The sequence below is a fragment of the Tetrao urogallus genome (assembly GCF_951394365.1).
Source record: "Tetrao urogallus genome assembly, chromosome: 24".
In the NCBI taxonomy this organism is placed as follows: domain Eukaryota; kingdom Metazoa; phylum Chordata; class Aves; order Galliformes; family Phasianidae; genus Tetrao; species Tetrao urogallus.
Window position 1 is genome coordinate 1,697,631 of NC_136837.1, and position 126,878 is coordinate 1,824,508.

Below are 126,878 nucleotides of genomic sequence, written 5' to 3' on the forward strand. Positions count from 1 at the left end.
GGAGGTACTTTTTTAAACATAATAAGAATATATGCCACAGTTTACATAGACGTGTTTCAGATTGAATGTATGCACTGTATCTTGAGATATGGCAACTTCTGATTTTCTCCCAGTGCTTGTACAGCAACTCTTCCATCTCATTCCTGTGTTTGCTTACGGGGTTTCAGCTTTTTATGCTTTTTAATGTGCTGGAATGGAATCAGTTTTTGAAAATCGCTGTTAATTTGGGTATCTTTGTTATAAGCAGATTGCTGAATGTCTGAAATGCAGTTTGGGCCTTTTGTAATGAGTGATCCAAGCAGCTCGAGGCTGCTTGCTTTAGAATTTCTTGAATTTGTATGAGGGAAGATGCTAAAATAATGTTCTAAGTTAAGTTTGACCTGTTGTAGAGCGAGTGCTGCATTAAAAAATAGATGCATGTGTGCTCATGGCCTGCAATGGGGGAGGTTCTCCATTCTGAACACCACAAAACATGTATATACGCCCAATTCCTCAGCTGAGAGCTGGTTTTTAGCTGTAAATCTACTCGTGGAAGGGTTCAGTCCATGACGTTCTCCAAGTATTTCTTGCTGCCAGTAATTAAACTGGTACTTTTTTTTGCACACGTTGCTCATTGTTTAATATGATTATTCAGAAAAGTGCTGGTTCTGTGGTATCGTATTACCTAAATAATCACATTTAACTTTTTTTTAAACAAGGTTATGGTTTCTAATTGCTCTGTTCCCGTGTTTTTTGCTGGTGTGTAATAAAAAGGTTTTCTTTAAATAGTTATTTAACGTGTTAGCTGCCTGTAAATACTTCTTGCTCCGTACTCTGGAATGTGCTGTAGAAGCTGTGTTAGTTCAGTTTAAAGCACTGTTTGAAAACCGGTTTGTTTTGGTTATTTCTATTAAATTAGCAAAATAAATCAGTTTTGAGCTTTTTTTTTTTTTTTTTTTTTTTTTTTTTTGCACATGGAGGTGATGTTATGTTACAATTTGCAGCTGGCAGATGAGTTTTCTGATGCCTGTGCAGCTCCAGCTACCGGTCCTCCCATCCCAGGGGCAGCAAGCTCAGCAAAACGCCAACTGGAAATCACTTTTCCTCATTCTTTTCCTCTGGTTTGGAGGAGATCTCTGCCTCCAAGCAAACCCAAGTGCAGTTTGCTCATCGGCTCTGCTAGGCATGGTGTGTGTGTGAAGGATGGAGATGGCACAGCAGTGCATTCTGTGCTCCTCCTGACAGCTCTGTTGGGATCCCGCTCAGCAGCGCGTTCTCATTGCACAATGAAGATGTTCTCTGCCAACCTGAGGTTTAGTTTGCTCACTGCAGCCAGGGAATGCACGCTGAGAACGGCAGCGGCTGTGTTAAAAAGCGGGGATGTGCCGGGAACCATCAGCTCCTCTGCTCAAATCCTGCTATTCCGGTCATCCTGCCTGGGACCAGAGGTGGGGACCTGGAGTGCACGTGGCCTTGTGCTGAGAGTGGGATGTGTGCGGCTCTCGTGCGAGCTGTGGGTCACCAGGGGGTGCTCCAGCACAGCCATCTGGGTGCTGCTGGCACTGAACTCAGGCTCTGATCCCTGCAGCAGTGGCAGAGGGTTGCTTGCATGGCACGGTGTGGTGTTACCCAGAGCCCAGAGTCAGCAAGCACACTTTAGCAGAGTGCAGTGACCTGGGGGCTTCAGCTCTGCTCATTTCTCTCCATCCTGGCCTTACTGGAGTGCCACGCTCGCTGCCTGGCAGTGGGTTCATGTGGGCAGTGCTCTGCTTTGTTCCTCTGTTGGAAGGTTTCTCTCCCTGCAGAGCTGCAGTGTGACTTTGTTCATCCTGCAGCCCCTGAGCTCCTGTCACAGCAGTGCTGGAATGCTGCCGGCTCCTGCTGGGGGACTGCAGATGTGTCCAACCAAGTTACATCTTCTGCCCAATTATAATCGATCTGGTCCTCCTCCAGGTACACCCAGAGCAGCATCCTTTTAATGTCTAAAAGTCTCAGGTCACTCAATTACTGCAGGCTGCTGAAAACTTACTTCTGTCAATAGTAATTCAGTACATTAATGGTAGTTTCTATCCTATCCTCCTCCCCAGGAGCCCTGGAACTGAACAACCACTCCCAAAAAGCCGATGTGAATGCATAGCCAGGGGAGATGTGGAGCTCAGAAGCACGAGGGCAGCATTACCTTTGCTTTGTGTATTGGTCTCTGTCAGGAAAGGCTCTTTAGGAGCTTCATTGCTCAGCAGCATGGGAGCAGGAGCCTGGGGACCTTTGCTTTGGGGAATATTTTGATTGGAAAGGAACAGAGAAGCAATACGTGCTTTATTTTGCATAGAAGTTTAACTCATTGCTCTCCAGGGAAAGCAGCTCAGCCTGACTGCCTCTCTGTCATGAGAGGTTCTGCTCATTTTTAATTCACTGTTAGCAGCAGAAGGGCCAAATTCTGGATGCTCCACAGGTTCCAGGGGCTGGGCAGAGTGCTGCTGTTTGGCACTTCTCTACAGATTTAATACTTCAAGGAGAGTTTCCTTCATATTTTTTTCCCCACACTCAGTTCAAGGTGACTGGTATTGGATTTCTACTTATTCTTAAAGCTCCATTTCTGTTGTGACTAACAGTACCTTCCTCCTCTCCATGCACACGTTGGGTGAAGCCGTTTGCTCAGCTTGCTGCTTTGTCCACCAGCACAGATCTGCACATCAAAGCAGCACACGAAGCAGCACACTTACACACAGACAGCACATCAGTGCTGCCAAAGGATCCAAATCGGAGTCATTCTTACTGGCAAGAAGATCAGAATCTTCTTCTATCCATTTCCAATTATTGTATTAGCTGGGAGTGTAATCAATGCCATCCTAATGATGGTGTAAATGAATGCTGCTGCTCCTTCTCTGGATTTCACTATCTTAAATACAAACAAACCTCCACTCTCTTAGAGATGTGACCAGATATGTTGAAGAAAAAATAAACTGTACCTACAGTTAGCAGTTTTCAGGCTCCAAGCACAAACAGCCCAGGATTAGGTGTGCATTGATTGTACTGTCATTCACAGAATTGCAGCGTGATTCAAAACTTTCTGCTTCCCTCAGTGCTAGAGGTAATGCTTCATTTGGAGCCTCTGCTTCACTGCTGAGATGGAGATTTGTATCTCAGTAACAATCTGTGTCTGTATGAGCAAAATGCTGGAGAGAACTCCTGCTTATGGACAGCAGCTGTTCACACCACTGGGTGGTGGTGGCTGTGTTCCATCCTCTGGTGTCGGATGGTAAAAGGGGCATGTGACGTAAATTCACCGTTATGAGGTGCAGGTAAAGTCTGTGTTGGTTCTTGAAGGAACTGTGGAGGGTCTGGGTCTGCTGTCACCATCACCCGAGCTCAGAATCCTGATCTGTAGGTGAAGGTGAATGGTTGACACAAGGTGACATTGGATTCAAAAGAAGAACATTCTTGGCGTTACCTCTGATCGAAATTAACGTGTTGGTTTCTTTTTTTTCCCCCAAATAATTGAATTGTGTTATTGATCTTCGTGTTACAAGCTCTCCATTGGACATTAACCTTTTTATCAGAGCGCTCTGTGTTCGCTTTGTTGTTGTCCTTATGCTGCATCACAGCTGTGGGCTGCGTGTCTGCTCAGTGCATGCCATAGAATTGCTCAGGTTGGAAAAGGCCTTGAAGATCATCAAGCCCAACTGCAACCTGACGTGTTACCCTAACTCTAATAACCCTCCACTAAATCATGTCCCTGAGCACCACATCCAAACAGTTGTTAAAGATGGGCCCTGACATTGACTGCCATGTTCCTCTGCCTGGTCACTGATAACAGCATGGATGTGCTGCAGCACCTTCTGCAGAAGCAAAAGGGCTGAAGGGGTGGGGTTGACTCCAACACAGCTTTGGGGCATCATTCGGGTGTTGAGTTTCCTAGAAACGCACTGAGGGGAATTTTAGGGCGTTTGTCATGTAAATATTATGCAAAGCTGTACCAGAGTTGAGCTCCTAGTCAGTTACTGGTTCAGTTTCCAACCTGGCAGAGTTTGGGATCTCTGCTCAGTGCAGCTGGACGGCTGGTGCTGGTGTTTGCTGTTTGCAGTTGTCTCAAACTGCAGCGCTGACCGGGAGGTGGTGGTGTCTAATTAGAAAGTGTCTCTTTGTGACCATTTGCAGGATATTGCTGTCTTAATAAAAGCTTTCCAACACGTTGCCACAGCAACAGAACTCTTTGGAAGGGTAGGTGCTTAGTAGGTGTGTAAGTGCTCTTGCCAGGCAGGGGCTGCTGGGTGCATATTCATGCATTACCCACGAGACAATTAACATACACATGCCTATCTCAGGCAGTGATTGAGGTTTCCAGTCTTCTATCCCATGGTTTCTTCTATCATCTAGCGTCCTTTTAGCATTGTGACAGCCCAACCAACAGCCTGTTCCTTCGTCCCATGGTCTTCCTCACTCGCCCTCTACATGAATTCTCTTCACTGATGCACACTCAGTAGGAGAGTGCCCATTAAAAGTATTTTATAGGTACCAAAATCATAACCTTTGTTCACTCAGCACTGCCATTATTTCTGAACATCTGCTCGTCTTCAGATAGAAATAAGTTTGGCAACCTGTCTTTTAATGATATGTACTGAGGTGTTGGAAGATGAGGAAGATAGAAGGGAGCACCTCAGCATCTGTGTGTTGCATCCCAACCTCCTCCAGGACTGAGACAACTCAGCCTCATGCTTCTTTTCCTGTTTAATGAACCTACTCCTTGTTTCGTTACTGTGTTTCTTTTGCTGAAAGAAACTACTCCTATTCAAACAGAACAGCCTTACAGCACGCTTTCTAGCCTGTGAAGCTACATCCATAAATATTCACTACACCTGAAAGCTATTACAGTTTTGCAAGCAAGAACTAATCACATAATACAACAGTTCAACACCTGTATTTCTAAAAATATGCTACTAAAATACACGGTGTGTTTACTTCTTCAGATCACCAGGCTGGAATTTCAGGCCTGAGCTTCTGGGAGCCTCAGATGAGTCTATGGGGCTGATGCTCCTGGGTGTTCAGGTGCCTGTGTATCTCCTGGGACTTGCGTGATGTGAGAGCTCACAGTACTTCAGCAGTAATTAGCAGACAAAATAAACACAGTGGCATTAATCTCGACATGCTGCTGTGATGTGGGGCTGAGAGACCCGTGCAGCTGCATCGTTTGCTCTCTGGTTTGCTGATTTATCTGCGTGCTGCTCCGGGCTGCAAGGAATCATTCTGCTGAACAGAGCCGTAAGTGACTGTTATAGGATTGTTTCTTTTTTCATGCGTGCCCAGTATGTTCTCGAATTCAAAAGTGTGGTTCTACTGAGTGGCATGGCGGTGCCTAGTAAATTGCAACAGAAATAATAAATGCTACAGGTTTCTGGTGTTTTTAAAAGTCTGATTACAAAATACAATAATGTTCTCAGTCTCGATGGCCACCTCCAGCTGGCTGCGATGGCACTGATGCTAACAAACAAACCTGACTTCTTGTTCCACGCTGCCTTTAACAGCTGCAGTAGTTCGTGCAGTGTTTCTTTGCTATCCTCAGTCAGATTTCAGCATTCACTTTCTTTGTAAGGTTGCTCTGGGAGCAGGGCTTGAAACTCTGTGCCCAGAAAATCAAGAGAAAGAGCCTTAGAAGGGTTAAAAGGAATTATCTGGGCTGCAGCTTTAAAAGCATAGTATGGAGGGCACGAAACTGAATTTAGTAGGAGGTTCTTTGTCTGGAACACTCTTTGGCAGTAAACAGATCTCTGATCTCAGAGGCAATCTGAGCGCCAGGAGCACGCAGACAGCACAGGGCTCTGCAGCCCGACCCGCAGCTCCAAGCATTGGGGTACGTGGGACCCCCACAGTGCAGCCATGCTGAAGGGTGGGACTGCAGCTGTTGGAAGGAGGCACAGCCTGTGCTCCTAGTTGGACTTCCTGAGACAGAAGGAGGGCAGCGGAGGATGTGGACTGGGAGATGAGTGGCACCGAGGATGACAGCCGCTGTCAGAAGGCAGTTCGCATCATCACCGAGCTGTGCAGGAAGAAAAGCCTTCCTGCCCTGCATCTGGACACGTGCAGGGAATTCCTTCTGCCTTCAGACCAGAGCCTGAGCATCTCCGAGCCAGGTACAGTACTCTGGTCTTGTGAGCTTAGGACTGCAAGCATCCAAAGCAGGGAAACACCTGCACAGGGGGGGACTTTTGGAATTTCGGTGTTGGAATTAGGGGAGAACTGTCTCAGCACAGATCTGCCTTTATTTTCCTTTATGCCTTCCACAGCTGGTGCAGGTGCTGATTAATCTGTTGGTGTGAGTCAGTGTCACCCAATTGGGAGAGCTGCAAGGTTGGAGAGGTTGTTGGTGATGTTAATTTAAGTTTCCGTGAAAGTTCCTCGTTCAGTTAAAAGCCTTAACTCCCATCCTATATGGAGAGAGAAGCAATAAAATGCCTATTTAAGAGACAGAGATTGTTAGCTCAAGAAAAGGAAGGGTTTGCATGAGTTTCTATTCACCAGGCAGGGTGATGTGTGGGCCAGGAGCAGTTGGTGTATGGCTCTGAAGACAAAGGAGCACTTCTGCATGGGAATGTGGTGAATTCCCTGTATGCTTCAGCTCACAGCTTCCAGAGAGCAGCCCTTGCCTGCAACTTCCAAAGACGTTTGCAGAGGGAACAAACATCACAGGTTCACATGGAAGAGCAAAACCCAAGTGTTTGGGAACTGCTGAATCACGGCCTGAACCTCTGATTGATCACCTGAGGCGAGCACTGAGTCAGCCCTGGGAGCACAGGTGAAGGCAATTCACCTGTGCTGCTGGAAGGGTGAAGCCTGGCTGCACCTCTCCTAGATCCCATTTAAGTGCTGACCACCAGTGGGAAAGGTTCTCTTCTGGAGATTCCTCCTCTGGAGTTTTGCAGTGAGCTTAGGACGTGGGTAAGCTTTCTATCTATCCTCTTTTTGTTATTTTAATCTGCTTTGCCAAACTCTCTTGTTTATTTTATAATTATAATTTCTTTATATTCACTGATTATACACCAAGCAAATGAAATAATGCTTGTTAATGTTATGGATAGCATGCCCTGAGCTGCTTGTGCACTGAACCACTGGTGTGCTTTCTTTTTAAAGCAGCTGATGCTTATTTTGAGGTTTCAATGCATGACGGTTTATCAGCCCAGCCTGACTCCAAGTACTCAGAAACCTTTTGTGTCCCCCTTGGAGATCTGTGCAGAGCTGAGCAGCGCAGTCATCCCTCAGCTCCTGCCCAGGCTCACTGTGCATCTCCCAGCTGTTCCTGCTGCTGGGATGAGGCTGCAGCAGCACACCTCAGCTCACCCTGGGGCTCTCTGTGTTTGCTGGCCACTGTGCCTGACTTGATGTCTCCATTTCATGTGTGACTTGTCATCTTCTGATGGGCTCTTATCTCTGCTGGCACCATCTTTAGATGCATCATCCACTGATGCTCTTTTCTCTAATACAAATAACTTTTGACATTGTTTCCTATATATTTTTTTTTTTACCTTGGTGACAAAGTTAATGTTTCCCTGAGCGTGCAGCAAAAATACCACTTCTGTTCTTGTTACACGCATGGAGATGGCAGATAGGGCCCTGCAGGCATTTATGTAGCCCATCAAGGGCCTCACTGGCATATTTTCAGGTCACACCAACATCCTCCTTTAACAGCTGCAAATGCTTCAGCCTCTGTCACGATTCAGGCTGTGCTGGGCTGACAGCTCTGGGCACTCTGATCTCTGCTCAAAGTGCCCAGGCCCATTTTAAGCTCAGGCAGAAATGAGGATGCTGTTTATGTCCTACAGGTACCATACTTTGCAAAGCTGTGAAACTGTACCAGCAGAGGAAGCGCATCTGTTTGCAGGAAGTGCTAAGTGGTGCATTGAGTGTGTTGGTGAGATAACCTTTCCCATCCACAGTCTGGATGTGTATCTCATTACCTGCATTTGTGCTTTCCCCATTTTCCAGCTGAGCTGAGGAGAAATGCTAAGTCATGGTCTGAAACAGTGATGGAGCACCTGGTGGGAAGGCAGGGCCAACCCAGGGAGCTCAGGTGTATGCAATGTACCTGAGAGACCAGATCCTGGCTCCACCCCTTCCCAGACCTCATTTAAGGGTTGGCAGTGGAGGCAAGGGTATCTTGCTGGAGGTCCTTGCCTTCTTGAGGCCTTCCCGTGGTAAGCAACTTCTTTCCTTTGTTTCTGTGCTCGTGGCTGTTGCATTTGAGCAGAAATCCTCACTTGCTGCAGCCTGGGACCTTGCTGCTCTGCTGCTGTTGCTGTGCTTTCCGTCATGTTACACCACGGCAGGTTTGTGTGAAGCAAACTTGCTACTGGTCACCAGGAATCCTAAATTCAGATCTGATGGGCTCCTAAACATAATAATGTGCAGATTAAAAACCAAAGCTGTGCGGAGGTGAGCAGTGATAAGGCTTTGAGGAACAGTGCCATCTCAGCACCAGCAGGAAGGTCAGAGGAGGAGCAGTGCAGCCCTGGATGCTGTGTTGGGCAGCACAGCTGTGCTAATCTGGATGCAATGTTTGCTGGGGTAAATTTGTCCCACTGTCATATGAATTCAAGGACTTCTCTGCAAGTTTTTTTACCTCCTGGATAGATCTATTGGCTGATGGATAAGGTTGAATTGTCAGGGCTCCCTGTGCAGCTCATGTAGCTGATGAATGGGAGCATCGCTAGGGAGTTAGCTAAGTACTACTAACCTTCTTGAACTGCATCTGGCCATGGAAAAGAACTGTGGATGTAAAAATACTGAAGCGGTTTATGTGAAAACAAACAGCACTGTGCAGCTCTGGTTTTGTGCGCAGATTCTCTTGTTGGAAAGCACTTTGAATTGGATGTGAGAAGAGCTTCTGTGTATCAAGTAGATGCTACCCTACTCTCTGTGCTTTGGGTTATGTAATAGCCTGTTCCTCTACTTAGTCAATAAGAGAAATGTAGCTGCAGCATTTCTCCAGTACGCCGTACAGCACTGTGTACCAATGAAGGAGCAGAGCGGGCTGCTGCTGGGTAATAACTCCATGTGTCTGAAAAATAAGGCTCTCGGGTGAGGAAGGCGTTGCAGTGATATGTCAGCAGCAGTGCCAGGAATAGCCCTGCTCTCCTGGCTGTGGGCCCCGAGGTTGGGCAAAGGCGGTGTCCTTTGTTGTGCCCATCTCACCCCCCTGCAGCTCAGTGCACCTGACAGCTCTTCCCTGCCCATCCTCAGCTGCTGTGCGGTGATGCTGTGTGCAGATAGCAGACAGCCACGAGCTACAGGCAGAGGAGATCTGTGATATAGAGCCAACACTTACCACTGCAGTGATGCACCTTAAGCAAATGGATATATCACTGCTGTGCCCTGGAGCTGCAGCAGTTGCTCTGAGTTTACTGAGCTCTTCAGGAACGCTTTGGAGGCAACGTGCAAAATGTGTTGCAGCCTTTACCCTGCAGGCCGTGTGAGCAGCAGACCCTGCTGACTTCAGCACAGTGTGAGCATCCTCCCCAGCCCCTTCCCTGGGCACGGATTGCCCTGGTGCTGTGCAGGTATGAGGTGTCAGACCCAAAGTGAAAGGAAGGAAAAGAACAAGTGGGGGGAAATGGGAAAACAGGAGACTTGAAGAGAGTGTCTGCTTTCCAGTGTGGTTTTCCAGCTCTAACCCTTCCATAACTCAGTGCACAGTCAGTGCTTTGCCCTTTGTGCGAACTGCTCTTCTTGCATTCTGTGACACAGGCCATTCTTGTGCATCACCGAGTGCTCCTGGCACTCTGCAAATACTATTAAATGCAAAACCCACATGCCTGTAAGCATTCCTGCTGCGGGAGGAAAGAGGCTGAATTTCTGTGCAGTATGGGGTGGTTTGTTGCAGAAATGCTGATGGGGATAAAATATTTTTATATGGAGAAATTGCATCTGAAGTATGTGAAGGGGAAAAAAATATCCCTTGATAGGGCAGCTTGACTAATGGAAAATTGATGGCATGCCCATTCACTGATGTGGGATGCCTCGAGCCACTAGCTGTGAAATAAGGGCAATTCCAGCTTTTACATATTGGCTGTAATAACATACTTCTCTGAATCACTGTTCAAGTATATTTTAAGTAATCATGGTATATAACAGTGAACATGTTTGAAGCCATCCAGGCAAAGCTAATACTAATCATCCAGGCTTACAACTCTGGAGGCCAAGCATGTGAGGAGCAGTGCTTGTGGGCAAAGATCTTTCTTAGCACGGAGCAATGCACTTACAAAATGGATTTTGCCTTCCTCTGTGCCTGTTCCACCAGCCGGTAGAGAGCCAGCAAGGGCTGCATGCAGCAGATTTGCTCTTTAGCTCAAGCAGAACAGGTTTGTGCTCTGATCCTGAAGGTGTCGTGTTCAAACCTTGCAGCTAGAGGAAGGCTTAAAAAAAAAAAAAACTCTATTAGAATAAGGTCAAAACCAGCAGCATAAATCAAGGGGAAATTGATTGTATAGTTTGTCTATGAATATGTTAATGTGTTTGGTGTGTAGCTTGGTGACTTCACAGCTGGCTCTGTGCTCACTGTAATGGTCCTGGTAAACAAACAGCACTACAGAGCTGTGCAGTGCGTGCCTGGGAGCTTTCTAAGTAACTCTGCATAGCGGCAAGGCTTGAATCTGCTTAATTGCTGCTGGTTGGTTCGTTCCTGAAGCAGTCAGAGAGTCTGAGTGTGTTTGTAGTTTTTTTGCGGACCTCAGAGCTGTTCCTGCGCTGCTGCAGTCGCCTCATGCATAGTCAGGGATGGGGATCTGAAACTCCATAGAAACAGGCAGCCAGATTGCTGCTGGTGTTAATTGGGAGGGTGAGCAGGCTGAGGGCAGTGGCGGCGGATTGAGCTGGAGACCAGCTGCCTCCTTGGTAAGTCCACATTTCTGAAGTTACTTTCTTATATATATATATATATATATATATATATATATATATATATATATATATATATATATTTTTTTTTTTCTTTTCCATGCTATAGAGCCTCTTTTCCTTAACAGACTTTTGCTTTAAAGATTTCTGTCTTTCCCTTTGAAATGTTTGCTGATAGCAAAAGAATTCTCCCTACGCTTTAGGGAAACCAAGCATGTGCTTTCAGCTGGTTCAAATCAGGGCATATCCTTACCCTGTTTGTCTCCACTGCTTTGCAGCAGGATCCTGAGAAGCTGATGGTTTTGTTTGCAGGTATTTGTTGCTGGACAGCTGTGCTGGGATCATACCAGCACTGTGGGTACGGCCTGCTGCACAAACCATATTCACATAGTCTTGTGTGCACATTTATTTTTTTGGAGACGAAAACCAGCACCATCCCCTACCTCAGCTCTGATACAAATTTCATTTAGCTGTAGTTTCAGCTATCCTTGTTTTCTTCCCCTCTTTCCTCCTCTCATTGTTCACATCTTTTGCTACACTCTTTTTCCTTAGAAAGGACAAGTGTTCATTTGATGTTGGTTAAGCAGCTTTATCTGGCTTTGCTATTTATTTCTTCTTCAGGTGCAATAATGCACTCTTTTCTTCCTGTCTGTGTATCACAGAATGCCTCTCTGCAGCCCTTATAGCTTCATCCAGTGGACTCGCGCGCAGAGCAGTCATTTATGATAGCAGTGGTTTGGGAGAGATGTATGTGTTTCTGCCATGCATTGCCATTAATTACACTTGCACAGTGCAAAATGGCATCCTGGAGAGACAGCGAGGGGGTATCTGGAGTGGCTGTATGCTGAATTGTCTGTGGAGAAAAGGAACTTACCTAAAGGATGCTCAGTGAGACTGCAGCCACTAATTAAGGCCACCCTCATGTTTAGTTCAGTTTGTAATGTAGCAGGTTCCTGTTTGGCAACACAGAAAAATGTGTAGCAAAGACTGAAGGAGGGATGCCAGAAGCCCTGCACATACAAACCTTTCAGAAACATCATTAGGAGGACATCCATTGCCAGAGTATCTGCTTTCATTTGATAACAATTGCCAGACATCCCAGCGCACTGGGCGCTGTCTCTGACGTATCACTCATTCTCTGTGCACGTTTGCAAATGCTGCAAAGAAATGCATGCATTCCTGTGACAGCTCAGTGCTCAGGGAGCACACATGTGTTCTGTGCTACCGAGTCATTCACAGATGTTGCTACAGCACACAGTGATGAACTGTCATGGGAGTAGCACACAGCTATGGACTGTAATTGCATGCAGCGTGGCTTATAAATAGTTCATTAGATCGTCATCAGTTAAGCATAAAGCAATGACAACTGTTACTATCTCATTTATAATACTCCGGAGAACAGCTGATTAAGACATGAAGCAACTGAAGTCACTGGGATATGTTTCCTTAGTTTGGAGAAATTTTTCCTTTTATTTCTTTGGGTCACTTTTATTACAGAAGTGCAATGTTGTTGGCAGCTCAAGTTCCCCTTCTTGTTGCACATACCAACAAAAGTTTCAGCAAAAAGCTTTCTTTTGGTGCAGTCTGAAGGGAAAATCCAGATCTCATGCAGGTGATGCATGAGGTCCTCAGACCTTTCTGACAGCCTCATCCAGTTGTCCATGTCTCACAGCCATCGCTGTTCTCACAGATACAGAACTGTATCTCCTGAAGGATTGCAGTAGGTGCTGAACAAAACCCCAGCAATGCTCAACAAAAGAAAGTTTTGTCTGGGCTGGAACTGGTCAGTGCTTGGACCATGGATCAATTGCTTGGACGCGGGCTCCCCCCAAGGTCCCCTTTTGAAGCAGGTTGTCCTCACACTGAGTGTGCGAGAATAAAATATTTTGAATTTTGCAATCTTATATAATTACTCTCAAAATAGCTTCTGATTCATCCTTGCCTTTGAAGCTGATAGTTTGCATTCCAATAAGCTCTGGTGTAGCAGGAACCCTGTGGTAGCAGTGAATTAATTTTTAAGAAGTTTTCTCTATCTCACTGGAACTTCAGCACAGGCAGCGAGAGCCTTCCGTCTCTGTTCCCTTCTCTTTAGGCAGCTGTGATGTGCAGGTAAGGTGGGCAGACTCTGGCTGAGCTCCTGCAGAGCCTCTGGGTGCAGGAAGAAGCTGCTGGAAGCTGATAGATGTACCCACTGTCCCAGAATGGAGGAAGAGCACGAATAGAATGAACCTCTTCTTGCTGCTTGCAGGAGGAAGGTGGGGCTGCAGAGTTTTGAAGGGGGCATTGTGAGGAGTTGGTATTCCAGAGCCACTGATATTTCATAGGATTGTGGTGCAGTAGGCAGTCAAGAAGGATAATCAGTTAATTATTTTATTATCAGGAAATTAGAACATGCTGATTTGTTTCTTTCCAGACTGGTCACAGTAGTGAATATTTCTGTGTCCCTTCATGTTCCTCTCTCGCATGCTGTAAGGATGCCCTCAGGCTGGGCAGTGCTGCCTGCCTCTCTAAAGAAACCTGACAAGCAGCCAAGCTCCTCATAGTCAAAGCAGAGTGCCAGAAGGTGCAGATAGCGCAGTAGGTGACAGCTTACATGTGTTCCTATTGCTCAGGCTGCTCCTTGGATAGAAACAGTTTGGAGGATCTGCAAAGCAAGCTGATAAACCGTGCAGGCACAGGGGATGCTTCTGGTGGCCTGGTGCTCATGGGGGTGCTGCTGCCTGATGGTTCTATGTGGGGCTGATAGTGTCTGAAGGATGATAAAAGCTCTGCTCATCCATAACTGTTCTCTGAGCTGATCCCTGAAAATCTGCTGAAAATTCAGTGGGATCTTTTCCCATCCCCAGCTACTGCACTGTTGCTCTCTGATGTTTAAGCAGGAGCTCCTGCTGCAGTGCTTCACAACGCATTTCTGCTGTTGGCTACCTGTGAAAAGAGAATTGGCAGCAGTTAGACTTTGAAGTGACAGCTGTTAATGCCTTCTCTGGCCCAAGAATATTTCAGGACATTATCCCAGAGCTCATAGCTGCCTAGGGAATATAGCCAATAAATCAAGAGGTGTTGCTGAGTTTCAGATGACACCCAAATGGCAGCGAGTGGACCTGCAGATGTGCCAATGAACACATCAAGCAGAGCAATGGCACGCTGGGCATGCTCCCAACCAGCAGAGGCAGCTGGTGACAGGCTTGCAATGATTACCTCTCGCTGATGCTTTTTGCAGACCCCAGTGCACACTCAGCTGCAGGCTCTGTCAAAGAGCTGCTGGCTGCTGCTGGGTGCCAGGGATGGTGTGTTCTCTGTTTGTTCTGTCAAGGTTCCCATGCCTGTGGCATGCTTGAGAAGGGAAGAAGGAGCTGGCTGAGAGCAGCACTGCACTGCGGATCGCCTCTCTCATCAAACTCAGCATTTTACAATTCATAAGGCAGCCTGTTTCCATCTCAAAATTCCTGTTGCAAAGTGCTCTGCTTGCTGCTTTGCTCCTTGGTGCCTTCTGTGTTTTGTTGTGAGCGCTGGTCCCAAAGGGGCTGTTCCTTTGCTCTGTTGCAGTTCCTATTTTGTCTCTAGCTGTGCTGCTGCTGGATGCTGTGTATCTGCACTGCCCCAGCATTTCGTTTCTGTTCCGTTCCCTGCTCCTTTGGAGCTCTGTAATGCTTCAAAGCTGAACAGCGTTGCTGAATAAACGTGTCCATAGTCAGGATTGAATGGAAACTTCTTCCTTTTCCCCTGCTGTTGTCATGTGCTTCCCCTCCAGCTCCCCAGGCCAGGTAGCTGAGGCTCATCACAGTTTCTCATGTCCAATTTCCAAGCCTCAGCCCATCAGATTTACATTGCTTGTGCTTCTCAATGACCCATAAATTAGATTAGCAATTGGTGAGTGCCTCGTGCTCTGTTGTAGCCCCAGAGCTCCTTGCCTTCTCTTCCAGCAATAACTCTCACACTAATCCAGCATTTGGATGTGCGATTTCTACAAAGCATAGAAATAGAAAGATATATTCTCATTCTCACAAGCCCTTTGCAATAGAAAATTGTAGCAAAAATGGGTGGAGAAGCCTGGAAACACCTGCTGACATGGTGTGAGCAATGGCCAAAACATGGTTCTGGAAAACCAGTGTGCAGCTAGCAGAAACAAAGTGAAGGTACAACACCATCATCCTCATCTTCCCTGTGCTCCCATGACTGCTTTTCCAGGCAGCATCTGCTGTGGCAAGAAGGGAGATCCTGAGTGATGTTTGGTTTTTTGGTGGGAAATAAACCAGGGAGAGCTTTCCCCGATTCTAAGGTTTTTCCATTGGCCTCTGGGAAGCTTACCAGTCAGAAATGTGCACAGGAAAGGTGGCTGTTGGACCCTTAAGCTTTCACCTGTGGTGCTCAAACTTTCTTCAATCCCAACAGTTGCTGAAATGGCTAATGATTGCTGGATGTGAGAGCTGTCCCACATGTTCTGTTTTCTCGATGGGGAGTGGATGGAAGAAAAGCTAAATTGCATCTTCTAAGATATTAAATCCAACTCTTCTCATGAAATGCAGTTACCTGTGCATCTCTTTAATATCAGTGCAGCTTCTTCTGAGTATTAACAGTCAGCGTTGCCATAAGAAGCCACGCATTGTCTTGCAGTTAATAGGCTGTTTTTATCACAGCTTTGTCACGTTATTAATCACTTTCTGTTTGGACATTGCTAATTATCCCCTTTGGTAACTCAGCCAGGGTACTGTGAAGTCATCTGAGCTATAAAGTGGAGTTGAGGTTCCATGATGTTCTCTTAATTAGTTCCATCCAAGATGAAACAAAAGGGTTGCTTTTGCTAATGAGATGCCTTTGGAGTGCAAGGAAAGGAGCTTGGATAACCAAGAAAGGATTTCCCTTTCTTAAATTTGCTTTTAGCTTCAAAGTTTTAAATTACTGTGCTGTCCTTTCATTCTGCCCTGGGCTGTCTCATCCTTTGTTTGAAAGGCAGGAGGAGTGCAGAAGAAAGCTGTGACCTTCCCTGAAGCTTTGTAGTTTGGAGTCATCCTATGGACTTTGCTCTGAGACTCGGTATCAAGATGCACAGAAGCAGAAGAGCAGCGTTGTTTTTGCAGCATTTTGGCCTAAGCTGCTCTGTGCCATCTCTGAAGACTTCAGTTCATTATTTTCTTATGCTAGGCTGCAGGTGTGGGAGGCTGGAGCCTCAGTTGACTCAGATTTCATGTTTAATGGTACCTCCCATTGCGTAAGTGGTGATCAATGATGGCTTAGCATTGGCCACCCAGGTACTGCTGGCATTCTCCTGTAACAGAAATCATTCCCCCTGGTCACTAAAGGAAAGCAGAGCAAAGATAATGAGTAGTGTGGGCATTCCTGTGGATATGCCTGTGTAAGTCCTGCCAGCAAATGGCTTTCTGTTTCAGAAAACTCTATTTCTCCGTATACTTAATGCCATTTAACACAAATGAGGTATGCTCTTTGGTAACAGCCTCTTCTAATCACGTTATTAAACTCAGCATTGAACTACTCTGGGGAATCTGTGGCACAATTAAAGGAAAACTCATTCCCATCTGAAAGCAGCCTTTTCCAGTTATCCTGATGTGGAAAAGATTTTGGTGAAGCTTGCTGTAAGTTAGAGGCCATTTAAGGCATAATATTTTGAATGCCAGGTATTTATTAAAGTAATTGATATTTTCAGATCCACTGGAGAAAGCTCATTAAATCAATTAAGGTCAACTCCATCCAACTGATACGAAAGTCTAATAGGTCAGGGATAAGTCTTGGGGGATTTAATGCCATCTTCAGATAAACCAATATCCCTCCCAGGCAATTGCTTAAAGAATGTCTGTAAAATCTCGATCCCTTCCACTTGTGTTTTATGTGAGCTGTCAGAGGCAAGAGTGGGAGGTCATGCATAAAAATATCCATGGATCCTGTCAAATGCATTATGAACAGCAGATCAGCAGGAGGTGATGGGGACTACGATCTTTCTCAAACTGGCAACAGGTTTTTTTGGGTTAACAGCTTTGGGATGTTTTTGTGTCAAGAGGTGGGGGGTGTTGGCAGATTGATGGGTGCTGCGTAACTCCTTGGAATGGGGAGAAGTATCTTAAGGTGAACTTTTCTGTCACTTCCAGCAGTGATAGACTCTGCATTGCGACTGTTTCCTTTGTAACAGCTCACACAGTACATTTAAATAACTGGAAAGGATGAATATCCGAGCGAGGGCTCATGATATCAGTTGCTGCTTGCTGACAAAGCAGTTGCTGAAGTTAAATCTGCAAAGCAGCTTGATCCTAAAAACGTTCCTGCTGGGCTGCTGGATTTTTGTATGAATACTTTTATGAGGCTCTTGGAGTATTCACCGAGTAAATCTCAGGCACTGAGCCCTGGGAATCCTTCCCACTTGGGATGCTCTGAGATTCGGTCCAGGCTCAGCCCGTGGGCAGCTTACAGGGATTTGAAGGAGTGGCACTGGAAAAGACAACTGAATTTCAAAAACGTGCACGCAGAGGAAGAAGTCAGAACAGGAAAGGCAGAAGCCTTTGCTATAAGTCTGGATTCTTCAGGTTTTCTTCTTGGCTGTTTGAGCAACCTGGGCACAACTCCAGGACTTATCCCTAAATAAAGGAAAGTGGTACCTTTGTGCTCATTGCTGTGCTGAGAACTCACTTAGCCAAATCTCTGTGGAAGCTCCACTGCTGACTGGTACAATCCTAAGTTTTGTTGAATAAGACAGGACCTATTTATTCTGGTAGGTATTTCTATCCTGGAACCCCATCAGAATATAAATGGTGCAATCTGAGCTGCACATGAGGCTGTTAAGGAAGGAGAGGAAGCTCTTGCAGAACTTCTGGACAGCATTCATCCTTTCCATCTGTACCTGCTGGCAGCTTCCATCCCTTCCTTTCGAGGCACAGAACCTGGGGGCATTCAGAAGCTTTGCCTTAAGCTCTTTGTGAATTTGCACTTGATATGAGTCCTCTCACGGCTTCTGGTGAAGATAAAGCAGATGTCAGGAAGGACTGTTACTGTGTGCAGTGATGCACAGATGTGGTCTCCCAGGTTCTGTGCTGAGAGCTATAAACTGCCCAATAAGGATGAATTTTGAGAGAGATGGCTTTAAAGGCATTTTTTTTCAAGCATTTCTTAGAGCTCATGGAAGGGAGAGCTTGGATGTTTGCATTAAATCCTTTCTTTTCCTTTCCTACCTGTCCTGACTCACCTAAATCAGGAGTACAGCATTGCTGGGCACTGCAGGCAAGCAAGGAATTTTCCTTGATCTCAAAGCAGTCTGTAACTGAATCTTCTCCAATCCTGACACTGTGGGCATGATTTCAGTACAGATCTTGTCTTCATCTCCAGGGGCTGATATGTTTGTGCCTTTCAAACACTTGGAATTATGGTTTGAGTGGAAACCTGGGGATGAAAACACTCTAAGAGAGGAATTTAAAGTAGCCAATATTTTCTCTTTGTGAATTGGTGTGAATCATTTCTCAGCACACACACATATGTATGTACACGCTCTTCTTCTCCCTCATTCTTCACTCATAGGTAGGGAAAATCTTTCACTCCAGGAAAGACCGAGGGGCTGAAATGCATAAAGTGTGAGTTGGAAGTGATTCAGAAAAGCAGAGAACATACGCAGCTTCTGTGCTGTTCAGAACAAGGAAACACGTGTAGTGTTTTCTATGCTGTCTCCTTCTATATTTGATTTCACTGCATCAGCAACTTCTGATTTTTTTAAATTATTTTCTTTATTTCCTTATTTTCCTTCTGGGTGCAGCTGGGCAAGAAGCGAGTGTTAATGGTACAACAATCTGCTTCCAGGACCGTGGCAGGTAGACTGAGGATGTTGCTTAATGCAGCAACAGAACAGCTGCATTAAGAAGCAAAATGGATTATGCCAATGGAACTTGCTTTTTTCTCATTCAGTTCAAAAATTCTGCTTGATTTGAGGATCAGTTGTACGTCAGTGCCACAAAAGAAAGCCAAGGGGGTGCTTTGTAGCCAAGCTCACTGCCATAGTATAAAACTTAATAATTTTACCTATCTGGAGGTGTCCTTTTCTCCACAGATGTGCTTGCAGAAGGCAGTGATCTTGGGATTCACTTGGGTTTGGCTCTCCTGTGCAGAACCTGCTGAGAGCTCTCCAATAGGCACGATATAAGTCAGGTTGGATCACTTCTTCCCTTTGCTGATGGCTTTCTCACCATCTCTCTTTTCTTTTCTCCTTTCCCACTCCTCCCGCTCCCTGTCACTGTTGCCTTCTCTCCCCCTGTAGAGCTCTCCGTCAGCCTCCTTGCAGTGATAGTTATTGTGTGTGGACTGGCCCTGGTGGCAGTTTTTCTGTTTCTCTTTTGGAAGCTGTGCTGGGTTCCCTGGAGGAACAAGGCCCTTTCTTCTAACCTGGCCGTCTTGCAGAGTGAGGCAGACTGCAATAAGGAGAACATGGCAGACAAGCTCCAGGACACGGGCACCATCAGCTTCCTGGAGGCAGCTGTGAAAATCAGCCACACGTCACCAGACATCCCTGCAGAGGTGCAGATGTCCATGAAGGACCACATCCTGCGGCGCACGCGGATCCAGAGGCAAACAACAGAGCCTGCATCATCCACCAGGTGAGCTGGAGGTACTAAGCCCCAGTGAAACCCATTGGGTGGGGGAAGCGTGTAATGGAGCCCAAGGTTCTGATGGTTCGGGGAAAGCACACCCACTGACGTGCTGGATTAAGCGCTAAGGACTGGCCATTAACCAATTAGGACTGGCTGATGCTGGGCTCTTAAAAAAAAAAAATAATAATTAAAGGCTTCAATCCTTATTACCGTGACTTGCCCTCATTGTGTCTAGCTGTCAGTATGGTTTGACCACTTTAATTTTGTTACAACACATGCAGCAGGCTGGAGTATCAATGATGGGATACGGTCAGACAGAATTAGACCTTTTTGCTCTCTCTTGTTTATGCGGCTCATTGCAGCAACAATTAGATCAGCAGAATCGACGTATTGCTCCCCGGCTGCTTTCAGTGCTGGTGATCAATGAGCATCTATCAGCCAGGGGTGGAGGTTCCAGCACCACGCTCCTTAAATTTGGAATAAGATTGTATGAACCTTGGGATACCTCTGCAAGAACACTGAGAAATACGGTACTTCTTGCTTGACACAGACGGCCGTGAAAGTAGGGCAGGAAGCAGTGAGAGCAGGGCCTGGCTGCATCCCAGCACTTCTGCTTGCCTTGGCCATGGCTGTGATGTGTAAGACAGAACAATTGTGAAAGCAGCCTTTGCTCAGAAAATTGGCTGCAGTGCTGCAGGGCGAGCAGGGCACAGAGCTCAGCCTTCTGCTCCAAGAAGCTGGCGTCAAAACCAAGGCTGTGCCACCTGCAATTCATGTGCATGCTCTTCGATTTTGCACAGCTGATGGTCACGCACACGCATTCTGCTTTTGTCATGCCTTATAAGAGAGAAGGCAAAAAGTCAGTCTGTCTGAGTTGAGGCAAATGGAGCAGGACTAGGCTGTGGGTGAGACGGTGTCAAAGCCACTTTCTCATGCAATAAGAGCTACAGGCAGACTCAGGGACATGGGGACACCCTCGTGCTTCTGGGTTCTGCGGCTCTCAGCTCTAGCCAGGATGCGCATGAGGAAGCTGCCAAGGAAAGTGAGTTCCTGGAGCTGATGCTCCAACTGTACGAGTTCCTGGGATGGTTAAATAACTCCATGCATGTTCTGTACACACCAGTTAGTCTGCAGTAATGCCACGAGTACGCAGAAAGAATTTATGCTTTGCTTAGATAAAGCTTTGCTTATGTAACATTTTACTTGTGCTGAAGGGGAGCTCAAGGCAAGGGACAACTTCCAGATGAGGCTGTGCTTTTCTATCTGTCAAGAATTATCTATCACTTCTCAATGAGAAAATTTCTCTGTTGGAGAAGTTTGGAAGCAACAATACCCAGAATAAAACCAACTTTCTGAGCTGGCAATGTCTCTTACTTTAAAAGCTCTGCTATTTTTTCCACCCCTGGGGAATCCTACTGCCAGTGTCTGGGAATTGTAAGAACCAAGGGTAAAGGAGAGGAAGAAGAACTCCCACACTGGGTTTGTGTGTCCTGATTAAGGAGTTGTTGGGTTTCTTATATCTGACTGTGGGCTGTCACTTGTGTAATAGATGGAAAGAATGTAGCATGCTGGAGATGCAATGAAAGTTAGCGTTCTGCCAGACAGATTCCTTTGACCTTTGAGGTTGCTGTTCAGTGCTCCTTCTTTGTCATGTAGGTGGTTTCTGTGCAGAGGTCAAAAGCACACATTGCCTTCATTGCTGTGCTCTCCCTGCTTTCCCACTTCCAGTGGGAGAAAAAGGAGAGGAATGTTCCTGGACAAGAATGCAGCTCTCCTCTCTTCCATTTGCAGGCACATCTCCTTCAAAAGACACCTTCCTCGACAAATGCACGTATCCAGCATGGATTATGGCATGGACCCACCCCCCGTCGCTGAGCAGCCGACCAGCATCGGCCGCATTAAGCCTGAGCTCTACAAGCAAAAATCTGTTGACTCCGAGGACCCCAAAAAGGAAGCAGCAAAAACCTGTGGGAAAATTAACTTCACTCTCAAGTACGACTACGAGAACGAGACGCTGACTGTCCGAATTCTCAGGGCTTTTGATTTGCCAGCCAAAGATTTCTGTGGCAGCTCAGATCCCTATGTGAAGATCTACCTCCTGCCCGACAGAAAGCGCAAGTTCCAGACACGGGTGCATAGGAAGACCCTGAACCCCACCTTCGATGAGTCCTTCCATTTCCCTGTGCCCCACGAGGAGCTGGTGAGCAGGAAGCTCCACCTGAGCGTCTTTGACTTTGACAGGTTCTCCAGACACGACATGATAGGAGAAGTTATCTTGGAGAACCTGTTTGAGGACTCGGATCTCTCCAGGGAGACTTCCATCTGGAAGGACATTCAGTATGCGACAACGGTGAGTGTCTGCCCGGCCGTGCTGGGGTGGGTTGGCCTTCCTCTCTGGCTTACCTGAGCCCTGTGCAGCTGGGAGCAGGAGGGTGTATTGCTGGGAGCACTGGGAAGCCTCCAGCAGTCATATACAGGGATGGAAAAGGCTGCTCTATGCAGAAGCCTGACAGCTGTGCCTGAGTCCTGGTTTGCTGGGATTTCATCCCCTCATTGGTGGCTTGCTCTTATCTCACCTGCAGTGAGTCTCACTGACACCGGGTTTGCTAAAAACCAGATGGAGGAGTTAGGTAAATTCCCTGTTTGTCATCTGTTCGTCAGGGGAAGGTCTTAGGTTCTGGATGTTTGCCATGTGCACGTGATGAACAGCCAAAAATAGCTTTGGAGAAGCTGTACTGGGCTTTACTATATGGAGAGCTTTATTCCAGTGTGTTACTGGAAACTACTTCTGTGGTTGTTGTGACTCTTTCAGCAGTTCTGTTGAATTCTCTCTGAAAGGGAAACCAAATATCGGGGATGGAAATGTTCCAGCTGCTTTCAGTGCTGCAGGCTCTGGCTGAAGCTGGCAGGAGAAACCTCCTTCTCACACTGATCTCAGTGCAGAAGCAAAGACATTAACCTCTACACAGTAACTATCTGCTTGTCCACCGTCCTCCCCGGAAGACTTGATTCTTCCTGAGGGTGAACAAATGATTGCTCTGCTTTGCAGTTGGACACCAAATCAGTTGTCTTGTCACGTTATTTGTGAAACTGGAAGATGGGAAGTCCTCAGCCCTGTGTCTGAAATCATGGCTTTATTGCCATGTCTGCCCAAGCACACCAAGGTATGGGCACCATCTTCCAGGCACCACAGGGCTTGCTGGAACTCTGCTGTGAGCTGTCTTTGGAGCATCTTGCTTTGTCTAGCAAGTGAGGTGGAGGCACGGGCATCAATTGCCTGCATGCATACAGTGCATGCATGCATACCCTTCCTCTCCTCACCTTCAGTCCACAAATAGCCATCAGAAGATGGTAATGAATGCAGAAATGCTGGGTAAGAGGTTAGCAGACACCAGGCACATTCATTCTCTTGCCAAAGGGATTGTTAGGAGAGGAGCAAGGTGCACCACACTTGTGGATGCCACATGGAGGCATCTGCTCCTCCTGGGATGGCTCAGGTCACCACCAGCTCTGTCAGTTCTGCCTGTTACTTTGTGGTGTGAGTTCTGGGGGCAAATGCTTTCTCTGTAGTGATAAGGAGCTTCCCTTCCTTTGCTGTGTGATCCATGTGCAAGGAGTAAGCCTGGAGGGTGCTGAGGGAGCAGATCCATGGGCATGGGTGAAACAGGGAAGGGGAAACACGTGGTTTCACTGGAGAAGAAGCATGTGAACTATAGAATAAGCAGCTCCAGTAGAAGGTTATGGAGTTTTTGACCTGTGTGTGTTCTGTATTTTGCTGGGTTGGCTCTGTAAGAAATAGCAGATGCTTTCCTAGCTGACCAAGAGAATCAGTATGCTGGGGAAAGCTCTACCAAAACAAATGGAGAGACACCACCAGGAGGGCTGCTAGGGGAAAAGTCTCCAAGTGTGACAGAAGCAGAGCCAACATCACACCCACGAAGTGTGGTGCAGCCTTGCTGGGCTCCCACGGAGACGTCGAGTGCTGTTCTTGGCTCCATCCCCGCGTTCTCTTGGCTCCAATCTTTGGGAACGTGCCAACATCGGTACGTCTCAGGCAGCTGTAATGTGCCCAAGGACATTTCAGTTTAATCAAAAATGAGAAAGGTAAATAGGGCTTTTATAATACCCAAGGAAAGCTTTGGGTGACTAATAATGCATTAGCTCAATCTTGTGGGTAAGAAGATAGGAGCACTTTTAAGCAGTGATATAAACTATTCAAATAGCTACCACGCAGCTATTTAATTAATGATTGTGCAGTTTGTGAATCAGTAAAACGTTTTTGTTTCAATTCTGCAAAGGTTATTGATTCAGAGCTTCCATTACTTCCTCAGACCTGTTGATGGGAGTTTTGGAAATGTTCCAGTGTCTATAATCTTCTAGAATGATGTGGGTACATCAGCTTGACTCTGTCATATTTATGGCTGCAAAGAAAAATCTTTTGACTTAATATAATGAGCTCAGAGAATAATTTGTATTAGCTCCTATGCTCTGAACAGATTCCTCTCAGTACCGGGAATGGAGGAGAAGGTTACATGATGCCCAAATGGTGCTCTCACAATATAACATGGACCTCATCTGACACGTGTCATGCCTTAGTTGCTGCCAAACCAATGCAAAGCAAATAACATAGAGAAGAATGGATGCATTGCATCACCTCACCCCTGCCTGGTCTGGCCCCAAACCCTTTAGTGATCATGGTGGGATTGGGTCAGTGGTTGGACTTGATGATCCTTGAAGGTCTTTTCCGAGCTTAATGATTCCATGGTTTTGTTCTATGCCTCAGTCAGTGCCGGCCTCAGCCTGTGGGCAGGGAGAACCTCCTTAGTGTGAGCTGAAAATCATCCTGGTACCTTAATAAGGTTCCTTTATTCATATTTTGTGAAGCAAGAAATTCAGTTCCCAGTAGACGCATCAAGAAGCATTAAAGGTAGAGGAATAATAACTTAGTAACTGTTTTCTCATATTTCAATACTGATCACAGACGCCGGGGCTGTGACTCAGATCATTTTGCCTCATGGAAAAGAAAGCTATTTAGGATGCTGGTTTTTTTTTTAAAGGTGAGCAAGGGATCAGAGTGGGAACTCTGAGTGCATAAGTATTAAAGTCATTTAGCAGTGAGCTGTGGCCATCAGACAACTTCTGTTTTGCTATTTACAGGTACATACATTGCTCTGTACAGAAAACATTTGGCTGATTGTACACTATAAACTTGAGAAAGCATTCCATTGACTCGAAAGCCAAGTGAAGCCTCTGACAAGAACCAAAACTTGTATGCACCACTCACTACTCTCCTGCATGTCTAAGGGGAGTATTTAATCTCTGCCTTGCCAGAGAGTGAGAAGGAAATAATTTGGCAAAAATCATGTACCATCTACAAGAGCTCCCACCTCTTAGTGAAGCTCAGCGAGCCTGATGTGCTGACTTGTCCTTCCAGTTCCACCTCCCTTCTATGAACAGTTCCTTTTCAGTGGATCATTATATAACACTGAAATGAATCAAATTCTTCATTTCCAAAAATAAACAAGTGGTTTGCTCTGCAGATGTGAGACCCCTGTGTAAAAGGCAAGACTTTCTTTAAAATCCATTTCCAGAAGGTGTCTGAAAATCTTTCTGCTGACTTCAGGTGAAGTTCTGGCTGTTTAAATAATACCACTCCCATTTATAATCTTATTTTTGGTCTATTTGTGCTTATTCCTGAATTCCCATGAGCAAGGCCGTGACAGAATGGGCTTTGAGAGGTGTAAAGGAGAATGCTACATGTGCAAGAGGTGTGAGGAGCTGTGTTTGAAAGTTGCTTTACAGGGCACTGAAACAGCAAATTGTATTGATCTGTGTAATTCTGAAGTGCTAAATGTTTCTGAGTGCCATCTGCTGGTTAATGCACTATTTATGTGCAGACATACACAACTGATGCTGTGTTTCTTAGCTCTGGGAAGGCACATCTGAACGGGTGATGGTCCAAGCTACAGTAAGCATGTCGACACCCAAAAAGTTGCAGCTGAATGAGGTCTTTGGTGATTCTCTTCCAAACTGAAGCAGTGTCTCTCTGGTACGCAGCCACCCAGAAATTCATGCTCGTCTTCAGAGGAAAGCTACTAGGAAGTCATAGAATCACAGAATGGCCTGGGTTGCAAAGGAGCACAACGCTCATCCAATTCCAATCCCCTGCTGTGTGCAGGGTCACCAACCAGCAGCCCAGGCTGCCCAGAGCCACATCCAGCCTGGCCTTGAATGCCTGCAGGGCTGGGGCATCCACAGCCTCCTTGGGCAAATTCCATTGCTGCAGTTGTAACACTGCACACCACGAGAGGAATGCAGCGCTGCTGAATGGCCAGGTCTCACGTTTCCATGCACTTGCTCTGCTTTGTCCCTCTTTGTGTTGCAGCCCTCCGTGTAATGTAAACACGGCACAACAAGATATATTCTGTAAATTCAAGACAAACTTGATACTGATATAATTTCATTAATAGCCTTCATGTGGTGTTGGATATCATTCTTGTGTGAGCAGTGGAGAAGAAAGAGTGCACTCACTGCAGTGTAGTGATGGGAAGCACCCTCTCCACTGAGACGTGGATGGTAATCCACAGCTGTGATATGAAGTTGCAACATTTGGACACGCACATTTTCCTACTCCTCTGACAATTTTTAGCCAAACAACATTGGAATGCACTGAAAATTAAATTCTGTGGCCTTATCATATTGTAAAAACTCATTCACTGCAAAATGACAGCATAGGGAAAAGCCTGTTCTGGTGAGTGCTGCGTGAATCCTGCACAAAGCACTGCATTGGAGGGGGGAGGCAGCCAGGCTGAATCTTGCACGTTTCCAATACAATGTGTTCTCTGTTTTATTGAAGGAAAGCGTGGACCTGGGAGAGATCATGTTTTCCCTTTGTTATTTGCCAACTGCAGGTCGCCTCACCTTAACAGTCATTAAATGCAGGAATCTCAAAGCGATGGACATCACCGGTTACTCAGGTGGGTGCTGAAGGCTGAGGGCACCGTGCTGCAGCCACGCTTCCTCCTCCTCCCGTGAGATATCGCAGTGGGGATCTGTCTCCTGATGCTGTCTGTCATTACTGGAAAGCTTTCTATGTGCTTTAATATATAATTAATTATACGAAATACATTCCCAAGGACATGAGTCCAGCAAAGATGACTCTATGTCCAAATACAGTGTTCAAGGGGACTGCCTGTGGACTGGAGTTCAACACAAAAAGCAGTTTCTATTCCAAAGATCAATATCATAGCATTTGAATTTCATCAATGACTTGTGTAAAATACAGGAGCGGTGCGGTAAAAGATCTCTGCTGAAAACATTCCTGCTTAGTTGGGGCTTGGATGATTGGAAACATCTCGGAATTGAGAAGCCAGCTCAATGTTTCTGTAAATGCTGCAGGTTTATTGCTACTTCAGAGTGCACTGAAATTGTCCAAGCAGCCAAAAGCAGAAACAGGAGCCATTTGTAACTGAAGTGCATTCTGCCACAATCAGCCAACAGAAGGCAAGTGAGATAGAGCTGTTCTAATCTTTTCTTCCTCTGCTGCTCTCTAGTATTGGGAGAAATGGGCGCTCAGATTCCTCTGCTCACCGTAACTGCGAAACATAATGGAAGCAGTTGGGTAGATTTGGCAGCAGTGCAGGAAAAGGTGTCTGAGAAATCACCCCCCCTCCCCCCACTAGTTTTGGTCTTCAGAATTCTGCATCACATTTTGCTCTTAGGCAGCTTTTATTCAAGTTTCAGATTTGCTTCAGAGAAAGCAAAATGAATTCATTCTCCATGGCCACGCAATTAATGCCCGAGTGCTCAGAGCCCAGCGTTGTCAGCTGATGAATATTGGCTCTGGGGTTGAGGCAAGGGCCTTCCTACCCTTGTGGGCCCTAATCACAGATAGGAAAAGCAGATTTTTCCTCCTCCAGTGCCTGAACCTCACAGAATCATAGAATGGTTTGGGTTGGACGGGGCTTTCAAAGAGCACCTGGTCCAGCACGCCCTGTGTGGGGGTTCAGCATTCACAGCAATATGAGGAATTGTGGATCCTACTGGTACAAAGACATCCTTTTTACTAAAAATATATTTGAGGAGTGTCTTCAGCTCGTGGTAACTTACATTCATGCTCTGGAAATGCTGTTTCTCTATTGTGAAGGTAGGAAAATAAAGCTCTGTAGTCAGAAGGCCTTTTCCTCTCTTCACCTCTTAGATCCATATGTCAAAGTCTCTTTGCTATGTGATGGTCGAAGACTGAAAAAGAAGAAAACTACCATAAAGAAAAATACACTTAATCCTACTTATAATGAAGCAATAATCTTCGACATTCCCCCAGAGAACATGGATCAAGTCAGCTTGCTCATCTCTGTCATGGATTATGATCGGTAGGCGGAGGGCTCTGGAAAGAGGAGAAAATCCCATTGGGCACAGTTGTTCTGCTTAGTAGTCATTGCCTTACCATCACAGCACCGCTGCATGGCATCAATGTGTCTCTAGAGATGTATTATGAAGTGCCATTTATATTTATGGTTATAGAACCTTAGAATCATAGGATGCCCTGGGTTGAGAAGGACCACAATGATCATCCGGTTCCAACCCCCTGCTGTGTGCAGGTCCCCAGCCAGCAGCCCAGGCTGCCCAGAGCCACATCCAGCCTGGCCTTGAATGCCTGCAGGGATGGGGCATCCACAGCCTCCTTGGGCAACCTGTGCCAGTGCCTCACCACCCTGTGTGTGGAAAAACTTCCTCCTAATATCCAACCTAAACCTCCCCTGTCTCAGTTTACAACCATTATGGATAACAGTTATGGATAATTACCTGCTAGTACACCAAGTATGCTAAAACTGAGTTTGACTGTGTGCAGGCATTTGGGGCAAGAAATAACCATGTTGCTTTTGTGTTGTTCTTCAGAGTGGGACACAATGAGATAATTGGGGTTTGCCGTGTGGGGGTCAACGCGGAAGGACTGGGGAGAGACCACTGGAACGAGATGCTGGCGTACCCACGCAAGCCCATTGCACACTGGCATCCATTAGTGGAAGTAAAGAAGTCCTTCAAAGAGGTGTGTGGAGTTATTCTTTCCTTTGAATCCACGTAATGTGCGTGACTGAGTGGGTCAGGGCTTTCAGAGAGGAGCAGCTCTCGGGGATTTCTGGTAAGGGAATGTTCTCAGCAGAAATGAACTCTAGAAGCTGAACATCTTGGTGTAGTCTTGATATAACTCCTTGAGCTTGCCAGCAGAAAGGAAAGGGGCTGTATTTACAGATGTGACTGGTGCTGTATTACTGTTTTCTTATGGTTTTGTTTTTTTTTTTTAATTGGAGCCAGAGCAGTAAGGAAAGAGAATGCCGTTCTGATTGCAGAACAAATTGTCCAGGGGTATCGCATAATTCAAGTTTCAGTTTTTTCATCCTAGAAGATTTTTCTGTTGACTCATCTCCAAGCCTTTGAGGGAGAATAAATAGAACAAATGTAATTGCTGCAAGCATCTGCAGAGAAAGAGATTCGCTGGATATAGACCCAGATGGTGAAATAAGGCTGAAATGCCTGAGTGCCATTTTGACCATCTCTGGCATTTTCTTCCTCCTCGGGCTCCATTTTGTCACACTCCTATGGAATTGTTTGCTTTTTATCTGATTTAGGTAATAAATTCTGGAGGAGAGAGATTTGGAGAATGGCACTCTGTGAAAATAAAGCCAGCGTTTGTAGCCAGCAGAAGTAAAATAAATGCAATTAATTCTGTATCTGGGGTTAAGGAGGCTTTTCCCCTCAAGGCCGCGGGCTGTTCATAACAAAGAGAGCTTTATTTTCTCTTTGAAGTTCAGATTCTGAGCTCTGCTGGAAGTCAGATATGAGACCTGGTGGTCCTCCACAGCTGTCTCAGTTAGGATCCAGCAAACCCTACTTTTGTTAGAAACCTGCTCTTTTCCCTAACACGAATGCAGTCTGTGCTCTGTGTGCTCCGTTTCAGTTCATTCTCATCAGTCTGGTTTCTGGCATTGGTTTGTGCCCATCCCATAGGCAGGCCTGTTTCATCTGCAGATTTCTTTCCCCTCTCCAAGTGCTCGTGAGAGGTGTCCATGCATGGTGAGGCTGGAGAACGTCAGATTACGGAGCTCTGACAGTACCTATATAACCCCACCACAGTAAATAAGGAGCCACGACTGAGGGTCACTTGTGTAGATCCGTGTAAATCAAAACAGGGTTGAAGCAATGTGAAGTTGATGTGCAGCGGTAGCATTTCCTTTGGGTGCTGAGCAGTGCCAGGCTCTCATTAGGCTTTTCATGCTGAACATAAGCACGGTTCACATGAGTCAGAGCTGTTTGGGCAGCAGCATATGCTATCTCACACTGCTGGGGATCGGCGACCGCTGTGTTTGAGCAGAAGTGCTTAGTGAGCTCTCGTTGGATCAGTGAGCTGCACGTTGTCAGTGGTACCTCTTGATGTGACACCAGCTGCCAAGTCCAACCCAGGGGCAGGAGATCCTTCTGCAGTTTGTCATTAATGCGGCTCCACAAGGCTGTTTTTCAGCTCCAGGTTGGAGCAGGAAAGAAAAACTCCTGTAAATGTTTTGAGAATTAATGGGAAGGAAAGGATGTAATTTTTATGACGAAATTTGAAGAAACGGAGGAAGGCATATAGGGTGACTCACCATTTAAAATATACTTCGAAGGTCACTGCTGAGCCCCAAGATTTCAGAAACAGGAAGAAAAAAAAAAAAGTTGAGTCATTTCACCCCTCATGGTCAGGTCAGGAGCACTCTAAAAAAATAATAATAATTTTTTAAAAAATCACAAAAAACTGCTCTGATCATCTGTTCTGGTATTTCTGCCACAAGCCAGTGCACAGAGCCAGCAAGCAAATGATATTTATTTGCCCTTTTCAGCTCTAGTTCTGCTGTTGGCAGTTCTGCTGCAGCTAAAAACCAACCAAAACAGAAATAAGCAAATAAACAAGAAACAAACAATAAAAGATCCTGGACAGAAATTATTAGTGAAACGCCATTTCTTACAGTTAATCACATTTTCCCTATCTGTGCATCATTGAGACGTAAATTCAGTGCTGTGTCAAGCACCTCCAGGTTCCCCAGCACACAGGGGGCTCCCAGGATGCTCCCCATGGCTGCAGTGGGGTCAGTGCTGTGGGCACACAGGGGTCTGTCTGCTCTGGAGCATAGATGCTGGGGAGGAGCTGCTGCCCCTCGTTCCCTTCTTCACCCTGTGTCTGTGCTGTGCTGGAATCCAGAGCAGTCCTCATCTTCATCTCTGAGCGTTTGCTGCCAGGATCCAGCAAATCACAGAATCACAGAATTGCAAGGTTGAAAACGACCTGCAAGATCATCTAGTCCAACCACCCTCCCATTCCTATTAGTACCACAAGCTACTAAACCACGTCTCGTAGCTCCGAGAGCAGCCTCTGCTCTTCGGTTGATCCTTGTGGTCTGCTCTGTTTGCTCCATCCTCTTCCTTGGCCTCTGTGCTGTACTAACATATCCCAAAACCTCTCTTCTGGGCGCAGGCATCACCTGGATCTTCAGTATGAGCAGTTTTGCTTCTTCTCCATAGCTGAGGTCTTTAGGGAAGCTTTCTTTTGTCACATTTCCTGTCTTTGGTGGTTCCATATTTATCAGCAGTGAGTAACAAACTTTAACGACTGTGCTTCTTTAATGGCCATCATCATTAAGAAGAGAACATGAGCAAACGAATCATTAATTACCTTCTAAATTGTATCCTCCTGACACAGCTGCTAGAGGCCATTTGGGAGCAGAGGACCCTCGCTCTGTCAGCACACAAACCTGCACCCATCATCAGTGGGCACTGCTCTCCTTGCAGTACCTCAGTCTCCCGGGTTAAGTGATGTGTTTACAGAAAGGAGCAGAGAATTACAGTTTATCTTTCCAGACTTTGAAGGGGGACATCTGAAAACTGCAAATCTCTTTGTTGTTTATGAAAGACAAACGCAGTCTGATATCATAGAGCGGCAGCACCAGGGCAGTGCAGAGCAGGGCTTTGATGTTGCCAAACACCTCTGACATTCAGCGTGGGAGCATTTATGTGTTTAAAGTGCTTCTCCAGATAAAAAACGGACAAGTGTGCTGAGAGCCAAGTCCTGCCCGTAATGAAGAACAACCATTTATCTTTAAAGATATGCTAAACTGGCCCAGTCCGGGCTCCTGGGCATGTTTGACTTTCAGTGAACTGCTCCTAGCTTCTTACTGACAATTACAGAATGAATGGCTCACTTTTCCTAATTAAATGAAGGAAAAGTATCTTCAGGTTCCCCACTGCTCACTTTCTGATGTTTCCATCACCTATTTGGGGCTGCATTGTCACTGTGAATGCAGGCAGAGCAGTGTAAGGAGCATGCTGAGGGCTCTACTACAAGCCTACTTCTATTGTATTTCTGCTTCTCCCCTGCTTTACTGGCAGTTCTCAGGGTGAGAAATGTGCCTGGAATGGCAGTGTGGTTCCTCTTGAGAAGTGCTGATGGGAGGGCAGAGCTGCCCATTTTTCTGGGGCTGGGCTGGAATGCATCTGTGTGTGTGTGTGTGTGTGTGTGTTGGGCTCCCTGAGCTGTGCTGGCTGCAGTCTTGCTCTTGATTGTCCCCCCCTTGGGACAATGAACCCCTGGATGTTGGGGCCAAGCAGAGCCGTGCCTCACAAGCAGCAGAACCCCGTCTGCACCCATGCTCACAGTCTGTAACATGAAACGTTGCCCTTTACAAAAAGCACATGTCGCCAGAGGAGCAACTTCCCCAGATTTATCATAATTATGAAATCCTCTGCTTTGCACGCTGCTGAGGAGGGTTCAGCATTCCTTGGAGCAGTGTGGATGCTCTTTCCACGGCACGGTGATGCACATGCTCAGGGCTTGGCAGGAGATTGCGTTGCTGTGGTTTCTTAGCTCCACTTGAACTGGTTTGCTGCAATGTGCCTAATGAGCTTTCACCCACAGAAATGAAATTCATACATGCTGGAACATTAATATTGTTTAGCAAAGAGTTTTTGCTTAAGTAGGAGAGGAGGGAATTGATCTGGGGGAGAAGGGAGCAGTGGAACTATTACGCCTCCTGTTGTCTTTGGAAGACGTCTATCATTTGTCATTTGAATTTAATAAAGCAAGATAGCGAGATGGGTGAGTACTCAAAAGCTTGAGTAGTAATGGCTTTGGATTATAATAATGGCCCCCAAGGCAGATGAGTAATAATTTATGATCCCATAATTATGGCAAAAAAAGAAAATGTTTACTGCATCCACTGGCTGTGATCCGATTTTCACTCTGAGAAACATTTCTGGCAAACACAGCAAACACAGCTTCTGCCAGACCAGAGAGATTGAAGGGTTTTTGCAATTATTTGGTATTTCTTAAAATAAAACACCAAAACAACAGCACCAAAACAGGAAACAATGCCAGGCAAACAGAGAACAAACTTTGTCTATGGAGCAGATGCTATTTATTTTTATTTTGGATGAGTGGGTAGCAGAGCTCGTAACTGCAAACTCATCTCGGAAGGAATAAAGCAGAGTGTTCTCCCATCTCCTTAGGCTTCCCTTCTCTTTCCTCCCACAGTGGCAAGGCCGAGCAGCGAGCTTTGACAGCCAGAGCTCCTGTCCTTCTCCCAAACCACCTCCCACGCCGTGATGTGCAGAGATGGGACTCCGCAATGTTACCGTGCGCCTGCAGCCTCAGCACTGCATTGCTAGTGGTGGGGGCAGCAGCCAGACTTCCCAGCCTCGTTGTTCCTGTGTAAGTAAAGGCAGAAACCCGTTCTGTAGTCAACACGTCTTTGTCTAATAGGTCTCCCAAAGTGATGTGTTCCTTTTGTGGCTTTACCGTCCGGACCCGTATTAAGAGGAAGAAAGCAGACTGAGATGTAAGCTGGAAGTTTGGTCTCTTAAATAGTTTGTAATCTGTATGAAGGCTGGAAATGTGCAAAGATGTTTTGAGTTCCTACAGACAGCACACGTGGCCGGGAAGCAGCCGCCTGGCCCTGCTGTGCTGCAGGCTGGGTCTGCTTGGGTCAGAGCTGGGAGACGTGGGAAGGCTTCTCCTGGTCTGTGAGCAGCTCGGTGCTGTGATGGCTCAGCCTGAGCTCTGTGTGTACAGGTCTCCTGTTGGTGTAGAGGTGTTCATGAGCCGTTAGAAGTGTGTGCAGTGTGTGTCTCCAATTCCTTTTGTCCTATATTCAAACAAAACAAAAAGCTGTTGATTCCTCAGGGGGAAAACCTGCTTTTCTGTATCTGAAGCCTCCCTAGAGCTATTTGCATGAACACTTTCTTAAGATGCCCTTTGTAGCTGCTGCTCATTGCTCTGAACATCACCACGTTACCTGGAGTGGAGAGAACTGTGTTGTTGTTGTGAGCAGAGCTCGGATGTGAAGGGGAAACGGTGCTTTGCTGTTATATATAAAATAGGTGAGATCCTCACATGAACACTAGATCCTTCTTTCCTACATCGTCCCACTCATAGGAGGTGAACAAAAGGGTAATGCAGAAACACAGCTGCTGCTAAAAACTGCCACATGCTTTTCCTGAACAATCAGCACTTCCCAGTGAATTGAGTTTTGATGCCCAGACCCTGGAGGAAGGTCAAGTTTGGAAAGATGAAACTTTCCTGATCCCAGGGCTGGAGAGGCCAGCAGTGAGCACAGCTCTGCAGGAGCAGCTCGTTGAGCTCATCTTCATCAGGCAGCTGCAGCTGGATGCTCTCACACCTTGGATTTCTCTCTCAGTTGCTAAATGCATTAGTGCTGTTTGTTCTGCCGTAATTCAATCAAGCCAGTTAAAATATTTTGCTTTCGAGTTGAAGCAAAATTTGCTAGAAAGGCAGCGTTTCCCCTCATGCCAGGTTAGCGGTAGCTGCATCCATCAAGTCAGCTTCAGTTTGCATTTTCCTAAATGTCACAGCATCAGCCTTGGCTGAGCATCACTGCTGTGAGCACAGAGGATGCTTATTTGCACCGTTTTTCTGGGTAACACAAATCCTTTGTTCAAGTGATGGACAAATGTGTACTTTCTCATCACACCTCGTGTCTTAATTCTCTTCTTCATCTGCGACATGCTATAGAAGCCGAAACTCAATAAAATTGTTTCATTTGTAACTCCTGACTGGTCTCATGAAGGCAGCAAAAAGGTTTCATCTGGCTGCAATGATCACAGCTGATGGTAATGAAGGGGTGATAACAGACCCCAGGTTGGTCCCTCTCTAAGTGCCGCAGTTCTCCATTGAACTGAGATGATCTGTGCACACGCTTTGATGAGCAATAATGATGGGAGAAAAACCAACCCTCACAATTTCGACTGCTTTGAGCCCATTTAAACGAAAAGTGGTAAAACTGCAGTCGTTTTCTAGCAGTGAATACTGAGGACTTCTACCAAGGGACAGCATGGAGATGCACAGGTCTTAACCATCCAAAACTACTGGCCGCAGAGGCGGTCTGAAGGCTGACTGCTGGCCCTGAGCTTTGGTCTGCATTGGATGAAGCCTCCAGGTGCTCAGCATCACTGAGGAGAGGTGGCCTCATGCAGTTCTGCAGACCAAAGCCACCGTACCGCGAATGCAGAGTGGCAGCTGAGCCCTGAGTGCTGCGATCCCAGCTGGGCACCAGGATGGCACTCAGCACTCATTAACTGCATTAACCCACACACACATTTTTTCTTCTTTAATCCCAGCCTCTTAGTTTTCGGTGCTCTCTGTATAATCTCCGTCTTTCATCCATTCCTCTCGTTATCTTGGATTTAGTCAAAACATGCGTGGGGTTTGACACACGGCTTCTATTTTTAATCACTGCTTCGCACAGATAATCAATTTCTGCTCAGTGCTGACTGTCACTGGAAAGCGGGATGTCACGCCAGCGAAAACGCCCGCGCTTCGGTGGCTCAAAGCCCTGCATTTTGCTTTTCAGTGCTGAGATTTGGCCTTGTCCCCGGGGAGGGGATAATCAAAGCATTGTGTGCGCGTCACTGCCTCAAGAAGATTGGTCACACCAATGGAAAGTAGACACGCTGTGCAAGTGCAGATATTTCCCTTTCATCTACAGGATTAGAACTCCGAGGACAGCTGAAGCTGGCACAAGCGACACCCCAGAATTAAAGCTGCCTTTATTGCTCCTTCTCTTTTTCAGAGCTTCTCTTAATTATATGATAATAACCCACTGCAGAGTTGATGGGTGTGGAGGACCACCTCCATGGCGGGAGGGGTGACCACACACAGGTGATGGAGGGTGGGCTGGGGATGGCAGCACATGCATGGCAGCATTGGTCGCTGTGCAACGTCTGCAAGCAGCCGCAAGGGAAAGCTGTATTTTGAGTAACACAAAGAAAGTAAACACAAAATAGCACTCCCACATGTTCCTTAAATGCTCTCTTTTTATTTGGTTTCTGTCTCGTGGTCTCCAGCTTTGCAGAACAATGACAGGCTTGCGGGAAAACTAAGAGGCACTGCAGCAAGGCCTGGCATGTAATTATTGCTGCTTTAATGGTGGGGGCACGGGGTGACACAGTGCTGGACTGCTCATGGCAAGGGTACAGACATGGGGCGGAGGAGCTCTGCACAGCCCATCAGTGACTACAGCTTGTTTGAGAGAAGCAGGGCTCACCTCGCTTCTCTTTCCTTTCTTCCTTTTTTCTACTTTTTGTTGTTTGCCATCTTACTCATCTCTCTCATCTCAGCCCTGGGCTTCTCATTTTGCCAGGGGTTTTCTTGACGAGGCATTGATCATTTCTTCTGGCATTAGGGCTGCACACATCAGTACAGAATGACCTCTGGGGGCCAGCAGCTCTGTTGTTACTATGAAGTCATCATTCCCAGATGCAAACACAGCGCCTTCAGCCTCTGATCTCTGCTTGCACAGCTGGGGCACACGGGGGGAATGTCCTGTAGGGCTGGCAGGGACCCAGGACCCAGGGCACAGGGTCACAGCTTTTCCTTTTGTGATGGTGTTTACCTTCTTCGTGTCTCCACAGGGGGGGAAGAAAAAAAAAAAAAGAGATAAATCCTTCATTTTTCAGAAGAAGATAATGCAGAGACCAGTGCTGCAGGTGAGCCTGGGAGAACAGGCTTTGGTTCTCTGTGGATGCACAGGTCCTTGGGCCAGGGATGTCCCCAATGGCCTTGCTTGATCACCAGCACTGCTGCAGCCAGTGGCAATGCCATTGCATGTTCAAGAAATGCTTTGCTTTTAGCTTCTTTCTCCTATTTTATATGTTTTTAATACAGCCACGCAAACACAATTGTGCACACGATGCTCTCACACAGCTGCAATTAAAAGTAGGGAATTTAGAGCACATCCGTTTCAAAGACCCCGTGTCGGCTGCCGTGAGGATGGCAGTTCATTAAAGCCAATAAAGCACGGTGGCATGAATGGCTCAATGCAAATCCTACAGCATATTCCGTTGCCATGGAAACAGTCTGCCCCAAAGCCAAGATGAGGGCAACCACAGCATCAGCAATAACTGCAGAGATCTCAGTGGGAGCCCAGCTGGGGAGTGGGGGTCTCGGAGCCCACCTGGCACTGCAGGGCTCGTTTTCACTATTTTCTGCCATAAACCCACAGAAATTAAAGCTCAAAGCTGCTTTCTGAGATGTGGAATTGGGTGCGAGATGAGCACAAACCAAGGTGGTCCCCAGAGCAAACCGTTTGGCAGCAGCAGGCCATGAGCTGCCATGTCCCCGTAGGGTGTGTGTGCAAAAATGGCTCCATGGGCACAGCACAGAACAGGGGCTGAGTCTGGTTAGGGGCTCATTTGGCAATAGGGTGTCTCTGGGAGCTAAAACCTGACAGGCCCTTCCCCTCTGTGCCCAAGCAGTGCCCTGCATAGGATAAGAGCTGGGACGGCCGCACTGCGCTGCATTCAGACTGGGCCAGACCTGAGCACTGTGACCCATTTGGTTTCCTTGGCTGGAGGTGAGAGGTCCCAGCAGCAGAACAGAGCTGACAATGCCATTAAACACAGCTGAGGATGCACAAAGCCCTCGGGACAGGCCACTGCCTATGGACTTTCCTGGTGTAGCCCCAAATCTGACAGCATGGCCAAGAGCGACATATGTGGGCTGATCAAAGTACCGAAACGACAGCAAGCTCTGTAAGAGCCTGAAACTGTCTAGGAAAGACTGAAAAGATGCACTGCAAACGCAGCTCCTCGGGCTGCGACCTCTGAATCCAAAGATTTGATTTTCAACCCGGTTTTGCTTATTGCACATCACAACAAGCAGCTGCTGCCACTTCATTTCCCTCCCACATCCTCACGGACCCCCCCGGCTGCAGCATCCCTCCCATGTGTGGATCAGCCTCTGGCAGATGTTGCATGAGCAGAAACACCTCTGGGATCTGAGAGCTGTGGTTACAGATGCCAGGCAGCCATTAGGAGGGCGTCAGATGGAGAGATTGTTCCCCTTCCTGCTGCAGTACAATGGCATCTTTGTAACTCGCTCCTCTGAGTTGCCCACTTTTAATTTCAGTTTCCTATTGCAGAATCATTTCACTCCAAGAGCTCTCATGAGCTGGAAAAGAGCAAGAAAAAAAGGCTGAGGATGAGACAGAAAAGGCTCAAGAATGAGACAGAGAAAGGAATTAGCCACGGGAGATCTTGCTTTCTCCGTCCTCACTTTAACTTCTCAATTTACTTTATCAGATCGCCTTCCAAAGGGAAATAGTTTTTGAGAGAAGAAAGATGAGAGGGATTATTACTTACACAGAGGCTCCTTTAAAGAGATAAAATATTTGGCAATTAAGGCACGAGGAGCTGCAGAGTCGAGGAGAGCAGGGATGTGAGGGCACAGCAATGAATCTCCCATCCCCCCCCACCACAGCAGGGTAATGCCACTGCCCTCGCAGAGCTGGGGGCTCTGGGTGCCAGGAGCAGAGGGACCCTCATAGGGATTGGGTGTGATTTCTGTCTGAGCAATGCTGGATTCATTTGTTGATGCTCCTTGCAGCACTCTGGAGACGTGGAGCGCCAGGTAAGTGCTGTGTTTTGTAATTCAGGCACCGCAGTCCTTTTTTCATTTCGTCTCTCATTCCCAAAGCTTTTGGACCAACCATCTCAGCACACATGCACTGGGTGAGCCCAGCTGGGCGCTGCAGTGTGGAGTTTGTGGCTGCAGCACAACCCGGCAGCCATGGCCACCAAAGCATCCTCCCAGATGGGCATTGCAGGACCACTGTTCCAGGTTATAAGGTGATTTCTGGCATTCCATCAGCTGTAATTCATGCTAAAAAAATCATTAGGATGGAACCACAGAATCAATAAGGTTGGCGAAGACCTCCAGGATCACCCAGTCAGCCCATCAGCACCACCCCACCATGCCCCGTCATTATTTACAACTGTACAACTTCTGAAAATTGCATTTGTTGCTGCAGTTACTGATTGTGAAAAGGGCTATAAATTAACTTGACAGTGCACGTAGCTCTTCACCCTTGGATAATTTCTCCGCTTGACTTGCACTGTGTTGAACTTTCTGCACCATCCAATTACACTCATTCAAAGTGTGTATTTAAGCATTTTTCTGAAGGAAGCAGAAGATATTTAATTAGCATACAGAAGAGCTCTGGGTAGCTATCGGGTCAGCTCTGAGTGGCAGCTCAGCATCCCAGAGGCTGCAGGGGAACCTCAGGGCCAGACCCACCCCCAGCTGCAGCCCCACAGCAGGGGCGACCCTCAATGGCCAGAGCAGCTCAGGCTTCACACAAGCATTTGTCTCCAGAGCTGATTTCTGTTGTGGACAAAGCACGCTCTGTGACACACAGATATCCTAAATTCAACTTCTGCATCCTCAGGCATCTGGAGGAACTGTGACAAGAATGAACTGTGGTGTGGTTGTGGAGCATCGGTGCCATCTCCAGCCCAACCCTCCATCCCCCAAGGGAGAGGTGCATGTGGCAGTGCGTGAGAATCTGCTATTTTTCTGCTTCCAGCTGGGGCTGCTGAGGCCACATCCTCATGCTCAGGGCCCTTCTGGGACAGTTCCCCCCAGTGCATGTTGGCTGTGGCCCCCAGCTGCCCCCACACCCTGGGTCTCAGGCACTGCCATGTGGAATGGGAACTCAGGGAACGGAGCCTTGCAGAAAGGGTCTGCCACCACTGTGGCTGCAAAGGGAAGACAACCGTGCTTTGTTAGACGTGAACTGAGAAAATGAGGAACATCTGGTGCCTGCTGGCTGGAGGCCTCGCCAGCATGTGAGCAAAACCTCCAGTTGTCCTTTTGGATTAAGGGATTGTGCAGCTTTGTTCATGCCATGCCCCAGCCAGGCCCAGAGGTGCTCTCACTGCAGCAGAAGCTGCTGAACTCCAGCCCAACCTCTGCCCAGAGCCCTGCCCAGCCCGCAGCCCAGACTGTGCACTCACAGCTTCAGGAAACCTCTAGGAAAGACATTTTGAGGCAGCTCATGGCAGCATAGAGCTCACTGCTGCAGCCCCCAGCGCCCCACACTCCCCCCAAGCAGGCTGCTGCAGCGTGCTGCATAGCATTTATTCATTGCATCACAGAGTAGAAAACTTCATTTCATCAGTCCAGGCTTTTGCAGGGGCACTTCAGACCTCCAGTTTCTTCTTCATCTCCATGCGGTAGATGATCTGGTAGCCGTCGTCCCAGGCGTAGATCTGCCTCTCGCGGGGGCTGTACTTCATGCTGGAATGGGAGCCGTAGCGTTTGGGGAAGTACACGAGGGAAGCCTCCTCGGGGGGCAGCGTCCCACTGACGTCGAAGACGCACTGCACGCGGGAGCGGCTGGGCAGCCGGGTGTTGTAGGCCACGTGCAGAGCCCCGCACACCACGAAGGCGCCCTCGGCGTTCTCCCGCGGGCACGGCGTGTCCCACATCTGCTCGATGTCCAGCGAGTCGGGGTCCAGCTTGGCCAGGCAGATGTTCTTCTCGTTCTCCTTGGTGGCGTAGATGGCCCAGAGCCCCTCTTCGTCCGCCGCCAGCTCGATGTAGGTGAAGGGGGAGAGCCCGAAGACGGGGATCTGCTCCTCGGCTGGGAACACCGAGCTGTCCACCACCGTCTTGTTGGCCAGGTCGAACTTGATCACCTGGAAGGGGCCCTGCTGGCGGATGTAGTAGAGGTACCCGCCGTAGACCAGGTGCCCGGTGCCCACCCAGGGGTAGGGCAGCTTGATGCGGGCTGCACGGCGCGTGGCCGAGAAGAGCGTGAACTCCCGCATGCGGGGGAAGACGTACACCGTGTCGTTGGCGGTGCCATCGAAGACATAAATCTTCTCGGAGTTCCCTGCAGCATCCTTGGTCCAGAGCCCCACGGCGCTGCCGAAGCGCTTCAGGATCTTCATGGCTCTGACGCTTGCAATGGTGTCACTGCAATCTGCGAGGGGGGTGGAGGGGGGGCAGCGGTTAGAGCCCGAGGACCGATCCCACCCCCCGTGTCACCACAGTGCTGCGGCACCCCCACCCCAGGGGTGCTCCAGGCAGCTCCCTGGAGAAGCACCGCATTGCCCTCGGTCAGCATCGCTGCCGTCCCAGCGGCACACAGAAGCCCCTATGGAGGGACCCCCCTCCCCGCCCCCCAGCCGCGGCTCTGCCCGGGATGCAGCTGTGGAGCCGAAGCTCCGGGCAGCCCGCTAAACCCACGCCACCACACGGGGCAGCCCGGCGGCCCTCACCCGTCACTTTGCTGTACTTCTCGTTCTTCCTCTGCTTGGCCGTGGCCGCCTGCTTCTCCGTCAGCACTTCGTCCACCTCCACGCAGGGCGGCGCGGGGTTCTGCGTTTCCAGGTAATCCACCTCTCGCTCCAGGCGGTCCACCCGCGCCGCCGCGCTCTCCGCTTCGGTCCGCAGAGCCTCGCGCTCCTTCTCCGCCGTCTCCAGCATGCCCAGCACCTGGTTCTTGAAGTCCCGCAGCTCCGTGGAGTAACGGCTGCTCTGATCGTGCCACTGCGCGATCCTCTCCTGTTGCGGCCGAGGGGTGACGGTGGGTTCCGTGCCGCGCGCCCCGCGCCCGCATCCCCGGCCCGCACCGCCCCGCTCCCCCCGCCCGTACCTCCAGCATCACCAGCCGCCGCTCCACGTACTCCATGAACTGCTGCTGCTGTGCGCGCGGTGCCGCGGCGAGGAGCGGCAGGAGGAGCAGGCAGCGCCAGGGCCCCATGGCCGCCGCAGAGTGCGGCAGCGCGGAAGCGGCTCAGCGCTCAGGAATGCTGGCGGCCCTGATTGAATCCAGATGGGGCGAGAGGCGGCCCCGGGCGCCTCAGCTCCGCTTTAACTCCGGCGGCTCCGCAGCCCCGACCCTCCGAGAGACCGAGAGACCCCAGGGATCGAGTACAGAAAATTAACCCTTTTTATTGATGCATTGCAATTGTTCTACATCTTTACCATATTATGTAGAAAATACTTAAAATACAAGCTACTTTGTAAAACCAAAGACAAACATTGAATCCAAAGATAAACTATGTTTTCACAATGGACCCTTCTCCCATATAGTTAGTATTAAATTTTTAAATAGCTATTTCTTTTGTTAAAATGATTTTTACATACCCCCTAAGTACATCAGCAATACAAACATAGATCAGTAATGTCAGGAACTACCTGCACCTACCGGCTTGTAAAAAGGAAGAGCACAACCAGAAAAGAAAGGTAAATTGTACACAGTAACTAGCATATCAAATACATTTAGTAAAGTAGGAATTCCATTGCAATATCAAGGATCCAAGCAGAAATACTAACGTTACATATAATGTACTGCTACATGTAGTGAGATAGATATATTCCAAGCTGAATCTGAAATCACACATTTATATAAAGTTTAGCAACAAACAACCATGTGGACATGCGGCATCATTCAGAACTTTAAATAAAAGAAAGCAGGGCTGTGCCAATCCTGTCATTTAGAAGCAATTTAGTTTAATGTACTAAAAGAAATCGCTGAGTCAGAGGTTAATTACTGCATCCCATCAATTAGGTGCTAAGCAGGGAGGCTCAGGAGTTGCCTCTGCTGTGGCTGTCACAGCTGTGAGTGCAGATCGCCCACAGGAACAACCCTGACTTCAGCTCAGGATCACAGAGGTGGGTTATTTGATATTCAAACGGCGAATCCCAAAACGGGTTTAAAAGAAATTCAGGACTCCAATTTCGACCCGGAGAGCATTGGTTTGTGAAATCTGTGTAGCAGCTCTGAAATGAGGACAGCTGGTTATTGAAACTGATGGGAAGGCTGGCAATGCATGGGCAGGGGGGACGCAGCTCCTTCTGGGCTCAGAGCAGCACACCGGGCCGGAAAGCTGCTCCTGCATGGGCAGCTCTGTCTGCCTCACGCTGTGTCTGCCACAAGAGCAGCCTCAGGGAAACAGAGCTGTTGTAACAGAGCAGGTTCCATCCTTGCAACGTCATTCCCATCTCATCCTCTTTGTTCCAATGCTTTTGGAAACAGTGCAAGAGATGTTACCGTGCTCTGTGAATAGATTCCTTTTAATGGTCATTTTCATCTACTTCTTGGGGGGACTGGGAGGGTCTCACCCAAACTCCCAGCACATTTGCTGCTGGTGTTTTTTTTTCCTCCAATTTGGACCTCATACATAACATTTCCTATTTATGTACAAGACATACAGTTTTCTGAAATGCAGGAACTGGAACTTGCTTTGCCTTTGATGGAAAGGCACAACTCTGTACCCAGGAGGTATCTGAAGGGAAGTACTGCAAACAAGCAACGTAACACGGAAACAAGAAAGTGCTTACAGCAAAGAGCATTGTTTACACCCATGATGTAAAACAGCACAATCCGTTGGGCATCCTCACAGCTACAGAAGTGCTCTGACCACAAACACACCAAACAACAACGTCGCTAATGCTACCGTCCAGCTCCGAAGTCCTTCAGCCCTCTGCTGAAAGAGGCCCCAAACCTCGGCGTCAGCTCAGCCCAGCCTTCCTTCCATCAAACGTATGGAATTCCAGAAGCTCATTTTGCACTCCTCACGTCAGAGAACCGGACCATCTGCCACTGGGACGGGCCAGAACTGGGATTCAAGGTTACCAAAACCTCTTATTGCTGCGTAACTCTGCTGCCCGAGCCAGCCTGGCTGCCAGCCGGCCAGTCCTGGTCTGTGTACTGGAGATGAGCAGTAATTCCTGGCACGAGGGACCCAAGGAAACAAAGCATGGTTGCATTTCCTCTGCACACTGACTAGCATACAGCTGACACCTTCCCAACAACTCCACATTAGCAGCAGCATTAGAAAACTTCTTAATGGTATTATGTGCTTTACAGCAGGCTCTCTTTGGTATAAATATCCTATCACCAAGCTAGCAATATTTTACAGGAAATGTCTACTATTAACGTGGGGGAAGGTAACGCCATACTACTCTAATAAAAAGTGATTGCACGTATTTAATCACTTCTGCAATATGAGACTAAACATTCCAATGCATTCCCAGCACGACCCTATTCGAAATGCACCGACAGACAGCTAACAGGACATGTGCCACTTCCAGGAACAGCTGTAAGGGGACATCGCTTCACTCCAACAAAAACGTTGCTTTTTATGACAGCATTAAAACTGAGAACAATGCACCTATGCGACAGACTGCTGTTCTTGCTGTGGGAAGCGTAGTGAATTGCTTCAATTCGACGGGGGCTTGCTGGTCCCTCATAAGGCAAGCTCACTGTAAACTCTATTCACACTACATCATCATTTAAGGCACTACAATAAGGGGACACACCAAACAACTCTTCATCACACATACCTGTGCAAAACAAATCAGAAAGTATCCTTGTCTCTCGTGAAGCTCTACTCCTCTCTCAGTGCTACAGTGATGAGCTCTAACCATTGCATTATATCACATACATTCCGACACGAATCCATTCATTTTGGTTTAAATACAAAGGATACATCAAACTCCATCCCCAGGGACGTTTTAAGAATCAGACAAACACTAAGTACAGAGTTCAAGTATCATCACTACACATCTTGATTACAAAGACAGAACGTTTGGGGTTAGCAGGAAGTTTTGCTTGTTATATTTTTCTAATCAATATGTACATATTTCATTTTTCTGTAAAATATTAAAACACCACCAATACAAAACTTCTAAAATAGTTTTAAATTCAGTAATAAACTTTAAAATCTGGATTTTTTTTTTTCTTCTTTTCTTTTTTTTCCTCTTTTTTTTTTTTTCTCTTCTTGTTTTTGCAATTCCTCCATGCACGTACTGCATACAAGTCTTCATAAGAGCGCTTTAAGGAAGCTGTTGGCATATCCAGGAGGATATGGTCACAGGAGTATAAAAAGCTGTACACACCAATACAGTGATGTTTCGTTGTATTTCAAATTGTTCGACTCCCTCATAAACGAATCACGGAAAGAAAAATATGAAGGAAAAAACAAAAACCAAAAAAAAACCAGAACCAAAAAGCCCTGCGCTTCTGTGGAGGCATCCAGCCCTGTTTTGGGGCCAGCACCGAACGCTGCAGAATGCAGATGTGAGAGCAGTGTGGCACAATTCATTCCCAACTGAACGTTACGGCATCCTCGTCCAGGTGCTGAGCTGTGTTACACAGCACGACATCAAAATCTGTTTGAAAAGCCTCAAGGGATTCCCCAATGAATGCAATAATAATTCAGCTGTGTTACGGAAACAAAGAATTTTCAGGAAAACAAAAGAGATTCCAGGGCTCTTGTTGAGTTCTTGTTGGTTCCTGAATACACGACGTGGGACAAGGCAGCTGCCCCTCCCAGCATCTCAAACAAAGCAGAGATGTAAACAAAACCTTGGACAGAAACGCAGAGAGATGCAATGGCTCCTCAAAACCAGCAAGTTGTTAAAGTGAAATGGGGAACAAAAGTTAAAACACTCAGCTGGATGTTAGAACTGCCCTGGCAAGACCAAGAGATAAATGTGCATTACATTTTTAGTGGCAATATGGATCTGTGCAAGCTGCTGAAAACTTATCTGCTGATCTTCTTGCTTAAATTATACAAGTTAAAAAAATCATCAGGATCTGCTTCCAAGATGCTGATCTTCCCTCCTCTTTCCATTAGCACAACAGAACGATTTTAAATAAAAGTGACCATGAATTTTTAAAAGCATCTATAAAAAGTAAGGAAAATTTTAAAAACTTAATTAGTGACCCTTGCACTGGTAACAAAGCATGCTGCTCGGTTAGTGACTGAGCTCACCAGAGACATTTCTGAACAACATACAACCAGAGAAGGGAGAAACAAAAACCAGGCAGTCATTACCAGGTAAAGATTCACCTGAAATCTTTCTCCAATCGCTCCAGCCTGTTGCAGGACAGGAATTGCTCTACCAAGAACTATAAGTATGAGTACTGGTTGATCTTTGTAGGGCTCAGCGGATATCCAGTGTAAATAGCAGATCCTCTGGAAGCACCAATATAGGACTGGGGAGCAAACTGGTGTTGGTACTGGGCAGGTGGAACATTTGCAGAAGTCAGCAGACTCGGACCAACACTCACAGGGACCTGGTGGACGAGTGTGCTGGGGTGGGCAGCGTACTGGGTGTGCCGTGAGGAGCCCTGAGGGGAGAAGAGATGGGCGATGGAGGTGGTGGAGCCCAGCGTTGCAGCAGTAGTTGGAGCATAAGTGTACATATGTGGCTGGCTGGACAGGTGTGCGTTCGCAGTCGCCGCCGCCAGGTGGGGATGCACTGGGCTGCTGTGTTGAAACGTGTAGGGAGCCTGAGAAATAGTTGATGTGAGGGGTGCCACATAAGCTTGCTGCCTACGTGGGACTGCGTTTCCGCTTCTCTCCTGTGAGGCCAGCACTGTCGTTTGCTGGTTCTGCAGGGAGAAGAAGGAAAAAAAGTCAACAAGTAACCTCGGGGAGCAACGAGAGGCTCAGCCAGAGCCTCTCCACTAACACCCAGGTCCCAGCAGGACAGATGATGGCCAGGAAAGGTCACACAGTGCTTACCTGGCTGAGATTGAGAGGCTGCACACCGTTTGTTACCACGCGGTGCGGTCGGTACCCAGTTGGTGTTATACAGCATCCTGATGACTGCCCGCTCACAGAGGCCACAGGCTTGGTCTTACTGGTGCTGCTCAGGATGCCTGAAAGATTTCGTCAGTTTAATCCCTTCTTCCTTCTCACGCTGCATGCATGCACTATGCCAACTATGCAGAACACAGCTCTTACTTTTGCAACAGAGCTATTTCTTCAATTACAACTTAAAATTCGACTGTAGAAAAGACCTTTCTAAATGAATGCAGCCAAATATACATGAAAGGTAAATGTATCAGTGACACTAAAAACAGACCGAGGCTTGCATTCTCACAACATCACACCTAAAGCAGACAGTTAAAAACTGTGAGGACGAAGCTGTCAGGAATGAGACAGCATCCAAGCCCAACATCTAAGCCCTGGCAAAAACCACTGAGCACAGCAAGCTATGAGAGCATATCTACCTGAAGCTTGAGTGGCTACAATGCAGTCATTGAGCTGTGTTTTCAGTGGTGGCACAATGATAGTCCGAGAGTTGGAGCTGTCAGCTGCTCCTCTGCTTGGCAGCTCCAGGGCACCACCTGTACTCCTGAGAGAAGAAAGTGGGTCTGTGGCATAGGGGCTGTTCAGGGAGGAGTCGGAATCAGGGGAGTCATTAACAGTAACGTAGCTGATGACATTGGATCTCTGCTTCATACCCAAACTGCAGGGAAAAAAGACAAACAGGAAACATTCTAGCTTTTCCCACAAGACATCTCCCCTTCAGATCTCACGCCCTCCTCCTAGTCACATGTGATCTGGTTAATTAGAGAGACAAACAGCACAGTGAACATGATGCAGCATTTTCTGTCTTACGCAGTGGTTCTTAGCTGAGCTGGGGTTTTGTACGTAGCTCTCTGCACTTCCTGATGCTTGGGCTCAGCTCAGGACCCATCAGTACTAATTGCCTAAATGAACTTCCTACCTGGCAGGTTTGTATTTGCTGTCCTCTTCCTCATCAGTGTCACTGCGAATGGTGATGACGCTGACGGGAGGGCTTGGAGTGTCTGGGATCACAATGGGCTGGTGCTGCTCCTGCACTGGGACGAGCACATTGGAGGAGGAGGAGGTGGAACGCAGAGGACTGCTCCCAATGAGAGAGTAAACTTGAGTGGGCACAGTTTCTAGAGTGGAGCTGGATCTGAAGGAAAAGCAAAGCAGTATTCAGCTGCGTGTCAGCAGGCCAGAACAAACCAGCACCAGCGTTAACAACAGTCAGCCTCCAGCAGGATGCAGCGCAGTGCAAAAAGAAAAACCCAAGGAGAATCTCAGTGCAGACACTCATACAGGAAAGCACCATGCAATGGGTCCCAGAAGGGACCAATGCACTCAGGAATGCTCTGATCAGGACTGATTCTTCTGTGCCATCCCTTGTCAGTCAGCTGCCAGTTCTGCCAGTTCTATGCTATGGCACCAACACACTCTGAATGCACGAAGTCTCACTGACCCATACAGTAAAGCCACACAGTCCTTGCACTCTCACTGAAACTTAGATCACTTTATCCAAGACATATTTAAAAGCAACTGTAGCACATTAAAAAGTTACACAGACAGTAATTCTGTGATGGCAAGAACAGTTTTTCACACCACAAAAGCAACCTGCACAACACACCCACAGTCCCTACACTGCTGGAAGCCTTACTTGGCTGTGCTTGGTGCTGGCTGCTTGTTCTTCTTTGCTGGAACATTGCTGCTTTGCTGCTGCCTAACAACATGAGCAACTCCAACATTCAGAGGCTGCGCTGCAGCCAACGTCACGTGGTTGGTCAGTAACGATGGCTGTTGCATGAGGGTGCTGTACTGATTTCCATGGGAATGTGCATTCCTGGGGCAAGAAAAAAACACAAAAAGACCCAAACCCCGTGACAACACTGCAGGAACTGCAGCGCAGGCACAGCTGCACTGAGCCCCTCCATGATTTTCAAGGGGAGGGAGAAATCCTGTGCAGGGCAGCACATGGGACTGAACCCCGCGTAGTCCCTACCTCCAGTCGGCCAATTGCTGGCTGCTGCCAATGGTCTCTGGAATCACAGCTGCTGGCTGAACAGAATTGTGCAAGGCAACCCCTGGGAGCTGCTGCCAGGTGGAAGGAAGCAGTATCTGCTGGGTTCCCCCAGGCCAGGCCTGCTGCAAAACAACAAACAGATACACAGCTTCACTAGATTTCAGTTCCTACAGAGACAGAGAGAGCTGTTCCAAGCAATAAATGCACTTAGGCAGATTGTTAACTTGCAGAGATAAGGGCACATCATTGCACTTTCTCAAAAGATCTCAGTACAAAAAAAAAGAGAAGCAAGCTTCTGACACTGTGCTAACCTTTCGTAGCCCAAGTGCCACTGAGGAGAAGTGAGATGTCGTACTGCAGAATGCAGCCAGGTACAGTATTGCTGGATGCATTGTGAGTGTTTTGGACTACTTTGCGTGAAGGTTTCTGCACACTGCTCTGCTGAAAGATTCCAAACTACAAAGGCAGTTTGGTTCTTTCTGTTTGTCTGGATTACAGGGCTCATGCTATGATAGCTATCTCACAGCTGAGATAGAGCTATCGTGGAAATTTATCCCTCCTCAACTAAAGTAGTAAAGAAAAGCCACAGTGAGAAAAACATTCAGTGATTTGGCAGGTACAGGAAGCTGCTTTTCATTCATTGGTACTATCAATGTTCCTGTCCAAATTGACAAAATGCAGAATTTTCTGGAAAAAAAAAGCCAACAATGACCTAAATTCTGCAGTACAACACTCTAAGGTTTTGAAACTGCTTCTTCATTGCACATTGAACTGTAAAAATGCTGCACAAAGTATTTCTGCAAGTAACAGATCCACGTGTTACAAATACTGGTTCCAAACAAGAAGCCTTTAAAGCAGAGAACTGCGAAAACCTCTGCCAAAACAAGCGGAATAACAATAATATTAAAAAAAACAAATAAAGAGAAATATGTTAAAAGTCACACCATGCGTCTTTCCAAAAGCCAACACCTGCACAAGACAAAGCAGAGAGTTTAATACAGCAAGATATATAATTCCCAATGAGAGGCAGAAACCGGGCCTTCCAAGCGACGAACTGTTTTGACAGAGGAAGGACAAAAATACGCAAAGCTTAGCAAATGGCTAATGCAAACTGAGGGGAAGCAGCAGGGAGAAGTGTTGGAAGCACTAAAGGTGAGCAAAATCACGCCAAAGGCTCCCAGAATCCCAACAGGAATGGTAAGTTCTCCGGGGAAGCTCAGAATCCAGGCTGGCAGCTCGGAGCCGGCTCTGACTCCCGCTGCTGTGTGGGGGAGCTGAGCTGCAACCCCGCCGTACACGCACAGGAGAGCAGATCTAATTTGCCTGCTGTTGAATCAAACGTCCGCTTTTGAAAACGTCACTAATATCTCACTTGTGTCCCAAGCTCTGCTACAGTCACCCCTTGCTGTTTTCAGAGCCTAGAGCGCAGCCTTTCGGCAATCAAAACGCAAGAGGAGGAAAGGAGATGCATCCCTGGAGCTGTCAGCTCAGAGCTGGGACCCAGGAGAACCCCTCCTCCTGCCTTCCCCCTCCTCCGAGACAGGGAGCACTTCGCTCGCTTCAGAACTCAAACGAGCAGGATTTCATTTCCACACACGTATGGCCTGAGCAAGTTCCACTTTGGGAGAGGCCTTGGAAGAAAATGACACTCAAACTACCACTCTAAAGCCACAAGAAACGACATGGTTCACAGAAGAAATGGAATGTGCTTTGAAGGACATGTGAGGATACCAGCACTTCAGTGCACCGCAATGTTTTCGTAAGCTTCACTGATCTGATTCTGGAGTTTGACAATGACTTCTCTGTGGCACTTGCAAAGTTGTTGTGGTGCAGGTGCCAAATCGGTACAAAGAGGACAATTTTGAAAACAAGCATTTCCTAAAGGTGTGTTTTCTTCCCCCGCCATTTTTTTGCAGTTGTTCCAAACAGCCTAAGCGCTATCTAGTGGCATTTTTGATACAGCTCACCTTTAATTTCAACCAAGAAATACGTATGAACTGAAAGTATCTGTGAAGAACAGCATCTTGATTTGGATGAAGCAAGCTACCTGTGGTTGGCTATGAATAACAAAAGGCCAGAACATTGTTGTTGTCAAGGGCAAACCGAGATTAAGAGAAATGGACTCCTAAAGCAGTATGCTACAGAATTGGCTGTCATTAGAGGTTTTAGCCTGTGCTTAATGACCTGACACATTTCTACACACAAAGCAGCTTTACAGGTGTCCAGACAAAGCAGGCAGCTAACTTGCCAGGTAGTTCAAGTTCTGGCCATCCAGGTACCTGTAGCAGAATCGAGCTAAAGACTGATTCCTTTGTATTCAGCAATCAAAAGGCAAAGATAGGATAGTAAGCAAAGAACAGGAACAATCGTAGCTCTTCTACAGGCTAGCTTAGAAGAGCTTTGTAATTCTAGGCCAGTAAAGAGTAATAGTCAATGGATCTGGATTCTTTACAGAGCCACACTAAACATCAGAGTCAGACAGTGCTTCAGCAATGTTGGGGAGGAAAACAACAAGACATTAAGATGTAGCGAGAACACAGCCACAAGATGGCACATGCTTCCATGCCCTCTGCAAGTCTAAGTTAAAACAAAAACTCAGTTAGTGAACACAATCAAGGGAGGCAATTACCAGTACTGCAGCCGTCTGTTCTACTAGCGCTGGCCGGCCGGCTGCGCAGTTCAGAGTAAAGGGGACCGCATACTGCGGAGTGATGGTGGCTACTTGAGGATGAAGAGTTGCTACCATTAGTGGTGTACAGCTTCCCTGAAATGTAGATCAGGCAGTGAGTGAAACAAACGTACCGAGGCAGGTAAGGGGGTTCAGCAATAGGGCTAGACAGGCTTTCACCTCACTGTATTTTATGGTGCTCGAGTTCCAGCATTGCAGTGGGTGCAGTGAAACCAGCACTGTGACCCCCTGGGCAGGTTCCTTTAAGCAATTACACATCCCTGAGGGGAACACGAGGAGCAGGGAACTGGGGAACAGCATCTCTCCCATGACACGGTTGAGAAGTAAATATAAGATAGCGTTCAGCTACTATTATATATTACCAGGTCCCAGAGAGCACACCGCACTGCTTTTACATCCTAAGCCATAACAAACTGCACCCCAACAGGATACAGCTTCCACATTCACATACAGCACTCTTGGAAAAAAAAACAAGGCATTTATTAAAAGGCACCAAAGGTCTTTTGTATTATTAAGGAGCAAAGTTATTTGTGATGAAACTGTCAAGAAACTACTGATATCAGTCCCTAAAATATCTAACAAAATCAGATTCTCAGTTTACAATTTGCCTTCTCAAGAAAACTGAGGTTTGAATTCAGGATGGGCTTCCTTCAAATACATTCTGCTTTTTGGATACTGTCACCTGCACAATTCTGCCAAACAAATCAGAGATCACAGAATGCCACCAAAATTACTTGGACTGAATGCTCTAAAATTGCTTCTCTGCAAGCAGGTCAGCAGTACGACACACTTCCTGGACAGCAGAATGAATACAGCATGTGTTAACATCAGCAGAAGCTTAAACTATACAAATAAAAAGGACTGTGCTCAATTTTAAAGGCAGTGACAATTTTTCAGTGAATAATACTCAGGAATCACTGTATATCCTCATTGTATATGAATATGAAATATATATATTCGTATATATGAAATAATTTTTTTTGAAATAAAAATCATTTTCATTTATGACACATTACTGACATTTATAACATCAATTTCTAGAATGCTCTGTGAGTTCTGACACTGCATGCTGTTTAAATTGCAAACAGAAATAAGGATGTCACTGCTACAGATCAATTCACTAACAATGAAACTAATGGATAATTCATACGATTTCATTTAAAGCTGAAATTTAACATGAAAAATCTTCACTGCTACTTCTGCTTTCTGGGATCTCAACTCTGGCAGAACAGATTTCTTCTAAAATGTGCTGCCTTATTTTTGAAGTGTAGACAAAAATGTGCACTACAGACAGCTGTAAGGTTGTAAAAAGGCAGCGTTTTTTTTTAACAGCTAGAAAGTACTCACTTATTCCTGCTGTTAAACCAAACTCCTCAGACCAGGGAGGCCTGTGACATAACACAGTCTTTAAACATTCCAGAAAAAACAAAACAAGAAACCACTGTCTTAGAAGTGATCTGCATTTAAACCTCTTGGAGTGTGCTGAGCACCTCCCAGCATTCACCCCAAGCACCAGAAGGTACGTCAGGCTCTCCTGGACAGTGATAGGAAATACAGTTAACTCAGGAATTCCTGTTGTTATTTTATCTTTTTTTACCTGTGTGAGAACTCCAGATTGGATCTGCAGTGGCTGTGCTGCAGGTGCTTGTGGTACAATTGGGACAGCATTCTCCATCCTGACTGGGAATCCGGAATGCTTGGTAGTTGCCTGAAGTCCAGCTGTGGAGGACAAGAATAAATCACAGCTAAGATGGTTTACTTACATCTGTTTATTCTTCTCAAGTTCCTACCAGGTAAAAGAATACAGGGTCAGATGAAGAAAAACTGTTTCCTTTGACAAAATCCTACTACTAAAACACCAGCTGGAGTAAATATTCCTGCAGCCCCCATTGCTCAAGGACAACGATGGACAACCAGCTCTCAAAAGCTCTGTCCAATTCTTCAGCCTTGTGCTCAGAAACCAGCAATCCACACACAGATCTACTTTTGCTACACCACCAGTTCCCATCCCATAAATACTCCAGACTAGCACAACCCAGGTATAAAAAGAAATTAAGAACTTTCAGTTTCAACAGAGCTTGTGCTAACTTCACTTATTGCAGTTTGTGATGGTTCATCTGTTAGCAAACTGCACAGCTGCACCAGTGAACTGGCTTAAGCAGATATTCACTCCTGGTATAAAAAAACACAGGGAGGCATTTTCTTATTTTCAGAGAAGTCTGACTGTGTCCAATGCTTTCTGAGGAATGTTGTTGTGTTCAGTTGGGAGGGAAAAACTGGTTGAGCAACCAGATGAAGGCTGCAACTGTGAAGGCAAGGCAGTGCCACCTGCACAAGCTCACCTGGAAGAGAACCAAACTGTCTACCCATGTCTGACCTGATTCTGCTCTTCGCTCTGATGTGACACGCACACAGCACTCTTCTGCACCTTCTCAACGTGACGCCAATCACAATTTCTCATTTTAACCTAAGTGAAACCACAGCACCATACACAAAGGGGTTGTTTTTTCTGCTTACTTTGGAAAGCAGGGGGACAAACAATGAAAGTCTGCTGGAATGGGTCAGTCTGCGTGCAGATCTGGGTGGTTCCAGGTTGCAAGGAGACACTCTGTTGTGCCACACCTGCAACTGGTGCTGCAGATGATGGATAGAGAGCAGACTGATAGTTCAGCAAGGAGACGTCCGAGTTTGCCAGGGAAAGAGTAGCAGCAGCAGTAGAATTAGAAGCTAATACACTGGCCTAGAAAACAAAAATATTACAGATTTATCAACTGTACTTGTTATAAAACAGGAACTGTCAAGATTAGACTGTGCATCAAGCACCAGGAAAAGGTTTTAGGTAAAAAGCCCAAGATAACACAAGAAAAAACACGAGCTGCACCAACTTTACTTATGTTGGTGAACTGACAGGCCAATATGATTAGGTGAAATAGAGACTGCCCTGGCCTAAGTTATGGAAAATAAGACTTCAAGACAAGACTACAAATTCCAGAATGTGATTTAAACACACTGCTTTGCAACAAAGGAGAGAGGGCTTAAAGTGAGACTGCTCAAGCTCTTCAATTAGCACAAAACAGCTAGCAGATGCTATACCTGGTTGTGTACTGTATTGAGCTGGTTGTTAAAGCTCATTGTCAGATTTGTGCTTGTATTAGGAGCAACGTGAGTCGTGAATGGACTCTTAATCTGATTCACTGTATCATACATATTAACTCTTCGCTTGCAAATCTCCATGTTCTGAAAGCAGGATTTCACACTGAAAGAGAAGACAGAAGGAAGATATGAGAATAGGTACAATGCAACTCAACAGAGACACTGCATTTCTGAGGTTATGCATAAGCTTTTAGGCTTAGGTACTTTTTTTTCCTGTTTTTTTGTTGCTGCTTTGGGGACTGGGGGGCTGTGGGGAGGTATTTAAAAAAACCAAGAAGGTAATAAAACATGAAAAGGAAGCTTAGGAACACGTCTTTCCTTCCAGCCTTTGCTGTTTTCAGATCAGCCAAAAAATGCAGAAAACAGTACTGACATGAAGTAGAAATATGCTATTCTGTGTTGCTACTCTGTCCTCCTGAAACAAAACAAGAAATCCAAGGAAGCTTACTGATTGCTGTGTGGGAAATCCAGAAGATGGGTCATTGTAACGAATGGATGGTTCAAAGTCTTCAGCGGAGTAATTCTCTTATCTGCATCAATAGTCAACATTTTCTTCAACAAATCAATGTACTCCCTTCGGTCAGCCTTCTCTGCCAACATGTCGGTCCCTTCTAAGTCTGTGGACATATTCACCTTGAAAACAAAATTAGAGTGGTATGCAAACATTACATTCATTACTGCTTAACGATTCACTAACCTCATATCAAGCACAAACCGTTTCTGTCTCTTAGCCAGCTTAGCTTTAGGTGCTGTGGCACTAGCATTTAACTTTTCCGTTGCTCTAAAGAAGGAAGTCAAACTTACACAAGCATTCTCATCTCAACATGAAGTTGGTCTGCTCAATGGACAGCAAGCAGGGCTGTAAGAGGCTAGCAAAACTGAACAGTGAGATTCTACATTCTCTGCACAGATGCACAGTGATGATAATAGCTACAAAATCAATAGAAAATGGAGACCAACGTGTTCAAGATGCAAGGCCTCGTATTATTAAAAACACTCAGATATTCCCTCTTATGAATTCTGAAAACAGAATGGGAAAATGGAACAAGCTGTGGTTCCAGTCAACACGCTCTCTCAGATTTACAAGGCTCACCAAGAGCCCTAATCCTACAGACACCTGCAGGTGCTTAACTTTCCTGCTACTTGACTGCAGCTCAGCTGTTCCTAGCAATGCAGGCTGAGCACACTTGTTGCATCCACCAGATCAAAGCCTAAGCAAGAACAGGAAATCTCTAACTGCTTCATAATTAACATTTTCACAGCCTTTAATACAGTGATTTCTGATGCAAATTGGCACCATGGCAAACCTATATCAGTGTCCTCAATAATATGTGGAAGAAGACTGTCCTGGTTCAGGAGCCTCATTTTAAAGACACCAGTGATGTGATGTGATGTACTTGAAGTGAGTTGTCTGTGTGTTTCAGTATTTCTGTGTACCTGCGCCATATCATCCAAACAGTTGAATATATATTTCCTTGCTTCTTTTGATTTTATTCCTGTCTCCAACTCGTGTTCTTCTGGGGTCTACAAAACAAAGCATTTGTTAATATAAATGGAGTTTTGAGAAACTGAGATATTAAAAAAAGAAAAAGCAACATGATAAGCGTTGAGCCAGGTCATCTTCTGACTGCTTCAGTATAAATCATATGCTAGCATGCCAAACACAAGCAGTCACGGGTTCTCATCCCTCTGAAACTGAAAATACCACTCATTACTCACTGCCAAAGCTGAATTAACAACTGGATCAGTTCCCTTCAAGGCTTTCTTAGGTAGTACCAATGTGAAAAGAACAGAAGAGCTCTGATTTAGGAAAAGACTGTTTTTCAACCTCCCTTTTACAAAGAAAGACAAAATTCCCTCCTTTTGCAGCTCAGCTTAGAGGTAAATCAAACGTACATCTGACTCCTTCCTGTCCTCTGCCAGAACACAAACCAACCTCTGTTCAGCTGAGAATCACCATCATGAAAAGCTCCCCACTTCACTCTGTACTGTCAGGAGATGACAACAAGATGACATGCTTCCAAGACTGAGCAGACCATAATAAGCAACCATTACCTCAGTTACTTCAACACCCACTCTTTGCTGGTGCTATCATTCATAGCTGCTATTGTTAGATGAGTACTAGGAGGTCTGCACAATTTCTGGAGTGCAATACACAAATCAGTGATATTTGAATGGCACTTCAATCCAATCTTAGCAAACCAGGTGTCCATTTATAGCCAGTCCTCAGTGAACAAAACAGAATCGAGCATCAAGAAGACAGACAAACCTTTAGCCTCCACAGTGGGTATCCCAAATTTGGATCTCTGTTAAAAAACCTGCTTGTTTTCGTTCCTGCACTGAGAAGATACTCCGCTGGAAGGCCTTGAGTTTGTGAAATATAACGAATCTAGGAAAGAAAATAGTAAGAATCAGGACTCTCAATGTAGTTAGCTGATGCTTAACGTAGCACTTATCAACCAGCTCTGTTCACAGTTATTAGGAAGCAATCTGCAAATAAAAATGCCCAGATAACTGACATTAAAGAGACTCAAGTATTTCTAAGGATATTTAACTTGCTCAGTCATATTATCTGCCAAAATTTTTTGTATAAACACTGGCTCATGAAAATCTTCTTTGCCTTCTACATGTGAGCAGACTGTGAGCTTTTAGAGATAAAGTAACACCGACAGTCACTGCTGTTAGCAATGTCCAAGCAACACGGCTTTAATTGGCCGCCTGCACTCAGAGCACACAACGTCACGACAAAGCTCTCATTAAAGAAGAAAGCAAGCCCAAACCTCTAATCCAATCAGCTGCAGCCTCAAAAGCATTTAATGCATTTAACATGTAGCAAAAACATAAGAAATCTGGAAGATGCACCTGACCAGCTGCGATAGCATCAGTAAGACACAAGGCAGAGAGAGACCAGGCACAAAGGCGTGCTCCAAAGGAAAGAAAACAGCACACTGTTGGAAAGCACAGCACGTTTCTTCAAGTATTCTAAGTGCCACATGACTGCTAATGATATTTGCTCTTCAGGAGTACAGTGAGAAATGTGACATCACCTCTGTCACGACTGTTCCCCAGAAGGAGCCTATTTGAAAGTTTCAAGAAAAGAAGTAATATTCTGATTTATAAAAACAAGGGCTGGGAGCACAGTGTTAAGGTAAGCAGGCTTTGTTCAGATTTTCATACGTGGCTTTTTTAGCACACCTCTTGTCTTCTTTGCAAAACTCCTCTTCCTCCACTGTGTCAGAGCAGCTGAATACTGTGCAGTGATAACTGATGGTTACAGCCTGTGTGCCAGATATTCACTTTCCATGTATGCCAGTGTGAATCTGAGGTATCTGCAGGCAGCTATCTTTGGTATCCACACAGTAGCTCAGCTAAGTGATCTGCTGGCCTATGAGACTTATCTCTTCCTTATAAGCAAAGAATGTTTAAACAATGATTGTAAAACCCATCCCAAGCTGTGAACTCATTCCTAAGAGGTCCCTGCAGAAGTTCTGCCTGAGTTTTCATTTGCTGCTGTGGAACCTCAGAAAAAATACAAGCAAACCACCTCTATTTTTCAAGGGCAATTCAGATATCAAAAACAACCACATGAAGTCACACCTCGCAAAGGACTGCAAAATCCTGCTATTAAGCAATGGAAAAAGCACCTCCTCCCACCCCCCTACATGGCTAGATAAGGTTCTCAGAATTACACAAAACTCACAGTGCAAGGAAACCACCACGATGTGTCTCAGTTATTTTCTAACTCATTCTGCTCATTAAGGTACCACTGGGTTTCCTTTGGAAATTCACAGTGCTAGCTTCCTAGCCCATACCAAAAACTTACTAAGTTTGAAAGCTTACTTTTAAGTGCTCTGTCACATAAGGAAAACTAAACCAAGTGCTGTCACAAGACATCACCAACAAAAACCACAGTGGAAAAGTCAGTCTCAAAAAAACCCCTGTACAGACTTTTTGCCCTTTTATAGGCAACTGAGGAGCCCAGGTAATGCTAAGAATCCACAGAAAGAAATAATTTCAGTCCCTTGCCCTTGTACTGCAGAGACAACGTGGGCCCACATTTTGCATTAGAAATAAGGGCTGCTGTAGGTGCTGACAGGACAGGAGTGGCACTCTTGCTTTGTCTCCACGTGGAAAAACTGCTTTCACGGTGAAATTACAGAGCACACACCTCCCTTTTGTTTTGACAGGAATGTACTTCAACAGCTTTTGGGTTTGGAAGAACAGACAGGAGGTGAACTGTCAACTGACTCTATACTGGATGAGTACATTTGGTAAAATGCACAGAGCTGTGCTCTCCTGCCCAAGGACAGCAGACCAACAGCAAGAAAATTCTGACGACAGTGATTCATTTTGGATAAAATTTGAATGCAGGATCAGTTGGGTTCAGAGGGTCTGGACACAGATCACTGTGGCTTCATCTGAACATCCCCACACTCCCCATGCACTCACCTGATCATATTCAGAGGCTCCTGGATACAGAGGCCAGCCCAGAAACAGCTCAGCTATCACACAGCCCAGCGACCACATGTCAATAGCTTCGCAGAACGGTAAACCCAGGATGATCTCAGGAGCCCTGTTGAAAACAAAAGGAAGAGGGGGGAAAAGAGGGTTAAAATTTTCAGAAAACACAGCCCTTTAATAATTTCTCTGGAGAATGCTCCTTCATCTGAGTAAATCCATGTGAAATTAAGAGATTCATGTTAAAGCAGATGTTTCCTCGGGCGTCCTTTTTATCACTTAGCATGGCTGGTTTTGTTTTATTGCCAGGTGCCCTCCAACTTTATGTAACTGTGAGACAAAGTGACTCCTTTAGTAACTGGTTTTATAACACACAACAGAGGCATCCCAGAGACTGCATACAGCCTTCCATAACAGAGCTTGGAAGTGAAGTTCTGGCAGAGGATGCTCAGACCTTTCTTTGCAGGTCTCCCTTCCCAGGCACCCAGCTGCCTGCATGTGGAAAAGAATCACATCTGCAAACCCAGAAAAAGAAGCCCTACAGGGAGGCACCTGGCTTTCGTGTAGGGTTTGGAGAGTTTCAAGTTTAAAAGGGATCAGAAGAACACAGCTGGATATTCTGACTTCTCTGCAAGGTTGAGCTACAGGTTTCTGTGCACTGAACCACACCTAAAGCAAAATGCATCAGCCTGGATTGCCCTGAAGAGGTGCAGCAATTTGGAATTTTAGGGAGATTTCCTTCTGGGACCGACTCAGAACACAAAACGATGCTTTGGTACAACTCCTCACCTACACACAGTTCTGAAACAAACCCATGCTTTTCTGTTAGGTGAAATTCTGGTCACATATTTGCATACAGCACAGAACCCAAGTGCTGCAAGAACCACGTGAGTCGGTATGGGAATTTACTCTGGAAAGTACAAACATTAAAACCTTGCTCTTCTTCATGCATAACTAACAATTGCAAAGATAGGAAGGTCTTCAACTACAGCTAGTGGTTTTCTGGATGTGACTTTGGTAGCACGTCCTAAGGCCAGCATGCCATTCCTTATATTGCTCCATATTTTAGAGTCTGCGGTAAAAAAAATCCTTCTGACACCAATTCTGATCTTTCTACAGAATTCTGAAATGGTCTGCATAACAGACAGGTGTCAACAGATCAAACACCTTCCTCAAGTGTACAACCCAAGCACACCTCCCAGCAGTTTGCACACAACAGAAGAGACTCTCCAATTAACCACCCTCTGAGCTGCAGTGACACAGACACAGCTTTGGGTTGAGGTGACTGTACACAATTATCATGAGCCAGTCTCCAAAATACAGCACTCATCCCAGCTGCCCAGGCACAGAGCCTCTGAAAAAGGCAGATGACTGGACTGGCTATTGACTGCAGTGAGGTCATACCTAAACCCTGCTGTTCAGCTTTAAGCAAGGCAGTTCTTTTATTATGTGAAAATATGATTGTGTCAACGTGACAAATATCTGACATTTCAATTCTGAATCTCCTGCTAAAGCTTTCACTGTAAAAGAATGAGGTGAGGCTAGATGCAGCTCTCTATAGACAAACAGGTGCTAAGGGGGACTCCATTTCTGTAGTGCTTTCACCTCCACAAGCACAGTGAGTGCAGTGCAGAACACAGTGTGTCATCAGTCTACTAGAAAACGTGTTTTGACCCTCCAGATTCTCCTACTTAATGCAGGAATCCAATTCAGATTGGACTTGAAGCTTCACGTAATAAAAACTTCATGTATAAGTTTCCTTGGTTTGGAATGCCCAAAGTAAAATATTGGCTGGTGGAACGTGCAGAATATGCTGAGCCTTCTCAAACACATGGAAAAAAATCATGCTGATGCCAACAGAAATGGTGGCAATGAGGCCTGGATGTTTTTTGTTTGTCTTCAACAACACACTGGGGTAGACTGAAACTTCAGTATCAAAACGACAGTAAGTTAAATTCTATGCTTTTTATTCCCTGGGACTTAAATGAACTCCTCACAAGCCACTCAACTTCATTCCGATTCAAGGACAGAGCTGGCAAATGAGTCTCTATCATCTTCTTGCACACTGCTATAATTAGTGGCCTTATGAGATGTGAGTTGAAACAGGACAACAGACACAGGTCACTTTCATAGCTGGCCTGTCAAAGATTAAAGTGAGCTTTACTGTCTCAAGCTCTTTGAAATAAGAAATCAAACATTCTTTCTTTACATATGTGCTTGTCAAGTCTGTTCTGACTGCCAAAGTTAGCAAATCTGCTTGGGGACTCTTGAAAGGAGATTCAAAGCAGCAGCAGAAAAATCCAAGGCTTGGTTTGAGCATTTCAGAAGGTGCCATGTTTACAGGTGGGCCTTCAGCCCTGCCCCTCGTGAAGAACAGCAGTAACACGAAGGTGATACAACTGCAGCCAGCAACGGGGTGAATGACAACACATCACTGCTGGGAGCTGCACCGGCAAGCAGAGAAAGTTCAAACCGGCAGCACACACTGCTGCTTCCTGAGCCAACACAGCTGGGACAGGAACAGGAACAGGAACGAGCCCCAAGAAGAAGGAAGGAGCACGCAGTCATCAGCTCTGGCAGCTCCCTCGATGCAAAGTGCCACCTCCTCATGGCCTAAAAGAAGACACCGAGCTCAAGGACTGCACAGAAGTCACTGCATAGAAGTTTGAGTGCCAGAGCTGGTGTGCTGCGAGTCCGTGCCACGTGTGGGAGCCAAAGAATTCCTCCCAGCACTCCAAGTCTACCACGCCATGGCAGGAAAACTGCCCCTCCTGACTGGGAAACACCATGGAAGCAGCAGGAATGCCTGTAGAAAGAACCCCAACTTGACAGCGTTGCCCTGACAAACCCAGTACTGCACCCCAACTGCAAGTTAAGAATTCAATGAAAACAGGCATTAGGGCTTCAAAACAAGACAGCAGCATGAGCAAGTACTGCTAGGTATGAGCTAAAGCACCAAACAGTTCAGACAAATCTCTCTGCGAAGGCAATACAGCAGAGCATCCCCATCTCACTGCTGAACAGCAGAAGCCCAAGCTGAGGAGCACACGTTTAACAATCAGCTGAAAGTTAAAGCAGTGGCTCCTAAATGCACAGAGGTGTTTTTCCCTCCTGACCTATTCAGAACTCAAAGTCTCATTCGAATGAAGATGGATTACTGCTCAGTAGCAGTGAGCATAATTCATAAAAGAATGTTTTTCCCCTCAGGGCATATATATGCATCAGAAAATTTATCTTATGGCATCTGAGTTGGCTGCTTCGGAGTTCTCTACAGGAAACTCAGTCCAGTAACGGGAGATAAAATCAAAGCACGCAGAACATTTCAAGTTTATTCTTAATGGCTGACAGAGAACCAAATGAAGAACTGGCCTGTATTGTTTTATTAAAGACAGCACTGAAAAAAATCAAACTTAGAGCTCACTGAACACGAATTTAATGTGAATTGTTTGAAGCAATCCAGTTCTCTGACAATAAAGTGGCTTCTGCACCATCTGCCTAAGTTCCTGGAACATGGATTTTAGTAAGCAACACCATCAAGCTAATTACATATCAATCTAAATATTAGATTTCCACATCACAGCGTTCTTAACTTCAGTTGAGCAGACAGTCTCAAGGTTCTCACCCTCCTGGCAGCGTCAGTCACTGCTCTCAGGGGGCGGAAGCAGCTCTGAGCTCAGCTCTGCACACAAAGACGAGCAGACAGCTTCCCTCCCAGCAGCCCCTTCAAGATACTTATCGGCCCTTGCTACTTTTGTCTCAGCCAATCTAGCTTTTGCGTGCGTGATATCACAGAGTGGAAAGCACTGTGAGCCTCCCCAGGCTGCTCTGCCCGCATCTGTTGCAAGTGAGCGCAGACCCGATCAGTGGTCAATGCAACAACAACAAAATTAATAATGCATTTTAGAAAGTGAGCACTTTAACAGAGTCATAGTGCATAAAAGACAATTGCAGTTACAAAAAATAAGTACTCTGGAATTGAAAAAATCGGTGCCAACAAGCTAAATGAAGATCATTAGGAAAGCATTAAGAGAAGGAAACAGCACAGAAAGATGGTACTGGGTGCAAGAAGCAGAACACAAAGCAGAGGGAGCAAGAGGAACAAAAAGAACAAGCCCACAACAAGAGAGGGCCTGAAAGGGAAGCTTGGGAAAGACATCAAACGGGGGCAAGGCAGGGTGGGGTGTCCCAGCCCTGTCTGTCCCAGCTGGAAGGACCAGATACTGGCTGTGTTTTGTGTCAAGCGAGCTCACACACAGCAACCCCTCACACACAGCACAGACCTGCTCACGTCCCTCTGATGGCAGAGGTGCATCTGCTAATTGAAGTCTATTGCTCTTATTGACAGAACCGAGCTTGAGGAATAATCAAAGTTTGCTTTACCTACCCAATTTCTGAGTTAACAAACTCATAAAATGCCCATAAAATAGGATTTCTTTCTTTTTAATTCTTAGCAGTAAAGCAGAAGACATTTACACAACTCACCAAGGGAAGCACAGATCCATCTCACCCCCATTTAAAAAGAACTACAGGTCTCACAGCATCACAAACTGGTGACAGAATTAGTCAACTCACTGCATTAATCTGGGCTAAAAGGAAGGCACTGCATGCTATGCCACGTTCACAAAGCAGAAGTTCCATTTTTCTACACACAAGTTTCACAAATCTCCAGGAAACAGGCAGAAAGGTGAACATGATGATTTCCTTCCCCTGGCCCCTAACCATAACAGCAGAAGATCAAGCATTTGCAGAAGCCAGTCCCTGACACCCTATCAGATCAGCTTTCCCGTGCCAGGGCAGCATTCTGAAAGCAAGCACTGTGTCACTACTCACCTGTAATAGCGCGACTGTAGGTAAGTGGAGCACACAGCTTTGGATACGTGGCTGGCTGAACCAAAGTCTATCACCTTCACTCTGTAGGGCTGGCGCGCAGGATCCACCAACATAATGTTTTCCGGCTTCAAATCAGCATGTATCAGACCCAAGCTCTTTAACTTCATCAAGGCAGTAGCCACTTGCTGTAGAATTGGCCGGATGTATTTCAGGGGCAACGGGCTGAATTTGTTTTGTTTTAAGAAATCATATAAGTTCTGTTCTAGCATCTCAAATACAAGGCATGTATGATTCTTATGTTGAAAGCATTCGTAGGAGCGAACGAAGTTATATTCATCTGCATTCTCACTGCTCAGGCGAGAGAGGATGCTCACCTCTATCTGGCCCTGCCTGGCGTAGGAAGGATGGTTCTTCAGGATTTTGATGGCCACAATCTCCTTCGTGCTACGCTTCCAGCACTTTGCCACCTGCCCAAACGTCCCACGGCCCAGGAATTCCAAGACCTCATAGCTGTTTGTCATAGAGCACAGGATCTCATGCTGGACCAGCTGATAATCCCCTTCTCCACTGGAACTGCTGCTCTTTGTGGTTACCGTGGTGGTCGTGGCCGCAGCACCCACCGCAGGTCTGTTTTGCAGCATGAGAGGTGGATGTTCCTCAATTATCTGCACACTACCGTTGCTGTCTACCTCTTCACTTTTCCTTTTTAATCCACATTTTTGGTATGGTTCCAGTAAAGAAAGGTTGGTCCTATGCGTTAGGGTTTGGCTGTTCTGAAAGGATGCTGTCGCACTGCTGCCCGTGCTGTCAGCTGCTGTAACCACAATGTGCTCAACCGAAGGAGCGGGGAGAAGGAGGTTCTGGTCGTACGCAGGGACACTGAAGTTGGCTACCTGATGAGAAGAGCTTGTTTGCCCTTGAGCTGCTGGGAGGTTTTTGCTGTGGGTATAATACTTGTCACTACTGCTCTGTCCTGAAACATCCCAGACAGAGGGCTCCACTTTCAGTTTCTTGGCACTGCAGAAGGCACTCGAGGATACTGACGGAGGGGAAAACACCTGCAGCTGTGAGGCCATACCTGAGAAAAGACAGGAAAACCCATTAGGACCGTCCGGCAGCAGCCATCAGAACCAGAAACGCAACACTAAGGATCTCCCCGAGCACCCCCCGGGCCATCTGTGCAACCGCCGACGGTGCAGGCGCCCTCAGCATTACCTCCTCGCCCGCAGCAAAACACGCAGCAAGCTCCGCGCTCAACATCCCGACGGCTGAGGAAAACCGAGCGCATGACGGGAGAGCAGAGCAGAGGAAAGCGGAGCAGAGCAGGAGGAGAGAAACCGGCGGAGGAGAAGAGAGGCGCCGGGCACGGCCCGCTCGGCTCGTTCGTTGCTTTCCGTTTCCCTCCCCAACGAATGCAGCAGAGGCAGCGTCCGTTCGGAACGGCGCCGTTGCGGAGCCCCGCCGGAGCGCCGGGCCGCGCAGCTCAGCACGCCGCGCCCGTCGCCGGGAGCGCCGCTGTCCCGCCCGCCCGGGCGCCGCCGCCCACAACAGGCCGGGCCGAGCAGCAGGCCCCGCGCGGCCGCAGGCCCGGCCCTCCCCGCCCGACGGCGGCCCGCTCCCGCTCCAGCCGGGCCTCCGCGCCGCCCCCGGCCCGCTCACCGCCGGTGTGTGGTTCTCAGCCGCGGGCCGAAGCTGCCTGGGGGACACGCGGGGGTGCGGAGCCCCGCAGCGGGCGCATCGTAGCCCCGCCGCGGCCGCCGGCCCGGCCCGCTCGGCCCGCGCACGCCGGGGGGAGCCCCCAGGCCGCTCCGCCGCCGCCGCCGGGCTCCGCCGCGCCCTCACGGCACGGCCGGGCTCCCCCAGCTCCGCGCCGCCGCCGCCGCCGCCGCCCGGGCCCGAGCGCCGCCGCCGCGCTCCCGCCGCTCCGGGCCCTTCGGCCTCTGGCGCCAGACTGAGGCAGCCGAGCCCCGAGCCGGCCAGGCGGGCCGAGCGCCGAGCCCGACCACGTGACCGCGGGCACCAGGCGGAAGGGGGCGGGCGGCGCCGAGCGGAGCGGGCGGGCGGGGCGCGGTGCGCTGCGGGACAAGGCGGCGCGGGGCTGCGGGGCCGCTCCGGGCCGACTTATTTCAGCCCCCCCGGGTCCATGCAATACCACAGCAAAGACTTTTCGGTTTCTCTCTGGAGTTTATTTTAAAATAAAGCTTACAAACGCAGCAGCGGAGCCTCAAAAACCTTCGTGTAATGTTGCAGCGCAACAAGCACGAAGAACAGAGGCTGGTATGTGACAGCCTGAAAGAAACAACACTTCAAAATGCAACGCGGTGCTCCATAGCAGGCGGGCAGAAAGGCAGAGGGGCCGTGAGCAGCCCGAAGGTCACCATCTGCCTCCATCCCAGGAGGCCAAGGAGAGCCCAGTCCTGTAAGCTGAGCCCAATAAGCACACGTCCCCTGGATAGGATGTAGAGATCCGTGCCCGAAGTAGTTAATGCTGCAATGGCAACAAAACACACACACAGCCCTGAAGATCACAGCACACCTCGTGAGGCTGTGACAGCCCTCAGTTGTTGGACCAAATGCCCCGAGTTGTGGCACTGAGCTCACAGGGCCTTTCCCGACCAATGTTCATCTTTTAAAAGTACCAAATAGCACATAAGAAGTAAGGACTGTAACTTTGCTGACACTTCTGAGAGCCTGAGAGCTCTGGAAGGACCATAAAGCCAGCGGTCTTCCAGCAAGGAAAGCACTCCTGGGGTCCTTCGAGATGAGAGCTGCACACCTGTATGACAGCCCCATCAGTTACAGCCTCTGCTCACTGCCAGTTCTATGCCCAACAAAGGTGGGACGAGTCGTGCTGCTACACACTTTGATCTACAAAAGCACAGAGCCTTCATCTTTGCTCTCACTATTACACAAATTTTCTAAACGATCCCCAGAACCACCGCAGAGAAGGAAAGTTGGGGGTCTGTAAGTGTCTTCGCCTTGCAGAAACCAAAGTGTAAACTTTTTCCATGAGACAGCCCTGGGCAACTCTACTTGCAGCCACGATTTGGGTCAATATGCAACATCACAGCAGGCAAGCCGAGACCACAAGCAGCAAGAAAGCCTGAAGGAGACAGCCTTGCTCTTGTTTGTTTGTTTGTTTTTTAATAAAACTACCAGCTGTGTGGGGGGGCACCTGGAAAACAAGCACAGGGCCAGCTGTGCACAGTGCTGCATGCCTGTCAAGAGCACGCATGCAAAATGAGAATATGCTCCTTATCTTCCCAGGCACCTGCTCGCAGTGCTGGGCTCTCCCAAGTGAAGTTCCTCCCAAACAAGTTACTGCACACTCTTGGCTGCTTGTGCTGAGGCAGCGCTTGGCCAAGTGCAAACTGGCAGTGGGGAAAACGTAGGCACTGCAGCAACCTCAGCAAAAGAGCAAAAATGGTGCAGAAGGAACTGTAAATGCAAGTTACAAAATGTTACAAAAATGAAGTTACAAAATTCTTCAAATTACTTTGTAAAGATTTCCCTGATGTCATTCTTATCTAGAAAAACAACCACAAGGACTTTTCTACAAAAACCTAAAGAAGCTCCAAAGCAGAGAAGTTGTAAGTGCTTCAGCCTTGTAGCATGGGAAGCAGAGTTAGGAACACTACTTTGGGGTGCCTCCTACAGCCCCACTTCATACACCTGTTTGCTGTGGAACACAGGAGATAGGTACATTTTACCTCTGTATCTTGCAGTAACTTACAGAATCCATTTCCTTCTCTCCATAACACAGAGTCCCCCTTCAAGGATTTCTGCTGAGTTAGAGCTCAATAAACTGTTTCATAGTATTGCACACGCAACTGTGTGGAGGAGCTCAGCAGGGCAGAGCTGCTCCCAGAACCATAAGCCTGCCCTGCCCTTGTGACACACCAGTGTTTGATCACAGCTTGTTAAAACGCTGCTGAAACCTTGCCAAAAGGAACTCAGCTCTGCTTCTAGCTCCTCTATAGTCTGTTTCATCCCACTGGGGCTTGGTTCTCAACTGTGGAACAAGAGATAAACAGCTCAAACATGCTCTGTGAGTATAGATTTGGGAGGGCTTTGGTCTGAACACCACTTTCCTGCAGGGATGACTGTGAGACACAGCCCTGGATACTCCATAGCCAAGCTAACACTTGGCTACAGCTTCTCACTGTCATGTTGCAAGCAGAACACCTGTGGTAGCAGTGTTAACACAGCTCTGTGCAGCTGAGCTAGCAGCAGCATGTCCAGAACTGGTGTGCATGAGACACTCCAGCTCTTAGATGCACTAAGGCTCCAGTAACAGAAGCCAATTTAAACTACTGGAATGCTCAGACATGGTGAGCAGAACCCCAGCCTCTGAAGCCTTTTCTGTTTTCTCTCCTTTCTGAAGAACAGTTGCTCCTCCAAAGAATTAACATGACAACTCCATTTCGCTCAGCTTCACCTGGAGATTTTCTACTCCACTTAGGATTGGTAACAGAGAAAAAAAACTTACATATCCCATGAGCAGCAAAATGTGTGAGACAGACTCTGAGATACTAAGTGGAGCAGAATGGACTCAGAAAGCAAGCATCAGTTCAGAGCAGTGGAGATGCTGCAAGCTGAAAGCAGAGCAGTGGAATTTGCGAGTGCAGGCAGTGTTTCACTCACCTGCCTGTCAAGTGAGTCACTTACATTTCAACAGCACCGAAGTACAGCCTGCATCTCCAAGGCACCCAGTAACAAACTACTGCAAACACAGGGCCATTACTTCCCTGGCAGCCTCAGATGTTATAAAAGAAGCAGGTGCTTCCATTCACGCTGACCTGACAAAGCTCTGTAGTTTAATTTTCACAAGGAAAACAGGGCTTACAGACCACAGCCAGATGCTTGAGCTGCCCTCGCTACTGCTTTAAAAGTACATTTCTAAAGTAAAATGCAGAAAGTTACTCCATTATTTCCAGTGTCCCATCAGCAGCTGGCAGGCAGAGTCTATAGGCAGCCCCACAAGAGGTGCTGCTTATGTGGCCACGTTCCAAGCCTGCGCTTCCCCAGGTCCTGCTGTGAGTGAGGACTTGTGTTTGCAAAGCAGCATCCCAAGCACACCCACTGCAGCTGTCATTATGACTACTGCTCAAGACAGCCTTGTTTTTAAACAGCTACAGCTGCTGCATCTACGGGTAGCTTTGCTTTTCATAAGCTCAAACTTCACTTGAAGAGTAAACATGTCTTTGACCTGATTTGGGGAATTCAATCTATCCAGCTGACTGGTCTTGGAGCAACTTTACACGTCTCTACATTCAGAAGACTCCGATCCTGATTAAATCATTTGAAACATTTTGTGTTTAAAATAATAAGGTTAGAAAAAGCTGAACAATAAGTTGGCCTGTTGCTCCCAGAAAAGTACTTAGAGGCCATTTCTACTTCGCTGTCACCATCACCACACAGGGAAATAGTCTGTAAAATGTTGCTAACGCAGTTTTGCAAGGATAACCAGAATTTTCAGACTTCACAGAAAATACTCACAGCACTGCCATGTTACTGACACCTCCTGACTCTGTACAGTTCACCTGGAGCAGGAAACACCTGACCTCTAAGCTAATGGAGCACGCTTTTTGCCATTTAGCCACAGCATTCTTTACAAATAATGCAGCCACGACTTGGCACTTTACACCAGCAAGCAGATGTTTCATTGTCCTCCATCCAATTTACCACTGGCTGATAAGAACAAGCAATGAATCCAGCAGAACACTGATAGCTACCTGAAGCACTTGGCCATCAAGAGCTGTAAGCATGCAGACTGAAGAGGATACTGCAATCCATTCCAGGGAGTCAAGACCTCACACAAATCCTATCTTTTCCAGACACTGACCTGAAAAAGGCATTTACAATTAATATGAAAGTAGTGCTTTTGGGTGAGAAGAACCTTATCCAGCTGCACTTGGCAGGATTCAAAAGCAGCGCTGCCTGGAGGTATTTCAGCAATAAGAAAGGCACTTCATCTTCTACATTTCTTTAAGCACCAGTTTGTAACATAGCCTAATAAATATTTGTAACACGTCTTACAGTGAAGTTCTTATAAACACTTGTTAATGAGGCAGCACAGATGTGTGGAATAAGACCTGCAGGACTCCGATTCCCCTGCGTTGCTTCTTTCATCACGTGCAGGCCCATTAGTTAGGCTGCAGGCAGCTCATGCCCTCTGCTGCTCAACCTGAACCAACCCAGCGGTTGCTTTGGCCACAACAGACACATAAATCTCTGCAATAGAGATTAAAGGTTCAGATGCAGAGGGACTACATTGCTCGAATACAGAATGGGGACCCAACAGATGCAGACAAAGATATAAAAATAAATAAACGAAAAAATCTGATATCTACTAACTAGTTTTAGATTCTCTTTTTCCTCTAATAAGAGGAAACAAAAGCAATTTCTCATAGCTGAGCTTCTCTCTTGTGATGAGAAACTTGAACACAAAGAACAGGATGCAGTTTTAAGACTTTCAGAATCATTATCATCAACTGTATTTGCCCTGACAGACAAGCAATTTTCAGGACACTTCCCACCTACTAAATAAATCTTCTACTGCCTTGTAAAAGGAAATCTGCTTTAAGGCATTTAAAGGAGTGAGTAAATATTCCTTTGGAAGTTCACTTGGAAAGTCCTCATCAGAAAGAAGCAACTGCCCAGCAGTGCCAGCTGCCATTGCACCCCCTGGCTGTTCTCTACTCGGCTCTTCCTCCTCACGGTCATAAAAACAAATATGTTCAAGGGAGCAGAAAGCTGACTCATGGGAGTTCTGCTGAGGAGCCGTAAGAGCCCTGAGCCCGTCAGATTGCTCAGTATGTTCCTCTAGGGACTCATAAACAACTCCTTTGGGCACAGAGTGCTGGGCAGCTCTTTTCACAAGACACACAGGTTTCTGCTTCTTTGTTTTGCTCTGCCGCTGTACAGACACCTGCAGAGGCTTCGGAATTCCAAGGCCAGGAGGTGCCTGGTGGTCAGGACTCAGGTATTTCTGAAAGGAAGCGTGGCACGTGCTGTCTTTCACAATCGGGATGACCGAGCAGGGTTTCAACCACCTCACAAACTCACACAACTCCGAAAAGGATGAATGATCCGAGTACGGGATGAGGTGGATCTTGGGGTGGGTGACCTTCACGGGCCTGCCCGTGGGGAGGATGGCAATGGTCGGATGCCGCACATTCCAGCTCACAAGGGTGTCCCAGCGGATCTCAGCGACGTCCACCGCATGGATCCTGCCAGCCCCCTCCTCCGTCGTGAACACCTCAGGCAGCTCCAGCAGCTGCATCTGCTCCAGGCGTGAAGGGCTCACCACGACCCACGTGCTGAACTCGAGCGCCAGGTCCACCAGCAGCTCCTCCTTCCCCAGGCTGTACACACCTGCAGGAGAGCCGTCAAAGAATCATAGAATCGCTCAGGTTGGGAAAGACCTTAAAGATCATTGAATCCAACCATGACCTAACCATACTACCCTAACTAACAAACCTCTGCTAAATCACATCCCTGAGCACCACATACAAATGTTTTTTAAACACATCCGGGATGGTGACTCAGCCACCTCCCTAGGCAGCCTATTACAGTGCTTAACAACCCTTTCTGCAAAGAAGTTTTTCCTGATATCCAACCTAAACCTCCCCTGGTGCAACTTGAGGCCATTTCCCTTCGTCCTGTCACCAGTGAGACCAACCCCTCTTGCTATAAGCACTTTTCAGATATTGGAAGAGAGCAATAATGTCTCCCCCCTCAGCCTCCTCTTCCCCAGACCAAACAGCCCCAGCTCCTTCAGTCTCTCCTCACAGGCCATATTTTCCAAGCCCTTCCCCAGCCTCGCTGCCCTTCTTAGGCCCTGCTCCAGCACCTCCATGTCCTTTCTGTACTGAGGTGCCCAAAACTGAACACAGCACTCAAGGTGAGGCCTCACCAGTGCTGAGTACGGGGCAGGATGACTTCCCTGGTTCTGCTCACCACAACATTCCTGATCCAAGCCAGGATGCCATTGCCCCTCTTGGCCACCTGGGCACACTGCTAGCTCGCATTCAGCCAACAGTCCATCAACACACCAGGGTCCCTTTCCATCAGGCAGCCTTCCAGACAAAAACTCCTCCCCAAGCCCGTAGGCTTGCCTTGGGGTTGCTGTGACCAAAATGCAGGATCCAACACTTTGCCCTACTGAACCTCAGCACCACGGCATACCGGGGGGAGATGCAGGAACGGCTCTGGGCTGCACTCACCGATGACGACGCGGTGCTGCGGGTGCTGGCGGATGAGCTGCGCGGCCTGGTGCGCAGCCCGGCTCCTGGAGGGCAACGCGCGCTGCGGCCGGCAGTTGGTGTTGTCCAGGTAGAGGCGGTCGATGCGGCGGCCGCTCAGCGCTGGCTCGCGCTGCATGGCGCGGCTGTAGCGGAAATCCCCTGCAGAACAGGGCTGTCAGGGCGGGCGGGGCGGCGGGGCGACCGCGTTTCCCACCCCGTACCTGTGTAAAGGATGGTGCCGAAGGAGCCCTCGAAGAGAAACATGACGGAGCCGGGGCAGTGGTTGGCATCGAGCAGCGTCACGGTCACCTCCTCGCCTACCACGTGGCTCTGCCCCACCTCCAGCGGGCGGATCCAGTGTGTGGGCACCTGCGGGCGGGCGGGCGTGAGGACCGGGGGGAACGGGACGGAACGGGACAGAACGGGACAGGACGGAACGGGACGGGACGGGACGTACCTTTAGGCGGTGGTGCAGCAGGCGGGCGGTGAGCGGCGAGCAGTACAGCGGGCGGCTCCAGGTGCTGGACAGCCCTACCGTGTGGTCCGAGTGCATGTGCGACAGGAAGAACAGCCGCGCGCCGCCCGCCCGCCGCACGCTCCAGAAATCCACGGCGATGGGCGTGCCGGGAATCACCGTCCCGTTCATGGCGCCGGGGCGCGGGGAGCGCGCGGACGAAAGCGGCGCCGCCGCGGCTTCCCGCCGAATTCGGCGCGCGACGCCGCGCACGCGCGGGAGCGGAGGGGAGAGAAGGGGAGGGGAGGGGCGGCGCGTGCGCGGTGGGGCGCGGAGCCGAGCGGAGCGGAGCGGAGCGGGGCCGTGCGGCCATGCCGTACCTGGGAGGCGAGGAGGTGCTGCGCGATTTGCGGCGCGCGCTGAGCAACCCGCACGTGCAGGCGGAGCCGCTGCGGTACCGCGCCGCCGTGCTGCGAGTCATCCGGTGCGGGGCGGAGCGGCGCGGGGCGGCGGGAGGGAGGGGGTCAGCCGAGGGCCGGGGTCAGCTGACGGCCGCGCCGTGTCTGCCGCAGGCTCATGACGCAGGGCGCGGACGTGTCGGGGTTGTTTGCGGAGATGGTGAAGGCGGGCGCGGCGGCCGACGTGGTGCAGAAGAAGTTGGTGCAGCTGTACGTGTGCGCGCACGCCCCGCGCATGCCCCGCTTGGCGTTGCTGGCTGTCAACACGCTGCGACGGGACTGCGCCGATCCCAGCCCTGCCGTGCGCGGCCTGGCGCTGCGAGGACTCTGCGACCTCAGGTGGGTGCGGGGATCCGGGCTCTCCTCTGTCATCTCTACGCTTGTTCCGTATTTCCTGCCCCGGCAGCACTCAGCCCTTGCTCTGAGGAAGGGCCCTCAGTGAGCAGCGTCCCCCAGGGCTCTGTCTCGGGACCGGAGCTCTTTAGCATCTTTATCAATGAGATGGATGATGGAGAGTGCGCCCTCGGCAACACCAGGCTGAGTGGTGCCGTTGACACGGTGGAAGGAAGGGATGCCATTCAGAGGGACCTCAGCAGGCTCAAAAGGTGGGCCTGGGTGAATCTAATGATGTTGAATGCAACAGTGTGCAAAGTTTGGCACTTGGGCCATAGGAATCCCAGGCATTTATACAGACTGGAAGGAGCAGTCCTTGAGAGCAGCCCTGCAGAGAAGGACCTGGGGGTCGTGATGGATGAAATGCTTAACATGAGCCAGCAGTGTGTGATTACAGCTTGGAAAGCAAATGGGATCCTGGGCTCCATCAGCAGAGGGGTGGCCAGCAGGGACAGGGAGGTGATCGTCCCCCTCTGCTCTGCTCTTGTGAGGCCCCACCTGCAGTGCTGTGTCCAGGTCTGGAGCCCCCAGTACAAGAAGGACAGGGAGCTGTTGGAGAGGGTCCAGAGGAGCCACAGAGATGATCAGGGGGCTGCAGCACCTCCCCAAAAAGACAGGCTGAGGGAGCTGGGCTTGTTCAGCCTGGAGAAAAGAAGGCTGCGGGGTGACCTCAGTGCAGCCTGCAGTACCTAAAGGGAGCCTGCAAACAGGAGGGGAATCAACTCTTGGAAAGGGGAGATAACAGCAGGACAAGGGGAAATGGTTTGAAATTGAGGGAAGGAAGATTTCAGTTGGATGTCAGGGGGAAGTTCTTTGCTATGAGAGCGGTGAGGTGCTGGAACAGCTGCCCAGAGAGGCTGTGATGCCCCGTCCATCCCTGGAGGTGTTCAAGGCCAGGTTGGATGGGGCCCAGGGCAGCCTGGGCTGCTATGAAATGGGGAGATTGGTGGCCCTGCGTGTGGCAGGGGGTTGGAGCTTCATGATCCTTGAGATCCCTTCCAACCTGGGCCATTCTGTGATTCTGTGTGACCCGTCCCTGTTGCCCACAGGTTGCCCGGCATGCAGGAATATGTGCAGCAGCCCCTCCTGAATGGCCTGCGGGACAGAGCCTCCTACGTGCGCAGGATTGCTGTGCTGGGCTGTGCCAAGGTGCACAGGCTGCAAGGAGACACCGAAGTGGGTGAGCTGGCAGGCACTGCACTGTCGCTGAGCATGGAGGGACGTGGCAGGTTGGTCTGGGCTGTCCTGGGCTCCCTGGGCTGCCGCAAGGTCGTGGGCAGGAGGAGGGAAACAGCCCAGGGCTGAGCATGGTGGGGAGCCGAGGGCTGGCATCACGCCGTCCCATCACACGTTCTTCCACGTGGCTGTGCCAAAGGCTGTTGTAGAGTGAGAATATTGGTGCAGCACCTTTGCTTCTTTGCAGACGGTGCATTGGTGAATGAGTTGTACAGCCTGCTTCGTGACCAGGACCCTATCGTGGTGGTGAACTGTCTGAGGGCTTTGGAAGAGATCTTGAAGAAAGAGGGAGGAGTTGTCATCAACAAACCTATTGCCCATCATCTCCTCAACAGGTTTGTCTTCCATATCAGAGGTGGCACTGGAAGCCTGGTTCTGTCTGTTGCATTTCGTACAGATAGCAGTGAGTGCTTCTGGGCTCCCATCAGAACTGGAAATGTCAGACACCCTAAAGGTGAAGGTGCCCATCCTAAAAGCAAATCAGTCGTTTTTGTGCTAAGGTCTTAAGAGAAAATCTTAGCGCCCAGCTTTTCCAGAGAGTCTGCTTCAGCCGCTGCTTTGCTTGGAGTTGTAAGTTAATGTGATTATCCTTTAAAATCATGGCACTGCATATGATGTATCTGTGGTACAAGGATGTTCTGGTTTGTTTCCCCCAATCAATTGTAAGATACGTGACATATATATCATCTGCAGATACCAACTTTTTTCCCTATGTGTAGCAAAATGATCTGGAAAAACAAGGTGCTGCTGTGGCCAGGGATCTTGTCAGTGTTTCTCTGTCTCTCTAAGCTGTACGTCAGCAAAAGTGCATGTGATTGATACTGAGTTAAGCCTATAACATGTACATTGGTTGGTCCTTTCTGGATGGAATTGTGGTCTCACAAAAAAAAAAACCACACAGTGTTTGATGGGAGTGGAGACTGTAGCAACCTAAGGGCTGCGGCCTGCACTCTGCACAGCACAGATCCTTACACACTTATCCTGACTCCTGCAAACGGTGTTTATTTCCTTGGCAGGATGGCTGACCTGGATCAGTGGGGGCAAAGCGAGGTGCTTGCCTTCCTTCTGCGTTACAGACCCCGCACTGAGGAGGAGCTGTTCAACATTCTCAATTTGCTGGATGGGTATCTGAAAAGCAGCAGCCCCAGCGTTGTGATGGCAGCCACCAAGCTCTTCCTCGTGCTGGCCAAGGAGTACCCACACGTGCAGGCAGATGTTTTGGTGAGGGTGAAGGGGCCACTGCTGGCTGCCTGCACCTCGGAGAGCAGGGAGCTGTGCTTCACTGCGCTGTGCCACGTGCGTCAGATCCTCGGGAGTCTTCCTGGCCATTTTAGCAGCCACTACAAGAAGTTCTTCTGCTCGTATTCAGAACCCCATTACATCAAATGCCAGAAGATGGAAGTGTTGTGCGAGCTGGTGAATGATGAGAATGTGCAACAAGTGCTGGAAGAGCTGAAGGGCTATTGCACTGATATATCAGTGGAGCTGGCCCAGGGGGCGATCTCTGCCATAGGTGAGACTCTGCCTTGCTTCAGAAGCAGCTGCAGCCCTCAGTCTTAAGGTCGGCCTTTCTCTGCTGAAGTATTTCTGCATGCATTCCAAATAACTGATCTGTGCTGAAGCCCCAGGTCAATCCTGCTCCCCAGGGATGTTTTGTGTGTGTTTATAAACCACGAGGATGCTGGTTCATCCAGCCATCCCGGTGCTGAGCTGTTTCAGGCTGCATATAATGCCTTGAATCTTTTTCAGATGTCAACACTCTGAGGAGATGCTCCAAATAAACAAATGAATGGGAAGGTTGAATTAAATAATTTCATCTTAAATGAGCCTGATAGTGTTGAGTCTTAGTGGAACTGTAACGGGTGGATGAGCTGCTTTAATACTTGCTTATTGTTTGAGTTGTGGTGGAGGCAGAGTTCAGGTGATTTGGGGCAGTTTGGTTTCATTTTTTCTACCTCGAAAATATGTAAGTTTTTATAGCATTCTTTAGGAGAAAGCCAGGGATGCTAAAATGTTTTTCTCATTGCTCTGTTAAGAAAAGTGCAGACTTTCTCAGAGGTATGGCTTCAGAAAAAGGAACGTGTGCCTTATGTGAGAATATGTGCTCACCTGACTGTCAGAAGATAGTCAAAAAAGAGAGAAGACGACTGTTTCTTTAAAATGAGTTTGTGATGAATAGTTGGGCTCGTGGTTGACTCGTATCCTTGTTGTCTCTGCAGGCAGTATTGCTAGGACATACACAGAGCAGTGCGTGGGGATTCTGACAGAGCTCTTGGGGCTTCAACAGGAGCACATCACGTCAGGTAATCATCTTTGTGTTATTTGCATGGCTTAAGCTCCCAGGAAGTGGCTTTGCTGAGGCTTGTGGTCCCAAAACTTGAGGCTCTAGGAGGCACCTGGCGTTTAATTTACTTGGTGTCTCCTGGTTGTGTGGGGATGTGGAATGTGACCGGACATTGTAGGTTTTCTTCCTTGGAGATGGTGATGGCTGCGCTCCTGGTCTGATACGATATGGAGGCTCTTTTCTGGCTGCCTTCTGTTGACTCCAAGGGATGAAGGCAGAGGCATTTTATTAACTCTTTGTGAAGGCCCTGATGGTTAATAGGTCTAATTTTGAGTTCTTTCTGACTGGTTCTCCTAGTTTCTGTCTTTTAAATCTTCCTGATTTCTTTTCCTCATGTAACAGTCGGATTCAACTCAACCCAGACTTCTGCCTTTTTCTTCTGCTGTCCTCAGATCTAACTTCCCTTAGCTATTTCTGCCCTCTTTGTAATGCTCTTGCTTTCAGCTTTCAAAGTCACATGCTTACAGTCAGCTCTTGAATTGGGCCTTAATAGCTGCTGGAGTTTCTGTAAGGGTGCAACAGAGCCTTTAACATTTTGGGCTAAAGTTCATGTGATGCATTTTGAATTGGTGTTAGCTTCAGCTTGTTTTTCTAACCTTGTGTGCCTGAGACATCGTGAGTCAGTCTCTAAAGGCTGGGGAATGTCCAAAAGGGAGATTACTTTCCAGAAGCAAGAGGAACAATGTGAAGTTTCAGTACTTTATTTTAGGCGTGGTGTAACTGTGCTCTGACAGGGGCAGCATATTGGGATTTTGAAGGAGAGTGTCTCAAATCATAGTCATGACCTCCCTAGCTAAAACTTTGCAAAGTCTTTTGACTTTTTTTTTTCATTTATGTTTTATTTTTACTTATTTTGCCTAAGAGTTTTATAATTCTTGGGGAGTGCTGAGAATTTTGTTTCATTGCAGCTGTAGTACAGGCTTTTCGGGACCTGGTTTGGCTGTGTCCCCCGTGCACAGATGCAGTGTGTCAGGCACTGCCTGGCTGTGAGGACATCATCCAGGACAGTGAGGTAAGGTGGCTTTAGATTTGTTCTCGTGTCTCTTGATTTCATGTCAACACTGTTAATATAGCTGCCCTGTGAAACAGAATATGCTCTTTTTTGGTGCCTTCAGGGGAAGCAAGCACTGATCTGGCTCCTTGGTGCACATGGTGAGAAAGTACCAAATGCCCCCTATGTGTTAGAGGACTTGGTGGAGAATGTGAAAACAGAAGTGTTCCCAGCAGTGAAGATGGAGCTCCTGACAGCGTTGGTGCGACTTTTCCTGTCTCGTCCTGCTGAGTGTCAGGACATGCTGGGGAGGCTGCTCTATCACTGCATAGGTGGGTTTCCTCTTGCAGCATTCTGCTTCATTGCAGCAGTAGTACAGGCTTTTGGGCGCCTGTTTGTGACACGTCCCTGGTGCACTGATGCAGTGTCAGCATCCTTGCAATGACCATCGAGGGTGGCAAAGTAATGTAGTTTTATGCATTAGGCTGCGTCTTGTCCCTGATTGGTGAGTGTGACAGGCTTACACTGTATCCCTGGGAATGGATTTTTAATATTTAGGGGTCATGAAATCCGGGGAAAAATCTGAATGCTCAAATTCTCTACAATCTGTTACTCAAATTTGCAGAGGAGGAGAAAGATATGTCAGTACGAGACCGTGGGCTGTTCTACTATCGCCTCTTACAGTCCGGTGTGGATGAAGTGAAACGGGTTCTGTGCAGCCCCAAGTCAGACCCTTCCCTGGGGCTCCTGGAGGACCAAACAGAACAACCTGTGAATACGTGGGCATCTGAGTTCAACACCCTCGCACCTATTTATGGCAAAGCACGTTGGGCACTTGTCACTGCTCACCAGCCAGGGGAGCCCTGTTACGCTTTTTCTCCTTGTACAGACTCTGGGAACGGGGGCACAGGTAACCAGCATCACCCTCACAGTTTCCTCTTGCCAGTAGACATTCTCACGTGAGTTCCTTTGGAAAAAGACCACAGTGCTTTGAGAACACTTCAGTGTTCTTAATATCTTGTGCAATGCCTGGTTGATCACCGCCCCATTAGCCCAGGCAGGATGCTGCTGAGGGTGCTGTAATTCCAGCCTTCATCTGATGGCCCCCTGGGATGTTCTGTGTGAAACTGGTAATAGGGAAATAAAAACTGCATCTCATTTGTTTATGCTTTGATTTCAGAGTCACTGATTTCTGAAGGGAGTAAGGAAGTCCTCAAGGTTCATCCTGATACAGGCAGCCTTACCTTAATTCCTGATGTCGCCCTGACTGCAGAACAGTTTGAGAAGACCTGGCTGAGCCTGGATGTTGGCTGCCAGCAGTCTCTGCCCTGGATTGGAACAGTTCATCCAGATACTATCCAGACTGCTCTTCATGTCGTCCACATCCGGACCATTGCTATGAGCAAAGCTGGTGTCCAGCCATGGAAAGCTTATTTCATTGCTCAGGATGACAGTGGTTGCCTCTTCCTGACAGAGCTATTGCTCGAGGCAGAAGATTCAGGGATGCAGGTTGCAGTGAAGCAGAGTGAGGCAAAGCCTGAGGCACTGCAGGCCTTCATGTCTGTGTTCAGGACTGCTGTGGAGGCAGTTGCTGGGCTCAGATCCTGAAGGGTCTCTGTTCCTTGTAGGGTGATTGCTCAGGTCATAGGAAGAGTTTTCTCCTCTGGCTTCAGTTTGCCATTCTTGATGCAAGTTTTGTATTTCTGAACTGCAGAAGTGTTGTCAGCATTGGGCAAAGGAGAGCTACAGCTGCAGCTCAGTGCTGCTGGTGCAGAGCTACTGAGGCTGGTGAGCAGGATAGGGTAAAGGGCATCTTCCCCTGGGTTGGGGAAAGGACAGGAACACCAGTGTGACTGATGGAACCAGAAGTGAGCAAAATTCAGGGCAGTGTTTTGGACAGGTTTGGTGGATTTTTTTTTTTTTTCTGTTATTCTTTTTTTTGTGAGAATTGTAATTAATTCAAAAACCATTGCATCGTTCTCATGAAGAAGGACAGAAAGTTGCACCTGGTCAGCCTCAGCTCTCACTCTTCCCACTACAGTAGCTTTTGGCCAGGACACAGAGAGAAACAGGAAATGATCCAGCTGTGCTATGTGTTCCACTCCACTGAGCGTTCTGTACAATGGCAAAACCAAAGGAAAATTACCTGGCTTAAGGTTGCAGGTTACTGTTGTGGTGCCTATTGTGCAGGGCAGGGCATGGCTTTGTTAACCCTGTTCTCTAAATTATCTCGCAGTGCTTAATTTCTCCAAACGACTGTATTGTATGTCTGAATGCACTTCACTGATTCGCTGCTGCCCCTGTCAGACAAGCCTTAAATTTCTTTTCTGATTTTCCTAATAAAGAAGTGAATCATTCCTGGCTGCTTTCTGGAGTGTTTGTTCTCAGGACTCCTGCCTGAGCTCTGCAGGATGGATTCAGGTGGTCACAGCAGATCCCGCCTTCATTTTACACAGAACTTTTTCTCTCCTCTTAAGAAAACCTTTAAAAAGCAGTTGTACAATAATGTATTTCAGTCTTGCGTGCCAAGTTATTGTAATACCCAAACTATCTAGGAGTGAAGTGAAATTTAGATAAAGGAAGTTGAGTGTAGTAGGTTTCCTATACCATTTTCCAGTCTCTTTAAGTACAGGAATACAACACATGCATTTGGGGGAGTCCTTTGCAGCACTCATTTGAGGCAGTTTTTACTCAACAAGCCTCACCTTGATGGCTTGCTGGCAAACAACCCTTCACTCAGCTGTGGCTGCACTGCATGGTGTGCTGATCTGGGGTAGGACTTCAAGATTCTACCTTCTGTCCAGGTACCTTTTCTGATAAATGAATGAGTCAACAATGATCCTTGGCTTCATGTAATTCTTCAATTAATTTTATCTCCATGGCAATGCCTTATTCTGAAACTAAGCCACGCCTGTAGTTTGAGTAATCATGATTGAGGGCAAAGGTTGTGCAGCCCTCAGGAGGGGCCTGCAGCCATGCTGCTCCCGGAAGGACCGGAAAAGGAGGATAGCATTCAGAGGCGCTGCTCAGCCCGAGGGCTGGGAGGCATTCCTGTCTGCCAGCAGCTTGTGGTGAGAAAGCTGCCATGAGGACTTTTGAGGAACAGACAGCATGTGTTGTGGAAGCCTTATTTGATGATCTCCTAAACGAGGATGAAGCCGATTTCCGATGCCTGCAGACAGACTCAGGAGGTGAGGCCTGCAGTTCAGTGCAGATCCTTCTTGCTGAGGATGCTGGAGAGATGTAAAGGCAGGAGGTGCAGCTTGGTGCCGGGTGTTGGGGTTTTTTTATCTTGTGATGAGCTCCGAGTTGTGTCCGTGCTGGGGGATAAGTTAAAGTGGGGTGGGGCTGTCAGAAGCCCACAGAGACCACAGCTGCAGCCTGCCTTGGTGGGACCTGGGGGCAAAGTCCCCATCAGCCCCCACCTGGTTTCCTTCCTCTGGGGCAGATGGGTTGCACCCAGGTGTGGGATGTCCCTGCGGGCCTGCAGCTCCAGCCTGGGCAGCGGGGCAGGATGTGCTGCTGGAGAGCAGGGTGCACGTTACTCTGCTGAAAGGTCCTGTTTTCAGTTCCTTATGGCTTTGTGAAGCTTGGAAATACTTCTGCTGAAGTTCTCGGTGACGGGTATCTCCTTCAGGCTGAACATTCAGAACAAAGAAAACCAAAACCTTTTTATCTCGGCATATTTTTATGGAAAATTTTTTAACAGAGGGAAAAAAAAAAAAAAAGCAATAACCCCACTTTAAGTAGCTGAGCTGAGAAGTTCTAATGCTTTTATGAGCCTGAAATCTGCGCAGTGTGCCTTTGAAAACCTTCCCAAGTTCGGATCGCTCTGTGGCTCTGTCTTCTTCCTCTCTTCTCTGCCTTGCCATGCATTACACCCTAAGCCCTCAGCCTGCTCCCTCCTTTCCTTGTTTCAGGGTCTGTGCAGTCTGAGGAAGAGCCAAGCGGTTTTGACCCCGTTATTATTGCCAGTCGTCTGCGGCAGATCGGCGATCAGTGCAACATGGATTTTGAAAGGGTTTCCTCACAGGTTCTTCATGAAGTACTCATGGGGAAGGTAAAGGACACCTCATCCCGCCTGGCCCTGGGCTGCTCTTTGCTTGTAGGCCAGCCTGCAGCTCTTCTTGTATTGGAGAACAGCAAAAGCCTAGGGAGGAATGCACCTTGTGCTGTAGGAGGCAGAGATGCCTGAGGAAAAGGGACATGGCAGCCAGCAGCCTGCCAGCAGGACCCGCTCGGTTCTTTGCCTTTATCCAGATCACTGACCTCTCACAACTTTTCTCCTTGTCTCTTTGATTCCAAGGACCCGGCACTGCACAGGCTGACCTGTCGTTGCAGGAGATAAGATGCAGTTTAGGGCTGGTGAGGGGGCAAATGCTGTGTGTAAGAGAAAGACTGAAGAGAGGAGACGGTGTGCTCCAGGGAGCAGGGCTTCAGCTTGCCCAGAAGTCAGAGCCAGCACAGTTTTGGTGCGTGTTCTGCTTGTAGTTCTAGTTTAAGGTTCTCTGCAGCTCTGGTTAAAGCTGTCCTGCCGAGGTCTTCAGACATGTTTCCCACTGCTCTCATTTGTACAAGCCATAGTAAGGAGAGAGCCCTGCCTTGGGCGTCCTGTGCTGTGTGTGTACCACCAGGAGGCTGTGAGGGACATCTGCTTCAGTTGTGAATACAGTAAATAAATACAAGAATTTAACTGAATGTTGATTGAGAGCCAAGACTTGCTTATTACGCTATCTCTTAAAAAGAAGAAGCTCAAACTGCCCTCCTGATGCTTGCAGATGGAGAAATTTGGGGCTGCTGTGGATTCTCTCTGCAAAAGGTGGAGTGACCAGAACCCTGAGCTGGTCTACGAGAGAGCTTTTCTCTCTGTGTCTGTGAAACTGATGATGTATATTCTTAAGAAAGGAGCTGCTAATGTCAATCCTGGTCACCTCGTAAAAGCGATTAATGAAAATGCTCAAGTGAAAAACTACATTGAGACCCGTGGAGGATGGGTAAGCATGTGAAGTTTGTGGTCCTGTGTGCCTGAGCATTGCTGGCTCCGTTCCTTTGTTTCTCTGAGCTTTCCTATGTGCTGTTCTGCCTGGCTTCTGCTCTCAAACCCACTCATCAGCTAACACTGCAAGTAGCTGTGCAAACAGCTTTGCACAATGCCTTGGTGAAGATCTACTGAAGTCAGCACCAAACTTCCCATCTGCTTCTCTGCGTCAGGAGTTAATTCCTTATCACAGTGCCTTGGGAGCTAAGCTTGCTGCATTAGTTTGTAATCAAAGTACTGGGGATTATTCATACAAAAAGCACTTTCCTGCTCATGTGGCTCTATGGACACCACCTGGTGTGTTTTATCGGTGGAACGATGCAGTCAGGCTGGGAGAGGTCGCAGTGGAAGATGCCAAGCGTGCCTTGCCTTCCTGCATCTTTCCTGTTCTGCCAGCAACTTCAGACCCACCTGAAATCTTTCCTCTAAAATACACACAAGGGTTGGTTTTTTTGTTTGTTTGTTTCCAGGAGAAGTTGGACAACTGAGAGACAACCTTCCAGAATGTGAAGCTGGGATTTTCATTGATTTAACTGGGACAATTGCTTTTGTATTTCTTCAGGAGATTGCTAGAAGAACCGTAATTTGTAAAGAAATTCTGTATCACTACAAATAAAAAGGAATAAATGTTTGCTGTTATTTGTTTTTCTTCTTGCATTTCTCATAAATGTGGCCATGAAAGTGAGCTTGGGATGCCACGACTCGGACCAGCGTCCCGACAGAGATCCCATACTGTTGTGTGTTCATGAGGCTCCAGGAGGCTCTCAGCAGTCGGAGCACCCAGGTGTGGGGCACCCAGCTCTGGCTCCCAGCTCCTGACCCTCTTTGTCGCGCAGCCACGAGCACGCGTGGTTCTACATGGAGGCACTAGGGCCCAGAGCTGTGTTTTGTTTTGTTGTTTGGCCACGGTATCTGTTACGCACTAATTTCCTTTAAGGCTGATGATGAAGTCAGTAAACCACAGCCTGCAGCGAGTGCTCTGTGCGCTGGTGCTTTCCGCTGTGACTTGCACTTGACATGTTCGCTCCTGCTCTCGGCAGGCCAGCCTCGCTCCATCTCTTCCAGCATGGACCAAAGGGAAATCCTGCTGCAGAACCTGGAAAGAGCCCAGAGCAAGAAGCTCAACCAAGAAGCATTTGCAGATGAGTTTTTGGTAAGTTTGCTTTAAGGTACAGATCTGTGTTTGAATTTATTTAAAAGAGATCTGCTCGGTCAGCACTCCACAGATGGGAGATGAAACTTTGCATGTGACAATAAGATTTTGAATGCATTTTAAAGCAAAAAGAGATGTGGGAGTTAACTAGAGTAAAAAGAATGTAAAGACAGACGAGTAATTTAATGGTTTGCATTCAAAGTGAAACTGTTTGTTTTTTAAAATAATTTACCAAGTGCTTCCTGTTTTCTGCTGAGCGAATTCTCTTGTCTGGATACAGTTTCGGTTTGCCCTGTTGCTGCAGTGGGGACACGCTGAGGAGCAGTGATAGTGCCACTCACTGCCTCTTCTCTGCTGCAATAGGCTGCATCTGTGATGTGTGCTCCTGTTGGGAAGCTCTAGTTGCTACTTGAGACAGTTCTTTGCTTTTTTTTGTCTCACTAGAAGCCCCTCAGTCACACCCCCTGCAGAATGGGGCATGAGCGTTCAGATAGGTGCTTGTGGACCTGAGGTTGGCTGTGCCATGGATGTATGGCACCCTGGCCGAGGCAGGAGGGCTGTGCTGACTGCTTCTGCAGCCTCCAGCATTGTGCTGCGTTACATGGAAGGCTCAGGCATTCATCTGGAATGAATGCATGTGCCTTAATATCTGCTAGTGCTCCTGCCTCCTCCTGGAAGCAAATTTCTTATTTCTTAAAGGCAAAACTAGCAGAAATTGCTGATGGCTCTTGTCTTCCCCAACGTTCTGCAGTATCTGGCTGGTGAAAATCTGTGCAGTATCCAGGTCTGCTAGCTCTCTGCCAGCCTTGTGGTTGTTTGGCTGGGAGGGGTGAGCCTCAGATGGCAATGCACAGTCCCGTGCTGATGGCTGGTGATGGCTCCTGGTGGGTCGGTGGGAGAGTCTGGGCTGCTCCAAGCACTGCTCAGCTTCAGAAGACATAGGGAAGGGCTAAACTAGTGCATCTGTAAGGCCTGAGATGTCTCAGACAAATACCAGGACAAACATTGGCCCCTACTTCTCCCCCAAGGGCTGTGCCAGGCAGCAAGTCTGGGGGCTGCTCATCAAACCCTTGAGATCCAGCCCTGCTCTGATGCGCCAGTGAAATCTTCACTTCAAACACTTGGGAAAAGCTTAGTGCTCTACTTCCAGCTGTCTGGGCTGGAGGGAAGTGATTAATCTGAGCCTGCAGTAACAGTCGGTTGTTCCATGGAACAAAGCACTGTCACAGGCTGCTGGATTTTCCCCCTTGCTGGGCTGGGGCAGGGCTGCGAGGCAGCAGGGGTGGTGAGCCTGGTGTGTGTGGTTCCAGCAGCCCAGTGCAGCCTCTGTTCTGACGGCAGCATGTAGGAGAGGTCAGGGCTGCATTTCCTCTGGGACTGGGGAGAAATCTTCCCTGAATGCTCTGAGCTGTTGGCCACTTTTACAAGCACAGATAATTGGAATGAACTGTGTTCCAAACTTGGGATAAATGTTGGATCCCTGCTGCTGCCTCCCCTCTCTGTGTGAACGAGAGCATATTGTGGTCATATTGCTGGAAATGATAGAGCTTTTCTGTTTGAGTCTCTGTTTTCTGTGCGTACAGTCCTACTGCTCCCACTTGCTTTCTCGTATGTAGTCATTTTCCAGCAGTCCTAACTCAGCTCACGCAGGGACAGAAATAAAGCGATTTGGAACCATGAGGACCGGCCCAGTGCTGAGTGGCTGTATTCCTTGGTATCCAAACTGGGAAGAGGGGGCTATGCTGGAAGGATGGTTGGGGATGCTGGGGAAGGTTGCTTATTGAACCCCCAGATCAGTGCCTGAAGCTTTGGGTCCCTTCTGCCATTCCTGCCCATGTGCTGCCATTGGAGCATGTTGCCTCACAGAATCACGGAATGACCAGGATTGGAAGGGACCTCAAGGACCGCGAAGCTCCAACCCCCTGCCACACGCAGGGCCACCAACCTCCACATTTCATAGCAGCCCAGGCTGCCCAGGGCCCCATCCAACCTGGCCTTGAACACCTCCAGGGATGCACGGGGCATCCACAGCCTCTCTGGGCAGCTGTTCCAGCACCTCACCACTCTCAAAGCAAAGAACTCCCCCCTGACATCCAACCTCAATCTTCCCTCCCTCAACTTCAAACCATTTCCCCTTGTCCTGCTGTTATCTCCCCTTTCCAAGAGCTGACTCCCCTCCTGTTTGTAGGCTCCCTTTAGGTACTGCAGGCTGCAATGAGGTCACCCCGCAGCCTTCTTTTCTCCAGGCTGAACAAGCCCAGCTCCCTCAGCCTGTCCTTGTAGGGAGGTGCTGCAGCCCCCTGATCATCTTTGTGGCTCCTCTGGACCCTCCGAGTGCTCCAGCACACACCAGCAGCACAGCACAGCCATCTCCTCCACCCATTTGATCACAGAGCTATTTTGGCTCGGTGACCCCAGGACCAGTATGTTTTTCCTGTGAGCAGTGAAGCTGAACCATTGTTTCCACTTCCTGCTATAACTCACGTGGGTGACAGTGAAGTGTGTGCAAGGCACGAGATGCTCCACCACCTCACAGCTCAGGTGTGTCAGCGGTCCTTTCCTGCTTCTCTTCAGCCCTTTTGCATCATTCTTTCACAAAGGCACAGAGTGCTGAGGATTTTCTTTTGTAAATCTGCTTCTGTGGACCCCAGTGATGACGTTGGAGAGAAGTTCTCTGAAGGCATTGCTCTACGTGCTTGGAAGGGCCTTCAGTGTCAGACTGCAGAGATACCAGCTACAGAAATGGTCTTTTCTTTTAAATCGCAGCTATCCCTTGATGGCAAGAAAGAATACAGCAAGAATGGTGCTTTCAAAGCCAGTGGCAATGAACGGTGTGTGTTATTTACAGGCTGATATCAAGGAAATTAAATTCTACACTTAATAAGCGAAAATGCGCTCGAACTCTCCAGGAGTGCACAAGCTTTGTACTGGCAGTGAAAGAGATCAGAGATTCACATCTCTCAGAGCCTCTCCTAGGAATCCTCCTCCTTTCTCTCTCATCACTGTATACAACTGCTTCACTCTGATTTCTTGTGCCCCTTTAATTGCTTGTGCATTGCTGTTTGCAACTGCAAATAAGAACATTCTTACCAAAGTGAGAAGAGTCGATTACTTCATCTGTCTTTTCTGATGTCGTTTGTTGGAGGTAGTTTCATACTGTTACTCCTCTCGATGCTTTCTATACTACACTCACTTGTGAGGGTGATGCTTTATGTGCTGTATGAATGCATCCCCTCTCTTCAGAAGCCCACATGCCCCCACCTCCCATGGCCTCATACACATTTTCCACTCTGGGTCTCTTAGGTGGCTTCTGCTTCTATTCTTGGTCTGAGTACTTTGAGAAAAGCTTCTCCGAAAAGAACTAATGGTGTAAATTTTGCTTTGTGGTGGTGAGCCTGACCCCCAGAGACCTTCACACGTGCTATCTAGTAGTGCTGTACATTTGCACATTTGCTGTAACTTCTTCCATTCTTTTACCGCAGAAGCTGAAAAGGCAGTCAACAAAATATAGGTCGGATAAGATCTACCCTACAGCGACAGCTGAGTGCCCAGAGAACATGAAGAAGAACAGATACAAAGACATCTTGCCCTGTAGGTTGGAAATTGCAAATGTTACTGTTCAGGCTTCCCTTCTGTGCTGTGCGAGAGCCGGAGGGGCTCAGTGCCACAGGAGACATACATTAACACTGCTGCTACTTTTCCTGCTTTTGTGCCTGCAGATGACCACAGCAGAGTGGAGCTATCCCTAATCACATCAGATACAGATTCTCATTACATCAATGCCAACTTCATCAAGGTATTGCTTCTTTCATAGTGCTCTACAGTGTAAATGTGTTTGCAGGCTGCTGGAGCTCCCCGGCCACCCCGCGCCATGAGGAGCAGGTCCTGTAGCTGTGGCTACAAGCAGACGATGCGGTCGGTAGCTGCCATGCTGTGCAATGAGGCCAAAAGATGTAGAGGTTCTGCACGGCGAGCCCTTCAGGAGCAGCACAGAGGCACCAGGCCCAGCACCACACACCTACTGGGTTAGAAGCTTGCGGCTTGCAGCCCCCACTTCCTGCCAGGCTGGGGGACGGCACAAAACTGCCTGTGGCCAGGCTGCCCTGCCCGAAACCAGGGTGCTGATGGCCGGAAGCTGAGCAGCTCTGCTCAGCTCTGCAGTGAGCAGCAGGAAAGTCACTGCAGGCTCCTCTGGCAGCTCTGGGTGCTAGGACAGATGTTGCTTCCAGCCCAGCCTCCTGGCTCTGGCTCTGCCTTTGGGACACGTTCACAGCTTGGCTTCTGATTGCTTCATTTAATTTAGGCGCCTAAAATGTAATGTATAGAAGCCCCCCTTTTTGACCTCATAGGGTAGAAGTAGGATTTGGAAAGAGATGATTTTTATTTCTGTTGGTGAGCTGTGCAAATGTATCTTCATGTCTGATATAAACAGGGAGTCTATGGGCCGAGAGCATACATTGCAACCCAGGGTCCTCTCCCCACCACTGTCACTGACTTTTGGAGGATGATTTGGGAGTATGAAGTCCTGGTAAGATGCGGATTCATGTTTGTTTGTTCTATTGTATTAAAAGTTGTCTTTAAAAGCAACTAGAACTCCTCTGTGACTGAAGAGACGGTGGTAGCACCAGGGCAGCACTCAGGTGTTCTGTGTGACCCGTGTCCTTCCTGTGAGCCGGGATGTTGCTGCTCCTGCTGCCCTCCTGCTGCATCCAGCTCTGTGCTGGGGAGGTCTGGAGCTGTGGGTGGTGTCCTGAGTTTGCTTTTTCTAACACTGGGGATGGCAGTCCAAATACCTCCTTTGTGGCTAATGAGCAGCCCCAGACAACGGGACTGATTTCTCTGCCTAGATAATAAAAACTCTTCTAACAAACCTTCTTTCTGCAGATTGTGGTCATGGCCTGCATGGAGTTTGAAATGGGAAAGGTGAGTAACATACTGAGTTGGTTGTGTTGCAGCAGGGCCAGAACAAGGTTTTTATTAAATCTCATTGGGGACAGCAAGTTTCCATTTGATACAAACGGTTCCTTGAGTCTCCTGTGGCAAATCCTCAAACCATCTCCAGTAACGTAACCAGCCTTGCTGGCAGGGAAACAAGCCTAGCTCCTGCCTGAGGACTCCAGCAATGGAGCGGGCAGAGGTTGGTCAGCAGCAGCAGCAACAGCACAGCCTGCTGCACCTGCTGGGCAAAGAGATGGGAGGTGCTTCGTGTGGGCAGCAATGAATAACCAGACATTTGCTTCTTGCAACAGAAAAAATGTGAGCGGTACTGGGCAGAGGTGGGCGACCCCTCCCTGCAGTGCGGCCCCTTTTCCGTCACCTGTGTGAGTAAAGCACCTTCACACCACACACAGCACGTGCACTGCAAACTGCTGCCATCTGCAGAAAATGTGACTCTAATTATTGTTCTGCAGGAAGCTGAAGAAAAGAAAAATGAATACGTGATCAGGACTTTAAAAGTGACCCTGAGTGAAGTAAGTAGGAAAGTCAAGGCAGGAAAAGCATCTTGGGTGGCTTAATTACAGAAATAATATTAAAATATATTGCACTTTGCAGAAAGTTCTGTGCTGCTGGGCGTGGGGGTTTAGATTCAGCAGTAGCTGAATGAATTATGAGACTGGAAGAGTTATGAGACTAAAAAAACAATTAACTCAAACTTTGATGTCTGAAACTGTTTGACAGTTGTAACAAATTAGATCATGGGTAAGCCAGCTAAAAGGCAGTATGGAGAACCCCATAAGGTGGCAAGGTGTCCCTTGGAGCAAGAGCAGCTACAAATTGCACTTGCAGCTTGCAGCCTCTGCTCATCAATAGAGCACAGAATTAGAGGTGGCTCAGCACACCAGCTCGCCTCGCTGTGCTGTTGGCCACTCGGTGTCCTGCCAGCTGTTCTCTCCCCCCGCAGGCAGCGCGCACCATCCACCAATTCCACTACCAGAACTGGCCTGACCACGACATTCCCTCTTCCATTGACCCCATTCTGGAGCTCATTGGCGAGGTTCGCTGCTGCCAGCCAGATGACAGCATCCCCATCTGCATCCACTGCAGGTGAGTGTGCGCAGGGCAGGCTGTGCCCCGTGCCTGCCTGGCTTCCCCACAGGGATGGGTGCTGCAGTCTGTGGGCTGTGCTGTCTGTGGCGTGGGATGCAAGGCTGCCAGCTTTTCTTAATACCCTTGTTGGAGAATATAGCCTGCCCAACTCTGATCTCTGCGAGCAACCCTTCTATGACTCTCGTTGCAGTGCTGGCTGTGGGAGAACAGGAGTTGTTTGTGCCATTGACTACACCTGGAAGCTGCTGAAGGATGGGGTAGGTGTCATCCCCCCACGTGTACTCACCACCCGTGTGCTGCCCGTTGTTGTTGCTGCACTCCCTTCCCTCTGCAGCCTGGTGCAAACAGCAGCACTGTGGTGCAGCTGTGCAGGCTTGTTGGAGACCTTCCTGCTACCGCTGCTCTTGGCTTGGACTTCAGCTTGGCTTGGCACTGGCCTTCAATCTTCAATACAAGTTTACTACTATTTGTCTCTCCACACTTCAGTATCAGACCTGCTCTCATTTTAAAGTCTTAATAATTTCTCTTTCTTGCAAGATTGTTCCAGTGAACTTCAGTATATTCAGTCTGATCCAGGAGATGCGCACACAAAGGCCTTCGATAGTGCAGACCAAGGTATGCCCAGGAAATTCTGTCCACTAGTATACACACAGAACTGAAACCTCAATACCACCCAGGAGGACTCACAGCAAGGAAGCACAGAAAGGCTGTAGGGCTGGGAGGGGGTGTGCAGTTGTTCTGTAAGGTCCATTTTCTGAGTGGAAGAATGATTTTGCAGAAATGAATTTCTGACCACTTCTCTGTAGACAGCTGGGACAGTTTGGTGCTTGCAGAGACGTTTTTTGAATGCTTATGCTATGAAACAAGTGACCATCCGGGAAACAAAGTGGAAACTCTTCTCAAGTGAGGCCGATTGAAGAGGAAGCTCAGTGCAGAACAGCGCTGGGCGCAGCTGACAAAAAAAACAACAAATGCTTTGGTCTCAACCCTGTGGAAACTGCAGCTTCTACTTCTTCTGAGAACTCGTCCTGCCACCAGACCACAAAGTGGCAGCTTCTCACAGGGGCTGATGTTTGATTTGGGTGATAGGTGACCATTGGTGACACGTACTGCAGGTGCTGGTTTTCACATCTCTTTCATTTGTTGAATGCAGGAGCAGTACAAGCTGGTTTACAATGCCGTCATTGAGCTCTTCAAAAGGCAGATTGAAGCACTGGATGCCCAGGAAGATTCTGCTTCTCTACAGGTAAAAGGACAAATGTCACCAGGACAAATGCACAGTCTCTTGTAGCCTGAGGCACACCAGGTTTAATCTTGATTCCTACTGCAGAATGTATAAGATAAATAAGCCACATTTTGCCCTATTCGTTCATAATTATGTTGTAACAGAAGCCTCCAACCTATGGAAGCACTTATGCGGCCCCTGGTTCCTTACCTGCCATTTCATCTTGTGAAGAGCCATGCCAAAGTATTTCAAATCTCATGCACCTCTGAGAGAGAACATGCTCCTGGTATGGAGTTCTGTAAACAGGAACAGCCCAAACACCAACAGCTTCTCCTAATTCTCTGTCTGGTAATGCAGCACAAGCATTACCTTGACGCTGTAGCTGTTTGCAGTCTTGTAGAAATGAAGAAGTTAAGAATTGCCACTCTTAAGTAAGCTTATATTGCCAAAGGTGCTGTCTAAAGCATGTGGATCAGGATCTCATGATGGGATTCACATCTCCATTTTCCCATAGTATTCACCAGAGCTGAGGGGGAGAATTGCTGGAAAGCGCCTTCTGCGTGTGTAGTGATGGTCAGTAAGCAAAGGAGATGCAGGGCTAGATTGACACAAAATGCAGAGAATGGTGCAAGTCTGGATGTGGCTTTGGAGATGTTGGCCAAAGCTCCCACCTGCCTGAGGCTCAGTGCCTTCTGAAAGCTCCTCATGGAGCACGGTGACAGTCACATGCCAAAGCATCACAGATGAAATCAGCACCTGCACAGCATGGCTGAATGGCGCTGAGGGTCTTAAGCAGAGCTCAGGCAATTCTGCAGGTGTTTGACACAGCTGGATCATTGTCTGGCCCTTGGCTCTCTCATCTCAGAAAGGTGTGGACAGGAAGAGCTGTTCAGGATGATCTGCCCTCAATATTCAGTGCCAAATTGGTGTTTTCGTTCTGGTGTTTGTCATTCCCAAACTCCATTTAATCATTAAAAGTAGTTGGCAGAAATTCTGTCTCCTGAAATTGCATTTTTGTGCTCTTTGTATTCTTTTTCTTCACTCTCTTGCTTTCTTTCATCAGGTTCTAACAAGGCATCCTGAACCCAAGCCACTGCTGAGCCCTGTGGAAGATATTTATTCTCCGAGTAGTTTGCTAACCTGGTAAGGTCACCACCCAAGCGTCCCTCGTATTTTCTATTACCCCTATTATTTCAGGAAGATGCACTTTTCATGTGTATTTTGTGGAATCATAGAATCATCAAGATTGGAATACACCACTAAGATTGCATACAGGGTCCTCCTGCATTCATTATTTAATGGTGGCCAAACAGGGCTTCCCTGTCACTCCACGCTGAACCAGGCGGGCTCTGTGTTCCCAGAGGACAGATCTGCCCTTACAAGCAATGCTCCGGGGCCTTGTTAATAGGCTAACAGATTCCTGAGTGCTCGACACCTCTGACATCATGCTGCCATGCTTTGTTGCAGCTCGGGACGAAAGGACCACGATGAGCACCAACACCTTCCTCCACTGGTACAAAATGAAGCGCCACTGACATCCCTGTCTGCCACAGCAGCACGGGGCAGCTCTGGGGACACAGGCCCTTCCATCAGACCAGCGGTCTCTGTCGGCACTCTGAATGTTAGCGGCACCAGACACGCAGCTGCTGTCAAGATGTGGGGTGCAGGAGAAGCCCTGCAGAAGCACCGCAGTTTGCAGTTCAGCAGCAGGTCCTCTGAGCAGCTGCTGCTGGACCTGGAGCTGCAGGGAACAGGCAGGAAAGGGGTCCATGGCAAAGTACCTCTGGCACGGACCACATCGATACCTTTTGTGCTGGCACAGCAAAGAGAAGTCTGGGCTTGTGATGGAGGGAATGCAAAACTCACTTCGAATTCTCAGTCACCAAATGCCTGTTGTTCAGGCTTCCAGGTGAAGGAGCAGGATGTACTTTCCTTTTCCCCTGCTGAGCTGAACCACTCAAGCCAAATAGCAGACGGTCCCCCTGGCCACAGGAACTGCAGGCAGTGTCCTTACCCTTACTGTTGTTCAGCAGAAGACCCCTACTTCTCTTCACTCTCCCCAGAAGAGCTGCCATCCCCAGAGCCACCTGTTGGGCAGGATGCACTGGGCCCTCCTTGCACAGTGCCCACCGCCCCACTGCTCTGGCCTGCATCCCACCACGCTGCCCAGCCAAGCACTGGGAGGACATCCTCACCGAGTAAGTGCTGTGGGTGATGAGAGCAGTCCTTCAGCATCTGGCAGTGCCTGGGGAGAGCCTCACGAGGTTTCATCCCACCTTACTTCAGGATTTGGTGCACAAGTCTTCTCACTATTCAAATGCCAGAGGCGCTGGGGAACTTAAAGGAGCTGCAGTGCAATCAAGCAGCAGTGGTGCTGCGCACTGAGGGACTGTGAGTGAGGGGGCATGCAGTAACACCCTGTGCCATAGAGCTCTTTGTCAGAGCTGCTGGGAGGGCACCTGGGGCACACATCCAGCAGCAGGTGAGAGGAGCTGAGTACTATTTGGATTCTAGGCACAGCTCAGAGAGGTTTATGATAATCTCTGGTGGTCAGCTGGGTGGAGCAGCCTCTGCACAGGTCTGCAGTTCTGTGGTGCCATGCAGTAACCTGCCCACATTTCCTCCATTAGACATCCTGCCCCAGACAGATGATGACGATCCTCCACCCCTGCCAGAGCGAACTCCTGAGTCCTTTATTGTGGCCAGTGAATCAGGTAAGTGCATTTAGCAGTGCAGGGACTGACATCTGCTCTGAGGGCACTTCTCAGCTTCTGGGGGATCAGAGCAGTGCCTTTGCTCCGTCTGCCTGGGATGAGAAACCTGTTTGTGTTTGTTTCCAGCAGAACTTCCCCTGGCCACCTCAGATTTTCAGTTTTCACCTAGACACGAAAATACTGGAACCTCCTTGGAGCAGAGTAGTGTGTCTCCCTCAGTGACGTTTAATGACTCAATGAGACTGAGACCAAGTAAGGTAAATAAGTGCAGTTTTATCTCTTCTCCAGCACTGTCACTGTGTCAATTTCCTTATATACTATCCTTGTTTTTCATTTCCAGAGTTTAAAGCTTCGGAGCCCACATTCAGGTACAAGTTTTATGCTGGGGTAACAAGCATTGGGTACAAGGTCTATTTTTAATAGAACCTGCTTCAAATTATGCCAGATTTAGTAAATGTCACTAGGAACAATGCTCTGTCCAACAGAAATTTTCTGCAATAAAATAGATCTAAACAGTTCTGCAGCCAGATGAACTCGTAGTTTTGAATTTCCTCATCAGCCCCTGCATCACTGGCTGTATTTCATGATGACATCCCTTGCAGCCTCCTCAGGCTAAGGGTCGTCACGTCCTCTTACTGCATGTTTTGTGTTTCCTTTGACACAATGGAGATACACAGGATAGAGTTCTGCAGTCGCAGTGAACAGATATATGCATTTTCAAAGCAGGTACACAACCCTCCTGCCTTTGCTTTCTCAGAGACAAACCGGGATTGCTCCAGCTCTCCTCCCCCACTTCCTGAAAGAACACCGGAGTCGTTCGTTCTCGCTGATGGAGAAAGTAAGTGATGATTTATTTTCCCAGCATTTTACTGAGATTCATACTTGCATCTCACCCTGTAATAACAGTGGCCCATTTGTTCCAAATATTACCAGCGGACTGAACTATAGGAGAGGTAAGCAGATACAAAGGAAGCAATTCCCTGTCTAGAATTCCTGCAGCTGCTGCGTTAGAGAAATCAAAAAGCAGCAACAAAGCACTGAGAAAAGAAGGGAGAGGATTCATGAATGACCACAGAAAGTGTTCTGCTGTATGTTCCCAGGTCTGCAGCTTCCTGGAAGAAGTTCTACGGCTAGTTCTTGGGACTTCAGTAATGGAGCTTCTGAAACATCATCAAAAGAGCCTGTGAAATGCTTCAGGAGAAGCAAGGTAAACAAACAAACAAACCAGAAGCACCTGCACAAAAGCTACAGGTGAAGGAGATGGTGAGAAGAGGCTTTTCTAGCAACAGCTACTGTTGCTTTCCGACTCCTAATCTAAAAACAGCATGCTTTGAGAGCGCTCCTCAGTTTAAAGCAAGGAAACAAGTCTAATAATAATGCTGTGTTGTAGAATTGTAGACACAACCTGTGTCCAAAAGGAACAGAGCCACACATTCATGGCTGTGAATGGCTCTGTCTCAGCATTCATAAGCACCAGTTCTTCTGGAAAAAAATTGCTTGAGTGGAGTCTCAATTCCCATGTAGGACTGGGAATTCTGTTCATCACCATGGCTCCAGTTAATGATCCTCATAAGAAATTGTACTTTGGGATGTTATGGTTGAGCAGAAAAGCATTTGAGGAAAACAGTAAACTTGCTACTTTTTTTTGTTTTTTTTTTTTTTTTTAACGAAGCTTTTTTTTCTTTTTGCAGAGTTTGAAAATATTCAAAAACGTGAGAAAAAGTAAGTCATTCAGAATAGCCTCAATGATTTTATCATTCCATCAAATGCTCTCAACGTGGCAGAGAGCGGAACTGTGGGGAATGCGATTGACCTGAGCCCCATTCTGGATTCTGCCTCATCTATCTGGAGCATAAATGAGGATTTTCTCATGAAGTTCCCTTTGATCTAAACTTAAACTTAATCTTGAAAACAGGGCTGCTAAAAACTGTTTAAAGCACTGCTGAGCAAACGTTTTTCCAACAGACAGCACTGCAGTAGCGCATTCACTCCCTACTATGAGCAAATAATTCAACCCTTTACAAGGGGAGATAACAGCAGGACAAGGGGGAATGGTTTGAAGTTAAGGGAGGGAAGATTTCAGTTGGATGTCAGGGGAAGTTCTTTGCTGTGAGAGTGGTGAGGTGCTGGAACAGCTGCCCAGAGAGGCTGTGATGCCCCGTCCATCCCTGGAGGTGTTCAAGGCCAGGTTGGATGGGGCTCTGAGCAATGTGGAGGTTAGCAGCCCTGCTTGTGGCAGCAGGGTTGGAGCTGATGATCCTCGAGGTCCCTTCCAACCCAACCATTCTGCGATTCTATAACTCTACAGAATAATGTCTTAAAAAATGTGCAGCATTTGAGCAGCGGTAACGCAGAGAGTGCTTTGTGTGGACTGCAGCTGTATGTGTGGCAGTGTGCTCTCCTGTAGGGCTGTGAAAACCCAGTTCTTCAGGGGGTTACGATGGTCACTAACTGTGTCAGTGCAATTTTGTGCTTCCAGGCGTCTGTACTGCATCTTCACTGACAAAACCATCAGAATCTGCACCTTCAAATAATCTGAGCTCTTTCTTTAATTTTGGTATGTATTCATGTCGTAGCGGGAGGATTTGTTGCTAACTACAGTGTCAGACTGTATTTGTAGTTTTTGCACCAGCTGAATGCAGGCTGTTGCTTCAAGTAAATGACGTCTTAAATTCTGGGAGAATTTAAATTACAAGTGTTTTGAAAAACCCCGTTTCTTTAGGAAGTTACACGGTCAGTATCTGTAAGATGCTACATTTGTTGCATTTTATTTTATTTTTTCCTAGGCTTTGCGAGTCGATTTTCAAAACCGAAAGGATCAAGAAACCCACCACCAGCATGGAACATTTAGGTAAACCTCATAGATTTGGTGTCACAGAGGTGTGAATACCTTCTGATATGCCACGAGTGCTCACTTCAGGAAGGTTTCCATCAACATGAACACACAAAACGTGTCGCATGATAACTGCAGATGAGGCACTACTCGCACGTTCTTCAGCTGAAGATCTGAAGTACAGGAGCACGCGTAACTACCGGCAGCTGAGCGCTTTCAGTTAAATCACAACGGGGTGGACATCAAACCCAGGAACGGATATTTCATCCTAACGAGTGATCGATTTTTGTTGCGTTTTGGGATGTTACTTCAGAACGGTAGATCTGAGCTTCCTGAAAGAAAACACTGAACTGTGAGTGATTCCAGTGAGCGCTGCTGAATGGTACAGAGGTCCAAGGAGGGACAGAACCACCAAAAGGAACTGAGACCTGCAGACGCCGTGTCACTGTTTCCTTCTGTGTTTCCATCACTTGAACTGAAAGGGAATTAGTATCTCAAACTGTATTTTTCCCCTCACATTTAAGGTTCTTTTTTCTCATCTGAATCAGATTATTTTTCCTGTTTTTCGGTCAACAAAGATACTGCAGGACTGCGGACCCTGCAGCCCTCACTATACAAAAACCCACACAGCGATCCCAGCGCCCACAACTGACACCCGTTTGTATTTAATATTTTTACGACGCGGGAAACTCTGAAAGCCATACCCAAATTCGGGAATGGCTTATTTAATCTAGGAAGTATTTTATGATGTGTGACAAATGCTGTGTAAGTAAATAAAGTTTATTTATGGGCCGGGAATTCACCCGCGCACACAACATCGCAAGAGTGCCTCTGAGGGACCGCCGCCTTCCCGCCCTCCGCGCGCCGCCTGCTACACCCACTAACGCAGCGGCGGGCACGTGACCCATCACGTGACGCACGGCCGCCCCACCACCGCCTACTACCGTCGTGCCGGCGCCCACGCATGCGCCCGCGGGCGGACTACACTTCCCGGCGCTCCGCCGCAAACTACAACTCCCAAGGGGCGCCGCGCGACGCCTGCGCAGTGCCGGCTGGCGCTCGGGCCATTTAAATGTGTGTGAGGGAGACTGTGAAATGGCTGCGCAGGTCGCTGCGGTGCGCGCCGTATCCCGGGCCCCAGAGGAGCCGCCCCCGCTGCCCTCGGGGGAGCGGCCCGGCCGGCCTCGGGGCGGCGGGCGGCGGCGGCGGGCCGCTCCCGGCGAGGCGGCCGGCGGCAAGCGGGCCCGGCTGAGCCAGCCGCTGCTGGCGGGGCCCGGCCCGGCGGAGCCGCTGCCCCCGGCCGCCCTGCCCGCCGCCGCCGGGCTCTTCGCCTTCTCCCCGCTCAGCCTGCCGCCGCCGCCCGCCGCGCTCGAGGAGCGCCGTCACCACCACCACCGGCATCGCCCCGAGCCCGGCCGCCCCGCCGCCGTGCAGCCGCAGAAGGCGAGGCGGGGCAGCCCCGCGGACGGGGCGGCCGGGCGGCCCAGCAAGCGAGGTGAGAGGGAAGCGGCGGCCGCTCGCGCTCCCGGCCCGGCCTCGGCCGCAGCCTGTGGGACCCCGGCGGAGCCCGCCCGCCGCCACGTCCCCCGGAGGCGGCCCCGCGCTCGGGCGCGCCGCGCTCGGCCTCCCGCACGGGAGAAGGCGGGAGGAAAGGAAACGGCGCTTCCGTGCGCTGGGAGCGCGGTGTGTGCGGGCAGCCCGAGCCGCGGCCCGGCCCGGCCCGCTGCTGACCTACGGCGGGTGGCAGCTCGGGGCCGAGCGTGGAGCTGCGGCTCCGTTGGCGGCTGCTGCTGCTCGGAACTGCCCTCAGTGTGGATCCGGAGTGCGAATGCTTCCGAAGCGAAGCCTTCTTCCTGCTAGGCTTGCCTTAGCAGAACTGAGGAGCAGCTTGTTGTTTCTTTACTAAATGTTTCAGAGTTTCACGGTTAAGAATCTGTATTTAAGGTCTTTTTTTTTTTTTTTTTTTTGTGTGTGTGTGTGTGTGTGTGTAGTACAGGATAATTGTCTCACAGATCAGTGGTAGTAAAAAGCCTCTTAGGAGAAGCAGCACGGGTGGGATGCAGCTGTAGTGAGGATGATGCGCTGTGAATTCTGCTTCAGGAGTAGATGTGATGGTGTGGTGCTGGGGAAAGCTGGAATGCAGGTGCTTACAGAGTGAGGTCTGAAGCATGAACTCCAGCTGTAGTGTCTGAAGAATGGGCAAAACTGTTGTGGAGGTAACGATGGTCTTGGTTACAGAGGCACTGCTGTGTGACTGTATGAGCACAACTGCCACTGTTCAGTGCTGCTAAACCTCTGTTTGAAGGTGCCTGTGGGACACTGCTGGCTTGATGAGTGTTGATAAACTAAAGGAGTATTTCTTCTTTGATCGGGAGTGCCTCTGTATGTCAGTTCTAACCATGCAACTAAATGAGACCTCCTTTAAAGAAGACTTAAATGCTCTTTATAATTACCATCTAAATTCCAAATTTGCAAAGGAAAGCTGTTTGCTAGCTGAGAGTCTGAAGCTCCCCATTACCTGTCCCAGACTGCACATCTAGTGCATTTGGAGAGGGGGCTGTTGTTTCACTCCATCTTTTCTTCTCATACCTAATTAAGCTGCCTATTTGTCTGTATTGTTCCTATCTTTGGCTGTAGATGACAGTGAGCATCTCCAGTGTTTTTGCTGGTGTTCCAAAGTGCAACGTGCATATCTGTTATTAGGGAATATCTTCGAGCAGGGTGGTACTTTCAGTGAAAACTGGTGCATATTTGAGTTTTTCAAACCAAATATCAAGTTAGAGATGTTTAAGATACCGTTAACATCTAAAAATTATGAGAAACATCAGCACAGAAGTGTTCCCAGCTGTGCAGTCTTGTGAAACTCTTGTTTAGGTTCAACTTGGACTTGGAATCTCTGGGCTCCCCAGAGATGAGATCTGAGCTCACTCTTTACAGTTGGAAAAGCAGCACCTGTACTTGAGAGCGTAGTGAATGAGTGAGATTGTGTGTGTTTAACTTCTGAGACCTCCAGAGAAGCTTACTGAAGGCGCTGGTTCACTTGAGTTACCGAAAAAACTGGTGCTGCCTTTCTGCTCCTTGTCTTCTCTAGTAGTAATAAAAAATAAAGCCACTTGCTTCTTGTAGAATCTGGGGCATAACAGCAAAACTTGTATTTCAGGTCCTAAAGCAATTGTATGGAGTTAGTATATTAAGCAATCAACTATTTCTTTCATGAGAAAGGCTGTTTGCTACAAGAGGCTGTTAAGAAGGTCAACCATCTCCAGTACAGAGCTCAGAGAGCAGAGCATTAATGATACAGTTAAATACCATGGTGAAGCTAACTAATTGAAGCTGCATGTATTTGTTATTACAGCTTTTCTCCTAGGTGACTGTGATGTGTTGTTTTTTTCTCTAACTTCAAATACAGCAAGAAAAGAAAGGAAATATAAGCTATAGCTTTGTGTACAGGGGAAATTTGATTAGCGTGGAGTTCTGTGCTTAGGAAACTGGAAGAGCTTCAGCTATTGCGTGTCCTGGTCAGATATTGCCATCAGCAGCAGATTGCTCTGATGCCTGTAGCTGATCCTGACAATGTGGCACTTTAGGTTTTATGTACATCACGTTCTTTGATTCAGGCAGATTAAAATCTGAGCAGTTCAGGTTTTGTAGCAGGTGGACCAGCAGATTCCTATCATTGTTACTTGCCACGTTGTTCCAAGTATTTGTAAGCTTGAAAGATAAGCAGTTAAGCTGCATGTTGCTTGACAGATTCTCTACGTTCATCTCTTTAAGGCTTTCAGCATTTTCAAGGTTGATTAACTTCAAAAAACAAACCAAAACTGATAAGTCAGTGCTTTTTAGCTGACAGTTACCTGTGAAGCAGACTGGTGCAAGGTAACTGAACGCACGGATGTGATTGTTTGGATACTTTGTGATACCTGTTTGTATTACAGCCATCCCTTTATATTTGACTTTATCAATTTCCACTCAGCTGAATATGAAAACTTTACTTAAAATATCCTGTTGCCCAGATATATCAGTTCTTTAATAGGAAAGATCAGTGGCCAGAGGTGTTTTCTTGCCAGAAAGTGAACTGCTCCAAGTATTTTTTTTTCCCTCTAAATGTCAGTCATGCTCATATCTCTTCAGCTGCACTGTTTTGTTTCTATATTTTTGTCTCCCAAATCAGGCTGGTATTCTATAATGAAAGTGTGATGTTTAAATGTTATGGATACTTGTTTATCCTCTTCCTCTGCATGGCACTGCTTTAAATGTCAGGAGTTATTAATGTGCATCTTAATTTAGATGCTGTGAAATATGTACTCCTTTAAAAAAGTATTCTAATAAATTTATTACAAATGGAAGTATTTCTAAAATGTTAAGCTTGAGGTTAGGGGGTTTTCCTTAATTCAGAGCTTTCTTAGGAAGAGATGTGCTGTGTTTTTGTTCCATTATTTTATTCTAAGTCAAAAGAGAAGGTGTTACTGTTGGTCAATCTTTGTGGGAACAGATAATGGTAGGAATTGCAGTCTTCGTTCTTTTTGGGTGAATATGCTGCAGTGCAGAACTCTAATCTTCTCTCTGTTATTGCTGCTAGAAACTCAAGATGAAAATGGCAAAACCCAACGAGCTGACAGTCTTATTATGAAGAAGATAAAGAAAAAAAAGAAAAAGAAACATCGGGAAGATGTGAGGGGCAAACGTCTGAAGATGTACAACAAGGAAGTACAGACAGTGTGTGCTGGGCTCACCCGCATCGACAAAGAGACTTTGTCTCAAGGACAGTGTGATAACTTAGAAGTGAACAAGGAATCCTTCAGGTATCTTAAGGATGAGCAGCTCTGCAGACTGAATTTGGGCATGCAGGAGTACCGAGTGCCCCAGGGAGTACAGACACCGTTTGTGACACACCAGGAGCATTCTGTTCGCAGCAGCTTCTTGAAAACTGGCACTAAATTCAGTAACTTCATTCACGAAGAACATCAGTCCAATGGTGGTGCCCTGGTCCTTCATGCCTACATGGATGAACTCTCATTTTTGTCTCCAGTGGAGATGGAGAGATTTGCAGAAGAGTTTCTCGCTTTGTCGTTCAGTGAAAATGATAAAAACGCAGCTTATTATGCTTTGGCCATAGTACATGGAGCAGCTGCTTATTTACCAGACTTCCTGGATTACTTTGCTTTTAATTTCCCCAACACTCCAGTGAAAATGGAAATCTTGGGCAAGAAGGACATTGAAACAACAACAATTTCAAATTTTCACTCTCAGGTAAGATCTGTTTAAAAGCGTGTGAGTTTCACAGCCTTGGATGTGGTTGACCTCATTGATCCAGAGCAGGGATAGCCTAAAGTAGGTGAGGCACGTGTTGTTTTTATTCTAAGCAGATGAAAAAAATGATTGCTTCTCTGCCTGCTCAGAGTTCCTCTGTGTGCACAGGTAGCTGGTGAATCACACCTGAGGCACTGCTAACCCTCACCTTTCACAGATCTGTAGTGATTTTCCTGCAAGCTTCTGATATGTTTCTGAGCTTGGAAGAATATTGACACTGAAACCACAGACAAGTGTGTGTTAAGAGTTGCTTAGATCACATATGCTAAGGTTACTTTCCCCCCTGTCAGTAGATCAGTCTTTGTTTGCAGTAACATTGCTTTTTAGGTTTCTATGTATCTACTTTTCAGGTTTCAGTGTATCATGCCTGAGAAGTTGTTTTCACATCTGTGGGTCTGACAGGGGGTGTTAATTTGTACTTGCCTTCCAATGTCAGATGGCTGGAATACTCTTAATAGCCTTTGATTTAAGGCTTTCACTTTATGTACTGCCTTGATATTGATAGCTTCAGCCTATCTTAAATCTGTAGAAGTAAAACCTTTTCATCCTTTGTTTAGAGGATAAAAGCTTAGTTCTGAAAGCTGGTCTCTCGGGGCTCAAGCTCTCAAGATATCTCATGTGACTTAAATGCATTCATCAATGGCATTTAAGCTAAATATGGGATTCTGTTAAGAAAAGCCCTTACCTTTGGCTCTTGTCATCAAGCTTGGAAGTATCTGTGACCGTTCAGCGGTGCTATGGTTTGGGTAAATTTGGAAGAGATGGAGTAAAACCTCTTCTTTCTCAGTCTAGCCTGAAAACTGTTGCTTGCTTCTGCTACGGTGCTTGGAAGAAGTTAAGATCCTGAATATTGGATCACCTGTTGGGAGGAGGAACTGGGAACTGTATAACTTGCAGTAATCTGGGTCTAGGTGAAGGTTACCAAACACTTGTGTATCAGATTTGCATTGGAAAACTGGTTACTGCCTTACAAGGTTATTGTATGGTAACTTGCAGAGTATTTGAATACTTCCCAGCAGTTACAGTCACCATTAAATCAGTAATTATACTGCTTAGCTTATGAGTGTTTTTGACAATGGAGAGCTGCTGCAGCACTCACTTCAGAATAGCTTTGTGTGAATAAGAGGCTTCCTTGGGTTACAGGCTATGCTGGTATTCAGTTAATTCTATTTTAAGCACTCTCTGAACTCGATTGAGTCAGACGTTAGGTTCAGTTGGGTTGAAATGCCTCTCTAAGCAGGTCATGCTGAGCTGGGTTTAATCTCCTCTGCCTGCAGTGTGTTGGTGTGGTTCACACACTGAACAAATGTGTACAGCAGAGTAAGTTGTCACAGCTCTTAAGACAACTGAAATACGAGTCTTTAGAGAGTGTGGGTAATGCCAGAACATGAAGATGTATTTAAGCTGATGGATTAAACCACGGTAGCTGCATTCTGCTGGAACTTTCAAGGTGGCTTGTAAGATTTATTTGCGGATGGTCCAAATGCTCTGCTTAGGAGAGCAGGGGGAGGATGAGGCAGGTTGTTTTGCTTGGCAGCCTAATTTGGCTAAGTTTCACTTTTGGACTTTCCTACATGAGGAAATGTCCCATTCAAGTGTGCTGTAGAATGGTAATGTTACAACTGTGCAGACCAAGCATGGCCCAGGAATGTTGTGTACTCTGCTTTCAGCTGAGGATGCTCAGTTGAGTTGCCTCAGTTTTTATGGTGAACCTTCTGTATGCATGAATTTGTTTGCTATACTGAACCAGGCCTTTGGCTTGAATGGCATTCAACTGTTTCTTTTACTGGTTTAGAGAAAACGAATATTGTTAGAAAGCATCTCGAGTTCCAGGTAAGGACCTGAATCTGGAAGACTTTACTAAATCTAATATCAGTTCCTTGGCAAATTGAATTCCTCTGCTGTCAGGGCAGTGAGGACAGTACAGATGGAATACTTAAATCACTCCAGTGTGTATTTATACTAGCTCGTGTTTGAGTTTTGTACATTAAAGTACTTAAGCTTGAATATTCTCTGGATTTCTCCTGCTGGTGTTGGCTCTGGCTTATCTGTTTGAGTACTTACATGCTAAAGCTGAGCTTTAGTTTAAAGCTGTTCAGTTACGCTAGGAGCTTTGAAGACAGTGACTTGTAAATTCCTTTGCATAAGGTCAGAGGAATTAGAGTGCTCTTAGCAGTGCAGCTGAAAGGCACCCATACTCTCTCTTACTACATCTGCTAAGTCTGCACTGAGAATGAAACGTATCCAACCTTCACAATCCACTCCTGCTTTTTTCTTCTCCAAGAAGAAATTGACCATTTTCCTTGTAGGGTCTGTAAGGACTCTCGCAAAAGAAGAGTTTGAGAAACAGTGGAGGAAAGAGCTGAGGGAAAAATCAGATTTCTCTGTAAGCTGATATTGCTTCTGGGAAGGAGATGGGAGAAGCAGCCAACAGGTGATAGATAATAGGAAGCTTTCCTACTCCTGCAGCATGCTGTCAGAAAAGGTTAAACTGTCCTTGACAGCTGTGGCCAATGAACCATACTGCTGTTGGATGGCTGCCCCGTTTTGACTTCTCTTACTGCTGGAGGAAGCTCTTCATTCAGAAAGGGTCATTTCTTTTTTTTTTTTAACAGAAGCTACCCAAGTATTAAAGAAAAACAGTGCATCTGTACTGCAGATGTGGTGTATCAATTAAAAGCAATATGAACAGTACCTGATGCTCTTACTGATGTATCTGGCAGGTTGTAGACAAACACAACCCCTGCTGTAATGGTAGAGAGTGTCACACTCTCCTCCTTCCTTCTCCTTTGTAAATAGGAAGCCTTCTTGTGTTCTTTCTTTTTATAGCAAAGTCTTTGTGTGGTTGGTTTTGTAGCTGACTTGATGCACTGAAAAATCACTGTAACTGGTTCCTGCTTTCCCTGAAACCATAGAGAAACTTCTCAAACATTTTAAACTGATTAACTTCTTCCCACTGTGACTGTGGGGCTTGAGATGAGTGCAGCAGCCTGTCCAGGCCTGCACTGAGCTGGCACATGTTTTCACTGTAAACACAGGCTGATTTTAATCCAAGTGTACATATTTGTTATTAAAAACCAGCTAAACATAGAAGTCCAACATTTCTTTCAGGTATTTTTATCTCCTTTCAAGCTCTCACATTTCTTTTGTATCACATTCCACTTCCTTAAAAAAAAAAAAAAGGCTTTTCTGTTTTTTTTCTTTACAAAATTTAATGTTTTTACAAGGAAAATCCTGTGTGTGTTTTTTCCTGATTCATTTTGACTTTCATGACAAGCTCCTGTGAGATATTAGTGAACCTCAGCAAGTCCTGTCAACAGAACATAACTCGTCTGGAAGTCCTGTCTCTCCACTCGCCTTAATGGCACGAGGCAGTTAACTGTAACTGACTTGAGGACTGGGGCTTTTAGTCCTTCGTTCTCCTGTGGCTGCACAGACCTGGGATAACACTGGTTTGTTTCAGCTGAGATCATTCTACCTTTACCAGTCATGTTCTAATAGGATCTGGGGACTTAACTTGAACTTAGGGCAACAGCCAGAAAGAATTAACAGGTCTCCAAAGACAGTGCCTCAATCAACAACAAACAGACAAAATCTGTATCATCAGAAGCTGACTGTGTGCTAATTCAGCTTCAGGTGGTGTAACTCAGTGCAGTGTTCCTTGGAGTGACCTGGGATGCGAAGCTCCACCATCCAGGTGGAGGTGATGTGGTGCAGCTGAGCTTAGGGCTCAGCAGCAGAGCTGTATGTGAGATCAGCTCCTGCTTCTCACTGAAGTTCTTATTGAAGACTTTTATTGAAATGCGTCACTGCTACCAACTATGTGCACAGAGGAGGAAGGAGTGAGCTGAACTTCTGTACTTGTGCAGAATATCTGTGGCTGCTGCTAGAGGACAAAATTGCAGCAGTAGCTGTAACTTTTATCTCACCTAATTTCCTTTTAACAACATGGGATATTTACTTAAACCTGATTTGTTGGCTAGAAAACTGCAAGAGCAGACACTTCATACAAGGTTACTTCATTCATCCATCTGTGGTGCACAGGATACCTTCTGTAACTCCATCAATAAATGGCTGTGAGAAACAAACTTAGTGTTGTCACTTGCTCTCCCAAGGAAGGTTTTGTGATGACCTCTTGAAGTGGGTCCAGAGGAGGGCCACTAAGATGATAGAGAGCTGGAGCAGCTCTCCTGTGAGGAAAGGTAAACTGGGCTTGTTTAGCGTGGAGAAGAGAAGCTCCAGGGAAACCTCACTGTGGCCTTCCAGTACTTGAAGGGAGCCTATAAACAGGAGGGGGAACGGCTGTTTATGTGAGTGGATAGTGATAGGACAAGGGGAATGGCTTTAAACTGAGATAGAGGAGGTTTAGATTAGATGTTAGGAGGAAGTTTTTCGCCCAGAGGGTGGTGAGGCACTGAACAGGTTGCCCAAGGAGGCTGTGGATGCCCCATCCCTGCAGGCATTCAAGGCCAGGCTGGATGTGGCTCTGGGCAGCCTGGGCTGCTGGTTGGTGACCTGCACACAGCAGGGGTTGGAACTGGATGAGCAGTGTGGTTCTTTACAACCCAGGCCATCCTGTGACCTGAGAACAGGGTCTGTGCTACAGAGGATGTAAAACAAACCTGTGAGATTCAGGTGTTCCTAGCCATGGCTGTGTTGGTAGGTTATATTACAAACAATAAGCCTTGGTAAAGATAAAAACTGAAATGTGCATCTGACTCTTGATTTTTAGTTAGACCTCTCATTTCCTCAGTTTATTCTCTGATTTTATGCACTGTAGCACTCTTTGCAGAGCCATTAAATGCAGGAACACAGGTTTTTCACTGCAGTCATAGGGAGAGGGCCTGGGGGATGTTGGAGTTTGAAATGCTGAAGCAGTACTCAAATGCGGTGATTAATAGTTCCAGCTTCCTGGTGAAAAACTGAGTCACAGTAAAGCTTTGGTTGTCAGTTTTCTCACGTCAGCCTGGAAGTGTTGCTCCTGCATTAGGCAAGCACTCCCTGGTTGTTATTCAAGCAATAGAAGCGTGTGCTGTTAGTAGTTTAAACAGGATTTATTTTCTCTTGGGATACCCTGCAGACACAGACGTCCTGAAGTCCTTGTGTACTCCTAAAGGCACCACTAATGAAACAGATGGAGACAAGCCACGGATTTGGATGAAAACTCATTGGTAGCTTAGTGTATTATATTAGAAAACTGTAATTTCTTGTAGCAGCGCTGAATCTGTGGTGGTGTTTTTGTCTTTCTGGTCCTTCAGGTCAATCGAACGTACTGCTGTGGAACCTACAGAGCAGGGCCCATGCGGCAGATCAGCCTTGTTGGAGCAGTGGATGAAGAAGTTGGGGACTACTTCCCAGAATTCCTGGATATGTTGGAAGAGTCCCCATTTCTGAGAGTAAGCAGGAACGTGTGGTGTTTACTTTAAGTGCATCGTTAGGTGTTCAAAAGATTGCTAAGATTCATATATTTTCAAGTGATTAGAAACCTTAAAAGTGTTTTCCCCATTGATATCACTGGCGCTCCTGAGGATGGAGGTGCACTCTTTCCTGTATCCAAATGGAAGGTATGAACAAACTGGCTATGGTTCTGTAAATCACTCCAAAGCTGATTATGATTTACACTATCATGTATCAGCTACCCAGTTATCTACTTCCCTAAAAACTGAGTTTGAAGTTACCTTGGAATATATCTTACTTCATAAAGAGTGTCAGCTTTGGTAGTAAGTTTGAACGAGGCATCATTTAGTTTTTCCATCTCACCCAGTGTTTTTTCTCCCTTTTTTTCTTTTTTTAGATGACTTTGCCCTGGGGTACTCTTTCAAGCCTCAGGCTTCAGTGCAGGTCACAAAGTGATGATGGTCCCATAATGTGGGTGAGACCAGGAGAGCAGATGATCCCAACAGCTGATATGCCAAAATCGCCTTTCAAACGGCGCCGGTAATCCTTGGCTTCTCTTTCTCTCTAAAGGAAGAGCACTGCAGTTGTGTTCTTTGGACTCGAGAACAACACCTTGATATTTTAGATGTAATTAGTTCTTCAGCTCTCTCAAGCTTACGTTCTTCATTTTCATTTGTTTGATTAGCTCAGTGAACTGAGCTGAATGTGCAAATGTCACGTTGTAGATTTATCACTTGCGATTGTAGTTCTGTCACTTCTCAAAGTAATATGGCCTTCATCAGTGCTTCCTTAGTGTTAAAACCAGTTCTTATAGCCCCCAGGAGACACTTCAATCCTTCAGCTGATTTCTGGAGGAAGAACTAATTTGGGGAGTTTAATGCTCAAAAACAACTTAGATCCTTAAACCTTTAGAGCTGTATTTCAGTGTTAGTGCTATCACAGGAAATGCTGTGGTGTGTAGATGTACTTTCTGTCTTTCTCAGATTGTGCTGTAGAACTGATTTTAGATGAAAAATTGGAAGCGTGTTTTGATGGGATTCGATCTTTTGTTGTCAAATAATCAGAGTGAAGGAAATGCTTTGGCCTTTGATTTTGAAACCTGCAATATACAGCATGTAAAGATTACTTCAATACAAGCATTTGTTTTTCTGAGCAGTTTGCCACAGATCTTAGTGTGTCTTTTAATTATGCTACAGGTCAATGAATGAAATAAAGAATCTCCAGTACCTACCTCGGACCAGCGAGCCCCGTGAGGTTCTGTTTGAAGACAGAACAAGGGCTCATGCTGACCATGTGGGTCAGGGGTTTGACTGGCAGAGCACGGCTGCTGTAGGTGTTCTGAAGGCTGTGCAGTTTGGGGAATGGTAAGTGCCACTGAAATGCTACTGCTGTAATGGGAGGGGGCAAATCTCAACGTTTTCTCTCTGAGAAGAAAATCCATTGGGGAAAAAAGGCTAATTAAAGAAACTGTCTAAACCCTGTAATGAAATAAATGCCGTCTGTAGCTTGAGAAATGTAAGGCATATATCTATTATTTTTCTCTTGTTGAGGGAGTACTGAAGTTGTAACAAGTTTACAAAAACATTTATGACATACAGAGTGAGCCTCCAGGTACCACACCTGGACTGTGGCTGTGGCTGTTCTTTTCCTAAACAGCTGTATTAGTGCTACTTTTTGTAGACAGCAATCTAGGAACTCAATAATGGAATTTAAAGCTGCAGTGTTTTCTCACTCCGTGTACGTGAGGTGTTGCTGTTGACCTTACACAGAAACTCTAGATTTGCATAGTTATTTCTAACAATTACTGTGGGTGAGAGAATCACAGCATGGCCTGGGTTGCAAAGGAGCACAGTGCTCATCTCCAACCCCCTGCTGTGTGCAGGTCGCCAACCAGCAGCCCAGGCTGCCCAGAGCCACATCCAGCCTGGCCTTGAATGCCTGCAGGGATGGGGCATCCACAGCCTCCTGGTTTTTAATAATAGTTTTTAATAGCATCATTAGCAGTATTGCTAAGTTTTCATATGGAAAAAAAGATGCCAGAACTTCTTTTATCTGATTCACAGCCATTAGATTACAAACCAGCTGATTAATATTGTCCTCATTACAGCTTCAGGGTGCCACTTGGTTACTCTATGTTTTTTCTTTTATACAATGTTATTTTGCCTAATCACAGAATAGAAGAGTGGAGGTAAATTGTAGCTCCAAGAATGTGCAAGATACTTTGGCGTACAGCAAATGTCAGCCTCATTTTCTGGCTATCAGTATGGTATTTGTCCACCAAATCATTGCTTCTGTTGTATGTGCATTAAAAAAAAAACCAACTATCTACAGACTGTGCCTCCTTTCTGATACAGCATGCATATCTACTGAGGAGTGACGAGACTTTGTGCCCAGTAGAAAAGAAAGTAGTTTGTTCAATGAAACAATCATCTATAACTGAAATTCTTTATAAATCCTTGCTCTTCTCATCTCTTTGTAGGAGCGACCAGCCCCGTATAACCAAAGATGTGGTTTGTTTCCATGCTGAAGATTTCACTGATGTTGTGCAGAGACTTCAGCTGGACCTGCATGAGCCACCGGTGTCACAGGTATTTGAGCTTTCCTGCTGACAGCACTTTGTAGGAAGCTCGACAGTTTTCATGTTCATTGTGCAGCCACCCCTTCTGTACCCCTGTGGCCATCAGTTCTCAGCTCCCTTATGCAGTTTTCCTTCCTGTGTTTCCTTTCTACCAAACTGGGATTCCTGCTCTGAGTCACACGGCAGTCTTCTGTTATTGTCATGTCTGTAGTTGTGATGATTGGTGGCCCTCAAAGAACAAAATTCTTGTTTAGAAAAAAAAAAAAAGAAGGCTTCTTAAACAGAAATGTGATGCAGATCCAAAGTATGTTATTTTAGGTGGGTACTGAATTATTTGCCCTGAACAGAGTCCAGCACTAACTTTACCATCTTTCCTCCTCTCAGTGTGTTCAATGGGTGGATGAAGCCAAACTAAACCAAATGAGACGGGAAGGCATTCGCTATGCTAGAATTCAGTTGTGTGACAATGACATCTACTTCATCCCTAGGAATGTCATTCATCAGTTCAAAACAGTGTCAGCAGTCTGCAGCTTAGCCTGGCACATACGACTTAAACAATATCACCCCGTGGGGGAGACTTCTCAAAACACAGAGAGCGATTCAAACTTGAACAGTAGCATTCCTGGAAAGACAGAGCCCAAAGGTGAAGCCCGATGTGTGAGTGTAAAAACAGAGTGTGAAGAACCAGGGATAGAAATGCAGCTTACCACAGGGATGCTCTCCTCCTCTGTTTCTTCGCTATCAGGACTTGTGCAAGCAGATCAGGTGGCCCAGCCCCTTCCAGGTTTTAAAACAGAGTCTGATCAGCAACACAATCCGCAGGATCATGCAGTCTCTTCTGTGTGATATGTATATAATCAAACATTTTTTAACTACTTTTTAAAATTTTGATGTGAAGTTATAGTTTTATAACTGGCTTATGTTTTATTGGAGAAATCTTGCCTATAATTCTATAAAGAAAGGTGACATTCCAAAATGTCAAGCATATCTTTTTTACACAGATTATGCAAAATTCAAGTTGTATTTTAACCCCTTAGTACAACCTGTAACAGTGGTCTACCACTTCTTTCTGTTTAACTAATGAGATATTGAATATCTCCTCAAAACCAGAATGAAATTCCTCCAGGAGCATAAAATGATTTAACTCTACTGCTTGGTGTTATCTCCCGATTTTTCACTCTCTTCACCAGAAAGTGATGCTTTTGTAGAAGACTTGTAGGAACTTTCCCCATCACAATTTAATTGCTAGGAAAAAAAAAAAAGAGAAAGCACAGCACTTTTGTGGACAATTTGTGAAATATTTGGTGTCTGTTGTTGACGCGGTTCATATGCGAGTTGGTTTCTAAACGAGCTGTAGGAATTGGTCTGTATTTCTTACAGATCCTACACAGGTGATCTGTAAAACCAACTGAAGGCAGTGTCTGATCCTGTTGAAATGCCATGGCTTACTGACCTAACGCTCATCATTGCGCTGCTTGTACTACTTGGCGCGAGGGTTTTGCTCCCAAAAGCTGCCTCCTCTGGATGTGAGTAATGCCAGTGTGGAAGGCAGAGAACCTGTTGGTAGACTTGTGGAGGAACTTGTTATCTTTGAGCACTTTAAGGCTTTCAAATGCTAACCGACTTGGCAGCTTGTTTTGATCGGGTCATACTACATGTCCAATGGAACCACACTTTCCCTTGTACTGATGCACTTAATATAATAGCGTTGGGTTGGTGACTGACTTCCACCACAAGAATGTCCATTTTCTAGGAAGTTCTGTATTACTGTTTCACAATAAAAAGTATTATGGCATCGGACTGCTGTTTCCATGTGTAGCTTTTGGGTGCCCAGGTACTGTGGAAGAATCAGTGGTACGTGCTGAATTCTTGGAGTGTCAGCTCTCAACAGTTCTTGAACGATCTTTCAATATTTCTAAATGTTAATATGTAATCTGTATTTGACTTTCACTCACCCCATTTATTGCTGCCCTTTCCGGTCACTGAAAGGAACGATCCTGTCCCTCTCACCCTCTCCCTTCCCCCTACCCACATTTAGAGTACAAGTTGGGTTTTGGTGCAACTGAAGCTGTCTCCAGATGGCTTTATCTGTTCTCATCCTCACCAGGGTAGGAAAGATTTGAAACACTATGTTAGAGTAGACAAATGCGAAGATGCTGTGTTAGTTCTGGACGCATCTTTTTAATATCAATTATTACTCTTCTCTTTATAAGGGTCTCTAAAATATGTTACTCTATTATAAAAATTACTTTGTGCAATATTGTTTGTGTAGGCTTTTATATACATATTAGCACCTCAGTGTAGAGGTCACTATTTTAAACTGATAGAAAGAAAAAAATCATCAGATGATACTGCAGTGATTAGTTAGAGCCTGTATTACTCCTTATGTGTATGTATGTATTGTCTTCGGTACAGAAATGAGGACTAGGAAATATTTCAATTTAAAACTAATTTACAGATTGAAGTGGTAGTGACTCGTTTAGTAATCTGTGTAAATAAGGTGTTAGAATGGAAAGCTTTTATGATAAAATGTGATTCATGCAGGGGTGTAATTTAATCTTAGCAGAAATCCTAGATCATCTGGACCGGTTCGTTAATGAGCTGTCTGTTCTCTGGTGGGTTTTTTTTTTCCACTTCTTATGTTGAGAGGAATTTCATAGCTTTAAGGGTTGTGCAAAGTAAAATTCCTCACAGGCAATAGTGGTTTCAGTTCATCCTTCATGTCTGAAGATCGTATCACCTGAGGGCGTTCTTTCCTTTTAAGAAGTCTGCTAGTCTTCCAAGTGCCCGTTTTCCTTCTCACGCGCTGTTCTGGCCGTGTCAGCAGAGCAATGCGATGCAGTGAGGTTTTGCTCAGGAGCTGACAGAGCTGCAGGTACTCCAGTGATCCCACAAGCATACCTTTAAAGGCCCAGTAACACAGATTAAGAGCCCCTCGCACACTGACCTGTCTGCTCTGTGTTTGAGGCAGAACGAAGGGAAATCAATTTGGGAATCCTTTGTGTGAATTCTGATAGTGTCTTCTAAATGGATAAAGGCAGAAGATGGGAATGGCTTATGTTTCTTTTAGAACTGCTGTAGTGAAATCTGTGGGCGCTGCCTGAAATATCCCGAAAGTTCTGGGATGTCTCTGGTTGGAGGGATGTGCCCCATAGCATCGTGCTCTCTCCATGCTCAGTCACTGATAACATCTATTTAATAGCGCACTTAGGTTTGTTCTCAGAATGTGAAGCATAGGAGGGAGCTGTGCCAGAAGTGATAGCAGAATGCAGATTGCGGGTGAGGTTCCAGTGAGCTCCGTTCTCTCCTTCAGATGTGCTTTGGTCATTTTGTGCACATCTGACACCGCCTGTTTGGGAAGGTGGGATGCTCAGTGCAGTGTTCTCAGGGGATTTATTGGCTCTCTTCATAGGCATAGATGTGACCATACGTAAAAAAGGGCTGTGTTCTGTACTCTATCAGCTCTCCTCACCCCTTACAGTGGGACAGAACTGTCAGAGCTTCTACCGTGGGCAGGAGCTCTCATCCATCACCTGGCACAGCCCGCTGGTTGCAGGTGCCGATCCAGGCAGGGATCCAGCCCCAAAATCCCAACTTTAGGGCTGATGGGGGGCAAAGCACACGGCATAGAGAAGGCGACCTGCTGTGGCACTCTCGAATAGTTTAAGGAACTTCCAACGCTTCTGGTTTCTCTGTACAACGTGTGTAGCAGTTTCCGTGTTGCTGTTTTGTGATTAGGTTTGATTGGCAGCTACGGTTTTCTGTGGTTAATTTACGAAGCCTTTGCCGACCGAGGACGCGTCCCATTGCCTGGAAGGCTGTTTGCTTTGTGCGGCCTTAGCGTATTTATTGACATTTAGCAAGTGTTTTACGGAGGTTTTTATACTAAGTCGTGTACGCAGGTAAAGCTCTAAAGCCTCTCTGTGAATAATCCTTACTGCGGTGCGTTTCTTTCAGTAGCTGACTGTACCCGTGTCCGAGCTGTTTCTTTGTAAAATAGTCCAACGGAATGCATAGAAAAAAAAATAATAATAATAATTTTTTTTTTCTTTCCTCCCTGTAAAAAGTATTTTTTTAATAAACAAAGTCTGATTTTTGTCCTTTACCGTTTGGACGCGTCTTTAATGCGGGGCGGGGCGGCGGGCGGTAACTGCGGCTCCGGGGGGAGCGGGTTGGGCTGGGCGGAACCGAGCCGGGCTGAGGCGGGCCGCGCTGAGGGGCCGGAGCCGCATGGCCGCCCGCGAGCGGGACGCGATCTCCTGGTACCAGAAGAAGGTGAGGGAGCCGCGGGGCGGGGCGGGCGCGGGCCCGGCCGAGCGCTCAGCCTCCTCCCCCTTCAGGTCGGGGCCTACGATCAGCAGATATGGGAGAAGGCGATCGAGCAGACGGAGATGAAGGTAACGTTTCCCCCCCCCGCCCTCCCGGCGCTGCGCTGCGGCCCGCGCGGTTCACGGCCCTTTTGTTCCCGGCTTCGCAGGGCTTCAAGAGCAAGCCGAAAAGGAAAGGGCGAATCCAGGCCGATCTGATCGACGTGGATCTGATCCGAGGTGCGGGGGGGGGGGGGCTGGGGAGAGACGCTGTGAACGGGGCGGCCCCACAGGGAGCGCGGGCGGGGCGGCACGGCGGGAGCTGGGCGCGATAAGGGCGGGCGGGGCGGCGCGGAGCGGAGCGGCGCCTCGGGGCTGCGGCGGTTGGCTTCGGCCGGAGGGGGGGCGGCCCGCAGGGGAGTCGTTGCGGTTCGCCGGCACGGAGCGGTTTGTGTCTGCTTTGAGGTTCTACGTTTGCCAAAGCGAAGCCCGAGATCCCCTGGACGTCGTTGACTCGGAAGGGAATCGTGAGGGTTGTGTTCTTCCCGCTGTTCAGTCAGTGGTGGATCCAGGTTACGTCCCAGCGCATTTTCACGTGGCTCCTGGTGCTCTACGTTATGCAAGGTAAGCAGCGGCAGCTCTTTTTTCCTATAGCAATGTCCTGTGCTTTCATGGGCTGCAATGGAAAGGCTAAGGATGCTGCTGAAATCCCTTCGTTTGTGCCGTGCTCAGCCCCTGCCTGCCATCCTTCCTAGAATCACAGAATGGCCTGAGTTGGAAGGAACCTCGAGGATCACGAAGCTCCAACCCCCTGCCACATGCGGGGCCACCAACCTCCCCATTTCATAGCAGCCCAGGCTGCCCAGGGCCCCATCCAACTGGCCTTGAACACCTCCAGGGATGGACGGGGCATCCACAGCCTCTCTGGGCAGCTGTTCCAGCACCTCACCACTCATAGCACAGAGCTTCCCCCTGACATCCAACTGAAATCTTCCCTCCCTCAACTTCAAACCATTTCCCCTTGTCCTGCTGTTATCTCCCCTTTCCAAGAGCTGACTCCCCTCCTGTTTGTAGGCTCCCTTTAGGTACTGCAGGCTGCACTGAGGTCACCCCGCAGCCTTCTTTTCTCCAGGCTGAACAAGCTCAGCTCCCTCAGCCTGTCCTTGTAGGGAGGTGCTGCAGCCCCCTGATCATCTCTGTGGCTCCTCTGGACCCTCTCCAACAGCTCTCTGTCTTTCTTGTACTGGGGGCTCCAGACCTGGACACAGCACTGCAGATGGGGCCTCACAAGAGCAGAGCAGAGGGGGACGATCACCTCCCTGTCCCTGCTGGCCACCCCTCTGCTGATGGAGCCCAGGATCCCATTTGCTTTCCAAGCTGTAATCACACACTGCTGGCTCATGTTAAGCATTTCATCCATCAGGACCCCCAGGTCCTTCTCTGCAGGGCTGCTCCCAAGGACTTCTCCAGCATTGCAGTCAGTGTGAGCTGTGATGGCACTTCAGTACCACATGCAGAAGGGCACTGGGAGGCAGTGATCACCGAGATGAGCAGAGCTTTGAATTTTGCTCATGTTGTACCAAGGCACCCCCCCTTCTGATCCATTGCAAAGATTTGCAGCTCAGACTTCTCATGTCAACCCATGTTGTGTCACTGTGCTGTTCTGAACAGATGTGGAACCTCATCTACCAGAAGTGATGAGTTGGTCCTTCATGGGACACATTTCAGGGCACCCACATTTATTTCAGATGTATTTTCAATCTCCTTCTTTGTGCTGTCTCTTCCTGTTTTGAGAAGGCTGCTTTGTAGAATGAGCAAGGCCTAACGAGATGTGTGACACTCATTTTGGCTGAAGTTAGAAAGCAGAGTGAAAAATAACCAGAAATGAGGCCACGCTGCTAATTTCTGCATTTGATGAGTTTTTCTCCTTTTCAGTCATAGCAGTTATATTGTATTTCGTGGTGCCTGTTGTGAATGCAAGTGAAGTCATGGGACCAATGTGCCTTATGTTACTGATGGGAACTGTTCACTGCCAAATCGTGTCCACCCAGATGAACAGAACATCAGGAAACAACGGCCTCAGCAGGAGGAGGAGGTGAGAGAGGTAATGGGTTTATTTGTTGGGATCGGAGCATAGGGTGAATTGAAGTTAGTGGGTAAATGTCTTCTGTCTGGATGTAAATAGCATTTACCCATAAACGTGAGAATGAGTGTGTTCTGTCTTGTGTCTCCTCATAATGAACACGAAAGCAATAAGGATCCCAGGCTGGGGTAGGTCTGCTTCAGTGAGCAGTTGGCCCTTCTCTTCCTAAGGTGGCTCTTTAAGAGGTTTTATCCTTGGCTACAGGAGGGTGTTCTGTATAAAAAAGCATCCTCAGGATTCTGCATAAAGGTTGGTGTCCTGCTTTGGTGCTAACTGCCCCCAATTGCTGGTGTATTGAGACAGGGCAAATGAGTGAAGGATATGGCTGCAGTGCAGTCACTGTTGGCAGTTGTCTTTGCTCCTGCAGGAGATGTTACAGGTCAGCTGTGAGGTATGTAACTGTTAGATGTCTCAGTGCAAATGCTGATGGAATGTTTAGGAGCACAGAAAGAGGGATGTGGTTAGATTTCTGCCTCCATTAGATTTCTTATGGAAAAAACAATCTAGATTTTGCCTGCTGGATGCTTTTCAGTTCCCTTCCTGACGGTACTGATGTCCTATGAATGCATATGTAACTTCTGTCAGTGCAAGTTATTCTATTTAGAAACACGCCTTCTGTCAGCACGACTCCTGTAAAATAGCTCCTGTGGGAGATCTTTGAGCACAGACCCACCACTACGCTGTGATACAAATTCTTTTATTCTTTCTAATCAGGAAATTACGCAAATCTGTGGGTGTTGATGGGAACAGTTGGTCTCCTCCTGACAGAGCCAGCACAGAACAGCAGGCAGAATCCGCATCCACGCTCACCAGTTTGTTTGGCATTCTCTTCCGGAGGAGGTGAGCGATCTGCCCCGGCTTTGTGTGCTTGTAACCACACCGTGTGAGGTTTGTGTGATGGTTGGAAAATGAAGATGCAGTCATACTGTCACCGATGTCACCGAGCTCTGCCAGAATCAGCCCATGGAGAGCTGCCAGCAGGAGGCAGCCCTGCATTCCCATAGCAAATGCCCTTCGTGAGAGACCTTGATGTTAGGAAGGACGTGGAGCTCTTAGATCGGGTCCAGAGGAGGGCCGCTAAGATGATCAGAGAGCTGCAGCAGCTCTCCTGTGAGGAAAGGTTGGGGGAACTGGGCTTGTTTAGCTTGGAGAAGAGAAGCTCCAGGGAAACCTCATTGTGGCCTTCCAGTACTTGAAGGGAGCCTATAAACAGGAGGGGGAACGGCTGTTTGTGAGGCTGGATGGTGATGGGACAAGGGGAATGGCTTTAAACTGAGACGGGAGGTTTAGGTTGGATACTGGGAGGAAGTTTTTCACCCAGAGGGTGGTGAGGCACTGAACAGGTTGCCCAAGGAGGCTGTGGATGCCCCATCCCTGCAGGCATTCAAGGCCAGGCCGGATGTGGCTCTGGGCAGCCTGGGCTGCTGGTTGGCGACCTGCACACAGCAGGGGGTTGGAACTGGATGAGCATTGTGGTTCTCTGCAACCCAGGCCATGCTGTGATTTTCCTAAAAGCTTTTCTCTGATGCAGAGATGTGCTTTTATTTCCTCATCCAGGGTCAAAACCACAAAGTTGGTGGCTGAGAAAGGAACTGAGACAGAACACAGTGTGAGCGCTGTGAATAATGGCGTCAGGCACAGACATGGCAGGGCTGAGCACAGGCTGCTGCACTTCAAAGAGAAACATAAACTTTCTGACATGGAGAAGAGCCATCAGGTACCATCCCCAAAAGATCCATTTGAAGTGGCAAATCTCAGTGTGTTCTGTGTGTACCCAAAGGTCTGTTGATATTAAGTGTAAGGATGGTTCTAATCCATGCTGCTCCCTTTCTTAACAACTCTGCTTGCATGTAGGAAACCTAAAAAAACCTTTCTACCTCTGGACTGAACTGTTGCCATGGTGCTAATCCTTCCCTGTAAGCACCTTTTCCTCTGTTACAATAATCAAGGAGTTAAACACACACAGTGGAAAACCAAAGTCCTGATTTAGTTACAGAAACTTGTGACCAACAGCTGCTCTGTTAAGGAATAATGATAATGATTAAAAAGAAGTAACTTTTTTAGTAACTACTAAATCTGTGATTTCTGTAAAACGTTTGCATGGCAACCCTTGGGGGTTGGAGGTAGGAAAAGAAAGAGTGGACTGATTTAAGGGGCTGTGATCCCCACTTAAAGCTCTAACAGGGAGAGCTCTGTGGAGTCACTTTTGAGGCTCCTCTTGATGAGGTGCTAACTCTCATATGAAGATCATCAGTGTGTGCACAACACCGCAGTTCTGTGCCATCCCAGCTCCTCTGTGCATTTGGAGAGGAACAGCTGGCTGTACAGAGACAACTCATGGTTACAGCTCTGCTCTGGACAGTTTTTTGTGGACACATTTGTTTCTGGGCTTGAGGTTGCTGTAAGAGCTCTCTCTGCCTCTCCCTCTTCCCTGCTGCTGTCCCTGCCCCAACTCCAACACAAGCTTTGCTCTCATTATCCCTATGGCAGGGCAGGGCTGGGGGCAGATAGTTGAAATTCATGCCTCTGCGATGCTGTGCTGGGTTCTGTTTCTGTGTGTTCTGTGGACACTACCTGCAGACTTTGGCAGTGATTAGGTTACTGTGTCCAGTAGCAGCACTAACCTGGAACCTTTGGTTTGATGCAGCTTGTTTGTTGGTGCTTTTGTCCTGTTTTGACTGCTGTATTTCTAGGATGATTGCACCAACAGAGATGGTGTATCTGATGAGCTTTCAAGCGAGGAAGATGCTGAAGCAGTGGCAGAAAGGATCTTGTTATGGCAGCATGTAGAAGGGGCTTCCAGTGACAACAGCTACGAAGAGAAGAAAAAGCAGCGTCCTGTTTCTCTGAACCAGGCTGTCTCACAGGTACTCATGTTGAACTGATGTTGTTTTCCACACAATTTTCTGCTATGGACCATGGTCTATTTTTCCTTTGTTTTTGGCAGGTCAAGCAAGCCCTCAGAGGTGTCAGAGATTCTGACAGCGTTGCGGAATCTGAACTGGAATCCACATTATATAATCAGGTATGGTCGTAAGTTCAAGAGACACTCTTTGCTGACCCCAGGTGTGTCTCCCCCATCAGAATGGTTTGTTATTCAATGACAGTGCTTCATCATTTTCATGAATGTGTGACCTCTGTCCCTGCCCATTTGCAGCTTTGTGGACTTTGTTCACAATTGTGAGCATTCTGGTCTGTTTAACAGAAAATCCCTGCATTGGCAGCACAGCATGGTCCAAGCTGCTTCTAAGTGCACATCTTAAAGACGTGTTTTGGGAGGCAGTGCTGGATTGTGGCCTTCGTGCTCAACATTTCTGATTTTTTGAAATGAAGCCAGAAAACCTTTGCATTAGAATGAATGAGTCAATGTTTATTTTGAGATGTTGAGAATGGAGGTGGAGAACCAACGCCATCCGTGGGACTTCCCACGTAGAAATACTGTGCACAGAAACTGCTGCTAACACTGCCTTTAAGGGCTCCCACCTCAGTCTGTATCGGGGGCTGTCGGTTCCCAGCTGCCCCACAGAAGCTCATTTCACTGATTGCTGTGGGGTTGGTCTGCAAACTGGGGCTGATCTGTGTAAGTTTTATTTGATTTCAAAGGACTCGAGGTCATGCATGAATGTGGGCTCCCGGAGCTGCAGTGTGACCAGGAGAGACTCCGAGAGCACACGGCACGACTCTGAGACAGAAGACATGCTTTGGGATGACCTGCTGCATGGGCCAGAGTGCCGCTCGTCCTGCACCAGTGACAGCGAGGAGGAGAGCATGAAAGGCAGCAGGAGGGACCCGAAGGAAGATGTTTTTCAGCAGGTTTGTTGATTCGTGTGCTGCAACTGAGAACGCTGTGAAAGATTTTGATTTTTTTTCTTCAGTTCGTGCAGCTCCCTCCCTTCCCAACATCCTGCCCAAATAAAACAGAAGACGCAGCTGAATGCTGGGGGTGTAATGTAAGCAAGGAGCCTGCTGCTGGATGAGCCCATTCTGACAGCTGTGCTCATCACACAGAAGAGTGGAACGATGTAAACAGAATCCATGAACGACTCTCCCAATGTTATTGAGACCACTGCTAATCACAAAGACAAATTTGGAATCTCCTTTCAATCGAAATACTTTGTAGGAAAAGATATTATTTAGTAGAGGGGCAGAAATGCATTGTATGCCCATTCTTTTCTCTTTTATAGAACCATTTGCTGTGGCTACAGAATACAAGTCCAGAATCTGCAAAAGTGAGCGCGCTGATCTGGGAAGGGAATGACTGTAAGAAGGTGGACATGTCTGTGCTGGAGATCAGTGGCATCATCATGAGCAGAGTAAGAGGGCTGTAAAGCATTGCAATCTCTGAAAACAACCCAAAATGTAAGCAGCTACACCTGCAAATACTGTGTGCAGTATAAAACCAGCTCCTCCCCCAGCTGCAACTGTGACTGTCCCAAATGTACACAACAAGAATTGCACAAACAAAAATTTAGCAGGTCTTGTTGAAGACTGTTGAGTCTGTTTTGTTTATTTTGGGTGGAATTGTTTTAGGCTGTGTCCTTGGAGGGGAGGGGGAACTGAGTGCTTGATTGAATGCAGCCACAGCACCATACAAACAGCCCAACTGACAGTGACTTTTTCTTCCTGCTTGCCAGGTTAATGCCTACCAGCAGGGAGTGGGGTATCAGATGTTGGGAAATGTCATCACCATCGGATTAGCGTTCCTGCCATTCCTCTACAGACTCTTTCACACTGATAACATGGAGCAGTTGTGCTCCATTTCTCTGAAGGAGCTTTTGCACATCTTCTGTGGAGCGCCTGCTAGCATCCCTGCCGTTGTTTTGTCAACAATCAACTTCCTTGAACGGCTTTGCTTGACCTGGATGTTTTTCTTTATGATGTGCGTTGCTGAGAGAACATACAAACAGGTATGTTTAAATGCATCAAAGCTAAAATGCCTCACGAGCCCTGGAGCAGGAATTGTACCAGCTTAAGTAGATGAGTCTGGTTAGACCTGTATTAATCAGCTATAAGCCAGTATGCTTCCTATTTAGGAAGAAGCCCACTTAGCTGTTGTTCTGAGGAGGAGAATTAGATAGCAGGCTGCATTGCAGTCAAACTGGTTCTAAGTGCTGCATGCTAGAAAGCACTGTGTCATTTATTGGTATAGCAAGAGCTTTGTGGCTCCTTCTGCACAGCAGCAGCAGCTCTGCCTCTGCACAGCAGTGGCACCTGTGGGGCTGCACTACGAGGCCCTGCAGTTGGGCCTTCCCAGGTTGCCATAAGCTGAGCTCTTCTGCCCATTACCACTAAACAGTCCCAAGCAATGCTATTTCTTTTTTAGACTCATTTACGTTTGTGTGTTTTTTGTTTGTAATCTGCAGAGGTTTTTGTTTGCCAAGCTTTTCAGTCACATCACATCGGCTCGGAAAGCCAGGAAATACGAAATTCCTCACTTCAGACTCAAGAAGGTAGAAAACATAAAGATCTGGTTATCTCTTCGTTCCTATCTCAAGGTGAGTTCTGACCCAGGATGGGAGCAGCCTGTTATTACAGTCAGCATAAGCAAAGGTTCTGGCTGTGCACCCCTGCAGACCAGATCCAACCCTCACAGCCACTGCTGTCTTTGCTCTGCAGAGGCGAGGCCCGCAGCGCTCTGTGGATGTCGTCGTGTCGTCCATCTTCTTACTGGCTCTTTCAATTGCTTTCATATGCTGTGCCCAGGTAAGACTTGAATGTTCCCATGGTGTTTTATTTAAGAGAGCTGAGTGCAGCAGCCTCCTCGAGCTGTTAGTGAAGAACAGCTCAGTAACTGTTTGTAACACCTTCTAGTCCTTCTCTACACCTTCTGTCACAGCAAACAGTCTTAGAGCTGTGCATTGCTTGCTTTAACAAGAGATGCATTACTGTATTTAGGAAGGTTCTGGTGGTGCAGTGGTGGGAGCAGTAAGATCTGCTGTCAGTATGTGAGAGCAGACACTGCTGGGATTGCTTCTGCAAGCCACAGCCACTGGAGGAAGGAATGCCAATCCCATCCGTGCTCAAATAGACCTGAGGTGTGCATGTACTCCTAGGAAAGGCAGAATGAGTGCTTTAACACTGCCAGCACAACAAGCACATGTGAAGGGAAAGACATTTACCTACCAGCTAATTGGATAAAGGGAGGAAAGAGGAAAAACTTGCAGCTTAACACTTTCTTTTCTCATCAGAAAGAAAATGAACAAATTCTAGGGGTTATGAACAAGGCTTTGTACTTTAACCTGCTGCATGAATGAATGATGCTTCACGGACAAAAGTGTTGCTATAGAACACGGACAGCTGTTCTAAGAGCTGCACAGGCCAGGTTCTGTATATTTGTTGGGACTGACTGATTTTAATTCTTCCCAAAACAGGTCCTGAAGGGTCACAAAACATTTCTGAACGCAGCTTACAACTGGGAGTTCTTAATCTGGGAGGCAGCACTTCTTCTCTTTTTACTGCGCCTCGCATCCCTGGGCTCCGAAACCAACAAGAAATACAGTAATATTTCCATCTTGCTTACTGAGCAGGTACCTCCACTTCCTCCTTCTTCTTTTGGCTTTATACTTTTTTGTTTGGATTTAACTACTGCTTTTCAAACCAGGTTCATAAATACCAAAATCAAATTTTGAAATCCAGAAACAACATTTGTGCTGCACTGTAATGAAGTAATGCAGCTCAGCAAGGGAAGGACAAGGGGGGAAACATTTAGATTCAAATTCTGAATTATTTCTGGCTTTGGGTTAACACATCAGCCATGTTAAACAGGAGAAGAATGATGTATGAGTGCTGAAGCCATCTGTAGATGTATCACTGCTTTAGGAGTGACAACAAATGGCAGCAATTACTGTAACTGCCCTCAGACAGAAACTGGTTGGGAAGTAATGCTGGAATGTTAACATCCAGTCTGCAATGTCTGTCACAGATAAACTTGTATCTAAAGATGGAGAAGAAACCCAACAAGAAAGAGCAGCTGTCTCTAGTTAACAACGTTTTGAAACTGTCTACAAAGCTGCTAAAGGTAAAGTGCATCTCCCTAAAAACAGAAGATTGCTCAACTTCATGCAGGCAGTGGATGCAGCGACTGTGGGTTTTGCTCTCCCCATTTCTACTGTCTTTTGATTAGATCAATCAGTTTTTACAAAGGGTTTTTTTTCTGTGCTTTGATAGCAGTGGAATTAGATCCAGTCACACAAACTGGCGTAGCTAATTGTGCCACAAACAATTAACAGGGGCTTACTGTGATTCACGTGAGTGAAAGGACAGGCTGGAATGATGAGCACAGAGTGCCTCATTAAATTAAATCTCCTTTTCCTTCAGCAGCTCCAATGTGGAAGCTTTTTCTTGGCAGTGAGAGAGCAGGCATTTGGAAAAGGAGTACAGTCTCAAAGCCAATATAAAAAAGCCACATGTAATGTGTTTAATAGTTCTATAATGATTCTACAGTCTGTTGCATTAAGTTTTTGCCACACAGCCAGTATAAAAAGGGGACTTTTCAGATTCTGGATGGCTGTTAGAAAACATCTTTGAGCAGAGAGGCTTGGAATGCATAGAATTTCTGTATGTACACTTGTGATACAGAAGCAGTGCACAGTTAGCAGAGTGTGCCAGAGAGCCAGCATTAAGTTAAAGGGCAGACAATGACTCTGCTGTGGGATTTGTTTTTTGTTCTTTTGCCTTTTTCCTCCACGACAGGAATTGGACACACCATTCAGGCTGTATGGGCTGACCATGAACCCACTGATCTACAACATAACACGTGTTGTCATACTCTCTGCTGTCTCGGGTGTTATAAGTGATCTGCTGGGATTCAATATTAGAGTAAGTGTAACTCCCTATGGAGAAGAAACATCCTGGAGGGAGGGGAGGGGAGGGTGGGATGTTGCTTTTGTGCCACTCTTAATCCCCTCCAGAGGGAATGCACACCTTACAGTTCAGTAAGGTGCAGTTCAGTGCAGGATGGGTGATGGATGAGCCTTCCCTGTAGATGAGAAGCATTGCAGTCCTACTTTTAGATCAGTACTTATTCTCAGAATCTCTTTTCAGTTATGGAAAATTAAACCATGAACTGACTGACCATCAGCACAGCCCTCTCCAGCAGAAGGACAGAGCAGAGACCGAGGGCTTGGACACAAAGCAGGGCTGCTCTCACACTACAGAGCTCTGTCACTGCAGTTTCTTAACAGAGCCTCAAGGTATGCACTGAAAGTTGTCCCTCTGCTTTACTGTTCTGTTACACACAGAATAAATTGGTGCAATTTATGAAGTCATCCCATGGCATGCACATGTGAAACAGAATAAATTGAGCCAAACACCGGTAGTAGTTTGCACTGAAGACAGCAGGAACTGCATGCAGACTGTGGAGCATCAATCGCTACAAAAGCCATGCTAGAGCTTGTACTGGAGTGACACAGGTGGTTGCTGCAGGTGCCTTGTTTCTCTAAAAATCAGTCCTGTGCAATAACACAACCAATTAATCCTCCTGGTGGTGTTGGCATCATTTTCAGAGAGTGCTGGAGCTCAACTGGGCTTTGTGTATCCGCCTTCAGAGCTCTGCTCAGATGATACTGATAAGGCATTCATGTGACCGTGCTGAAGAGCACTTTTCTCAGCCTTTCACTGTACTGCTGGCTGCTGCTGCAGGATGCAGTGACAGCAGCCTGCACGGGACGAGCGCTGAGCCGACGCTGAGAGTTAAACTTAGGTTTGAACAACCTTACAACACAAATACAGGTAAAACAGCTAAAAATCACCTTGCTATGGTTGTTCCCTCTGACACCTCAGTGTTTAATCAGTGGGCAGGTAATGGTGTGCCATGTCCAGGGCATCCTGCTGTAAGTTCTTCCCACGACAGCTGAATCTGGTGTTCCGAGAAGCCGCTGCAGCTCTGCACTGCAACAGTGCCTTACACTGGGATACTTAAGGAAGAGTTCCTGTTGTGGAAACCACGGCAGTGGAAGATGACTGAGAAAGACTTTCTCACTTAAAAACAGATCTGTGTTTAGAAACGGCACAGGAAGGAAAGAAAAGCTGTAAAGACATCTGCTAAACGTGCACTTTCCTTAAGTTTTGCTGACTGCTGTATTGGCAATGAAGAAAAGCTAAATCCTGCCTTCATTCTGTCACGTAAGGAGCGAGGTGGCATAAGGAATTTTGGTAGTAAACTGTTTATAGCTATTTTCTGTACAAGGAAAGGTTGAAAGATGGAAAAGAAAATGACAACTTTATATATCGAAATGTACAAATAAACCTACAGTACAACTATTCCTTCATCAACAGCTGTTTCCATGTGGCTTCATGACTTTATCACCTTTGTTGAACATTTGTTATCTCTGAGCAGGAAGCCAAGGAAACTTGCAATAATAAACTGCATTTGTTTTCCAGAAGAGTGTTATGTTTGTGGGTGAAGCATTACACCACTGGACAGCAACAAGGAATACTGCATACAGTGCAGAACCAGCAGGCCATGAACTAGAGTTTCTTTTTAATATCTATATAAAAAATAATGAGCGATTTACAGGTCTCTCTCTAGTCAGAACCTCAGAAGTATGTATAAAGGTGCTGTACAATATATAAACATTTACACCCAGTACATCCATACATTGCTTAGCATCCCAAGGCCACGTTGCTAAGTCATCCGATACAGTAAGTAGAGATACAAGTTCTATGGGAGGAGAAAGCACACACAGGTCAGACACCAAATCAGGTCACGTTGACAGATAGAAAAAGATGGGGGTAGTTGTCAGGGAATTCATTTCAGCGGTGCTAATTCATCTCTGCACTACACTTCTGGATTTGTTACTGCACTCGGTGGTTAGGGCAAGTCCATACAGCTCAACACAAACCAGATTCTCTTGTTTAGAGTACACAGTTAATATCTACATAGGCTAACTGCAAAGTATTAAATAGTTTCACAGTCGTACTCCCGAGCGCGGAGCGTTGGCGATGTGATGCTGCACAGCAAATCGATGGGTCGCCCAACGTGAAGCAGCAGAGCACAGTTCAGGTCTGCTTTAAAGCCTGCTTCAAAGTGTTTCTTCTGAAAGCTGTTTGGGCATCTGTACTTGGAAAGAACTCTTTCATCAGGCCTGATTCACCGTGCTTCATTAGGTGCACAAAACCAAAACAAGATCTTCAATTCCAAATAGCAAATCACTTGTTTGTATTTTAATGTGTAATGCTTGACCTTCTGCACCTCTTTTTCCTCCTGCACACCGGGCTGATGAGCTTTTACCACCTTCTCTTCTGCACTAATTAAAGACCTGCCACCTTAATTACCACAACAGTCACAGATAGAAACCACGTGGGTTTATGCATTCTGCTGACTTACAGCTATAGACCTGAGGTGGCAGTGGGTTCTGCTTGTAACATTCCCCAGCAGGACTTCAAAATCTGCACTACAGCCCAAAGAACAGAAATTGGGACTCGTGCACCCCATATACCCTAATATTCAGCACTCTCAGATCACACATTTAAAATAAAATACAGGAGACTTCTCATAT

The 126,878-nt window shown here is 47.3% G+C and overlaps 9 protein-coding genes across 11 annotated transcripts; 6 read left to right on the plus strand and 3 right to left on the minus strand.

The window, feature by feature from the left end:
• Positions 1-5,956: 5,956 nt before the first annotated feature.
• On the plus strand, positions 5,957-33,072 carry SYT6 (synaptotagmin 6; the record flags this gene model as incomplete). The annotated part of the gene is made up of 7 exons (XM_079546261.1): positions 5,957-6,107; positions 19,112-19,448; positions 21,234-21,792; positions 26,299-26,419; positions 27,643-27,814; positions 28,341-28,491; positions 33,001-33,072. 7 exons carry the CDS (start codon positions 5,957-5,959, stop codon positions 33,070-33,072), a joined length of 1,563 nt encoding a protein of 520 aa, XP_079402387.1.
• Positions 33,073-39,962: 6,890 nt separating this feature from the next.
• OLFML3 (olfactomedin like 3) lies at positions 39,963-41,530 on the minus strand (the record flags this gene model as incomplete). Its single annotated transcript, XM_079546566.1, has 3 exons — positions 39,963-40,747; positions 41,046-41,331; positions 41,423-41,530. 3 exons carry the CDS (start codon positions 41,528-41,530, stop codon positions 39,963-39,965), a joined length of 1,179 nt encoding a protein of 392 aa, XP_079402692.1.
• A 4,158-nt stretch (positions 41,531-45,688) lies between these two features.
• On the minus strand, positions 45,689-64,584 carry HIPK1 (homeodomain interacting protein kinase 1; the record flags this gene model as incomplete). Of its 3 annotated transcripts, none has more annotated exons than XM_079546529.1 (15): positions 45,689-46,174; positions 46,308-46,444; positions 46,799-47,037; positions 47,299-47,508; positions 48,016-48,198; positions 48,358-48,500; positions 51,008-51,142; positions 52,665-52,786; positions 53,585-53,807; positions 54,263-54,323; positions 54,669-54,853; positions 55,658-55,744; positions 56,490-56,609; positions 58,670-58,793; positions 63,509-64,584. In XM_079546529.1, the coding sequence occupies 15 exons, from the start codon at positions 64,582-64,584 to the stop codon at positions 45,689-45,691; spliced, it is 3,531 nt and encodes a 1,176-aa protein (XP_079402655.1). The 3 variants fall into 3 exon arrangements, with proteins under 3 accessions (XP_079402655.1, XP_079402654.1, XP_079402653.1); XM_079546528.1 differs by having other exon boundaries at positions 48,358-48,497; positions 54,161-54,323; XM_079546527.1 differs by having other exon boundaries at positions 54,161-54,323.
• Positions 64,585-69,674: 5,090 nt separating this feature from the next.
• On the minus strand, positions 69,675-72,403 carry DCLRE1B (DNA cross-link repair 1B; the record flags this gene model as incomplete). Its single annotated transcript, XM_079546449.1, has 5 exons — positions 69,675-69,742; positions 70,211-70,885; positions 71,737-71,916; positions 71,979-72,126; positions 72,215-72,403. 5 exons carry the CDS (start codon positions 72,401-72,403, stop codon positions 69,675-69,677), a joined length of 1,260 nt encoding a protein of 419 aa, XP_079402575.1.
• Positions 72,404-72,582: 179 nt separating this feature from the next.
• Positions 72,583-79,241, plus strand: AP4B1 (adaptor related protein complex 4 subunit beta 1; the record flags this gene model as incomplete). Its single annotated transcript, XM_079546550.1, has 10 exons — positions 72,583-72,695; positions 72,784-73,008; positions 74,112-74,242; positions 74,486-74,633; positions 75,315-75,811; positions 76,518-76,601; positions 77,551-77,654; positions 77,758-77,965; positions 78,259-78,543; positions 78,814-79,241. The coding sequence occupies 10 exons, from the start codon at positions 72,583-72,585 to the stop codon at positions 79,239-79,241; spliced, it is 2,223 nt and encodes a 740-aa protein (XP_079402676.1).
• A 1,477-nt stretch (positions 79,242-80,718) lies between these two features.
• Positions 80,719-83,159, plus strand: BCL2L15 (BCL2 like 15; the record flags this gene model as incomplete). Its single annotated transcript, XM_079546253.1, has 4 exons — positions 80,719-80,824; positions 81,554-81,693; positions 82,412-82,627; positions 83,142-83,159. 4 exons carry the CDS (start codon positions 80,719-80,721, stop codon positions 83,157-83,159), a joined length of 480 nt encoding a protein of 159 aa, XP_079402379.1.
• A 578-nt stretch (positions 83,160-83,737) lies between these two features.
• On the plus strand, positions 83,738-96,662 carry PTPN22 (protein tyrosine phosphatase non-receptor type 22; the record flags this gene model as incomplete). Its single annotated transcript, XM_079546325.1, has 21 exons — positions 83,738-83,824; positions 87,307-87,415; positions 87,544-87,620; positions 88,257-88,352; positions 88,709-88,747; positions 89,074-89,145; positions 89,236-89,295; positions 89,727-89,869; positions 90,063-90,129; positions 90,410-90,487; positions 91,026-91,118; positions 92,161-92,240; positions 92,565-93,295; positions 93,728-93,811; positions 93,938-94,068; positions 94,152-94,179; positions 94,569-94,649; positions 94,912-95,018; positions 95,503-95,533; positions 96,291-96,368; positions 96,598-96,662. 21 exons carry the CDS (start codon positions 83,738-83,740, stop codon positions 96,660-96,662), a joined length of 2,337 nt encoding a protein of 778 aa, XP_079402451.1.
• A 1,049-nt stretch (positions 96,663-97,711) lies between these two features.
• Positions 97,712-110,775, plus strand: RSBN1 (round spermatid basic protein 1; the record flags this gene model as incomplete). The annotated part of the gene is made up of 7 exons (XM_079546506.1): positions 97,712-98,139; positions 101,224-101,894; positions 107,213-107,350; positions 107,749-107,891; positions 108,548-108,715; positions 109,831-109,939; positions 110,314-110,775. Exons 1-7 carry the CDS (start codon positions 97,740-97,742, stop codon positions 110,773-110,775), a joined length of 2,091 nt encoding a protein of 696 aa, XP_079402632.1. The 5' UTR covers positions 97,712-97,739.
• A 3,384-nt stretch (positions 110,776-114,159) lies between these two features.
• PHTF1 (putative homeodomain transcription factor 1) lies at positions 114,160-124,443 on the plus strand (the record flags this gene model as incomplete). The annotated part of the gene is made up of 18 exons (XM_079546292.1): positions 114,160-114,204; positions 114,270-114,326; positions 114,407-114,476; positions 114,702-114,860; positions 116,172-116,331; positions 117,094-117,219; positions 117,937-118,096; positions 119,073-119,246; positions 119,327-119,404; positions 119,983-120,192; positions 120,564-120,692; positions 121,014-121,286; positions 121,743-121,874; positions 121,996-122,082; positions 122,751-122,906; positions 123,302-123,397; positions 124,072-124,197; positions 124,423-124,443. The coding sequence occupies 18 exons, from the start codon at positions 114,160-114,162 to the stop codon at positions 124,441-124,443; spliced, it is 2,259 nt and encodes a 752-aa protein (XP_079402418.1).
• Positions 124,444-126,878: the final 2,435 nt, after the last annotated feature.